This window comes from Misgurnus anguillicaudatus, chromosome 12, assembly GCF_027580225.2.
Source record: "Misgurnus anguillicaudatus chromosome 12, ASM2758022v2, whole genome shotgun sequence".
Classification (NCBI taxonomy): domain Eukaryota; kingdom Metazoa; phylum Chordata; class Actinopteri; order Cypriniformes; family Cobitidae; genus Misgurnus; species Misgurnus anguillicaudatus.
Genome location: NC_073348.2, coordinates 36,499,566 through 36,643,744, shown reverse-complemented (window position 1 = coordinate 36,643,744; position 144,179 = coordinate 36,499,566). Strand labels below are relative to the sequence as shown.

The 144,179-nt window shown below is 37.6% G+C and overlaps 5 protein-coding genes, 1 long non-coding RNA gene and 7 other non-coding genes across 16 annotated transcripts in view; 10 read left to right on the top strand and 3 right to left on the bottom strand.

Moving 5' to 3' along the window:
- rnf34b (ring finger protein 34b) overlaps positions 1-25,651 on the bottom strand; it is a 30,312-nt gene extending 4,661 nt beyond the window's left edge. For 2 of the 3 annotated variants that reach the window (XM_055207757.2, XM_055207758.2), the window contains exons 1-5: positions 17,741-17,896; positions 6,174-6,398; positions 5,122-5,553; positions 1,405-1,467; positions 1,019-1,220 (exon numbers count right to left, since the gene is read on the bottom strand). In XM_055207757.2, coding sequence (XP_055063732.2) covers positions 1,019-1,220; positions 1,405-1,467; positions 5,122-5,553; positions 6,174-6,398; positions 17,741-17,746 — 928 coding nt within the window. In that variant the 5' untranslated portion in view covers positions 17,747-17,896. Of the gene's footprint in view, positions 1-1,018; positions 1,221-1,404; positions 1,468-5,121; positions 5,554-6,173; positions 6,399-17,740; positions 17,897-25,423 lie in introns of those variants that run through there. The other variant, XM_073874498.1, reaches the window with a different exon arrangement.
- A 5,747-nt stretch (positions 25,652-31,398) lies between these two features.
- On the bottom strand, positions 31,399-61,422 carry lrrc75bb (leucine rich repeat containing 75Bb). Its single transcript, XM_055207769.2, has 4 exons — positions 60,386-61,422; positions 54,907-55,035; positions 51,823-51,935; positions 31,399-32,701 (listed from the first exon to the last, which is right to left on the bottom strand). The coding sequence occupies exons 1-4, from the start codon at positions 60,680-60,682 to the stop codon at positions 32,119-32,121; spliced, it is 1,122 nt and encodes a 373-aa protein (XP_055063744.2). The 5' UTR covers positions 60,683-61,422; the 3' UTR covers positions 31,399-32,118.
- Positions 33,324-33,394, top strand: trnag-gcc (transfer RNA glycine (anticodon GCC)). Its single transcript has one exon. It is a non-coding gene; the product is annotated as a tRNA-Gly (tRNA).
- trnag-gcc (transfer RNA glycine (anticodon GCC)) lies at positions 33,485-33,555 on the top strand. Its single transcript has one exon. It is a non-coding gene; the product is annotated as a tRNA-Gly (tRNA).
- Positions 34,368-34,438, top strand: trnag-gcc (transfer RNA glycine (anticodon GCC)). The gene has a single exon. It is a non-coding gene; the product is annotated as a tRNA-Gly (tRNA).
- trnag-gcc (transfer RNA glycine (anticodon GCC)) lies at positions 34,530-34,600 on the top strand. The gene has a single exon. It is a non-coding gene; the product is annotated as a tRNA-Gly (tRNA).
- trnag-gcc (transfer RNA glycine (anticodon GCC)) lies at positions 36,101-36,171 on the top strand. The gene has a single exon. It is a non-coding gene; the product is annotated as a tRNA-Gly (tRNA).
- trnag-gcc (transfer RNA glycine (anticodon GCC)) lies at positions 37,021-37,091 on the top strand. Its single transcript has one exon. It is a non-coding gene; the product is annotated as a tRNA-Gly (tRNA).
- trnag-gcc (transfer RNA glycine (anticodon GCC)) lies at positions 37,311-37,381 on the top strand. Its single transcript has one exon. It is a non-coding gene; the product is annotated as a tRNA-Gly (tRNA).
- LOC129446587 (uncharacterized) lies at positions 51,930-60,570 on the top strand. Its single transcript, XR_008645224.2, has 3 exons — positions 51,930-52,188; positions 57,622-57,808; positions 60,440-60,570. It is a non-coding gene; the product is annotated as an uncharacterized lncRNA (long non-coding RNA).
- Positions 61,423-63,279: 1,857 nt separating the features above from the next.
- On the top strand, positions 63,280-78,269 carry ggt1b (gamma-glutamyltransferase 1b). The gene is made up of 13 exons (XM_055207770.2): positions 63,280-63,418; positions 65,449-65,613; positions 65,980-66,110; positions 66,219-66,308; positions 67,083-67,275; positions 68,427-68,587; positions 69,134-69,283; positions 74,447-74,583; positions 75,343-75,530; positions 76,258-76,385; positions 77,352-77,464; positions 77,544-77,657; positions 77,753-78,269. The coding sequence occupies exons 2-13, from the start codon at positions 65,453-65,455 to the stop codon at positions 77,897-77,899; spliced, it is 1,713 nt and encodes a 570-aa protein (XP_055063745.2). The 5' UTR covers positions 63,280-63,418; positions 65,449-65,452; the 3' UTR covers positions 77,900-78,269.
- Positions 78,270-80,535: 2,266 nt separating this feature from the next.
- ggt5b (gamma-glutamyltransferase 5b) lies at positions 80,536-100,709 on the bottom strand. The gene is made up of 12 exons (XM_055207771.2): positions 100,419-100,709; positions 92,511-92,638; positions 91,120-91,215; positions 88,648-88,843; positions 87,693-87,853; positions 87,455-87,601; positions 87,244-87,374; positions 85,001-85,179; positions 84,825-84,916; positions 84,526-84,638; positions 82,041-82,151; positions 80,536-81,847 (listed from the first exon to the last, which is right to left on the bottom strand). The coding sequence occupies exons 1-12, from the start codon at positions 100,580-100,582 to the stop codon at positions 81,701-81,703; spliced, it is 1,665 nt and encodes a 554-aa protein (XP_055063746.2). The 5' UTR covers positions 100,583-100,709; the 3' UTR covers positions 80,536-81,700.
- Positions 100,710-109,358: 8,649 nt separating this feature from the next.
- On the top strand, positions 109,359-143,563 carry cabp1b (calcium binding protein 1b). 2 transcript variants are annotated; one of them, XM_055207775.2, is made up of 8 exons: positions 123,730-124,112; positions 134,781-134,939; positions 135,813-135,843; positions 136,407-136,550; positions 139,499-139,608; positions 140,130-140,204; positions 140,297-140,369; positions 142,517-143,562. In XM_055207775.2, exons 1-8 carry the CDS (start codon positions 123,966-123,968, stop codon positions 142,540-142,542), a joined length of 765 nt encoding a protein of 254 aa, XP_055063750.1. In that variant the 5' UTR covers positions 123,730-123,965; the 3' UTR covers positions 142,543-143,562. The 2 variants fall into 2 exon arrangements, with proteins under 2 accessions (XP_055063749.2, XP_055063750.1); XM_055207774.2 differs by lacking the exons at positions 123,730-124,112; positions 134,781-134,939 and adding an exon at positions 109,359-110,149 and having other exon boundaries at positions 142,517-143,563.
- Positions 143,564-144,179: the final 616 nt, after the last annotated feature.

Here is a 144,179-nt window from a genome sequence, read left to right as displayed (position 1 = left end):
ACAGTTCCCTTTCGAGGGAACTTGTGCTGCGTCACTGTGGTGACACTTTGGGGACGCCTCCAGGGGTAAGTGCGTCTTAATGTGTATATCAAATTCAAGTAATGGTGAGGCTTAAGGACAAAGACAGGGTGACGCGGGAGCCAGGAAGTATATCGCTATCTGAAATATTGCCAAAGACGGCGTTATAGGGACGCAGGGAATATGGCAAAGGAGACGCAGCGTCTCGTTCCCTTCTCAGGGAACAACAGTTACATACGTAACCCGAGACGTTTTCATGTGTCAAACATAACTATTCAAAAAGCATTTTTGTATGAATCAACATTCGCATGCAGAATATATAAGCATTTAAATCGAACAGTTTAACACGTGTGCTTAAAAAGTTTTTTATGATATTATCCTACACTACACAGGAAATAATATGTTTTAAGATTTTTTTCCAGAAAACTTCTTGCATTAAATAGATTCAAGACACTTTCAATGACCTGTGTCTATGTATGTATATTTTCAAAAACTTCCCAAGGCCTTGAATTTTTTGAATTCTTGAATTTCTTGAATTTTTTCAGCAGATTCTTAACCTTTCAAAGATTTCAAGGACCCGTGGGAGCCCTGCTCTCTGGTTCATACTGAAAATGCTGAACAAAAGACGTTGATGTTCTTGTATTTTTAATGGCATGTGGATGTCAAGACCAAATACTGCCACCTACTATCTGAATGCATTTTTAACTCTCATCTTTTGTTTTACATAATTTTACAAACTACTGATTGAAGACTTGTTTATCAGGTTTACATCGTTGTAGCGTTAAAAGAGCATCATGCATTGTGATGTAAACAAAACGGCAGCCTCTATTAAAACTTGTGTAATATTGTATAAATAACTTGTTATAATTTCACATTCATATATTCAATCCCACTCTTATTTTATTAAACCATACATGTGTTTATAGTCAGGGTACCCTTTAAAGCCATACTGTATCCTTCAATATATATCCAAAAGTAATCATTATTTTCAGGTTCTTACTCGATCTTCTGTTGTGTTCGTTTTCTCTGTAGAGTCGATGGACGCGCTCGATCAGTTCCCATTTCTCGCAGCAGCCCGAATAATTGACAAAGTTTCGTGCGAGGATCTCCTTCAGTTGCCGTACCGTCAGACTTTCGATGTCGGTTTCGTGGGCCAGATCTGAGAGGGAGGCACGCGCCCGTCTCTGCGTCGCAGGACTCTCCTGTTCAAGGCAGATGGATGGGTTATAACACTAAGCTGCAGTCCACAACACAAACTTGAAAATATGTAAAAAATATTTGTGAAAGCATGTTAAGCATTGTACTATGAAGAACATTACAGTAAAATATGCTAAAATGTGAGTGCATATAGTAGATAATTTAGGATACAACTATAGCTTCACACACCTCCAGTATCTCTTCATGAGGTTCCAGGTTAAGAAGGGCAACTGACGCAGCATCTCCATGTTCCTACAAATAACACACAGAAAACAGTTTGTTAACGCTGTTCTGAAGCTATGTACTAAACTATCAAGTACTACTTGATAAAAAGCAAGTCTGAATATATCCAAGGCTAAGTATTTCGTAAAAAACTGAACGTTTTCTTTTTGCATAATTTTACAAAGTTGTTATAACAATCAGCGTTTACACGAAAATGACTACAACCGCTGTATTACGCGTGCCAGGCCAGTAGTTGGTGATGTTACTTGATCTTACTACAGTTAAAACCAAAAAACATGGTTACTGTAGTAAAACCAAGCGTGCTGCACAAGCCCTGAAAAGTGAAGCCAAAACGTCTCGATCGCCCCCTAGTGACTGGTCCCAGTATAGGTCATAAACCCGCCTCCCCATGTTATTCAATGGGACTTGAGACCAACTAAACAATTTATTTACACTTCATTTATCTTTTTTCCAAAGCTGTTTTTTGTCATTTACTGTAGTTTTTATCATGCTGATGTAAATTCAAGTGTTTGTTTTTAAAATAAGTTTGTTTTTAGTTTCACCAATGGAAGAGAGCGAACGGGCGTCATCCATCTTTTTTTACAGTCTATGAGTAAAACCATGTTTTTTTAATAGTAATCAATACAACAAAAAACCATGGTTACTACTTTTACCATAAAAAACACGGTTCATTTTTGTAAGGGTTCGCCCATTACAGTTTCTGTCAATGAGACTCTCTCCATTCTGCAAACTGTACATGAAATATCAAAGCAATCCAGATTTCTTTCAATTGTTATCTCAAACTATGCTCTATACTTGGATACCATCATAAAAGAAGACAGTGTTCCCGTTCCTGGATAAGTCGATGCTCTCTGCCATCTCTTTCTTTAATGCCGCATTCAAAACAATTAGCTAATGGCCCTGCATTCTTCCTGAAGAATAAATGATATGTGAAGACCCCGCACACATACTGAATTCTCACACGTGGCCACATACAGACGCGTAAAGGCTGTTTATCAATAATGAATGGGTCAATCTGCTTACTCAGGTTCTCCTGAGGAAAGCTAGGCAGGCCATCAGATCTTCAAACACACACACATACACACACTATTAAAAATGTCAGGGTTAAGTTACCTAACTGCTCACACGGTTAATACTAGCGCTTCGTGATGTGCCCTGTTTGAATGTCCATGTGATTAATCTCCATCAACAGACTTTGTTGTGTCGTGCCTGAAGGAATTATCCAACAACCTGGTCCACAATTACGTAACCCGCTCAACACGTAAGATAAAGCAAAGCTTAAACGTCACGGCCCGGCCTCGTGGGATACAGCTTTCCAGCATTCGCGAGGTAACATCGAGTCAAAGCACGTCTGCGTCGCTCAATGTTCAGTAACTGAGGGCTATAAGCAGCTTAATGGCTGTCCAGAGAAAGGCATCTATAGATCAGGGTATAAAGTGTTATAGATTACCAAAACCATGATGCTCTGAAAGCATATCTTTAAAAGCAAATGGTCTGTATGCCCAGAGTTCTCCACCTGTCATGTCAACAGTTCAAAGAGGGTTTTGGCTAGAATGGATACAGCAAACACCTAAGGGGCATTTTAACACCCAGCAGATGCTTTGGTTGTTATGATACTTCTGCTTTGTGCTATAATACTTCTGCTTTGTTTATCAGTCGTTAAACAATGCGCCAGTTGGTGTTGTGATATTTATCCAACCTCTCCTTCCCTGTGATTGGTTGGCCGAGTGAGAAGTGACATCGATGAGCTGAGCGTTTTCCCCAAAGTCAAACATTTTTCAACATTGGGAACTCAGCACTGAGCACGCTTTGTTTACTATGATACTTCTGCTTTGTTTATCAGTCGTTAAACAATAAGCCAGTTGGTTGTTTTGATATTTGTCCCATCCCTCCTTCACTGTGATTGGATGGCTGAGTGAGATGTGACATTGACGAGCTGAGCGTTTCACCCAAAGTTGAAAAATTTTCAACTTTGGGAACTCAGCGCTGAGCACGCTTTGGTTACTTTGATACTTCTGCTTTGTTTATTAGTCGTTAAACAATGCACCAGTTGGTGTTGTGATATTTGTCCCACCCCTCCTTCACTGTGATTGGATGGCCGAGGGAGAAGTGACATTGACGAGCTGAGCGTTTCAACTTTGGGAACTCAGCGCTGAGCACGCTTTGGTTACTATGATACTTCTGCTTTGTTTATCAGTCGTTAAACAATGCGCCAGTTGGTTGTTTTGATATTTGTCCCACCCCTCCTTCAGTGTGATTGGTTGGCCGAGTAAGAAGTGACATTGACAAGCTGAGCTTTTTACCCAAAGTCAAACATTTTTTAACATTGGGAACTCAGCACTGAGCACGCTTTGGTTACTATGATACTTCTGCTTTGTTTATCAGTCGTTAAACAATGCGCCAGTTGGTTGTTTTGATATTTGTCCCACCCCTCCTTCAGTGTGATTGGATGGCCGAGTGAGAAGTGACATTGACAAGCTGAGCTTTTTACCCAAAGTCAAACATTTTTCAACTTTGGGAACTCAGCGCTGAGCACGCTTTGGTTACTATGATACTTCTGCTTTGTTTATCAGTCGTTAAACAATGCGCCAGTTGGTTGTTTTGATATTTGTCCCACCCCTCCTTCAGTGTGATTGGACGGCCGAGTGAGAAGTGACATTGACAAGCTGAGCGTTTTTACCCAAAGTCAAACATTTTTCAACATTGGGAACTCAACGCTGAGCACGCTTTGGTTACTATGATACTTCTGCTTTGTTTATCAGTCGTTAAACAATGCGCCAGTTGGTTGTTTTGATATTTGTCCCACCCCTCCTTCAGTGTGATTGGATGGCCGAGTGAGAAGTGACATTGACAAGCTGAGCTTTTTACTCAAACATTTTTCAACTTTGGGAACTCAGCGCTGAGCACGCTTTGGTTACTATGATACTTCTGCTTTGTTTATCAGTCGTTAAACAATGCGCCAGTTGGTTGTTTTGATATTTGTCCCACCCCTACTTCACTGTGATTGGATGGCCGAGTGAGAAGTGACATTGACGAGCTGAGCATTTCAACCATAGTTGAACATTTTTCAACTTTGGGAACTCAGCGCTGAGCATGAAAAAAAACCCGGAGCTGCTGGCGTTTTTCAAAAGCGCGGTGCTTTGAATGGAAACAATTGAAAACATATGCCAGCCAAAGCATTTAAACGTGGCTGAAAACGTCTGGCAGATTGTGATTTCTGTCCCGCCCATCCTCAACTGTGATTGGGAGGTGGAGTGATAAGTGACATTGACAAGCTTTTTCAACTTTGGGCGCTCAGCGCTGAAAAACCTGCCAGCTGGTGGCATTTTTGAAAAGCGCGGCACTTCCATTGGAAGTAATTGAAAACATACATCGGCGTAAATGCCTTGGTGTGCTTGTCCCCTTAATCTCGTGAGATGTAGAGTTTAGGCTTTGGTTTGGGGGTAGGATTAGTGTAAAAACAGATAATTCAGCATTTGCTATATCCCTTCTAGCCACAACCATGGTTCACAGTGTAGCATAAGCACATTTCAATGATTTTAAAAGCATTTTCTTTGCTCGAATACAACAAATAATTATCACTGCATGGGATTGTAGTTATTTCAAAGACATGGGAAATGTCACTAGTGTAAATGTGTAAGAAATCAGACCCAACAGTCTCACCTGGCTGGTTGTCCCTGAGCTATCGCTGTGACTAAGAGCATCTCCCTGAGAGGCGATTCCAGAAAGTACCGACTGCTGGGAGGCGGATCGCACCGCAGGGGCGGGCGTGGTGGAGAGAGAGCGCGGGAGAGAGTTCAGACTGTCCACGTCCGCTTCTGCCTCTTCCTCTTCTTCCTCATCTTCCCCCATCTCCAGCTCGGCACCCAAATGGCAGAGCACGAGATCCACAAGGTCCTGTTTCTCCCTGCATGTGTCCGTGTTGATGTTTCGCAGCATGAGGTACTGTCGCAGGTCTTTGACGCGGAGTCGCATTAACCGCGGCCGCTGGAAGGCCGTGCCCCACAGCAAGTGGCAGGTGGCACAGCGCCGCAGGTTCTCCTGCAGAACGGAGCACAGCGAGCAGTAGCTCTTCTTACAATCCAAGCAAACGTGCTGAAGGGGCAAAAAGAGAGAGATGGGAAACGTAAGGACGATGATAATGCCAAAATAATATTTGTGCAATGCTTATGGTTACAAATGCCCATGAATCCATGGCCTATGTGCTGCTAATGCAATGCTCTACCAACACAAAGATTTTTTTGAAGTGATGCAGAGTTACTTCCCATCACTGCCGCAAAAGCCATTACCATAAAGCATCATTTTTCTTTCAAACTCAATGATTAACACTTAGGTCCAGTGATTGCTATCAAATGCCACCATGTATAAAATCCACTCTACAATAAATCCGTTCTACTAAAGATCAAACTAACATATCAGTGCATGTCTGTCACGCTGTCCAAGCATCTGCAAACAGCTGTGAAACCGCTGATATGATATCAAAAGCATGATGCTTTGTGGAAAAGTTACCGCTGAGATCCATCATCACATCTGTCCTTTTCCAAAGCAACTGAACTGCATGAAAGATTCACAAAACTCCTTTAGCTCTATTGGTGGAGAATTGCGTTAACAGTGCTGAATTCAGAAAGCGTTGTGCACTTTCAAATACTTCTCATTTAAATGTAATGAACCATCAAAGCATTGGCATTGACTCGATCATATGCCAACGGTCTTACCTTTCGTCGAAACACAGAGAAGGCGAGTCCACAAGCTTTGCACACCAAGCCTGTGCTTCCTGAGGTGGCGCTGGTGGGGGGATAAGTGGAATATCCAGCACTGGGTGCGAAGCGGAACGGACCGGCTCCAGCTCCAAAGCCCGGAGGTTGGGTACGGACCGCCCCTGTGCCCATCACCTCATTTAACAGCCCGCAACATGATGCCCACATGGAGGAGGCCCCTGCCTGGAAAAAAATTCATTTTTTGGATATAAAGAATGTATACGGGCAAATATATTTATATATGTGTATCTTAAGTCACTTCAAAGGTGTGACTTTATGGAAAATAAAAACAATTGCAGAAATAAATGTTTTTGTGAATTGTTCAACCATCGACTTTACATATGTAACCTTATTTGGACAAACAATTAGTCCTTTCCCAGTGTTTATATTTTATTTTTCAATATAACACGGAGCAAAAAGCCCAATATTCATTTTCCCCACCAAGGGCAGATTTATTCATCCACATACGCAATCATGAACATATGCTTATGTAACTCCCAACCGTTTTGCCTCCAAACAGGAAGGCAACCAACTCCACTCAACATGTTCTTATAACACAGAATATTAAATCAGAGTTTAATGTTTTTGAACTCTGTCTGCGTTCGGCAATAAATCAAGCAGTTAGGCGGGCTAAGTGAATCCTTGACAGCGTGAGGAATATGATACAGTAGAAATGGTTGTTAGGGCAAAATGATGTCCTTCACACATCTCAGTTTTAAAATGACGTCAGACTGCGAGAGCCAAACAGATGGTCTTGGGTTTCAGCTAAATGGATGTTCAAACCAAACAATGCTCTCATAGAATCTAAAGGGATGCAACGAGGGATCCTGCATTAGCCGGAGTATTCTTACTCTCCGACGGTCTAATGGTGTGAGATTTCTGAGAGCTTTCGTTTACTTACGGTGTAAATTTAGATGCTGGTTAAGTAATTTTTCATTCACTATGGTGGCTGTGCCATAACACTGCCGACAGACCTTGATCCCATTTGTATTCATATGTACGTGCACAATTTTTGTATTAAATAATTATCAAATTTTTACTCGGCACTAAGTTGAGGTGTCCTTTAGCCATTCATTTTGGATTTTTTACTTACAACATACAGTAAGGAAAATAAGTATTTGAACACCCTGCTATTTTGCAGTTCTTCCACTTAGAAATCATGGCGGGGTCTGAAATTGTCATTTTAGGTTATCCTAAATTAGATGCACTTGTTTGAGGTCGTTAGCTGCATAAAGACACCTGTCCACACCATACAATCAATAAAAATCTAACTACTAATGCCCTGTCCCAAATGGCACACTTCATGTGGACTTTCGGTCTTGTGGCCTTAAATTGCGCAAGCTTGCTTAGTCTACGAGTCCGTAGTAGGGCTGTAACGATTTATCGTGCAAATGCACGTTTTTTCAATGAATGAATTTGAATGAATTACGGTGAATGCATTTGAAATTCTTCAAATTGTTTCAGGTATTTTCATGATAATAAAGAATATTTTGAATGACTTTGTTTAACGAGTGTTGCTTTTTCAAATGCACGTTATAAACAACTCAGACTCATAATGATTTTAGATTGATAACAGACTTCTTACTGACCAAAATGCCATAGTACACGCACAAGCTGTGCATGAAACACAGAATCGCGATCATGCAGATTCGATTTTAGACAGGCCTTTTTTATGGGACACACGATATATCGTTACAGCCCTAGTCCGTAGGGTGTCCCATCTGTAATTTTTACGCTCCAAAGTGTGCTCATCAGCGCCCCCTTTAAACCCTTGATGCGGTCTTTGGCAAAGTCCGCACTGCAGCAGGCTTCGCGCACTTTACCAACCCAGAAGAGCAATCAGACCAAACAGACGACGGAAGGGAGGAGTTCACACTGATGGGCAACTTCTCTTCTTATTTCCGGCCTGACGCTCGAGTCTGTCCCAAAATACGACTCCGGTGCGCCCTCTTGGAGTCGCGTCAAGGGGCCCTAAGGTCTGCACTACATGATGTTATTAAAGTGTGGACTCTGAGGAGGTCCACAAGTCCGGAGTGTGTCATTTGAAAGTTGAAATTTAAATTAACTCAAAATTTTAAGGCAACCAGGCCACTTACTTTTTTTAAAGGAACAGTATGTAAGAAATTTATATCAATTAATCATAAAATGGCCCTAATATGTCATTAGACATTAAGAAATCATTTTCATTTCAAATACTTATATCACTGACAACATTGGCCAGAATATTGTCATTTATAAAGTGGAGTTGCAGCCCTCAACTGATGTTTATGTTGTCATGTTGTGTATTGGCCACCAGTTGTGTGATTGCAGTACCAGTTTTTAGCCACAAGTTTTGTGATTGCAGTGACAGTTTTGGCCACAATCCTACATACTGTTCCTTGAAGTTGAACCAACATTTTTTTTAAGTTTAATTATTACGATTAATACGTGTTTAATAGACTTACAGTGCATTTAAGGTCTACTTTCAGTCATCAATATGTTTTCTGGGATCGAACCCACAACCTTTTGAGCTGCTACTGCTTTACCAACTGAGCTAAAGAAAACATAATTTCATTGTAAATGTACATCAGACTTTGTACATCTAGCCATGCATGCAATCACTCATAAATATTACTAGATCAAAATGACATTAACTCCCACAGAATGAAAAACTGTTCAGTTGTTGTAGGGCAAATATTAAAAACTCAACTGTAAACAACAGTCACTGTTTCCTTGCAGAAAAGCTTCAATCAATAAACCCCCATAAGTGCACACAAACATTATTTATTGACACTAAACATGGCTACTGTCTGCAGACCATCCTGTGACCCAACATGGCGTGAGGTCTCAGAAGACTGCATGAGTATGTGTGTGTGAGTGGAGGGGGGATTGTGTGAGTAACAGAATGCATCTTCTGTTTAAAAACAAGAAAATCAATGGGCCGCAAAGATCACACATCCATCCTGTGATGCAAACTGAGAGAGACTGGCTGAGAGAGACATAGAGGTGAATGTGGACCGGCATAATGTGGCTGTATGAGTGTTGTAGTGTTGTAGTTTTAGCTGAAATCTGTTGTTGTCTTTACGCCCGGCACAGAGCATGTTCAGCCATGCAGGCCATTTGGTTTACCCTTAGGCTTTACTGTATAAGACACTTACATAATACAGAAGCAGCAGTAGTATGAGTGGCTGTATAAAATCAACACACGAATCTACACACATTTAAATATTAGTGTCTCGAATCATATGTTCGTGTATGCATTAAAGGTGCAGTGTGTAATTCTTAGAAGGATCTCTTGACAGAAATGCAAAATAATATACAAAACTATATTATCAGGGGTGTATAAAGAAATTTTTTCAATGAACCGTTATGTTTTTATTATCTTCTGTGGGTTCACACCAGCCGCGTTTGAGGCATCAAATTCACGCGGAAATTCGCGTTATGGGAGGGGGTTCTGCAACTCCGCTCGCTTCCTGTAATCACATCACTACTGAAGCAAGCTCCTGATTGATTAATGTGGCGTGTTTTTCCGCCAAAGTTCAAATTTTTCAACTTGCGCGTTTGCCACGGCAACATTCAATTCGCAAGAAATAAGACGTGTGAATGAGGCGGAATCGCGCCTACCGCGCCAAGTGCCTCAATCGTGCCGCGAGACCTCCAGACGCGCGCCAACGTGTCTTTACATTGACTTAACATTGAAATCACTCGCGCTTGATGCCTCCACCGCGGCTGGTCTGAACGCAGCATTAGAATGAGACATTTTTATCTACAAACACCAAGGGTCCCCTTACGTGGAAGTCGCCATTTTGTGCTGCCATGTTTCTACAGAAGCCAAACTTTTCTTACTAAGTTTTTCCGACGATTACATGTTTTTCCGGTGGCAGCTACCGTTGCTTCTCTATGTGTTTCAAAAGCGAGGGGTGTGCAGTGGACTGAGCCGTTCGTTGCAATTCACAACCTCACCACTAGATGCTGCTAAAATTTACACACTGCACCTTTAAAGCAAGAATGGTGCATTATAAGCAATGCTGTGCAATGGTTTTAAGCATGGGGTTTTGAAAAATAATGCATACACAGTTTTTATTTAGCAACACAGAATAACTTCTATGTATTTAGGTGACTTCTATCTATTTATGTAATTTCAAACATCCCTTCATACTGAAATCTAGTTGGTGGGTCAGTCATATTTTTTATGTTTATCAGATGATAAACAATGTTGGCTGTTAATAAGCAACCCTGGGTTGAAATTAAGCCCCTCCGGCAGCATACGGGATGTTTGAACAGTATGCAAGTTCAGTAATGTGAGTGCCGTGTTGTGTAACATAAGGTCGGGGCGTGAAGTCGCTCCTCGTGTCTCAGTTTGGCAGAGAGCCGGTATCGCAGATTTCCCCTGTCTCTTCAATTAAAGCCCCGCAAGCAATGGAGAAGGCACATCAATCAAACAAATCACAGTTGAATGTCCTTTTTTGCTTATGTTCAATGTACCAATAGCAGCTGAGATTTAATAGTTAACAAATGATAAAGGAATTAAAAATATAGGAGATTAAATGATACAGGAAGCGGATTAGATCTGTAGGACATCCTCCACACAAATTTACATTACTGCAGTTATTTACCACAGCATACCTTACAATCTTTAATATTGACTGAAGGTCATGTCAAAGGTTAAAATCAATCAAACTTTGATGCTCCTCATAAATAGATTATGAGACTTCAACCTGAATTTGACAGACAGGTCATATATCACGCATGTGCATACATCTGGCCTGTCTGAAAGTATGGATGTCTCAGTCAGTAGTAGTTTCTGACTCCAATAATGTTTCTTGCTTTTAGAGGTTTGATTTATGTTGATCCCTCACATCTCAGAAAGCGTCTCTGTTGCGCTGTGTGCTTTAAGACAAACAAAACATAACAGCTTCGCTCAGTCACGATCGAATTCACTGAGACTCATTTAAAAGAGAATAACTACGGTAAACTCTTCTCTTTAAAGCTCGATGTACTCCAGAGAGACCTGAGAGATGAGCGCCTGTGTGCCGGCATCAGCTAAATTAAAACAAATGTGTCTAGCGCTCACAATAAAATACATACAGAGACTGATAACTGAATTAGATGATGACTTTATGGAGCGTGTTCAACTTGAGTTTGCATTTCTCAAACGTTATGTATCAATTAATTGAATTCATTTACTGTACATTTCAGTACATTTATGCATTTTATGTGCACACATATTTTTATAAGTATGTTTGTTCCCTGGGATTCAAAGCTATGATGACATTGTAGCTAATACAGTGCCACACCAATTGAGTTACATGAAAAAAATTTCTTGTTGATTCACCTGCAAATAAAGTTAAAGAAGAACTGCCGACCGCTTTTCCTTCACCCTATTGACAAAGTTTGCATAATTATTCTGACTAATGAGCCTTCACATGTGAGTGCATAACAAAATACGCAAGCAGATGTTGATCCAGCAGGACTGAAAATGTTGTTGCATGAACATATTTTTTTAACTTAAAGGTGCATTTTGTAACTTTTAGAAGAATCTCTTGACAGAAATGCAATATAATATACAAAGTTAAAGGGACACTCCACTTTTTTGAAAATAGGCTAATTTTCCAGCTCTAGTTTTTTCTTACGAGTAATTTTTACCCTTTTGGAATCCATTCAGCAGATCTCCGGGTCTGGCGGTACCACTTTTAGCATAGCTTAGCATAATCCATTGAATCTGATTAGACTGTTAGTATCGCGCTCAAAAATAACCAAAGAGTTATTCCCAACTTTACATTTTTCTGTTGGTCTTAGAACACAATATAGCTACAGAAGAATCGAAACTCGTCATTTTTGAGCACGATGCTAATGGTCTAATCAGATTCAATGGATTATGCTAAGCTATGCTAAAAGATCGGCTGAATGGATTCCAAAATGGTAAACTCTAGGGGAGCTGAAAAAATTAGCCTATTTTCAAAAAAGTGGAGTGTCCCTTTAAGATTGCATACATTATATAGTACACATTTTACACAGTAAACCTTAGCTTAGTGTAGTTTTGATCCACTTTAGCTATGATTTGAACTGAGGTAATCTATGTGATGTTTATTTAGCTTGTTATCGGAAATAACCTACTCTTAAAGGACTTTGTTGTTATTGATTCTTTGCAGAGTTTAATGGAAGTTACGTTTGTTCCACGAAAGGCATTTGTTTATGTTGTTACTGCTGAAACCGTCTATATTATCAGTGGCATATAAAAACCTTAGAAAATGAACTATATTATTTTTATTACCTTAGAATGAGCCATTTTTATCTACATACACCGCGGGTCCCATTACATGGAAGTCGCTGTCATATTTCTACAATAGCCATAAATAGACAAACTGATTCTTACAGTGTGTTTTGTCACTACGTTTTCTCAGACAATGACGTATTTTTCCTGTGGTGGCTTCACTATGCGTTTCGAAAAGAAGGGCGAATGCTGCGTTCACACCAGCCGCGTTAGAGGCTTTAAGCGTGAGTGAGTTCAAGGTTGTCAATGTGAAGACGGGTTGACGGGCGTCTGGAGGTCTCGCGGTGCGAATGAAGCGTTTAACGCAGCGCGGTAGACGCGATTCCGCCTCATTCACGGCACGCATCTAGTTTCTACGAATAGCGCGAATTAAGCGTTGCCGCAGGAAATGCACGAGTTGAAAATTTTGAACTTTGGCGGAAAAACGTGCCACGTTAACCAAACAGGAGCTTGCTCAAGTAGTGACATGATTACAGGAAACGAGTCGCAGAAGCCCCTCCCATGACGTGAATTTCTAGTCTCGATGACTAGAATTTCACGCGCTGCTTTCACGTGCGACTGAAGCGAGTAAACTCAAAATGTTTAAGTGGCAAACTAGATGCGGTAGATGCGAATTTGATGCCTCAAATGCGGCTGGTGTGAGCCGTTGGTTGCAATTCACAGCTTTAGCACTAGATGCTGCAAAAATCTACACACTGGACCATTAAAGGAAAGGTTGCACAAACTTAAAATTCTGTCATTGTTTACCCACCATGTTGAGATACTTCAAATAAACTTTAATTGTATATGTTTACTTTATGGAGCTTTGTGGAGGTTGATGCTTGTGGTCACTTATGGGCTGCAATTGTGACATGTGTGAATATTTTTCAAATTCTCCTTTTTTGTTATTTTTCACAGAAAAAGTAAAAGCATGAGGGTAAGTCAATTTAATTTTAACTTAACAGCAGGCTACTGTACTTTTAAAGTGGTATAGGAGCCTCACTGGTGTAAGACAATTTCCTGAATAAATATAGCACCTCCCCAAAGGACACTGCATGGGGGCAAAGTGAGTGCTCGGGAAAGCAACTCTCTACGATTCACAGTGGACTTCCCACTGAGAAACATTTGGGTTTCAAAGACACACCTTTAGGGTGTCATACCTTTGTATTCTTATTGTCTCAAAGCAAACTGTATATGAAATGCTACATGCACAAAGAATCTAAAATCTGTATCTTATTTGTTTTTCATTGAAATATCTCATTGCAAGTGGTTACAATGGTCTCACCCATATAACAACAGAATACAATGTTAAAGTATATGTGAAACTTCATTCAATGTTAATAGACACCTCCCATTCCAAGCATAAACCAATCACCCGCTGTATACAGATTAAGGACAGCCCTTGGTTCTACAACAACCAATCAGTACCAAATTCCTATATGCTTTGTTCTCTGGTTATTTAAGGAGATGTGTAGAAGATTTAGGCGGGACTTTCAATATCTAGAAATGCACCCCCATGCTGCTGTATCTTTGATATAGCATCATGTATTTTTATTTTATTTTGAGGAATCTGTAACCAGATCTTCATCTCCTTACCAGGTATGAAATGGTTTTTCGTTTGTTTCGTATTTGAATTGGAATGTAAATTGGCTTCTGAATTATGTTTTTCCTTACCTGGTTAATAAATTGTTATGTTTGATTTTATTCTGTGTTGCTCGGTAAATGTTGACACTGCAAGTAATACCGTTGTATCCGTAGTTACCGTAAGGACAGAAATCAGGCTAGGATCGGCCCAATCCCAGTTAGATAGTGAATAATACATCAGCTGAGGATTTGTGAGATACGACTAGCAAATTGGCGTTAGTTTAAGTGTACTTAGAAGCGTGGAGGCTGTGTTTCCGTTTAGAGTAACATCTCTGATTACTCTAAATAGGGTAAGTCTCAACCTCTGTTTATTTCAATCTTATTCTATTCATTCATTTTGATTAGAAATAATTATTGTAATAATTAAGTGTCACCTTTAAGGGTACTAAATAAAGTATGTTTAAAGTTGAGCACGCAGAGAGCGGCCGCTTAAGCGTATAGTCCAACCTCTGGCAGCGACCAATACTGATTCGCTTATGACCGTTGACCAGTAAATTAATTATGAGGCCCGTACTAGTATCATGTACGACTGTGAGAACCGAATAAACGAGTATAATACCAGAGCTTAATCAGAATAAACAAACATCCATCCAATCCAAATTCTGTAAGTGGTAAAAGTAATAATCAATCTGATTTGTAATATAATATAAACAAAATCTTTATCTTTGGAGTCAGATAAGAGATAATAATACAAAATTACATAAATGCCAAAACGTCACCTGCAAGCGCCGGAAAAGACCGAACGCGCTATTACCCTTCGTTTGGATTCCGTCGTTGGGCCAAACGGATGGATGGGGTCATATTTGTTCCCCTTACACTGGAATCTAACAAGATGGGTTTAAACTAGTTTAACTCATTGGAAACTAAACCAATATGGCTTTTAAACTATTATTCAGACAAAGGTAAAGTAACAAGATTGATGCCTTTATTAGCTGAAAATGTACCAAATCTTATGTTAGTAATCATCCGTATTGTGCTTTTTCAGACAGACTTCTTATTAGAAAATGACTGGCATTTTAATAATGATCTTCTGGTACAGCACTTCATCTTCACACCGTTTTATTATTAAACAGCATATGCCAAATCATCTCCACAGACCTGAAACTTACTCAGATAAGATTTATGAAGTCTTGTGTTTACCTTTTTTTGGTATAATGATTAATTTGAAAAATTCTCCCTGAAATCCAAACTGTACTATACTGGGTCATTTTAATCAAATGTAACAATGTTTAGGTGATCTCTGTGTCTTTCGATTACAGGGACAGTTTACCCAAAAATGAAACTTCTGTCATCATTTACTCAACTTGTATTAATTTCTTAGTTCTGCTAAAACACAGGAAGATATTTTGAGCAATGTTTGTAACCAAACCGTTTTTGAGCACCACTGACTTCCATAGTAGTATTTTTCATATGGAAGTCAATGGTGCTTCTGTTTCTGCTTGATTACAAATATCTTTCTTTGTGTTTAACAGAACAAAGACATTTTGCTTGTTCGTATAGCAAGCAACATTAGGGTAATTTTTGGGATAAACTATCTCATTAAAAAGTCTAGATATACAATGATATAACTTGTGTGGAGCAATCTGATACTGAACAATAAAAGATGATACTGTAACATGAAAATTTTTGTGTCACTTAAAGTGATACTCCAGCCAAATATCAAAATTACCTCAAGCAATTTGAGACGCATATGTCCATCATCTTTCAAACAAATACATTTGAAGTTATTTAAGTACATTTCCTTGATCTTTCGAGCTTTATAATGCTAGAAAACAGGGATCAGGGAACAACTTCTGACCTAACACCCACAAAAAGTTCATCCATTCTTTACAAAGGTAATCTACATGGCCGCAATGGGTTAATAAAGGTTGTCTGTGGGTAATCAATTCGATTTTGTAAGAAATATTCGGCTGGAATATCGCTTTAAGGATAGTACAAGATGTCACAAAAACAGCAAAGCCATAATAGCCATTGTTTCTAAATTACTTTGAGCTTTTTTTATTCAGGGGAAATAAAAAGTGTCACTACCCCATCATTACATAAAACACAGGTAGACACAGATAGAAGAGCTCTGATTCATAAACATAAATGAACAAATAGGCAGATAAGCATCATCTAATTACACTCATTCACTCACAAAGACGCTCAATGCTGATCTGAATTGAGGTAAAAACTGCCTGAAGTGAGCTAGTTGAAATTATTTTAAAAATTATAATTTCTCATCCAGGGGCAAATTCACCCAGTTAACCTCAATTTAGTGTTCACGAAAATTATAATCATAAGAGTAACAATCAACATGTCAAATTTCAATACACTATTCTAATGTCATAGTCAGGGAAAACAATGGCCTTGTGAGCAGCCTGTCCATTTATATCAGCGTAGCCGATCATAAGAATCACAATAGCTCTGATGTTATACCCATATTACATTGTGACGTATCAGTGGGGGAAATCCTGTATGTTCTTTAAGCAGCTTTTGCATTCACAAGAGCTTAAATAAACACAGTGATCATAATCACAAATCTAAACACTACGCCATATTTAATTGTGTCACAGTGAAAAGTAGTACTTATGTCACTGCATGATGACGTCTGAGCTGTTTTTGCATTTATATCACCAGGCCAATAATCACTATCAGAATCACAATCATTTTCATAAGCATTCACGTCATTGTCCCTGCTCTGACGTCATAATCACAACAGTCATAATTCTGTCAATTGTGATGCAAATTTGTGGGGGAAAACCACTTTTGGCAATTATCTTCGAGTTGTGTTTTTTTACAGTAGCCTGCACATTTATCACAATCGTTTTTATCCATGTTCTGTCGTCATCGCAATTGTACGCAATTAAATTGTGTCGTTTTCGTGAGAAAATCACTTCTGTCCGTGACTATTCTCAATTTATCACAACCAGAATTACAATTATTTTCATAACCATATCCACTCATTCAATACTCTGACGTCATAGTCACAAATGCTGTTATTTACTTCAACTGTGTGATCATTTTGATGGGGGAAACCCCTTTTGACAGTGAGAATCTCTGCGCTGTGTTTTTACACGAGCTCACCCAATCATTACGATACGTTTCATCACTATTCTGACGTCATTGCAATCATAAACGCACAAAAACATGTAATAAAATGACGTTTTTGTAAGGACAATCACTTCTGCTCCTCGTGAGTGTCTGAGCTGTTTGTCTATTCATATCAGCTGCTGGCACAGACAGACCACATCCTCCAATCTCATTAGAGAAGTGCTGCGATAAACTGGGTTATGATGAGCAAACGTCCACTACACAATTTAATTCCACACAGTCTATTGATAGCATCTAATTATAATCAACATAAAAACTACATAAACAACGATCAGCCATGCGCCAACACTGCAAATGCAATGTACGAAAAGCATGACAAGCATTATTGCTATTTGCAGACATCATCATACGATGCACCCTCACCCAAAACAAACTGCTGCAACTTTTAAGAAGTCTGATTTTTGCATATCAAACAACAAATAACGTTACATTAAAATAATTTCCTGATTGCAAATATTAAAGTTAAAACGCAACAGAATCGCGTCACCGGCAATTGTCATAAATCCCGCTGGAATCACATGACGATTATTTCTTCAGCCAACATTTTAAACATTACCTTCATTGCAACTCCCGTCGGTAAAAACTGTTGGATAATACGATGCTCATTGCAAAGACGCTCGTGAACGCTCCATTACGTCTTCTCTTTCGGTCATCCCTGTGTATTTGTGGAAAGAGCATAACGTAATGGCAAAGCAAGAATCCACCAATCATGGAAGAGCAAGAGCCACGGTATGTATAGCAACCAATCAGATTGTCTCTCCCCGGTGAGTGGGTGTGTCTTAGCATGTGCGCAGGCCTCAGTTTGATGCAGCGGCTGTATGACACTGATAATTTATTTAATCCGAGCTGGCTGCTGTTCAGTCTGTAGTAACTGGAAAGTGATTAATTTTTCTGCCACTGTTTCTTAACTTACCACAATATTTATCGGTCCTATAATTGTATTCATTGTTAAAATTATACAATAAAAATTTTAATAGGAACGCATAAAGACACACAATTCAAACAGACATGTATTTGTATAGCCAAATATATTTAATAGATTATTAAAGATTGCTTAATAAAATAACGTGGTAAATACAGAATACATTATTTCTAATTCATATTTTAGGTGAAACAATAAAAACTATTTAATGTGTAATTTTCTTTAAACACTTATATTTAAAATATTTTAATATAGTATATGAGGGTTAAACAATTTTAGAATTTATTTTAAAGTTCAGTTGCATTACCAAATTCTTGCATTAGATTCGAATAAAGTGGGAAACGAGGCCATCTAGTGGCCAAATAAATCCATACCGATGCTCGTTGTAGGATTCATGCAGGGGCGGTTCTAGAACCTTTTTAAAATATATTTCTACCAAACTATCAAATATAATTTTCTGAAGTTTTATTTATTTGTAAAAACAATTTATTTGAAAATAATAATGAAAATAACGCAAAATGCAGGACATTCCGATGAAAAGAACAACGAGTTTATGAGGCACTTAATTAGTTGGGCAGTTCTGCGCATGCGTCGTATCAGAGTGGATTAAAGAGGAGAGCGTGAGCACCTGTGCTACAGGTCACACAGAGTGCAGCTGCAAACTCAAAATTACTGTTTCATAAACTATCCAGAGTGGAAGCCCATAGAACAGTGTTTCCCAACCCTGGTTCTCGGGCACCCCCTCCCAGAAAGTTTTAGATGTCTCCTTATTTAAAACACCTGATTCGACTCATCAGCCTCCTTCTAAAATGGTAAACATGTCTCCCTAATAAGCTGATGATTTAAATCAGGTGTGTTAAATAAGGAGACATCTAAAACTTTCTGGGAGGGGGTGCCCGAGGACCAGGGTTGGGAAACACTGCCATAGAAGGTATGTCGCTAATGTTTTAATTCGTTTGCTAGCCTGTTTGAGTGCAGTCTTGTCTGCAAAATATATACGGATATTTTCCATCCTAAATGAACTAATAGTTAGCCCCCGTTTAAAATTCAAAATTGCTTTGCAAACTGAAGCAGCAGCGTTTTTAGTTTACCGTCATCATAATAAATGACAGATTTTGCAATACAAGGTATATATTTTTGCCTTTTTGTAGTTAACAGGAATGCTAGCTGTGAATGAATGTGTCGAATGTGCCATTGAGAAATTTGTCATTTTAAGTTTAAGTCTAACTAACACTGAAGGTGTCAGAGACAGGTAAGAGATGATGAATAAAGTGATTGTAGCAGTTTCATAGTCACGATAAAGTTTATTAGGCCCTAAAATAAACATCAGTCCACTATTTACTCACTCTTACATTGTTTTAAAAAAATATCAGCTTTTAATTTCTGATCAGGAACTAAAGGGGTCATGTATGATTTATTACAGTCATATTTAGAATCAGTGCAGGTTGTTAGTAAGTTTATGCATGCTTCATGCATGATACAACTGGAAAGTACGGCCTGTTTTCATATAAATTGTTAGTATTCAGTAAACTTTGACTATGCATATAGTATACATAAACTTTAATTCAAGATACACAATAATAAATAATATTATACAACAGTTCTTTCTGGTTCTCGAATCTGATTGGCTAAGAGCTGTACGATATTGTACTGATAACGGCACAGTAACCGCTTCACCTTTCGTATCATTCCGCCACCTAGTGAATGGAGGTCCTAAACAGGCTCATCTCTGAATGGAAAAACACAGACGCCCTGTTTTTAAACACTCTCCGTGTGTCTCATTAGTTCACTAGCTCATAAATCAGTCTGTGAATCCCCAATCTGTAGTTATTATTCCGTCAAAGATCAGCGCTTTTGAATGTTACGTTAAACTTAATGGGATTAATGTCTTGTCACATCATGTGGACGATTAACACTTGGAAAGAGGAATGTAACTTAAACACTCATTTTTTTCTGGAGCTATATCTCTTATCAGAATGCGAAAACAGTGGAACTGCAAGTAAGCACAGCAGCTTTTAAATGTGGACATTGATAATTTATTTAATCGCGACGTGACTATTAAAACATGTTATGAGATATCGCCACTGGTATGTTTATAAGCAGCATGCAAAAACATCTCTCTGACACTTTTAAAAAACAGTTTTATATAGTACTGACAAGAACGAAGTCTAATAATAACCGAGTGCTCGTATCGCGTTAAGATGAAATGGTAAACCAACAGTAACATTATAGAAGTATAGTTTTATTAACTTTTACCTCGCGCCAAAACAATAACACAAGACACTAAATATGAATAAGAAAACAAGTAATAGTTTCATCATGACACCAAATACTGCTGATTTGATCTCATTTTTGATCATCAGGCCAACATGAGAGCCAGGGAATCCCTGTCAGAGATGTAGCCTAGAGAGGGCGGTGGTCAGCGGGGCAAGTGAACACTGACGTCCGCTCATGCTTTGGTTCTCATACGTACCGAATCTCACTAAGCAAACGTTCAAACAGGCGCTATCTTTACTAATCGACTGTAGATTTAAATATAATACATATATATTCTCGACTGAACTAATCTTAAAACTACACTTTGTGACCAAGAAATTGTAATATTTAAAAACGGTGAATCTGTCCATTGAGTTAATATGAGATTCAAAGCAGCCGAAAGTGTTACCTGTCATTCTGGCCGCCCTCAAATCCGTGGCGGAAGAAGTAGTTCTCAAACAAAGAGGCTTTTAAAATAACTCCGTTGTTGTTTTCAAGTTTTCATTTTTCAAACGTGTGCCGTCGAACTGTTGTATAAAAGCAATATCGCTCTCGGAGTCGTGTGATGTAGCTCTATATCATCACGGCTGTGATTGCCTCCGGCACGAGGCCGTCTGGCCTAATCACAGCCGTGATGATATAGAGCTATATCACACTCCTACTCAAGCGATATTGCTTAAGTAATGAATAACTTTTATACCTTTTTATAGCTGTTAAGAGTTTTGGTCACCATTACTAAAACTGTAATTGTTTTTTTTTTTTATTAGGTTAAATCAAAAATCATAAGGGCTTGGAACTATTTGAAAGAGTAATGTATGGAGCCTACATGAATTTATTAATATAATAATTAGTGCTGGGCATAGATTAATCTCATACAAAATAAGGTTTTTATATATTATATGTAATGAATATGTATACTAGGTGGGCGGGGCTACAAAGGAATGATGCATTTCACCTGCATCAGGAACTCCAATAAATGATGGAGGAGCATATGATTACATGTGATTTGATATGCAAATGAGAAATCACTGGAAAGGGAAAGAATATGAAGTGACACATTGTTATGCCCCCAATCCCCAGGGAAAATATAACACACTTAAAGAACGCATACAATTTTGAGAGAGAGAGAGATGAATGATGAAAAGAACTTTCACATAAAAACACACAAAGTTGCTATTCATTTCAAACATCTGATTACCAACATAATTGCATGTGATCCCAGTAAAATAAACCAAAACTAAGTATATCAGTCAGCATGAATAATAAATACATGACTTCCTTGCCAAAGTAAAGAAACATGATAAATGAGTGGGAAGCTGAGGAAATTTGACGCTATCTTACGAATTATTGCATAAATTCCTCAGTTCAGTTTGTCCAAACTTGCTTATCTCTCAATCAAGTACAGGTTTGAAGTAACCTGAGTGATAAAACCAGCCTGTGAAAGTGTATCAGATTACACTTCACACCTTTTGCTGTTGAGAGATCATTCTATCATTTTCTGGGAAACCATTTTTTTTTTGTTTACTATTAAGCAACAATTTTTGAAGTAATTCCAACAGTTATCCAGACGGGGTCGACATTTTCTATGATATCAACAGCTGAAAAGTAAAACCCAGTCTGTAAAAACCCAGCTCAAGTAGCCAAATTTGTGATTTTTTACAGTTTTCTGCATACAATCATCCTACCTAATGTAAAGAACATTGTGTATACAACCATGATATCTTTAATATTGACTGAGTAAGGCCATGTCAACGATTGAAATCAATAAAACCCATAAGGCAAATTTATATATTTATGTATATTTATTTATTTATGTATAAATATATTTAGAAATATTTATTTTCACCAATATATTTTTTGCTCCAGATGCCAGAATCAGCAGAGGGTGTCTGGCCTTTTCTTCTTCTTATCCATCTTCTCCAACACCTGTTTCTTGGTGGCGTCCAGCTTCCTCTGAAAGAATTCTGTCCCTGCGAATTCTTCAAAGGGCATTTTGGGGTTAGAGCAGACTTCAAGGGGACCAAAGGGACAAATCTCTGTTCCAAAAATTGTGAACTTACCCATCGCTACTGGATGGTGCTGATCCAGGGGATGCCATGCAGAGGGTGGAGCCCAGCTGGAGGAGGATGCTGCGTCTGAAGCTGGAGACAGGGCTGGAGCCAGTGTGTGCACAGGGGTCTGTCGCTCTTCTGGTTTCTGTGCTTGTATCAGTCAAGAGGAACTGGACGGCAGCCTGGCTCTGTGTACTCCAGGCCAAACCTCTCTCCAGTGTCTCTGTCAGCGAAATGAAGTGCAGGGTACTTCTCTTGACCCGTCACTTTTCTGTAGACAAGAAAAGGCTGGATCGAACACAGCAGGGAGGACACCTTGCTGCTTCAGGTCCACTAGCTGTTGGTAGTTCCCGTGTGCCACCCCCGTCATGCCCTGAGCCTGGAATAATTCAGAGGAGCTGTGGGTCCCGGTGATCCACTGGGCCTGGTGGAAATGATACCCCTCTTGCTGTGAAGTACCTCTGACAGGGATCCAGATGGGGACTTTGGTGCCTTCACCAGGTACATGGTTCAGCTGCAGATTCCCGAAGTACCTGTACATAATGCCTACCGAGTGATAGTGATAGTAGGCTGTCCTTCTTATGGCCCTCAGCCATACAAACACCTGAGGCCTGCTCCTTCTGGAGGTTCCGAATTAGATACATTGTGTATCCAACATCATTCTCCAAAAGCCACCTAAAGGATTTCCCTTGGTACTTTCCAAATTGAAGGATGTAGTCTCCCAGCACCTCCGTCCTGTCTGAGGCATCTCCTCCTCTCTGACGCACCACAGCGAGAGCGTTCTGCCGAGCTCCTCCTTCAGGGGCGCAGACTTCTCCTGAAGAGTCGGGTTGTTTTTTATCTGCCTGGCTTCATCGGACGACTCCTGGAGGAGAAATCTGCACGGTCCCTTGTGGAACACGGCACAGGTTCTCCCTGGGAAGAACACCAGGCCAAAGTGTAGGCTTATTTAAAAAAATAATAATTTAAAGGCTGAGTCCACAATGTTTGAAAAACGCTTTAGAAAAGGAGATGGGTCGACTACCAAAACACACTTGTAGCCAATCAGCAGTAAGGAGCGTGTCTACTAACCGACATCCTTGCCGGGTTGCGTATGTGTGGGGCGGGTCTATCAACAGAAGGTCCAGATTCTATTGGGGTAGGGGCATGTTTGTTTAGGTGATTTCAAATATCAACATTGGCTTTCAAACATCATGGACTCCGCCGATATTACAGTTTAAACATAAATACTGGCACTAGACTTGAGACACAATGACCACAACATGTAACTTATACACCAACCCCCTGAACCAGTTCTGCTGAACTACAAGCACAATTCCGGCTTTATACTCTAATTGCAATTCTAAAACACACTTTTTTTCAAAACACTACACACAATTCTCTGCATTTGGCACAATTGTCATGCAGAAAATCTCTTGTTTTCACCAGGAACACACTGACATTCAAATATGCACACTGACTCATCACATGGGCAAACACCTGCCACACAGTTTTACAATTAGCAAACAGATATTTAGCATAAAAGGGCAACAGGTGAACTCTTCTGGTTTGGAGACCAAAACAGAAGAGAGGATAGTTTTTTTTACTGTAACTGCAGTGTATACAGTAAATTATTTTGTTTTTGTATAGACCCCTTCACAATTCACGTCACAGGCTGTTCCCACTGCGCATGTCGGGGTCAGAAAAGTCATTACAGCTGATTGAGTTGCGTATTATTCGGTATCGTCAAAAATGCCTACTTACGTCGTGGGCTGTGAAAATCGCACGAGGTCTTCCGTTAAGTTTTCGCGATTCATGCAGAATCTCAAAAACAAAAAAATACAACATCTGCGTCTGCAAGCAATTAACGTGCAGACTGGGACAATGCAAAGATCAAAGAGGCTTGTGTTTGTAGTGCTCACTTCATTTGAGGTAAGTCATCATTTTTCAGCACCGTTAGATTAAATTATAAAGCCTAAATGGTATGAACAGTTCGACCCCGTGCTGCGCGCGCACCCGATAATCATTCAATGTTTACAAACCTTGAAGGGGTCTATGTGGACCATACGTGCAACTTTGTGTTGGTTGGGATGTAGACTGTGTAAATTGTTTTTGTTGGAAAAATAAAATATATTTGTTACCGTGTACTTGTGTGTTCCGAGTATAAAAACAAAATTTTCAAATATTTTACAACACACTTAACATGTGTACTGTCTGTAGTAAGTGAAACACTGAACCAATAAAGGCCTAAGTCATGTCTATTCATATAATGGTTTGTGTGTGTCATTTGAAAACCAAATACCATTTTGAGAAGAAATAACACAGTTTTGAATGTAAAGTTTCATTTTCTAGGATAATTAAGGGGTTTTTGCCCATTGTGTGAGTGTTTTTGATTTGTGTGTAGAGTTCTGAGGGTACGAGGCATGCTTTCAGAAAATCTGCGTAAAAAAATCGAGAAAAACTGTAATCATCACATTTGATAACCTGACTAAAAAAGATCTGGCCTGATAAAGAAAATGTGCTGCTGGCACTGTAAAAAATACTTTGCTGCCTTAAATTTTTTTGTTAAATCAACTTAAATAAAAAAAAAAGATTTACAAGTCACATCAACAGAGATGAGTTGTCACAACTTATAAAATATAGTTGAGAAAAGTCAATTTAATTTTATAAATTATAACAACTCATCTCTAGTCAAGATAAATAATAGTAAGTTGAAATGACTTGTAAATCGAAGTTGATTCAACAAAAAAAAATTTGGCAGTAAAGTATTTTTTACAGTGTGTAAGCTTTGCTGAACTGTGAACTTCACAGTTCAAAGGGTCAATTGGTTTTCACACCTCTTTTGATCCTTATCTACTGTGAACCTGGGGAGAGGGCAGGCCTGCTGTCTGTCTTGTGTGTGCGCGTGAGAGAACAAAAAAGGTGAGAGGAGCAGCGATAAATTACATTACCATTTGAAAGCTAACAACTGGCGATATGGCTATATCTTTATCCAATAGTTGTAGAATGTAAAAAAACAACAATATCTTACCTTAAATGAATGAAGAATCGACGGCAAGCTGTTGTCTCCTCCGCTGGAGTTTCCCAATCCTGGTCCTCGAGTACCCCCCTCCAGAAAGCCTCCAGATGTCGTCTCATACAAAACACCTGATTCAACTAATCAGTCTCCTTCCAGAATGGATAACATGTCTCCCTAACAAGCTGTTGAGTAAAATCAGGTGTGTTAGATAAGGAGACATCTATAACCTTCTGGAAGGGGGTACTCTATGGAATAAATTTCCCGCCTAATGTATTGAGGTCATGGATCAAAAAATAATATGCGTGAATGAAAAAATAATAAGCGCAAATTTGATCTTTAAAGAGAATTAAAATTAAATTGCACAAAACTGAAAAACGAATGCAAAGTTATCCAAATTGCATACAAAATGACATTTTCTTTGTTTATATTACTCCTTTATTTCTTCTCTCTAATATTTTCTGCTCATATTTATTTGTTTTGTATGCTTGTGCTGTTTTTTCTCTCGCTCTTATTTCCACACTCTGCGCTTGCGTTTCCAAAAGTTGCAGTTAGAGTTTCATGCAAATCAGGGCGGATTTAAGCGTCACCATTGGTCCGCTAGTTTTAGATTGACAGCTCCTCCTCTAGCCAATCAGTCGAAGAGAGGGTGATGACGTCACTTCGGTGCGACTCAAAGCAGGCGATCGTGCAGGTGAAGCTGGACAACCGTCAGATGGGCTTTGATAATTTCAGATAACTTTTTGTATATTCACAGGTAGTGAAGTATGCATGTACAGTTTCTTTAAATATAATTATTGGCATTTATAGAGTCCGTTTTGAGAGAAAATTTAAATTTTCTACTGTTATTGAGCTTATTTAAACTTAGCGGTTAGCGCTTAGCATATTTACCTCAAAGTTTACTTCAGTAATATTACCTTTATTTAAGTAATAATAGTACAGTTTGCATATCAATCCTGCTTCTTTATATGTTTATTCATGAATTTATGCTGTTATGTGAAGTCATGGGAGCTATATTTATTGTAATACGAGACATTAAATGCCATTATATGAATACTTTTGCTTTTAATGTGCTCATTATAAACGCACAGTGGCATTTTAGTGCTGGATTTAAATGCATGTTTATATATTTGTTTTTACGTTTATATTGCAAACTTTTTGGCACAATATAACGTGGTCTTATTGCAACAGGTCCTATAAAACTGTACACTGTACACGTGCCTTCCCGTGTACAGTTTGAAACACATGTAGCCTTTCTACAACCCTGCCTGTTACCTTAATAATCTTAATATATGTGGTGATAAATAAACCTTTGCACTAAATCTGGCTACTTTGATCCATTTCTGTGTTCTGGCTCTGACACATCAAGAGACATGCTGGAGATTTTAAACATCTTTAAACCAATCTCCTTCTGTCCAATATTTATATATGTCCAATATTTAAAGTATATTATGTGTATCTATTTATTCACACACGTCATATGCAAGAAAGTAATGTGGTGTTTTTAAACTGATTTTCTTTGTATGCTGTCAGAATATGAATACTGGCTCAATAAAGGGACTATTAATGGAGATTCACAATTCAGAGATTGTATATATTTAGTTTCATTTTGTGCAGCTTGCTGGATACTTTGGAGCTTAAAGCATCAGTTTATAATTTATGTAAATTTAGCATACAGTTATTTTAATTTGTGTCATTTAACTCGGTTATGCAGTTCATCTATACCTAGCACAGATAATAAACAAAGCTTTTTCTGTATTGTTGATTTGTATTATTTATTTGTATTAATACAAATAATGTAATGCCAGAGTAAACACAATGGGTCTGAAAATAAAACAAAAGCAATTGGTTTGAAAATGCGTTATTTCTTATCAATATTGGGAAATCCCCTACAGGAAACACAAAGCTTCCTTTAATAACATGTTATAACTACTGTACATTTATTCAAAATAAAAACCTGAAGCACCACACTGATATTCAGGCCGTTTGCTATTATGTTTTTTTTTTTTTTTTTTGGTCAAGATCGTTCAGATGTACAACTTGGCTGAAGTCTACCAATGGTAATTTCATAAATGTATTTCTCCTAAAAAGCAGACAGCCATCTATGAAAGGTCTGAATGCTTATGATATCGTAATATTTTTAGTTTTATACTGTATACGTTTGCACATAACTTAACTATTATCACTTTATCATTATAGTGTACTGAGCATAGAATGTGTAAAGCCAATGTATGTAATTCATTTTAGCCTTAAACTGCAAAGACTCACTCCACTGCCTAAACCTAAACGGACTTTAACGGACTTTCATTTACTTGGATGACACATTATCTTAAAGAACTGACAAAGAGTACTCACAACAGACATAAGTGTATTTCTGTCTAACACTAACAATATTTTGTTTAATGATATTTAATTGTCTAATATTTGCCAGCTGACGGTTATCCATCCTCTCCTGCACGACTATGCAGCCGGGAGTCGCACTGGAGTGACGTCAACTTCCCCTTCAACTGATTGGCTAAAGGAGCTGTCAATCTAAAACTAGCGGACCAATGGTGACGCTTAAGTCCGCCCTGATTTGCATGAAACTCTAACTGCAACTTTTGGAAAAGCAAGTGCAGAGTGTGGAAATAAGAGCAAGAGAAAAAACAGCACAAGCATACAAAACAAATAAAGAGAAGAAATAAAGGAGTAATATAAACAAAGAAAATGTCATTTTGTATGCAATTTGGATAACTTTGCATTCGTTTTTCAGTTTTGTGCAATTTAATTTTAATTCTGTTTAAAGATCAAATTTGCGCTTATTATTTTTTCATTCACGCATATTATTTTTTGATCCATGACCTCAATACATTAGGCGGGAAATTTATTCCATAGTACTCGAGGACCAGGATTGTGAAACACTGGCCTAGAATAAACTTTTTGGAGACTTCCGCCAAACAGAACTGCGCAACAGCGCCAAAATGCGTAGCGGCCAAAAGTATATTGCATCCGTAGTGGTTTAGCACTATCATTGGAAATGAATGGGAAGGCGTTTAGGGCCGTTGAGCTGATTCTCTGCGTTTAGGGCCGTTTAGCTGATTTCCGGTGCCCGGGTTCGATTCCCGGCCAATGCATCTAGACATTCTTGAAGCTTTATTTTATACATACTTATATATTTCATACTTATACTGTTATACATTTAGTATATATACGTATTAACGTACATTTGAATATGTTAATATATGAAGGTTAAAACTAAAATAAAGCATTTTCAAATTCAAAAATCTATTTAATTAAGCTTTACTTTCTACAGAATGTATTTTGCATATATTTAAAACATATTTTTGGCCAGATAAATGTATTTTTTGTCGTATGAGAAATCAATGACTGAATCAAACTTTGATGCTCCTGATCCCACAAATATGTTATGAGCATTTATCTTGGATTTTACAGACAGGGTCACAATGAGGACAGATTGTGTAGACTTTACAGGAAATCACACATCTGCAAGAACTTTTATGGTCTTCCAGGAACACTATGACTGCATTTAAAGCTATGGCATTCTCATGGTGTCATTCAAGGCAGTTTTCCAATCTCCATATGGCAAAAAAATACATTTCTCTGGCCAAAAATATATTTTAAGGCTAAATAGAAAGTAATGCTCAAGTGAATACTAAGTTTTAACCTTCATATATTTCAAAATTTATTTCAAGGGCAAGCACATACATTTCTAATTTTACATCCCATATGGCAAAAAATGTATTCTTTACCAAAAATTTTTTAAATACATGCTAATTATAAGTTAATTTTATAAAGTATATTTTTGTTATAAAGTTTAAAGTTTTTCTTCAAATGCGACATGAATATATGGAGGGCAAACTATATTTTTAATGCTTTAAAATATATTTAAAAATATAAAAAATAGCCCAAAAATATATATTTAAGATAACTAAGTTAACTTGTTTTTTTGTGCATTCCAATGAATATATTAAACTGATGGTTTGTTTTAAAGCCTTCATAACTAAAAAAAATACAAGTAGCACAATAAAACATGACAACATAATAATAAAATATCTTTTGACAAGAATTTTGGAACCAAACTCTTCATACAGTATAGCCTATATTTTTGCAGTATGAGTCCGAAGGCTGCAGCCTGCGGAGGTCGCATATGCAGGATGTATACGTCATCAAACCTGGTTTATTTAAGTTCACTGAGCATTACATTCGCAAATCATTAGCATATTACAACAATTTGCGATTAACAAAGAATAATAGTCAACTTTATAACTGTTAATATTCTGAAATAAGACAGTCTTGAAGACGTGTGCAGCCTAGCAATGCGACCTCCAAAGGCCGAGGCCTTCAAATTGAAAAACGGCCATTGTCGTGGTCCTTTGGGTATTTTGTGTAGCCTATTGATGTTATATCCCTTCAAAGGACCACACAACCAGCACAGAAACATAAACCATATCTCAGAGTCAGAGGACACAGAAAACATTAAGCAATACCCCTCACATATAAGGTTAAGGAACAGTCAAACACATGGAACAAATCAAACTTTCTCACGCATGCACAATGTCTTAAGATCCTCCCTCGTGTACTTTACAGATGATGATAAAACTCGATCTGTCTGAGAGAATATCACTGCTGCTTTCGGTCACTATTTGGTCAATAGCTTTTTAAGGTTACCCAAACCAACGTAATGTTGCAAAAATTACGACACAATTACAGTTATCACCACTAGATGGCGCAATGATACCTTTAACAATTACTTAATTCTGGCTGTATTTTAGTTGTTTTGTGTTTATGAAAAGCATAGTGAGCTACTTATTATTTTGCTTTTTTATGTTATAGTATTACAGAGCTGTAAATACAACTAACAGCAATCTTAAAGTAATATAAGATATGTATGTATTATTTAAAAGAATAAATTAAAAAACAACATTAGTGAATTAAAGCCCCATAGACGGTGCAGTACATCAGGGGTTGGCCGTGAAATCTGTCAGCTGTTGAAATGACTTACAGAGAGTCTCATTATGAAAGTGCTGTCTGCTAACACAGAGCACTGTTCTCATTAAACAGAGACACAGAGAAATGGAAAGCGTTAGAGAACCCAGCCCTAAAATCCAGGACTCATATTGATCGATTTCATATTGATTTAACAAAAATATTGAAACAAAAAGCAACACTCATTCTCTTACCATCAGATTTATTTTTCATCTTCTGTCATCTAACAGCAGTCCCATGAAAATGTAATCTCAAATACACAGACAGTGCTCAGGTTTTGTTTAACAAATAGAGTTTATTTTACATAGAAGAACAATCATGTAGTTCAGTGGTTTTCAAACTGGGGGCCGGGGCCCCCAGGGGGGCCGCAAGGTGGTGCCAGGGGGGCCCCAGTTTTATGACATTTTATGAAACACATTAATTTATCATGAATTCTGTGTAATTAAACCTAAAAAAATAAGGCTACTAACCAAAATCACTACTTTATTGTATAATTTAATGTTTTTTTATTAAAATGTTGAGTTTTAGAACAGTTTTTTGTCACAAATTTTCTTTGGGGGGCCACGAAGGAATGCACCGTACACAAGGGAGGCCGCACGCTGAAAAAGTTTGGGAACCACTGATGTAGTTGATATATGTATATATAAAATAGTTAATGCAGAATAAGTCCTCTATAGGTGCTTTAAGCCGAAAATCACACATGCTGGATGCTGGAGTCACAAACAGGAATCTACTAAGCCTGAAAGGTCAAATACTGGAGATGACCAGCCACAGGAAAAGCCTACCATGTAAAGTGCAACCCAGACAGACTGTCTGTAAAGGAAACCACGTAGGTACCACCTGAGGAGCAAAGGGCAGGATAAAAAGGTCACATGTAAAGCATTCATGTATCCGCAGTCCGCACACACATATACACACAGCATTGTGAAACATTCGTTTCTGTTGTTTGTGACATAAATCAAACAAAACATCTCTGTAAAAATGTGAACACATACGATACATGGTACGTGTGCAGTGTGCACTGAATAGTGGTGTCTTTATTTTATCAAGAATGTCATTTCTCATTGCAAACTGTGTGAGATTTATTACAAAAAATAATCACATTGGATGTCTAGCGTGGCTAGTCTCTTGGCTGTCCATGTGTCTAATGAGCTCATAAGCTTCTATATAACAACATACACACACATACATACGATCACACATATACACGCACATACATTTCAGCCCTTTTATTCTTATCTCTCACCTCTATCTGCTCTCAGCTCCTCTCTAATTGAGGTGAATCGACCCTGGATGAAAGCCGTCCTAGAGGCAATCATTTGGCCATATCTGTCAACTTTAAAGTTTTACATCAGAGGCCCAGGAGCTGCCGATGTGGGGAGCAAAAAATAGTTCGGGTTCACAGGTCGTAGTTAGCGCCTTATGTGAAATGTTCCAAGGGCTAAACATTTAAAAGTTTTTGTCCTGTTTGAATCTCTTCATTGTTAGATGAATGGGACAAATGGGACAAAGTCTGCTTGTTATAGCATTAAGACTATACAAAGTCAGGCATGTGAATTGTGTGTTTGAGACATTGGAGTGAAAAAGTTGTATTTTCCTCTTGACTCTTGATTTTACAAGCTCATTCTGTTTATTAGCACATGGCTCCTTTAAGGATTTGTGATATTGGATTGGTTTAGTTTGTGAAAACTAGGATGATAAGAAGAGTTAGGAACTACGTCCCATCACCTTTCACAGAAATGCAACGTAAGGTTCTCAGTCTTCTCCTCTACATTCCAGGGCTCCTGAACCAAATGATCATCCATTACGTCTTCTTCATCCTGTTCTTTCTCCTCAAACACACTTATTTCTTCAGTAGAAGTCTCTAGGTAGTAGCTACTGCTGTGGCCTTCACTGTACTCATAAATGGTAGGCAGGCTGCTCCTCAATCCAAATCGTCGGCGTAGAGCGACCAACAATGGCTGGGGCACAGTAAAGATGTCCACATTGTTGCCTAGGTCCACCCATGCCAAACTGGGAAACCTCTTGGGGTCCTTGACCATCTCTATCAGATCTTTAAGAATAGCTACAGTCAACCGGTTACCGTTGACGGCGAGTGTGGAGAGTTTGGGAAGCACCCCTAAGAATGGTAAAAGAAGTCGAAGGCTTTCGTCCAAGAGCTCTGTAAAGCTGAGGTCCACTGCCGTAACTGATGAACCGTTGTTCTGAAGGTAATATGCCACACGATGCAAATCACGGCCAGAGAGGGCGATACCAGACAAATCCACTGTATCATTGGCTAACTTCTTTGTCAGTGTAGTTTTAAGGCTGTGAAAAGAAACAAAAAAAAAACATTATTTGAATTCAACATTAAATTACCTGTTTATGGGGGCAGTTTCCCGGACCAGGATTAGACTAGTACTAGACTAAAATAAATGTAAGAGCTGTTCGAACTGAAAACAACTTGCACTGACATCTTAAAATATATCAGTGCCCTTTGTTTTTTTTCAAAATGCATGCAGTAATGTTTTAGTAAGGCATATTTGTTAAAACTAGTTCTATTTCCTAATTAAACTAAGACCTTGTCCTGGCTTAAGCTGATCCCTGTCAGGGAAACCACCCCTAAAGAGGTGCATGCATTGGTGGTAGAATTCTGGCCTGCCCGGTTCGATTCCCGGCCAATGCATCTACACTTTTCTAAAGGCTACAAATTTCAAGATTGCTATAAGGAAACATCAAAACCTGCTGACGCAGCAGTAAAACACGTGCCTCTTAAGCATTGGTGGTTCCGTGGTAAAATTCTCGCCTGCCACGCGGACGGCTGTTTCACGCGGTTCAGATTTAAACCCGGGCCAATGCATCTACACTTTTCTTAAGGCTACAAATTTCAAGATTGCTATAAGGAAACATCAAAACCTGCTGACGCAGTGGTAATTTATGTACATCACAAGCATTGGTGGTTCAGTGGTAGAATTCTCGCCTGCCACGCGGGAGGCCCGGGTTCGATTCCCGGCCAATGCATCAACACTTTTTTTAATGCTACAAATTTCAAGATTGCTATAAGGAAACATTAAAACCCGCTGACACAGTGGTAACATATATGCATCACAAGCATTGGTGGTTCAGTGGTAGAATTCTCGCCTGCCACGCGGGAGGCCCGGGTTCGATTCCCGGCCAATGCATCTAAATGATTTTTAATGCTACAAAAAGTTTCCCCAAAGAGATGCACGCGGACTCAATGCATGTTGTCTCCTGAGTCTGATATGAAGCTATACAGAAAATATCTCTACTCGCCTGCCACGCATAAGGCCTGGGTTTGATTCCAAGCCAACGCATATTGGCGGAAGGCCTGGGTTTGATTCCAAAACATTTGAAACCCGGGCCAATGCATCTACACTTTTCTTAAGGCTACAAATTTCAAGATTGCTATAAGGAAACATCAAAACCTGCTGACGCAGTGGTAATTTATGTACATCACAAGCATTGGTGGTTCAGTTGTAGAATTCTTGCCTGCCACACGGGAGGCCCGGGTTCGATTCCCGGCCAATGCATCTATGTTTTTTCTTAAGGCTACAAATTTCAAGATTGCTATAAGGAAACATCAAAACCTGCTGACACAGCATAAAAAACGTAAAGGTGCTCTAAGCGAATTCACGGGTTTTATTCCCGGCCAATGCATCCACCCTTTTCTTAAGGCTACAAATTTCAAGATTGCTATAAAGAAACATCAAAACTTGCTGACACAGCATAAAAGAACTGTACTCGCCTGCCACGCGGCCAATGCAGGCTACAAATTTCAAGATTGCTATAAGGAAAACATCAAAACCTGCTGACAAAGCATAAAAAAAACTTAATTCTTGCCTGCCATGCGGGAGGCCCGGGTTTGATTCCCGGCCAATGCATCTACCCTTTTCCCCTTTTGGCTACCAATTTCAAGATTGCTATAAAGACAAATCAAAACCTACTGACACAGCAGTAAAAATTTGCATCCCAAGCATTGGTGGTTCAGTGGTAGAATTCTCGCCTGCCACGCGGGAGGCCCGGGTTCGATTCCCGGCCAATGCATCAACACTTTTTTTTAATGCTACAAATTTCAAGATTGGTATAAGGAAACTTCAAAACCCGATGACGCAGCGGTATCATACGTGCAATGCAAGCATTGGTGGTTCAGTGGTAGAATTCTCGCCTGCCACGCGGGAGGCCCGGGTTCGATTCCCGGCCAATGCATCAACACTTTTTTTTAATGCTACAAATTTCAAGATTGCTATAGGGCTTATTCGATCTACGTCATCAATGTTAGCGGCGGCCATATTGTTGACATAAAACTGTCAGTCTGTCAATTGACAAGCGAGGCAGCGTGGGTATTATGCATGGTATTATCGGTGTAATTTTTTTTTTTAACCGCGCGATGGTGTGTGGTTTAATACACGGATGTTCTAACAACAGCAAAAAGACCCCGGAATTACTTTTTATGCGATACCGACTGTCAGAAAACATGAAAGGAGAGGAGTTGAACCAGCGAATGAGAGACTCCCAACAGCAAAGTCTGTCCCCATCATTTTACCACAGGTAACGTTAGGGATATATGCTCACAGCAAAGTCTGTCCCCATAATTTGATCACATATGGTTAGCTGTAAGCAGTGGCTGAAACTGCTCTTTCAGATAAGCTGCCATAAATTGAGACAGTTAATTTAGTATGAATAACTTCTATGAACATAATAATAGGTCTGGCATTGATACTAGGTAGGGAATTAAGGGCCGTTCACATAGTTTTGAAAAACGTTTTTAAACAGAATAGCGGAGCTCACACCAAAACTATAACGATACAGATACAATGAACGACATCATTGGGATCACTTTCTGAGCGATTTTTTCCCACCTGATGAAGGATAAACCATTGATAGCATTAAAATCTGTTTGAACTTCAAGTGCACGGCCACTTAAAATGACAGTGAAGCTCATTGCTGAGGTCTATAACATTAGATTACCTCCAGTTGCTGTGAAAATTGACTACGTAATGCTTTTTAATCTATTACATTAACTGTAATGCCAAAAGGTAAGAGATTACACAAACTATTAGATTCACTGTTTAGAGTTACGCGAAACGCAGCGTGTTGAGGACATCTGCAAAAGTTTTTATTACAAGCAATATTAAAGGCAAGTGATTTGCGCGAGTGCCGTGAGCGAAATTAGCATAAACGTATAGTTTGGTGATGTGGACGATGATATAGTTATCGTTATAGTTATAATGTGAACGGCCCTTCAGTGCTTGTATGATGAATGCGGATACTGTATGAACGATATAGTTATAAATATCTGGATAAGTTACGGCTGGCAATAAGGACGGATCTTTACTTAAGGCTATTGGGTCTATTTGATATTGTTCCACAATAATCAAGCTCGTCTTCTCTTAATACAGACGAGATTAAGGCATTAGGCTACTGCTCCCCTCGATTCAAATCTACGTGCAGCTAGGGGCAGGACAGATGTCATGTCAACAAGATGGCCGCGGCTAGCGACTTCCGGTGTTTGCGAATAAGCCCTATAAGGAAACATCAAAACTCGCTGACGCAGCATAAAAGAACTGAACTCGCCTGCCACGCGGGAGGCCTGGGTTCGATTCCCGGCCAATGCATCAACACTTTTTTTTAATGCTACAAATTTCAAGATTGCTATAAGAAAACTTCAAAACCTGATGACGCAGCGGTAACTTACATGCAGCAAAAGCATTGGTGGTTCAGTGGTAGAATTCTCGCCTGCCACGCGGGAGGCCCGGGTTCGATTCCCGGCCAATGCATCTACGCTTTTCTTAAGGCTACAAAAAGTTTCCCCAAAGAGATGCACGCGGACTCAATGCATGTGTTCTCCTGAGTCTGATATGAAGCTATACAGAAAATATCTCTACTCGCCTGCCACGCATAAGGCCTGGGTTTGATTCCAAGCCAATGCATATTGGCGGAAGGCCTGGGTTTGATTCCAAAACATTTGAAACCCGGGCCAATGCATCTACACTTTTCTTAAAGGGACACAAGGCAGCATTTTTATGTTAATAAATCATCTTCGTAAGTCGGTATATGGTTAAATGACTCATTACATGACGAATGAAGACCCTCTCGCCCGCCCCTACCGTCTGTGGGAAGAATACCCCATTTGCAAGTTCGCTGTATCTGACCCGGTGTCCTTCAGTCTGGTAAAGTCTCAGATATAGAAAGCATTTACTCCCAGACACTAGGGGGAGCTAGTAGAGAAATAATACTCAGACTTGCCTGGTGTGCCTTTAAGGCTACAAATTTCAAGATTGCTATAAGGAAACATCAAAACCCGCTGACGCAGCGGCAACTTATGTGCATCACAAGCATTGGTGGTTCAGTGGTAGAATTCTCGCCTGCCACTCGGGAGGCCCGGGTTCGATTCCCGGCCAATTCAACAACACTTTCTTTTAATGCTACAAATTTCAAGATTGCTATAAGGAAACATCAAAACTCGCTGACGCAGCATAAAAGAACTGAACTCGCCTGCCACGCGGGAGGCCTGGGTTCGATTCCCGGCCAATGCATCAACACTTTTTTTAATGCTACAAATTTCAAGATTGCTATAAGAAAACTTCAAAACCCGATGACGCAGCGGTAACTTTCATGCAGCAAAAGCATTGGTGGTTCAGTGGTAGAATTCTTGCCTGCCACGCGGGAGGCCCGGGTTCGATTCCCGGCCAATGCATCAACACTTTTTTTTAATGCTACAAATTTCAAGATTGCTATAAGGAAACATCAAAACTCGCTGACGCAGCATAAAAGAACTGAACTCGCCTGCCACGCGGGCGGCCTGGGTTCGATTCCCGGCCAATGCATCTACACTTTTTTAATGCCACAAATTTCAAGATTGCTATAAGGAAACATCAAAAAACGCTGACGCAGCGGTAACTTTCATGCAGCAAAAGCATTGGTGGTTCAGTGGTAGAATTCTCGCCTGCCACGCGGGAGGCCCGGGTTCGATTCCCGGCCAATGCATCAACACTTTTTTTTAATGCTACAAATTTCAAGATTGCTATAAGGAAACATCAAAACTCGCTGACGCAGCATAAAAGAACTGAACTCGCCTGCCACGCGGGAGGCCTGGGTTCGATTCCCGGCCAATGCATCTACACTTTTTTAATGCCACAAATTTCAAGATTGCTATAAGGAAACATCAAAAAACACTGACGCAGCGGTAACTTTCATGCAGCAAAAGCATTGGTGGTTCAGTGGTAGAATTCTTGCCTGCCACGCGGGAGGCCCGGGTTCACTTCCGGGCCAATGCATCTACGCTTTTCTTAAGGCTACAAATTTCAAGATTGCTATAAGGAAACATCAAAACCTGCTGACACAGCATAAAAAACTTAAAGGTGCTCTAAGCGAATTAACGGGTTTTAGACCATAAAACATTTTTAGTTACATACAGCAAACATCTCCTCACTATCTGCTTGCTGCCTGACCGCTTATCAAACTGTAAAAAAATGTGATCTCTGTAGACAGCCCAGGCTCCACAAACGGCAATAAAAACATAGTGGCCAAACATACAAACAGAAACCATAACAAAGTGTTCCAGCCAATAAACGACAAGAAGGATTTGAGGGTGGGGGTTGGCGTGTTCATGAAAGCACGGAAGGGAGGGAGAGAGGGAGGAGTTAGCTACGCTCCGTTTGTTTGAAAACAGTTCAAACATCCACAAAAAGTGACGTCACACAGATTCGATTCCTGGCCAATGCATCAACACTTTTTTAAGGCTACAAATTTCAAGATTGATATAAGGAAACATCAAAACCCACTGACACAGCAGTAAAAAATGTGCATTGCATGCATTGGTAGTTCAGTAATAGAATTCTCCACATTTGACAACAGAATGAGATGTTTATGTTAGTGCATGATTTGCTCTGAGATAGTAATACTAGGTGGGTATTGGCTATTACAGGCACACACTGTCAAGACTCAGTTCCTAAAATTAGTGATTGGGAGTCACTTCCAATAGAGTCAATTCCTTGAATCTCGATAGTTGGCGTCACACTAAAAATGTATTACTTCATACTTACATCTCTCTATCTCCTTAAACAGGATACTGTGATATGCTCAAACCAGAAAATGAATCTCCAAATAAATAATCACAAGCATTCTTACAGCCTGTTCACATTACACTGACATTTACACATTTAGCAAACACTTTTATTCAAAGCGATTTAGAATGTATTTGTTTTAAAAGAATGTGTGTAATATATTCTATATGAGTATTATTTAAAAGGCTCTTATGGATGACAAATGCCTCCAGGGCACTTGCTATTGCTACCGAACAGCAATGCAGCTCCCTCCTTCAATCACCTTGTAGCACCCCGCCCCTCTGCAGTGGGGAAAGTCCATCTGTTTCTCTTCTGCTTGGCACGATAGGATTACATTCAGAGGAGCATGTGCTGTGACTGCAAGATTTGGACTTCGTTTGCCATGTGCAGTATTGTTCTGAGTCTGCGGTCGACTGATTGGATTAAGGGTTTCCTACAGGAGCTGGCTGGCACTGCACCCACTTTTCTGCGTGGGAGCAGAGGTCCAGCCACACAAACCGCACAGATCAGCCCTTTTCCAAAACACTTGCTGTGTGTCAGTGTCGTAGTTATGGGGAGGAGTGTTGTGAGCTGGTGGGGTGGGGGCTTAGCAGACTACAGTTCAGAATCGCTTGCCTATCTGCGAGGTAAAGCATTAGCGCCAGTCTGGCGGGCCAGGTTTAGACTGGAGATCGAATGCCCTTTAACTTAGAAACATGGTCTGTTCTTGTCGGTTGTCTGTTATGGATGATGACACATACTCGGCTCAGAAACAAATCAGACTATTTCACAAAGAAAACGTGCTATGGTTCAGGCACTAATACACTGAAACAAATTAAATATGGTTAATTTAAACAAACCGATTGGTTTTGTCCACATATGACCCAACCATGGGTTAAAACAACCAAGCAAAGGTTGTTATTTTAAACCCAACAATTAGAATATCATCAAACAGTTGATTCGTTTCACTAATTCCATTCAAAAAGTGAAACTGTTCTATTATATTCATTAATTACACACAGACTGATATATATCAAATGTTTATTTCTTTTAATTTTGATGATTATAACTGACAATAAGGAAAATCCCGAATTCAGTATCTCAGAAAATTAGAATATTGTGAAAAGGTTTCAATATTGAAGACCCCTGGTGCCACACTCTAATCAGCGAATTGTCTCTCAGTCTAGTTCTGTAGGCTACACAATCATGGGGAAGACTGCTGACTTGACAGTTGTCCGAAGGACAACGATCGATACCTTGCACAAGGAGGGCAAGACACCAAAGGTCATTGCAAAAGAGCCTGGCTGTTCACAGAGCTCTGTGTCCAAGCACATTAATAGAGAGGCGAAGGGAAGGAAAAGAAGTGGTAGGAAAAAAGTGTACAAGCAATGGGGATAACCGCACCCTGGAGAGGATTGTGAAACAAAACCTATTCAAAAATGTGGGGGACATCACAAAGAGTGGACTGCAGCTGGCGTCAGTGCTTTAAGAACCACTACGCACAGACACATGCAAGACATGGGTTTCAGCTGTCGGATTCCTTATGTCAAGCCACTCTTGAACAACAGTGTCTCGCCTGGGCTAAAAACTAAAGGGACTGGACTGCTGCCCAGTGGTCCAAAGTTATGTTCTCTGATGAAAATAAATTTGGCATTTCCTTCGGAAATCAGGGTCCCAGAGTCTAAAGAAAGAGAGGAGAGGCACACAATCCATGTTGCTTAAGATCCAGTGTAAAGTTTTCACAAATTTTCTGAGATACTGAATTTGGGATTTTCCTTTGTTGTCAGTTCATTTGCCTTGACCTCTGCTCAATTTTTGTGAGTATCCATTAGTTTTGAATCCTGTTGTTTTTCATTCTTTTCTGTATCATTTTAGAAAACCCACATGATAAAGATTCAGATGTACGTCATATTGCAGACAAAGAAAGTGGTTTCTGGAGTCAAATATAAGGTCAGCTGACAAAGGCGATCAATGCATCGAATGATTCAATTAGGTGAGGAATATTCTAAAATCCACAGAGGAGCTGAGGACCCCACTTAATGAGAGATCTACCGGCTCTAATTGCCTCATACATCCACGCTGCCCTTTGGGATATTGACATGTTTTTACCAAGAGCTTTCATGACCTATTAAAAGCAACCGCGAGATCAGTGAGAAGCTACAAGGAAAAACCACAAAAACAAACAAAGGAAGTTGCCAGGCCTATACCATGTTCTTTATTACACATTTCATGTTTCCAGTACCACCAAACACATGGTTTCATCTGCTTAAGATCTGTAACATCGGTTGACTAAGCAAATCTGGCATTTATGTGCTAAGCTTCAACAGAGTTTGTGCTCAACCAATTGTATGCTTTCTTCTATCTTCACACACACTGACTTATGGGTAAAACCATTCAAAAACCTGTCAATGCAAATCCGCATACTTACAAAGGCCAGGCAGCTTTTCTCCACCACCACGACTCTCGAAATAACTGTCTCTTCAGCCGATTTCTGTGTAAGTTTTCACTGAGCCCTAACAACATGGCAGTTTCGAAGGCCTGTTTGCAATAATACAGTCCTATACTGACAGTCTGACATGTGCTATATAGGAAATAATGGCAGTGCAAGATGTTTTTAGATGAAGGCAAGATGCAGTGTCACATATCTCTTCTGATTGGATGTCTAGGTCAAATTTGTGTTTCTTATGTTCATACTTACCATTGAGATGATGTTTGTGGTTTTACCCAGCAGTTTTAGGGACCAATTACACCACTTGAACATGGCGTTATTCAGTCTATAGGCATGCACGAGTATAACCAAAATATCAATGGTGGCCTACAGGACTGTGTTTGTGCTGCTTCTCCAACAAAGTTTACTTGACGCTAGGTCTGAACGATTTGACCTAAAATCAAAACCTCGGTTAATTTAACATTTGACATCGGTTACGATTAATGAGCGATTATTATTATTTTCGCCTCATACGCTTTTACAAGGGTCACTTAAAGTAACAACCTACCTCAAGGTCCATCTAAACAAAACTGCTCGATGCTTTTGCCATCTTGATTGTTTGTATTTAGCGCTCTGTAGAAGAATGCGTATGAGCATTCAATTCTTGTATTGTTTCTTTACAAAGTAACATCGCCATCTACTGGCACGCATAATGCAGTGCTATTAGTCGTCTTCACAGATCTTTTTGACAGCAAAATTTTAAATTGTTTTCAAAGACGCAAAAGGAAAAACTTTTCTGTTTTGTACTACATCGCTGTCATGTAAACATAGTCTAAAAATCTTGAAAAATCTTAGTTAGCAAAATTAAAGATTCATCTAATTATGGCCAAATAAAAATACAGCTTTCAAAACTAGCACTTTAATTCAGATCATAAAACATATGAAGAGTTTGGTTCCAAACCGCAATAAATCCATTTTGACAAATTTCTGTAAATACGTGTTTTCTATCACAAGAAAGTGACAAGATGACAACCACTATTTTCTGTTACAAACTTTCACATAGCATCTTTAGGTTATAAAAACATAAAAAATTCAAATCCATAACTTGATTTTCAAAGATTTATTATAAAAACTAATTATTTTTTCCACAAAATGCAATAAATCCATGACAGTTTTTTTATGTCAAAATGCTATAAATCTATTAAATCAATGTATAAATGTGCATTCATCTTTACCATTTTATATTTATTTAGTTGACTAGTGGTATACAGTGATTAAAAAATAAACATTAATGGCATTAACCAAAACACTTACTTTGTTATATTAAGAACACATTGCTGCGGTTATACTTGACGTCGTCTCTTTACATTTTCATAGCGATCAGCTGTAAAATTTTTTGGTCCCGCTCGGTTTTCGTTGACTTTGAGTAAAATAATGTAAAGTTTTCATAAGATCCTCTGGGGTCAATGTTTTAGCATGAGAAGCTTGATGCTGTCGGGAGAACAAGCACCCGAGTGCCTCTCGCGGAAATTATTAGATGTTGATGGCTTACGTTTCTTTCCTGTCACAGAAAACCATCACAGGTTTAGCGATGCAATTAAAGTATTATTTTGTTTTGTTTGTTGATCACGAAGTACAAAGTAGATGAGGAAAACTAGGACTCCGTGTACTCAGCGCGCCGTCATTGTTTGTTTACATTGGGTGACTGGTGGGCTGTAATATCAGGAATGGATTTATTGCGTTCTGTAAAAAAGGAGGAGTGGCGTTTGTCGCATTTTGGGAAAAAAGAGAGAAAAGATGACAGAATATCACGGCGGGTATTGGATTTTGCGTAAAATTAAGAATTTACTTTTAACTACTGACCTGATATAATACTGATTTTGTCAGTAACTCATTTTTTTCAAAAATGGCGTTTATCGCGTTTTGGAACCAAACTCTTCATATGCTCATATTTCCGTGGCCCCGCCATGGACTTTCTTTTCTGTGGAATTCTCACGGATTGGTTACTCAACTGCCTTTTCCCACCTTCAAACCATTGTCGCTTCGGCCTAGGGCCAGATTTGGTGTTTGCGTTAGTATATCACTTTAAGTATTTGTTTATACTATTTTTTCTGATGTATTCTTTTATATTTTCTAAACTTGACAATGACTCGCCTGGTGTTGGGGTTAGAATTGGGTTTGGGCAGGGATGTCATTTTATGTAAATCCAACCCTAAACCGAAGCGACAATGGCAAGAAAACAGGACAAAACAGTTGAGTAACGAATCCGTGAGAATGCCACGGAAAAATGAGCAAAAAATTCCGTGACTATGCCATGGAAATTTGTGAGATCAGGTTGCTTTTGTAGAAGCTCACAACATTGTAGTGCTGTTATATTCACAGCCATTGACAGAGTTACCTTTGATAAAACCAGTAATTATAATGACAATAACACCACATGATGTGTGTGATAGTGTAAAGCTCCTGCTGATTGGGAGCCCTGTTTTCTCGTATCTGTGAATACGCTTTAAAAAAAAGACTTCAAAGCTCTTCTAGCATTTCAGCGCAGTGTTTTCCATAAACCAAAAGCAGTTCAGTGCTAATGCAACATTCTAGCTATGCGTACGTGTTTGTAAGCATGACTCTAATGTCTGTCTCTACTTTCTGTCTATATAAGGTTTTGACTTGAATTATTGGAGAGGGTCGCCCCCAAAGAAATGATGGATTACAACAGTAGCATAGCAGGATCCCTGCCAGCAGAGTTACAGCTGCAAAAATGGCAATAAAATGTATTGCTTTCGAAAGGTCTACCCCACGGCTGATAGCTGGTGTAAGATCTACTGTATAGTCGATTGGTGCCGACTGTCTGCTCGACCCTAATACCTCAGCACTCTGGGAATTTATGTGTCTGCATATTTAGCAGTTGTTTTGCCAAGTTGCTTGCTTGTAGACAAATACGAGATGTGATGTTTATGCCAATCAAAGGTTATGGAGGGAAAATGCATCTTTAAAGAAGGAAACAGGGATTGTATGCCTGGTGTTTGTATCCACTGGCAACTCTAGGGTTAAAAGCCTGACTCTCTAACCATTAAGCCACCCTTATGAAAATTTGCATGTTTGTTATGCATTTGACTGTGCATTCACGTACATGAAAAAAACAAACTACACACTAAGCATTAGGCCACGATTGCCCCCTATCCATGCCTTACCATAAAATATGATGATGCAAGGTTTGTTTTATGGCTGTACTATGCTACTTTTTTTAAATAGTGGTTCTAGTGGAGCAAAATTAACTGACATTTATGCTTTTTGCTGACACTTTAACCCAAAGAGATTTATTGTACGCATTTTCTATTGGTATGTGAAAATTCTGATAAATTAAAAAAATAAATCAACATACATTTAAGGTAGTCCAACAAATATTAAAATGATGTAAAAATACACTTTTTGCATTAAATATTAAAAACTTTTGCATTTCAGTATAAGAATATATACGACCATTAACAGGTATATTTGTAGCAATAGCCAACAATACATTGTGGGGATCAAAATTATAAATTTGTTATGCCAAAAATCATTAGGATATTAAAGCAACACCAAAGAGTTTTTTTTATCTTAAAATAACGTTTCCAAAAAAGTTTCAGTGGTTCATCCACTCAAAACACGGTGAATGGCACTTTCACATTCGCTTTGCAGCCCTCTATCGGCCAAAACCGCACTAAAGAAGTTTCCAACCATCGGGTCGCGGTCCTGTAGTTCGAGTGAAAACTACAAAAACTTGCTTTACGGCAGACCTACAATCCTATGCTGCAGTATTTACGACAGTGGTAATGAACAATTACTCTTCTAACCTGTAGGGGGAGCAAAGAGCAAAAACTCTTTAGTGTTGCTTTAAGTAAAGATACTTTGTGAACTTTCTACCAAAAATATATAAAAAAATTATATATCATTAGTAATGTGTTGCTAAGGACTTCATTTGGACAACTTTAAAGGCAATTTTTTTCAATATTTCGATTTTTTGCACCCTCAGATTCCAGATTTTCAAATAGTTGTATGGCCAAATTAAGATTTTGGTCCCAAAACGCGATAAACGCCATTTGAAAAAAAATTGGTTACGCCAAAATCAGTATTGTATCAGGTCAGTATTAAAAAGTCAATTCTTAATTTTACGCAAAATCCGATATCCGTTGTGTTATTCTGCCATCTTTTCTCCCTTTTTCCAAAGCGCGACAAACGCCAGTCCTTCTTCTCTGCAAAATGCAATAAATCTGCTCAACCAATTACAGCGCACCATTCCACGCATTGTAAACAACAATGGCGGAGCTTTGAATACACACAGAATCCTAGTTTTACTCATCTGCTTTGTACTTCGTGATCAACAAATAAACAAAAACAAAATAATACTTTTGATGGCATTGCTAAACCTGTGGTGGTTTTCTGTGGTGGGGAAGAAACGTAAGCCATCAAAATAAAATAATTTACGTGAGAGGCACTCGGGAGACGGAAAAATGCCGGCTGTTGCTTGTTCTCCCGACAGCATCAAGCTTCTGTCATGCTAACACATTGACCGCAGGGGATCTTATGAAAAACTTTCCATTATTTTACTCTTAGTCAATGAAAATCGAGCAGGACCAAAATATTTTACAGCCGATCGCTGTCAAAAAAGTTCAGCAACGACATCCCAATGATGACAGCAGCAATGACAGTGTTCTTAATATGACAAAGTAAGTGTTTTGATTAATGCCATTAATGTTTATTTTTTTAATCAGTGTAAACCACTAGTCAACTAAATGAATATAATATGGCAAAGATGAATGAACATTTATATACTGATTCAATAGATTAATAGCATTTAAAAAAAATTTATTTATTGGATTTTGCGGAAATTCGCGTTTTTTATAATAAATCATTGAAAATCAAATTATGGATTTGAATTTTTTATGTTTTTATAACCGTAAAATGAAAGTTAGTAACAGAAAATTGTGGTTTTCATCTTGTCACTTTCTTGATATAGAAAATACATTTTTATCCAAATTAGTCTAAATGGATTTATTGCGTTTTGGAACCAAACTCTTCAAATATTGTCCTATCATAACAAACCACACATCAATGGACAGCTTATTTACTCAGCTTTCAGATGATATATAAATCTCAATTTCAAAAAAATTACCCTTATGACTGTTTTTGTGGTCCAAGGTCACATATTACATTAGCAGCACAAAAGGTTCTGGATTCAATTTCCTATATAGCTTTTGTGAGACAGTTTGGATAAAAGCATCTTCAGAATATAACTTCTCTTAAAAACAATGGTTAGATATAATCTTACACCTGTTGTTTACAGCAAGCGACATGTACTGTACCGTGAGTTCCCCGTGTGGGACTGGTGATTATACGCAGATAAGCTTTAGAGATGCTTATCTAACACCAGTTCACAGAACTGCTTATCTGATGGGATTAAGTCAAGCATTGAGGCATGAGGCGCAGCCATTTGCCACATCGAGGCAAAGTAAAAAAACAGATTTATGAAAGATAATTTAAGATTGAACGTTACGCGAGGCCGGTTTGGAGGAACAAAACACTCCAAATAAAGGTGCTACACGATGCCATAGAAGAATCGTTTTTGGCTGTATGGTTCCATAAAGAACTTTAAGCACTTTAGTGGAAATTTTTTGACTGTAAGGTTCTGTAGGGAACCAAAAATGTTTCTTCTATGGCATCGATGTGTAGCATCTTTATTATCTAAAAAAGGAGTGAGACTTGTGGATGACCCTTCTGCTGTCAGCCCTCCGGGAGGCCGACCGTTCACACGATATGTAGGTCAGACACATTTAAACACAGCGTGCAAGGAGGTCAAGAAGCAGGAATGAAAAACATAAGAGGGTAGATTAAAGAGCAGACAGATGAGAGAGGGGTCCAGTTCACCTAAAAATGAACTTGATCACAAATCATATAAGTGAAACCAAAGAACAGATGTAAGATGTATAGTTACAGAAGGTTCATATTTCCTAAAATATGGGCTACACAAATCGACATGTGCTTACTACAAATAAAGATCCTTCGAAAACTCTTTTTTGTTTTACAAACCACTGAAAACATCCACAGGACCACATGTGGGTCAGACTCTCATCATGCCATCATGTCTTGGGCAATGATAGCTGATGTATATTTAACAGCCATGCGGGGAGCCAAACATGCTCAGCAGTATGAGGAAGATGTTATGTGACAAATATCAACTCCTTGCCGCTCTGAGCACAACCTCGAACGTTTCGCAGGAAACGCATCGCAGGCGACCCCCAAAACCGAGACCTCGACACAAAAGGGGATAATTACACAGAGAGTTGTCGCTGTTTCATCTGCAGCCCTGCTGACTACTTTATTAAACAGATTCATCATTTGATTTCGTTACGGAGGCAGTATGGGCGAGATGCTATCGGTTGCCTCGCAGGAGATCCGCTTGATGAAATAACAACTGCTGCTGCACCGTCTCGTATTATCGCATGAGGGGCTTTTAGAAGCGTTTTATTTTTTTTAAATGTGTGAGTGATTACACTAGAAAGGAGATTTAAAAACTGTCAAAGAGCGCAGGCTGCTCACGTGGAGATGTGCGCAACATGCAGACCACCAAAACTATTTTCTGAATTTTGCATGTTAGTGGTGCTTGCCTTCGGAAAATCAGGGCTATGATATTTGAACCCAAAATTAAAATAAATAAATAAATATTAAATTACTTAAGATATATACACTTACCTAAAGGATTATTAGGAACACGATACTAATACTGTGTCTGACCCCCTTTCTCCTTCAGAACTGCCTTAATTCTACGTTGCACTGATTCAACAAGGTGCTGGAAGCATTCTTTAGAAATGTTGGCCCATATTGATAGGATACCATCTTGCAGTTGATGGAGATTTGTGGGATGCACATCCAGGGACAAAGCTCCTGTTCCATCACATCCCAAAGATGCTCTATTAGGTTGAGATCTGGTGACTGCGGGGGCCATTTTAGTACAGTGAACTCATTGTCATGTTCAAGAAACCAATTTGAAATGATTCGAGCTTTGTGACATGGTGCATTATCCTGCTCGAAGTAGCCATCAGAAGATGGGTACATGGTGGTCATAAAGGGATGGACATGGTCAGAAACAATGCTCAGGTAGGCCGTGGCATTTAAACAATGCCCAATTTGCACTAAGGGGGCTAAAGTGTGCCAAGAAAACATCCCTCACACCATTACACCACCACCACCAGCCTCCACAGTGGTACCAAGGCATGATGGATCTATGTTCTCAATCTGTTTACGCCAAATTCTGACTCTACCAGGCAAAATTTGTCCAGTATTCAACTGTCCAATTTTGGTGAGCTCGTGCAAATTGTAGCCTCTTTTTCCTATTTGTAATGGAGATGAGTGATATCGGTGGGGTCTTCTGCTGTTGTAGCCCATCCACCTCAAAGTTGTGCGTGTTGTGGCTTCACAAATGCTTTGCTGCATACCTCAGTTGTAACTAGTGGTTATTTCAGTAAAAGTTGCTCTTCTATCAGCTTGAATCAGTCGGGCCATTCTCCTCTGACTTCTAGCATCAACAAGGCATTTTCGCCCACAGGACTACCACAGTCCTGTAAACCCTAGAAATGGTTGTGTGTGAAAATCCCAGTAACTGAGCAAATACTAAGACCGGCCCGTCTGGGACCAACAACCACACTGCGCTCAAAAATGCTTAAATCACCTTTCTTTCCCATTCTGAAATTCAGTTTGGAGTTCAGGAGATTGTCTTGACCAGAACACACCCCTAAATGCATTGAAGCAACTGCCATGTAATTGGTTGATTAGATAATTGCATTAATAAGAAATTGAACAGGTGTTCCAAATAATCCTTTAGGTGTTGTTAGAAACATGCAACCATCTTTTTTCTAATAGCTTAATTGTCATCATCATAAACGTAATTTCCTTTTTTTTTTATAAAATGTGACATAGATTTACCCCATATATGTGTGGTTTTGTCAAAGAAGGCTAAGTTTACTTTAACTGTTACAAACAGAATATTCAATACAATGTGCTTTTTCTTGCTTTCTCTCATATGCTCTTTGTCTTTCTTACTTTCCCTCCAGCCACCGAGCCTCCATTTATAAAACAAAGCATTTTTTTTCCGGCAGAGGTGCGAAGAGAGAAAAATCAATGTGGTTAAAAGAGCCCTGATAGCGAGACATCTTTAGAAGCTCACAGCATCAGCACCACAGTAAATCCATCTTTTCTCTTGCTCCCTATAATGGAACAACAGTCAGGCTGACAATATATTTACACTCCATAATAGTCTATTCTTTCAGGCGTTATGTTCTGCTAAAGTAAAGCATTCAATCTTTTCCCCAGGATCACCGCTGAAGGTGTCAAGAGAAGCGCCAAAGGGTATTTTGCCACATTAGGCTCTCATACAACAGATTTAAAGGGTAGAGGTTCACAAATAACATGGCGGCTTGTTATTGTTTGGGCTTGTTTGGAGATACGCTTGTGATGAAACCAGGAGCGGAGGAACTAAATTGCAGCTGTCGAAATCTCTCAAACTGGGTTAATTGCTCAGGGATGGGGAGGCAACATGGATTTCATTACAAAGACTTTCCCCGCGATAATGACTTTCTCTGTATACCTGCCCAGCACCCACGGAGAAAGACATTCCCTGTTTTTTACAGTCTCTTTGGTGAAGTGATGACATCTGAAGGAGGATTTCATCTAAGAGAAATGTTTATTGAGTTTTACCTGTCCAGATTTGACAGATGGAGACTACAGAGGCAAAAACGCAAGGAAATGATTCCAGGAATTATAGCGATACGATTCTGTAGCATATTTTATTAGTTTTTGACAGGTGCTTGTAGGGCAGCAACAACATCCTTACTTACATGATGGGAAATGTCAGTCTTAGTGGAAGGAGAAAAATGCACGCTTAAAAATAAAGGTGCTTCACGATGACATCCGTTTTTGGCTGAATCGTTCCATAAAGAAACTTTTTGTTTTAAAAAAGGAATATTCGGAGTATTGGCCCAAACCAAGAGTACTCCTCTGTCCTTAACTGGGATAGATATACCATCCGAGAGTGAAGCGATGGGGTGGAGGAGGGATGCTTCAAAAACTGTCACGGGACAGAGGCGAGGAACGCTATATAGACGGCTTCATCGGACACAGGTGCGGTGATGCGATACGCTTCTGGTCCGAACTTAACTTCCGGTTTTAGTTTTTTAATGGTCTGACTAGTTGCTAAACTGAACTCTTGAACAAATACCTCATCGAAAATAACAAATGTTTTGATTTCCTAGGTAATCTACGTGTTGTTTATTTTGCTTGTTATATAAATAAACTACGTTTAAAGTACTTTGCTGTTATTTATTCTTAGCAGAGTTTACCAGAAGTCACGTGTTAACCACGAAAGCCGCTTGTTTATGTTGTTACTGCTGAAACCGTCTATATAGAAACCTCTTTGAATGATTGGTGGATTACATGACCATGCTCCTCCAAAATTAGTTAAATAAACTTCATTTAACTCCTTCTCTGCCAGCCTTTTTTTAAAAAGTTGCCAGCCAGCGGCAACATTTTTCAGGATTTTCACAAAAGTTTAATGTCTTCCAGAAAATGTTCTTCTTTAAATATATAAACATACAATATATCAAATGAAACCCACTGTTTTAAAAAAAGTTTCATACTACCTTCATTAGTTCTCTTTTTATTACCCCTCAAATATGGGTAGGTTTCTTCAAAAACACCAGTTTTGAGCAAAAAGGTGCGAAAATTCCCTTCTTGTGAAGGACTTAGAGATCAGATTCAGACCGATGATCAAAACATACATGGACATACAGCTGTTTGCTGTAGGGCGATACCTACGGGTTTTATAAGTTGTGAAAGAGCGCCACCTGGTTGATAATAACGCTATTTCAAACTTTTCTCTTTTTTGACGAGTTAACTTGGCAATGGGGGGAAAGAGTAAGACATCTTATAGATGGAAATCAGTCATGTGACGTTTTACGTCATGCCGCCATCTTGAGGACCTAGCGAGTACCAGTAGGCTACTGACAAGCATTCGTCAGCTTGCTACGATTTACGGATTTCTTATCTTTTACTGTCTATGATTCTTACGGATACAGTAAAGGGCTACGAAAGACAGCATGTCGCACCTCGACTGTCATAAAAAGAAACGCTACTTTAAAAAAATATATCTTTGTTAAGTTGTGATGCCTACTCAATCCCTGATGCGTTCTTCTACCAAACTACCACTATTTTACAACGTAAGAAGGCGCGACACAACATGAAACTTTGCTCGAAGTATCACCTGGATCTCCACACATGAACGTGAGCACCGAGAACACCGTTTGTGTACACAGAGTTCACCAAAAAGAAAGGCTTTGTACAACTGACTTTGGCTGTAATGGTGTCCGCTCGTCATCTCTGCCAGACGAAAATAATCGATTTCCGAATGCGAATGAATGAATCTCCTTTTTCAACTAAAAGGTCAATATTGTTTGTCACTTGCGACAAAAAAACGAATTATCCGTGCATTTTTATGGAACTATGCTTTAGGAGCTATTCATCTTTACCCTCCTCCCTACGTCTTATTCGGAGATCGATACATCTTGACTGGGAAGATGGCGGCGAGCGGACGCCAAATCAACCAAAGTCAGTTGCCCAAAACCCTCTCTCCAGCAAACTCTGTGTTCACAAACAACGTTCTCAACGCTCGAGTCCACATGCAGAGACACAGGTGACACTTCGAGCAAAGTAACATATTGCAGGCATAGCTTCTAGTTCTTTTGCGACCACTTCAGGTACTCAAAATGGCGTCAGACAAGTGAGTGACGTCAGCTGATATTCATGTATAGAATTACCAATCCTTGACTTTATTTTACCCAAAGATTTCCAAGCTCCTATGTCAGCTGTCATCCTCACAATGGAGATGTGTACTAATAAGGGGAAGAGGTGGACAGATTGAGAACCCTTACCAGGCCTGAGACTTCCTCCTGGGCACGTTCTGTTTGGTCCACTTGGAGTGTGGGGTCAGGTGATAGATCAGCTGTCTGCAGATCTTTTCTGAGGACTTGAGAGCATCAGAATCCTGCAAAAGCCAGAAGATGTGTGATGAAGTGCTATTGTAAAAGACAGGAGACTCAATAAAGCGCCAATCAAGGAACAACCCAAAGGAACTTCCAAGAATGCGTACAAAGTCTGGTGCTATTTAAAGAGTGCTATTGACTTGGCAGTAAGTCTTTAGCTGTAGTGAAAGCACTGTGATGCTTTACCTTACAGTAACTTTACAACAGTTAAGCGGTGTTGGGGAAACCAGAGAATCCAAAGATCAACATACAGAGGTACAAAATTAATTTTGAGATTATTTGCATTTGCTTAAAACTTTAACAGCCCATTTCTTGATTCATTTAGACTACTGTTAAGCAGAACAAATACATTTACAGTATAATGGCTTTAAGATATGCTGAATAAAGTAAAAATGACTGTATTACAGTAATGAGAATCTAATGAGAATCGCTATTGAGAATAATGACAGCTCTACACAACGGCATTTCAATAATGAGAATTTGGTGCTAATTGTAATATAATGCCACAACACAAAAAATCTTAATGGTTTTGAAATGAGCTCATGTAATTTCTTTTTAATAAGAATTAAAATGATTAACAATGTGTTTGCGTTGGCTACGTTACAATGGCTTTGAATGTGGCTCATCCAGTAATCATGCATGTTTTAAAGCCAGATATAAAAAAACACTTATACGTTTGATTTACTGGCACGTTACGGTACATTTAAATAATCGTAATAATCTCTCTATTCATCACTCAAAGATGGGCAATAAGGGCCAAGCAGAAAAACCATTAAAATGTCATTTGATATCATATATATAATTTCATTTCTTCATTTAAGGTGATGCAACTGAGCTTCACAGAGCAACATTCATACTTTCTTAATGTGCATCTTTATTAAATGTGATTTAATGACTATGGGCTAAAAGGTTGGTTTAATATGATCTCAATGTTTTCCCTTAACAATTTCTGCATCAAAACAGGCTTCGACTCGACTCTTCCTCTTTAAATGGATTGGCCGAAGAGAAGTAAATCTAATTAGGGCTAAAGCACAACAACTAGACCAGGAAAGCAATACACAAAGACTAGAAACAGGCATTGACTCAAGCGCATGTGCCCATCTCATCTTGTTTATGATCTTTATTTAGATGAAATGACACAAACTAGCTATTGTTACATCAATGGTTTCATTGAGACGTCTCTTGATGGTTATTAAGACAAACAGAGACGTTTATTTAATCTCTGTCGCATACAAATCTGCCCAATGGTAGCAGTGAGTGACAGCAATTACTGGACTACTTACATTTAATTTTTTATTGAACTCCTGTAATAAAGACGCTGGCCGTTCGATACGCACAGAGTGTAATTGTCGACTTCGGCTAATGTCCGATTGCTGATTGATCTGTTTAATACACAACTGTCACAATTTAATGAAAGGAAACGTCAATGGAAAATATACAAACAAAAGCTCATTAAAATGCCTCGCCATATTTCCCATGATGGCTATCATAAAAACTGCTCGATTGAAGAACTAACGTCAGCAGACTCCTGGGACACTGAGATTCATTAGATTGTGTTGCACTGTATTATATACCTGTAAGAGATCAGGGGCCAGATTTACTAAATGGGGCAAATTAGCGTGAGAGCGCAATTCCAAAAAACCGCAGATGGGAGTGGTAATATTTGAAGGTTTTACTACAAACTCGCAAATTAAATAACACATGCGCAACAGCTAATTTCCATAATGACCAATGCAATCTACTAGGAGCTGCGCAAATTAGTTCAGACATCTAAGCTGAAAATGCGGGATGTGAAATCCCAGCAAACAAAGCCATAAGACACCAGAAATAACCGGAGGACAAAAATGAAGGTTTACAACACCTGGTATTGTGTGACTTCTCCTACTGACTTATTTTTATTTCATCCAGCAAATAAAAATAACATGGCTTGGCAAACAACATTTTTGAATAATGTGTTTCTCTGGTATTCCGAAAAATTGTTACGTGTGAAAAAAATCCTCTCCCTTGTACCATGTGCTTTCTGATCTCTGTGATGCCTCCTCCTATCAGCAACAATTGCAGTCATTTCGAGCACAAACTGTTTTTTTGTTAAATAATGGCGCAAATAGTAGTAATATCACATGCGTAAACATTAGTAAATGGCAATGCGTAAATCATTTAAATACTCTCCTCTCATACATTTTGTGTCTGAAAGTTACAAAAATAACTGGACTGCACTTTCTCAGCACTAATTATCCACAGTGTGTCCTAATAAATCCCAACAGTCGTTATTTAACGATAAAATGATGGTTTGTGCTGGCGCAAGCTGTTAGCAAATCAGGCCCTTTTTGGTAAAAAATGCGCTAATCGCGTGTAGTTGGATGCTTGAACATGTGAGTCCACTTGCTTCATTCAGGCGTGAAACCCGTGCGTGAAATTCTAGTCATTCGAGAAATTTGCATCATGGGAGGGGCGCTGAGACTGCGCCACTCTGCTTGCTTCCTGTAATCACGTCACTACTACAGGAAGGTCCTGATTGGTTAATACGGCACGGAAATCCTCCGTTCAGATTTTTCAACTTGCACGTTTCCCACGGCAAAGCTCAATTCACACAGAACGTGCCATCCATTCCACGCCATTCGCGACGCGCTTACCGTGTGTATCACACCGCAGGATGCCTAATTGCGTCTTTTCATTGACTTAAAGCAACACTAAAGAACTCTGGCTCTTTGCTCCCCCTACAGGTTAGAAGCGTAATTGTTCATTACCACTGTCGTAAATACTGCAGCATAGCTGGCTCTGATTGGATTGTAGGTCTGCCGTAAAGCAAGTTTTTGTAGTTTTCACTCGAACTACAGGACCACTACCCGACGGTTGGAAACTTCTTTAGTGCGGTTTTGGCCGATATCAAGTCATCACATCTCGGACCTTTAACTACCCGCATCATAGGTTTGTGTGTACGCTCGTCTTCGCTTATTGGCGGCGATGGCTTACCCGTTTCGGACACTGCATGTCCCGGGCCAAATTGAGCAGGAGCTCGTGGGATATCGGATCCACCAGGTTGAGGAAGGCGGCATTTTTGTAGAGGATCTCATTAAGAGATGTTCCCTCAAGACCCAAGTCCTGTTGAGATAGAAAGAAGATACAGAGAGAAAGGGATGGTTAAGCATGTAGGATTACAAATTCAAGTAGAACCCTTAAAGGTCACCGTGGTATTCAACAACTTAATCCTTTCATCCTTAATCTCCATTCGGGAGATTACGTGAGGTTGTTATGGAATGACATGAATCCGTAGAGATAAAGTAATCTCCAAATCATGTTTACTTCTTGCGCTTTATTAAAACAGCCGAGCGAGTTGTTGATCTAGCACTGGTAACCTTTAAGTCCAGCTTCTTTACGTAAGGCAGAGAAAGCGTGTACTGACACAATGACAGCTTATTAGCCAGACTTATCTTATACCGGCCTTGTTTTTCCTCTACTGAACACTGTGGCTGACAACTAGTAAAGAAACTCACATCGCTGAATCAAGAGAAGTTTCCAGGGGATAATGTTCCTGTATAATCTACTGGCCTGCACAATTTGTACAACAAAGCAAATGCTCAGGGAATTGGAGAGAAATATTTTCGCTTCAGAAGCAAATGTCAACATTGTAAGAGGTCCTTCACGATGCTATAAAAGAAAAACATTTTTGGCTGTATGCTTCCATAAGAGACCTTTAATATCTGAAGTACCTTACTATTCTTTGTACACTGTCAGAAAAAATACCCTTTATAAAAAGGTCCTAATATGTACCATTTAGGTACAGATATATATACATTTTGTACCAATATGCAGTCTTGGATACCATTATCTCCCTGAGGAACTAATATGAACTTTTTAGGTGCAAAGGTGTACTTGTTGAAAGGGTGGGTACTGCCCCAGTGACAGCCAGGGACCATTTTTCTGATAGTGTAGTGTCATATCCAAACCAAAGCACGCTTGGGCAGATTTAACCCCCAAAGCCTGGTTCGTTTGACTAGATTGATAAAAGTACAGTGTGATTGCGTGCTTCTGGGGTTTGGATAATGCGAGTGTGCCCTTAAAGGTTCTTTAGATTTTAAGGTAGCGTGCACACAAAAGCGTTTACACTGGTGGGCAGCCTACGTGTTCAATTGTTTCAAATGGAAGTGCATCGCCTTTTTAAAAAAAGCAAGCAGGCTGATTGTGCCCGCGCTGAGAACCAGCGCTTGGCGGTTTTTCCATGATCAGCGTTAAGCACTGTGAGTTAAAAAAAAAAGTAACTTTGGGTGAAACGCTCAGCTCGTCAATGTCACTTCTCACTTAGCTATCCAATCACAGTGGAGGAGGGGTGGGACAAATATTACAACAACCAACTGATGCTTCGTTCAACAACTGATAAACAAAGCAGAAGTATTATAGCAACCAAAGCACTCAGCTTAAAAAAAGCTGGCAAGCGCCTACAGTCGGCGTCCGCCTGGCATTTTCAGCTGTGTTTAAATGCTTTGGTGTACACGCTCCCTAATAAAAGGTAAGTTCTTTGGGAACCAAAAATGGTTCTTGGTTAAGAGCCTTATGGAGCACCTTAATTTTTAAGGGTTTACAACTGCCCATGAGTCAATCCTAAAACAGATTCCTAAGAAACTGATGCAGGCTGAGGAATGTTTTGGTAATTCCAAGGAAAACCCCTCATCAGTTTTCCCACACTCCTTTTGGTTTAGGGCTGGGGTTTTTTCTCAGGGATTTTACCAGTAAGTTTGGAAGCTTATCAAGCTGCTAAAATCATTTGAAGTATAAAATAGCAGAATGCTGTGGAAAAATAAATCCACACCTGAATTACACACTTAAAAATAAAGGTGCTTAAAAAGGTTCTTCATAGAAGAACTATATATATTTTTAAAGTTGTGTTTTTGGGCCATTTTGCCTTAGAAGAACAGTATTACAGGAGATGATAGGAGAGTACAGGGTGGAGAGAGGGGTCTGGGATCGGGAAAGGACCTCGAGCTGGGATACGAACTTGGGTCGCCGAAAGAACATCTGCACTGTATTTCGGAGCACTACACCATCCGACATAAGAACTATTATTGGTTCCTCACAGAAGGAGGTCAAAGGTTCTTAGAAGAACCATTTCTTGCATACCTTAAAAAACTGATCTTTTGTCACTACAAAGATCCTTTTGTAAAACTGAAAGGTTCTTCAGATGTTAACCATTTGTTCTTTAGGGACCATTTAGCCGAAATGGTTCTTCTTCGGTGTCATTTTGAATCACCATTATTTTTATTGAAAACAAAGCAAAAACTGCTTTTTAAATAGGAGTCATACTGTCCCTTCCTCGTGGGTGGTTCAGAGCTAGAATTTGTTTCTGGCTACAGAAGATATATCTGGGGTAGTAAAGATAAAAGTGCAATCAAACAGACAACATTTTAAATTGACTGATATTATACAACCATAATCTTCAAAGCATTAACATCCACAGCGTGTGCTCAGCAGAGCTTGTAAGCCGGGTTGCCTTTGCTCAATGCGAATCAACAGCAGAAAATGAATTACTTTCATAGAAGAGCTACAATAGAGATAAGCAATGCTGCTTTGTTTAATCTTTTCGCTTTTTCTCTTGGGCGAAAGGAAGCAGTTCGACCCCTGTTGATTAACATCCTTTCTTCCCTAAACGTAAAAGCTGCTTTTGCGATTCACCGAAATTCATTTGTCTTTCAGCATCTTGTGGTGTAAGACGAGAGAATCGCCCTGCCATGACCCTTCTCATCTCCAGCTGGGTGTTAAGAGCTTCCAGGGTCGGTGTGGGTGAGACGACTCCATGTTTGAAAAGCTTTTTGAGCGGCTGGGCATTCGTGTGATGAAGTATCATATCCTGACAGGACCGATGAGGACTGAACATACAATAGTCTGTAAAATCAAACCGAATGCATCATGCATAGACTCACTACATTTTTTAAAGCTATTTTTGAATTAATGAAATAGAAAACAAGTTCGATTCCTCAATAAGATACCTAACTCATCATGCATACATACAACAAGTGTTATTGTTACTACTGCCTATGTGAACAAAACCCCTAACTCTTACAATGATATATGGGTGCATGGGTCATCCTGCACCAGTTTCATGCTGACATAAATAAGATGCCTCAAATCTTGTGTTTTATCATGGATAGCGGTGCTATTACTTTTAAAAATGAGTGGACTTACTGTACCAATTACTAGCAGGTGATAAAGCATAGAAAATCCAACAGATCTTATCTATAAGAGCCATATTGAGATGGGAATATCATGCAGATGAAAATGGCTACTTTATAATTATGCATTTTGCTAGATGCTTTCATCCAAAGCAACTTACAGTCCATTCAAGTTAAAACATTTTTACTAGTATGTGAACCCTGGGATTAAACCCAAAACCAATGCCCTGCTACTAAGACACAATACTAGGTTAGCAAGGCAAACAAACATCTAGCAACCACACAGCGATGCAAAATCCTTCGTAAAGTATATAATAAGTATTGATTCTTTTGTAAACATAGACATGTTGTGATGTTTTCATTTGAATAATTACGATCAGCATGCGCATCAATCTAAGCTCATCTGGTTCCTCATTAGGATGTACATGATGGACTCACAGAGGGAACTGTCAGTCATCAGATGCAATAAGCATTACACCTTAAGACCTCAGGGACGAAAAATAATCAAAACATGTACCCAAACAGTCACTAGGAAAGTAAGGTTTGCTACAAACTATAGATTTGGACTTAAAGAGTGCATATTACTACATCAGAAGTACATATTGCCACATTTATACTTGTACCTAATGGTACATAGGACCTTTTTAAAGAGTACTGACCCAGTGACAGCGTGGTTACATAATTTGAGCATTTTTTTATACAGTGAAGGGGCCAGGGCAGATTTTCTCTCAATAATCTGTTGATATAAGCTCTTTATGGACTGCTTCTGTAAATCTGTGACGTTTTTGGGTCAGTCTACTTAGAACAGTAAAGGAAGATCAAATGTACCACAAACAACAGGTGTTAAAGTAATAAATTACTTTTTTCTATCATGCATGGCCAATAAAAAATGTGGATGTAATACATTACCATTTATCCATTACAAATGAGAGAGCATTTAAAATTTTAAAATTAATTTATTTGTTCATTTATTTTAAACAACCTGAATCCAAGAATGCAATATTGCATTACTGTTTCATAGCTCAGAATACGTAATTAAGATCATATTTAACTTTAATGTAACAATTTATAATTATGAACTTTAAAGAATATGATAGGAAATGCTTCACAGGAAATCTCAGGTAGATTTTGGTATCTAACCCCTTTGTGACATTGTTAAAATATCTACTGAAGACTCGTGTGCAATTACTCAATTCTGTATTCTTCATTTATACTACGAGGCTGTTGAATGCTTTATTCTGATTGGTTGAGAAATGTTCCATGGGTATGCATTATTTTTTGGATATACGCCCATATTACTGTCAAATGTCTTAAAATTAAATAACCACAAAGTCTCTTATAACTGTGGATAAGCAGAGTAATTGACTCCGGTCCTTTGAATTATTTGAAAATAATGCACACCCCACTTCACGTCGTAGGTTGCCATTATTTTTTAATATTTCAACGTTAAAGGAACAGTATGTAAGAAATGTATATCAATTAATCATAAAATGGCCCTGATATGTCACTAGACATTAAGAAATCATTTTCATTTCAAATACTTATATCACTGACAACAGTGGTCCGGCCAGGATAGTCATTTTAAAAGTGGGGTTGCAGCTCTCGACTGATGTTTATGTTGTCATGTTGTGTATGGCCACCAGTTTTGTGATTGCAGTACCGGGTTTGGCCACAATCCTACATACTGTTCCTTTAATTATTCCTTATGTATCAACTTTGAATGCACTGGAAGAAAATGAGGCATTTTTGTCAAATCAACATATATTTTTATGCTACTTTAACTTAAAAAATTAAGCAATTTCAACCTTACTGTAAAAAATTTCTGTAGAAATTACAATATTATTGGCAGCTGTCTGCCAGTAACTTACTGTAGATTTTAATTTATTGTATTTAGGGCAACAGTTTTTTGTCAACTATTCACAGGTCAAAACTTAAAATAGTATGTTGAATTCCCTTGCAAAACCAAGTTGTTTCAACTTATTTTACAGTGATAGATGATCAAGAATATGATGTTAAATTTAATACTATGACTGCAGACTGGTATCTTGGCAAATTACTTTATGACTGCTGGCATCTCTAGTGGAGACTCACTAAAATTAAAAGATTGCCAAAAAGTATTTTTCTCAGTAAACAAAATGAAAATCAGTTCAGAAAAAACTCCCAATTTGCACTAGGAGTGCACTAATTATATATTCATAGAAAAGTAGCTAACAAGCATAAACATATACAATGTGACAACGTGAGTAATGCAGCAATACTTGTTAAAAACCAAAATTATGTGTTTGTACCTTTCTAAGCAGTTTCAACACGTCGATGGCTTGTTCCACCTTTTGCTCTTTCAGCTGGCTTTGGATCTCCCGAACCCAAGCCACTCTTCGCACATACGGACTGGGACTTCTGGATCTGCGCAGCATCCCGGGCAGCTTGTCCGATCTGAGCATCATTGAACTGAGCAACAACTCTCCTCTTCCTCTTCTTCTGCTCATCTTCTCCGCGTCCCCGGAGCGCTCGTGATGCTGGTGTCCCCTCCGAAAGAAAGTCCCCTGGCTGTCCAAACTACCCTGCCTGGTCAGCTTCGATCCCATGTCTCACTTTTCCTACGTCTTTATATCAGTATCAAGCTAAACAACGTAACGCTGTTGCATCAAGCACGCGCACACAGGAGAAATAACACAAGACGCAATATCATCTCAATATTATTATTATTTACAGAGTGCACGAGCATAATTGCATCTCATCGGGTTTTGCGTGTTTAATTTGTCATGTAGATCGATAAAGAACAAAGCTATTTAAAATGCAGCGCTTATACAGATGTATAGGTTACTTTCTCTGTGTTTCTCTCGCTCCTGTGGGCTGTGTTTGTGTTCTTGCAGGATTCTCCACAGGGCACGCCCACAAACGATCTCCCTTCCAATCAGAGCGCCCGATTCCCACATGTGTTTAATAACACACAATCCTTGCAGCTCCACCCAGCTTCTCGAAGCTCCACCCACTTGAAACATGGGAAACCCGCAGAAACCCCGTTTGGCACGTAGCCTGGGTGTATTGTTATTGTATATTTGTAAAATAAATACATTTATAAAATATGAAATAAAACTCTCACTGGCTCTTACATAAATACTGCACGTAATTTTGTGACTGGATAATATGATATGTACCACAATACCACCTCATACCATTAACATTGGCACATTTACAATTCACACTATAAAAATGTCTGGGATATTTTTAACCCATGATGGGTAAATATTGGACAAAACAAAGCTTGGTTAATAATGACCCTATGCTGGGTTTAAAATGACCCAATGTTGGGTTGTTGTTATGCAATCATGGGGTATAATAACCCAGCAGTTGGGTTAAAGCAACCCAACATTGGGTCAGTTTTAACCCAGCGGTGTGCTCAGTCCAAAATTTACCCATTATGAGTCAAAAATAACCCAGACATTCGGGTAACATGCAGTCTAAATAACGATTTAGAAAAAAGTGTGCGTTGAAGAAAAAGTTGTGTCTATGCTTGGTTGAGTCAAATATGGAAATTTTCTAGGTTAATTTAAACCACCGGTTGGGTTATTTTGGATTGAATAAAACTTAAATGCTATAGTGCATAAATATGGCAACCATTCAGTACTACGGTATATATATATATATATATATATATGCAAATAGCCAAAAATATATATATATATATAATATATATATTACATGTAGACCTAACAGTTAAAACCGAAAAAACATGATTACTAGTTAAACCATGGTTATTACCAAATAAGCTGCAACAAAAACTATTAAACCATTGTTGCTATAGTAAAACCATGATTTTACCAATAAAAATAAATATGTGATTTATCAATATTCTTTGTTCATATTTTCTATATGTCCTTAACATCAACCTGCCAAAAGGTAAAATTTTGGCAAAATCTGGCGCATTTGACGTATTTATGTATTATTAATGTCAGGGTTCCCACACCTTAGTTAACTTCAAATTCAAGGGCCTTTCAAGGACTTTTCAGGTCCAATACCTTCAAATTCAAGGACTAAATGTGGGGACACATTTCAAGTAAGAGCAAGGTTACATTGTGTTACCTTTTAAGATACAATGTTACAGTTCCCTTTCGAGGGAACTCGTGCTGCGTCACTGCGGTGACACTTTGGGGACGCCTTCAGGGGTAAGTGCGTCTGAATGTGTATATCAAATTCAAGCAATGGTGAGGCTTAACAACAAAGACAGGCTGACGCGGGAGCCAGGAAGTATATCGCTATCTGAAATATTGACAGAGACTGCGTTACAGGGACGAAGGAAATATGGCAAGGGAGACGCAGTGTCTCGTTCCCTTCTCAGGGAACAACAGTTACATACGTAACCCGAGACTTTTTAATGTGTCAAACACAAATATGCAAAAAAGCATTTTTGTATGAATCAACATTCGCATACAGAAGATATAAGCATTTAAAGTGACCAGTTTAGGATGTGTGCTTAAAAGGCTGTAAATATTATGATATTATCCTACACTACACAGTGAATAATATGGATTTTTTTCCCAGAAAACTTCTTTCATAAAATAGATTCAAGCACTTTCAATGACCTGTATCTATGTATGTATATTTTCAAAAACTTCCCAGGGCCTTGAATTATTTCTCCCAGATTCACAAACTATCAAGGATTTCAAGGACCTGTGGGAGCCCTGTAATGTGCATTGTCCCTGATTAAATAAATAAATAAGAAAAATAGGAGACAATGAGAATATTTAAAATTTTCACCCTAGCCCTAACCTCACAGATTTTCAATAGTGAATCTGATGATTATAACATGTTTGCGACAGCAAATGTGATCATGGTCAGCACACAAACACAGACCTCAATTACTCAGACATCACTGGGGCTCAAATTCATTAACCATTCATTGGTATTCATGAGTTATGTTAAGTGAATGCATCAAGAGGGCATGTCAGATCAGCCAAACGTCTAATTGTTATTCTTTCACGATGACTAAGCAAATGTACTGGAGAACAACGCGAGCAGTGGATTAACCATTATAAGATAAAATGTGTATAATACAAGTTATAATGTAACTAAAACATCCACACTTGGTTTTTTACTGTTGTAAATCTATATATTAGAAAATTATGCCAGATTTACCTTTGGTCCTCACACCAACGGCAATAAAACAATTATGCAGGATATTGTGATTTATTGTCGAGTGCAGTTAAAGTTTGATGAACCTGATAGTTAGACATTGAGAGCTAGAGGTGTTACAGCGTTGGTTCGGTCAGACGAGACTGCGGACAGAAAGCAGATCTTGAGAGGCCTGTAAACATACACAGGTAGGTGAAACTTACATACTCAAAATTCTCAATGTATACATTAAACTGACCTGCCAGGAAATGAATTGAAACATCATACAGTGTATTTCTACAAACAGAAAGCAAAGCAAACAGAAAGAAATGATTGTATTGGAAATAGTTTCCGGCTTCCTTTGTGTGTTGTGAAGCGTATAAGAAAACAGTTTTTTATGGTGGAACACAAACACTGAACTCTTTTGTGGGAGGACATAACACAATTTCTCTCTCTATGTGTGTGTGTGAGAAAGAAAGAAAGAGAGAGAATATTCTAGTCTCTTGTGTGGTGGGTTTAATTTTGTTGGCTGCAGGCACTGCAGGTTGTACAGAGATGTGCCTTGATTCATTCCCACACACAGCAGTCTGACAGGATTTAATGTGGACAGTAGCACGGCTTTGAAGCTATAAGGCGCCTTTTTCTGAGAAGGATTTTACTTTATGCAAGGCTTTTGATTCAAAGTTCTCAAAGATGCAGAAGTCTCACTGCTTTTGGCTGCATAAAGTATACATACATAAAATGTAGAATTACAGTAAAGAGTCGGGATACACTGTTAGACTTAACTGTAATTTCTACCGTTACTTTCCACAAAATGCCCCGTAAAATACCATCATTTTCTTTTCCAGTTCATTACTGTAATAAGCGTTGCATTATGGGTATTACCATTTAATTTACAGTGATTTACTGTATGTTTTGAATTTGCGGTAGACTGCTGTAAAACAACAGCAGTAGTGCTATTGTAGTTGAATAAAATAGTGTTATAAAAGCATATAAAATGGAAAATAATATATCTATGAAATGAAATACATTTTGACCTCAAGAAGAGGCTACTTGGGGAGTATAGCGAGTAACTTTTGCCAAGTGATTGTGTGGCACTGTGGTAGTGTTACCGACCTATGACACGGGCGACCCTTTAAGGCAATTTTTTAAACTAGGTTACAGTAAGGGTATTATACTGTATAATGGAACTGCGGTTAAGCCATCATACTGTAAAAACATGTACAGTTATGGTACTGTAATGGGGCAGTTACAGTAACTCAGTTACCGCATATATACAAGAAAAACAGTGTACATTTTAAAATATTAACATGCCGTTGTTTTATTACCTTAAATAATACATAATTAGGAGATGATTTACATGTAAATGGGAAAGCTATAAGCAGCAACAATAGTCCAATGAGGAATTCAGGATTCAGCATTTTTTTAATAGCACAATCCTGACTGTTTTGTACAAACTAAGATATTTTACATATTTGAATAGCCACAATCTTCCTCAGAGGAACAATAACAAGCACATAACAGATTATATGCTTTCTGAATGCATTATCATAACAAATATGCCCTCACTAGGTTTATTTAGCAATGCTGTTAATAATTGTTTTTTTTAAAATACACTCACAATCTCTTATTTGTATCCTGTATGGCACTAGGTATGATGTGTTGCATTATGTAATGAAAAGGTGAAAGTGCACCTGAATAATGCACAACATATATTATACAATCATTGATTGCAACATCAGTATAGAGTTAATATGTGACGCAGTCTGTAAAAAAACCCAGCTAAAGTCATTTTTGTGATTTAGCGTTTTAAAATCATCCAAGATAATATAAAGTACATTCTGTGAAAGTATAACCTTGATATCTTTTATATTGACTGATTAAGGTCATGACAAACATTGAAATCAATGATTTAGATTATGCTAGCCTTTATTTCACAGATGGGGTCTTGGTTAAGTCATCCTAGATATAGGGAACGGATGCGTTTTATGTACAGTATCTTATCAGTAGCATGTACAGTATATTTTCTCCACGGTTCAAGTTGTCCTTGTTCTGTTTCAACTATTTCTTGTTCCTAAACAATCCAGACTGATAAAACTCAAAAACTCATTACATCAAGTCTCAGAAAAGGATGCTAGCTGGTCAAACTCTTACTCTACAGTCAGAATTAAAAGTTTTGGAGGTGCAGATAATCTTTCATAAAATTTAAAATGCAGAAATTAACGTCAATTTATTGCAGGAAAATGGTACAGAGGTCTACTGTCGCTGGCCTTGCGATGCTGCTGCTAGCAGCGGTTGCCACATTTTTGGCTGTTTTCTTCAGTCTGCGGGCCAAGGCGTCTGGTAACGGTTACTTCAAAGCAGCGGTAGCGGCGGATGCTGGGCCGTGCTCGGAAATTGGCAGGTTTGAGGTCATTTTGTATAGCCAAAGTCTGAGAAACGTAACTTGAAGATCATAAAATGAATTAATTAAGCTCACATTATACTAATGTGAATAACCTGCTGAGGAACTTGAAGGACCAAATATAAAAAGGTAGCCTAAAAAATTCCACAGATGAATTCAAGTTAATATTTTTATTATGAATGAATTTGAAGTTATTTTTTAAGGTCAGATCAAATAGCTAGCATGACACTTTTTAAATGTAAGCTTTTGTGAGCGATTTCACCCGATTACTCTATAAAACCTCTGCTCTTTAAAGCTGTACGTACGGTTTCTCATCAAGCTTGTGTTTGATACTTGAAATGATCAAACTTTGGGGTCTGTTTGCAGGGACATTCTTAAAAAAGGAGGATCTGCTGTAGATTCTGCCATTGCTGCTCTGTTATGCGTGGGTTTGATGAATGCTCACAGCATGGGCATCGGTGGAGGGCTCTTCTTCACTATTTATGACCCCAAAACAGGTATTAGCTCACCGTCAACCTTCCACATGGTTTTCAGCCCGCAGTATCTGTGTGCATAAGATTACTGTAGTGTATTGAGAGGTTACGTTAGTGTTTATTTTTTTACAGGAAAAGTCGAAACCATCGATGCACGAGAGACGGCCCCTGCGAACGCAACCAGAGACATGTTTGGAAATAGTACAGACCTTTCCCAGAAAGGTATCTATTAACTACATGACAGAAACTGGGGAAATTATTTATAAAATGGGTGGCCTTGTGATCTACTGGAAAGCATGATAAGCATCAAAAACTATAAACGCAATCTCAACAATCAATAACTTGCAGCTGAACGTGTTTTTATGGGGTTAATGTTGTACTGTGTAGGAAGAGCTAGGAAACTCAGCTGAGATGCATATGGTTATGTCACAACAATGTATGTATGTATGATCGAATAACTTGCAGGCATTTAAAATGATATTTTTTTGGCAGATGCCAAAAAGGAAAATCCACCTATTTCGTGTAGTTACAGTAATATAATACACATTTGCATTTTTATATAGTATAAAGAAAGATTTGTTGTTTAACTTTAAAAAGTTAGTGTTTGTGCTGCGTGAGTTAAAGTAACACTATGTAGTTTTTTACCTTTAAATAATGTCTCTAAAATTATTTCAGTGATAGAACAACTTTTAACTGGACAAATTGTACTGTTGCTGCAACCTGAGCAGCCTCCTAGCTGCTACAAGCACACTCTGAAAGTCGCGGTGGAGGGTAGGAAACACAGCCCCGGCCCTCCCCCTGCCTGCAGAAGAGTGTCTGATACCAGGCACTGTTGCGCTTTTCAACCACATGGGGGAGCTGTAAGTCATTTTTACATGGAAACTACATAGTGTTGCTTTAATTTATCTTTTTTTAAGTTAACTAATATTTTTAGGTTGAATTAAGGCAGCACGAAGATGAAAATTTTAATGGTTACATTTTCACTCTTATCCACAGGTGGTTTATCTATTGCTGTACCAGGGGAGATTCGGGGGTATGAGATGGCACACAAACGCCACGGCAAGCTTCCTTGGAAAGAACTGTTCTTACCCAGCATACAACTGGCACGAAACGGCTTTCGTCTTGGCAACGCTTTGGCCGGTGCCATTAATTCAAACAAAAGAATTATCATGAATGACAAAACATTATGGTAGGCATAAATGGATATTTAAATATTTTAATTTTAACATTTAAAGGAGCCCAAAGTATTTTTTTTATTGTACATGGTCATGGTAGCTTCATACTTGCAATTAGGGGGTTAGTGACATGAGCCGTTAGTGATCTCAACAACCATTTTTACTTGTCTTTATTAGTTATAGCAACTCATCAATTGTCAAAATTTAAAATGTGTAGTTGCAAGACCAATTTCTTTAAACTCAAAAAGTTAATGGGCCAATATTATGCCCATTTTTACAAGATGCAATATAAGTCTTATGCTACGTACACACCAAACACGGGGCAACGCGTTACTCGCTATAGATTACTCGCGGGATTTAATTTGTGTCATGTGAATTTTTCGCTTGAATATTTTCAACTTGGGCGTTTGACAGAATTTGGACAGAAGTGTCGTTTTCATGTGTGTATCTTTAAATGCAAATTAACTACTGCTTTCAGTGAAATATCAGTGGCGGCCGTGACTTCTTTTTTTTGAGAGCGCTCGATGCGAAGTTCGTCACAACATGTATGTAGCCCTAATTTCAAAATATGTGTTCTGCGCGTCGAGAGATCCTATGTGCATCATGTGTCTTGTCAAAATAAGTGCCTGTGAACGTGAGCGTCTCTTTTATCATTTTTTGACAAAAAACTTGATGCATATGGTTCACATGACGCAACAAACACATATTTTGAAAACGCAAGCAACACACATGACACTCCAAACACCTATTTTGAATTTGCGCCCCTCGGATGAGCAGTCACAAGCCGCCACTGTTTAATATATATCTGATTCCTGTAAATACAGTCTGAGACAATATTATCTTTAGCGTTATTAGTGCTAACAAACACGTTTAGAAAAGCTTTTGGAAAAGTTTACCAGTAAGTCAGGGCCTTGTTTGTGTGACATCACATTAACAAGAGAATAAAAAATGACACTGCTTTGGTTTAATGGGGATAAAAACAGTAGGAGTGGGTGGATTTTTTTCATTTTAGAGTGGTCAACACACATTTACGTCCAAACATCTTTTAAAAATGGATTTTGTGTAATATGGGCCCTTTAAAAGCCTTGTATATGCATAAATACATAAAGCTTGTAAGTTACACCAGCTTTAAGTTATTAATTATTTTGCTCCTTTGGTTTCGTAGTTCCGTGTTCTGTGATTCCACCGGCAACATCCTGCGGGAAAACGACACAATCATCTTTGCCAAACTGGCTGACACTTACGAGCACATAGCCGAGAATGGGCCTGATGCGTTTTACAGCGGCCCGCTGGCCGAGAACCTCGTGAGGGATATCCAAGCTGCAGGTTCTGTTTTATTACTTCACACCGAGAACTTGAAAACTGACTAATAAAATGCAAATCAGGTGGAACTTGATCTATGTAGGACTTGTTTCTCAAAACACCATTCCTATTAACAATCCTATAGGTCTAAACCTAAACTACAGTACAATACAATGGTCAACTTGTAGAGCAATTAAGTTATCAGCACACAAAGTCAAAGGTTCGATTTCACAGGAACCACAAAAACTGATAAAAATGTATACCTGGAACGCACTTAAATGTGGCATGCGGTGTACAGTAATGTATTTCATTACATGTTAGATATACTTGACTGCCTATCAGTGTTAAAAAGTGCCATTTTGCTGCTAAGCTTCTGTTGTGGCGGAAAGAAGCTGTGGTTCATTGATTCCTAAATATTCTACATCTCACTTAATCCTGCAGTGCCATCAATAATTCACCCCGTGTAGAGGTGTTGAAGAATGACACACAATTGTTTAATAATGAGTAAATCAATAACTTACTTGGTCTGATCTTGTTAATATGCTTAGGATCGTGTTGTGTGTGTTGTAGAGGGGATTATAACCCTGGAGGACCTGAGAAATTACAGGCCTGTGCTTGATGAGAACCCACCTACTGTTAACATAGGAGAATACGCAATGGTGACTCCCAACGCTCCTGCCAGCGGACCCGTCCTCACCTTAATACTTAACATCCTGAGCGGTAAGAACACGATACAAATATCCCTCTAAAAAATTTACTATGGTATTTGTAGCAGTGTTATTTTAGTTTTATTACAGTAATATTTTGAAAATTATTTATTTATTTTAGTTTTCATGTTTTACACTCTTAAAATGCTGGGTTGTTTTTAACCAAGCGTTGGGTTTAAAAGGGACAAACCCAACCTGTTTGGTTGTAATTTAACCTATGCTGGGTTGTTTCAACCCAAAATGTTGGGTGATTTTAACCGATTGTTGGGTCAAATATTACATTTTCTGGGTTATTTTAACCCAATTACTGGGCTGAAAATAACCCAGCATTTTTTTAAGTGTAGTTTTTAATTTTCCAACTTTGCTACAAGCTTTTGTCATTTTATGATTTATTTTAATTTGTTTTACAGTAATATTTCTATTCAGGTTCAAATTATTTTCGTTCATTTTTCGTTTTAAATATTGTTTTATTGCATCATTTTAAGGCCTCAAAGTTATTAAAGTTATTGCTAAGTCAACATTTTGTAATAATTATTTACTTTAAATTTTCATCTAACAATTAGGTTCAGTTTTTTTTTTTTTGAATTAACATACATGTTTTCAGTAACACTATACAATGAAGGGATATTAGTAAACAATCATACATATTTCGCTAATTCGTATCAATTCATACGAAGTTAATCGTGCAAAATTGTTCAATTCTCATGAAAAAAACAACAAAAAACCTAACCCGCCCCTAACCCCAATGTCACAGGGGTCAAGGCAAATCGTACCAAAACTTACAAATGTGGTCGTATGAATTAATACGAATTAGCCAAATGGTAAAATATGTACGAATTCTCGTGAGATAGCATTGCAAATATAGGTTTTCAGCATGTATTAATTGTTGTTAATTTTAGTTAATGCCAATAGATTTATTTGTGTTAGTTCAAGGTGCATTATTTTAAGTTACAAGGATTCATTTTATAAATGTTAAAGTAAATGCCAAAATTAACATGAACAAAGATTAATAAATGCTGTAGAAGTGTTACTCATTGTTAGTTCAAGTTAACTTATTCAATTCAATTCAATTCAATTCAATTTTATTTATATAGCGCTTTTCACAAATCTTAATTGTTTCAAAGCAGCTTTACATTAATAGAAGCAGTAAAAGCACAGAAAAACGACAGATAGCATAACATAATACACGATAGCATAAGCAGTCAAATTTGCTACGTCTATGACTCGACATTATAAGCGAGCGTAACTTATGCTTTTAGTTCATTTGCATTACAACCACAATAAGTAAAATCTAACATTGTGTCCTATAAATAGCCATATTTTACTATTAATTTCAGTTTTACACATCATGTTTGTTTTTCAAGGGATTAGCCAAATCTATCCTGAACACTGAACATTTTTTCATAGGTTTACAGATTTGTTAAACAGTGCCATGCTATAAATAAATAAATAATATTATTAATTGACAAAAACTGAAGCTAAATCACTTAAAATTACAAGCATTGCTCAATCAAGAAGTTACATGTAGTTAAAAACACATTTTATCACATTAAAGGACTTTGTACTTAATAAACTGTTAAGATTTTGGCTGAGAGAAAAAAACATTTTGTTCATTTCTGATTAAAGAATGACCATTAGTTAGCAGTGTACTTCAAGTTTTCCTACTATATGAGCTATTAAAATCCCTCCACCTTTCATTTGACTGTGCCGACTCTCCCCGTCTCCCACATCAACATTAACGTGGGCTGTTTGCTACTAATTGGACACAAACCAAGCATGGAAAAATCCACACAGCCAGTGCGTTTCCACCCTTTCCTTAGGGTTCAACCAGCAGGGGATACAACGAAGCAGATTGTCATCTGAGATTCATCAGCTTTGCTTCATAACGGCGAGCTGGAGTCTCATGGCTCTGTGTCTCGGTCAGACACCCACTCTGTGGCTTTACTGATGAGATACTTAGTCATTAAGCTGCTGACAGCCAGAGCAAGGTTGTCAATAAACACTGTTAGCACTTGTTTTTTCAAATTTATTCAGCCGTTATGAAACCTTTCCATGCAGGATCACCGATAATTGTTTCGAACAGACGTGTCTGGATAAAGCGCCTGAAACAATGCGAGAAGTTTTTTAGACTAGAACTGCAGTTTTACTTTTAAAACAAAGCTGTTTTACACAGAAATGACAATAATTTATTCACCCTCAAATTCAAAGATGTTTTGTTTCTGAATATTCACATTGCTCGGTTTTATAAAATGAAAGACAAAAACATTCCCGTAAAAATAGGTTAATAGGATTCATGTATTATCAGTACGAGTGAAATTCAACTCATATTTAACCAAAATTAAAGTAATGCTTGCAAGGTTACATTGCCAGACGTAATGGTTTGAATTGTAAAAGGGTAAGATTCGTGATCTGTGCTTACACAAACTTATGAACAGTGGCGTATTTAGCAAATTGGGGGCCCAAGGCGAATGTATGTATGGGGCCCCCTATCCAATCTATAAAAAAGGGAAAAAAATTACTCCAAAATGAAGATGGAAACAGAGGACACACGAAGTGTAGCACTACAAAACCAATAGAGAATAAGTAAATGGGGCAAAAACAGCCACGAACAGTAAATGACGGAGAATTTTTTTTTATCTGATGCTGCACAAAAACTAGCAATGCATCAAAGCCAATGTTTTTAAAACTGTGATAAAAGGTAAGAAAAAACCAGTCCACAATCACTTTTTATACACTGAAAAAAACAACTTGTAAAATTTACTTAAAAAAATCCTCGTAACAATTTGCACGAACTTTTTTTAAGTAAAATTTACTGCTTTTTTATAAGTAAAACTTACCTACTAAAATCAAATAAAATTTACTTAAAATTGCATAATAAAACATATGTTAAATAATTAATTAAATGTTACTTAATTATTTTATTTAGGAGTTAGATTTATTTTAATCGTTTAGGTAAAGTCTATTAGGTTTTTTTTGAAAATTGAAACACTGCTGTCCTAATAATATTAAATAAATCGTATTTTCTGTTTGTTATTTTCTTTACATATTTCTATGGACCTAGTGATTTATAATGTTATAAATGGCATTATAACACAGAATTCATGACTGACAACAAGTCAGTCATTGAATAAACTTGATTCTGAACAGAAACGTACACAAACTGTGTTTCTGACATGCATTATTAGCACTGTGGAGAGAATTACAATACAATGTTCTGAAAAGGGTTCATGTAAAGAAACACTGATCACATAAACGGTGACTTCACAAAATTATTATTTACAACAAAACAATATCAATAATATAAGAGCTTAAACCTTTATGACATTTTGCTAACAAATATTTAAGTAGTTAAAGTTCTTATCAGTTCTTATTATGTGATAAAGCTTAAAAAATAAAAATATTCAGGCGCAAAGAAATGTGGGTATTCCTTACAACATGTGCAAATAAATGTAAGTAAATTTTACTTCGATTTTTTAGTTAAATGGATTTAAAATTTACTTAATTATTTTAGGACTATGTGTAGTGACTATAAAACAGTTAAATAATACAAGAAAATATCTAATAAGACTTACTATTCCCACACAGTTCATTTTTTACATGAATTAATTGTGTATTTATCATCATTTTACTTAGGAAAATCTAGTTCTCAATAAATGTTAATATTATTATGTAGAAATTATGAGAGTTAATCTAATAAATATTACTACACTTCAGAAAAGAAGTAATTAATAAGCATTTTCCCAAATTAAAACTCAAAAGCACCCCATAGTGGACGAAAACATCCCCAACATAACATAAGGGTTAATTCGTTTTTTCTGTAGTAACGTTATTTACTTCACCACAAAATAATTTTTATCCGTGTAGGGCTAAGGCTATTATTAGCAGAACTAGGTGGTTAAATCACCAAAGCCCCATTTTCGCGTATATATTTGTCTTGATTCGTCTCTATTCCTGTACTTTCCCAGTCCTCCTGTCACTCTGTGTTTACCTTTCGCGCTGTTATGGACTAGTCCATTTCATTGTGAAAGAAGGGGGTGTATGTGTGTAGTGACAGATAAACATGAACTGGACATTTTAACTACTATTTCAAAGTTTCAACATATTTTTAAGAAGATTAATACAATTTACAATGCTTTTGATGTGTTCATGATGATAGGGGTTTTATTTATTTATTTATTAGGTTTGTTGGGGGGCCGCTGATAGGGGGTCCCAAGCAGCCGCCTACCTATGCCTCTATGTTAATACCGCCTCTGCTTATGAATGGGTTCTGAAGATTAAGGGGCGGTTTCCCAGACAGGGATTAGACTAGTCCTAGACTAAAATAAATGTAAGAGCTGTCCAAACTGAAAACAATTTGTACTGACATATCTTAAATACATCAGTGCCCTTAGTTTTGCCTCAAAATTCACGCCGGTAATGTTTTTAGTAAGGCATGTCTGTTAAAACTAGCTATATTTTCTAATTAAACTAAAGCCTAGTCCCGGGTTAAGCTAATCCCTGTCCGGGAAACAGCCCCTTTAATCTTACTCAGTCTCATGTAGATGCGTATAAATAGCACAAAGTGTGAAAGTCATGCCATACATATGGCAAATTCCAATTTGGCATGCATATGATACGCCAGTCCTTCCTATTCACTTAAACGGCGCATCTTTTTTTGTCGGTTTCTCATTTTTTTCTGTTTTTTAAACCATTTTCGTTTGGGTTTAGGGTTACATTTTAGATTTGCTTAAGGAGGTTATTTAATATACATTTCTCCATGTTTTGTCTATATTTAAGCCATGGTCGCTTGGAGTTGGGGTTAGAATTGGGGTTTGGGTTAGGATGTCATTTTAATATAACAAAAAGTTGTTCTAACCCTAAACCCAAGCGAAAATGGTAAAAAAGAGCAAAAAATTTGAGAAACCAATAAATAAAACGACAAAAAAAGATGTGCCGTTTAAGTGAATGGGAAGGACTGGCGTATCATATGCATGTAATTGCACGAATTTCACACTTCGTACTATTTATTCGCAACTCTGTGATACTGGGTTCGTTTAATATAATTAAACTGGTTTATAATAGATTTATAAGTAGGTTTATACAGATTTTTAAAACTCCTGGTCACTTTAGGACAAAAGTGGTCAAATTGTCGATAAATATAATGCAATAAATAAACCAAACTCTTTCTCTTATCCAGGTTTCAACTTTAGCCCAGACAGCGTCTCCACCACAGATAAGAAAATCCTCACCTATCACCGTATAGTGGAGGCCTTCCGATTCGCATATGCCAAAAGGTCTATTCTGGGTGATCGAAATTTTCTCAACATCTCTGATGTAAGTTGGGTCAACGCTAAGTCCGTACCTGTAAAACACAACAGGAGGCCAAATGTTTATGGCGTTTTTTTACATACAACAAATTGGGGATGAATGCGTTCAAGCTTTTAAAATGACAGAAAAAAGTTCAACTCTCATGCATTGCACCTTCAAAGCCACAAACCAAAATTATACAAATCTTCTCCTCAACCTTCGTACAAAAGATGCAAAGCACCAGCAGTAATGCTTTATAACCTAACCTGATGCATTATTGCTAATATAGTTTTTGTACAGGAGATTATCAATGCAAAAACATTCATTAATTGGTTGGTTTCTAGGACAAAACCTTTTGCTTAAGAAGATTTGGAATGTAGCACATTCATTAAAAAGGACCATGCAAAGTATTGATGTAGCTAATGAACTGTTAAACAGTAATGTTTAGGGTCTAAAAACATCAATGCATTGCAAAAAGTTGCAAATGCAAATGCATTATTTGATTGCAGAAACACTGAGAGGACCATATCAGAAATAGTATATTATTTTCATCCGCTATCCTGCTTGTAACAAATTAATTGGGATATATTAGTGGCAAACTTCTGACACATCAGTCATGATCAAAGCCTTCACTGAAACTGACACACACTGTGTGCAACACTAATCACAGAGAATAAATGCAGTGCTGTTGAATGGCACCCTTTTGATCAGATGCTCTTTCAAGCTGTAGTTTATTATTGTGCCGTGGTAATGATCTGATTTTCACCTCCACATTCTCACTATCAGTTCATCCAAAACATCACCTCAAAGGATTACGCTGACATGATCCGACAAAAGATCACAGATGACACAACACAACAGGAGGGCTACTACGAACCCGAGTACTTTATTCCGGACAATCACGGCACGGCGCATCTGTCGGTGGTGGCGGAGGATGGAGCTGCTGTCTCCGCAACCAGCACCATTAATCTATAGTAAGCATTTACCATCTTACTTTTAAAGGCCCTCGTGTTATTATGCATTGCATATCTTTTTATATGCCGTATAAAGCCCACACAGACACCACACCAAAGACAGTAACGTTAACTTACAGACAATCATGCGAAGTACATGCCAATGTGTGCGCATGCGGAGTAGGCTAAACCTGGGGAAATGTATATTGAAAACATGTTGTTTGATTGAGACCGTATTAAGCGAGTTTAAATATATTAACTTAGTATACAAAATCTGCGAGTGCGATGACTTTGCATTTCCTGCGTGTCAAATAAACCGGAAGTGATATTAGCAACAATTTTAAATACATTTTTAAGACCCATTTATTGATTAGACTGTTGGAAACATGACTTGTGAGATAAGATTTTTTTTCAATAAATAAATAAAATAAAAATGCAAATAGTTTTTGACGCCTACAAATTAATCACGTGACCTTAACACGCTTACGAAAATTAACCATGGTTTTACCACAAAATAACCATGGTTTTCAAAAAACATAGTTACACCATATGGTTACTGTAGTAAAACCATGGTTTTGCTGATAGTAATCAATACCACAAGAAAACATAGTTAATTTTCGTAAGGGCAAGGTTGGACTTTATAGCGTTATTATTGCATAATCCCTACCAATAGTTTTGCTTACTACAATTTAAATACTGTGTATGCAAAGCAAAAAAAAAACTTACCTTTACCTTTATGTTTTTCCAGCTTTGGCTCTAAGTTCATGTCAGATTCAACAGGGATTTTACTCAACAATGAGATGGATGACTTCAGTTCTCCTCTGATTACGAACAATTTTGGAGTTCCTCCTTCTCCCAATAACTTTATTGTACCACGTGAGTAAATATGATCAAATTTATAGGATTTGTTTGCATTGGTAAATTGCCACTATCATTTAGTGCACAACATTAGATCCCATAGTGTTCCTGTAGCTCAACTGGTAACGCATTGCCATAGCAACACAAGGTTCAGGGGTTCATTACCCAAAAAAAAAAACCAACACCCAAAAGGCCCTATCATACACCCGGCGCATAGTGCGACACAAGAGTTTTTTCTAGTTTCAGCCCAGCTCAGTTATCATTTTCATGTTCAGTGTCACGTTGTTTAAATAGCAAATGCATTTGCGTCCATATGGGTGTTCTGGTCTGAAAACAAGGTGTGTTCAGGTGCATTGCTGGCGCGTTGCTGTTTTGAGACAACCAAAATAAACTACGCCATTGACCAATTAAAACCTGGTCAAGTCAATTGCGCAATATTGTTTTTGTTATTTAAAGCATGCATTAGTAGGAACAAGGAATAGGAACAAGCCTTTTAGACTGTGTGCCAGGCGCATAGACCATTTTTCACATCGTTCAACTAGCGAAAGTGGATTCGGACACACCCTTTTAGACCGGGGCTTACATCATTACAATTTAGGTGACTATACGTGCCATTCTGGATGCGTCCTGGCCAGGATTTTGGTGCGTCCTCCGTAAGTCGTATTTGTTGACTGCATATGCCATTCAGTTAAAAATATAAGACATACACTCGTAGTTTCATTCTTACCTTAAAAAGTAACGGTTGCTTTTCTGTAATAATAATAATCCTCTATGATGTATGCGGTCGACAAATACGACTTCCGAAACATGAACCCGAAATCCTGGCCAGGACGCACGCGTCCGGGAAGAATGGCACGTATGGTCACCCTATTAAAATAGGGCCCTAAATGTATAATGTGAAGTCACTTTGAATAACTAATATGAATGAAGCTTGTAGGATATTATAATGTTGTGTTTAATTATTAGTGTAATGCTTTTGCTCAGATAAAAGACCAATGTCTTCTATGTGTCCCGCCATACTGCTGGATAAAAACAACAAAGTTAAGATGGTGGTTGGAGCCTCTGGTGGAACAAGGATCACTACAGCAGTAGCCCAGGTGATAAAGATACTCCATTATTTCTCTGTATTATTGTTTGACTCTAATGACTCACGCATAGCGGGTGTCCTTTGTGCAGGTGATCCTAAACGCCTTGTTTTTTGATTACGACCTTGAAAAAGCAGTCGTGGAGCCGAGGATTCACAATCAGCTCAGTCCCAACACCACACAGGGAGAGCCTGACTTTAACAAGGTGAGTTGAGTATTGTATGTAGACATTATAGTTTTCTTCATGGTCTTTAGTTTTCAATACATTTGTGGTTTTGATTCATCACAACTTACTCACAGGCAGTGTTGGAGGGTCTTGCGCAGAAGAACCACTTTACAGAAGTGATAAAGTCCACGGCCTCTGTGGTTCAGGCTATAGTGCGATATAGTGATGGACTTCGTGCCAAGTCAGACCCACGCAAGGGAGGCTACGCGGCTGGGTACTGAACACTGCATCGACTCATCGATCTGGATTTCTAGTCCAGCTTCAGGCAAAAGACTTAATACCTAAGGACATTTTCCCCAGAGCTGCTCGGAAACAACCCAGTGCCTTCATCAGAGATCCAACAAGCGAGTCGCCTCTGGCAGATCAAAATCTCCATTCATGACTCCACCACCATTTTTCTCCTGACATTGATCCTTGCTTGTTCTGCATTCAGTGAAAATTCAATTTCAAATACTGGGTGACGAATACAAGCACAAAGAAAACCATTTAATCTTTTGATTAAATCACCTCATCCTGATTTTTAGATCCATATCATGTTACCGTGGAGTGGTAGGTTATTTATTTCTACAAATAAATGTATTTGACAAGTGATTGTTAAGTTTAAAGCTGGTCTTTTATCCAAACTGAGATTTGCATCCAAGGCCGGTGAAGCTTTTACAGGACTAAGCCGAAGCTTCTCAGGGGAACAAGTTTTAATCATGCTAAAGTTTAAATACTCATTTTCATGTCCCACGAGTAGGAAGCCCTACCAGGGACACAACAGCTGAACATCAGCATCATTTATGCTTACATTTCCAGGAGATGGACAAAATCACATGTTAAAGGGGTCATATTATGAGATTTTTATAAAGATGGAAAATAAGTCTTTGATGTCCCTAGTGTGCATGTGTTAAGTTTTAACTCAAAATACCACACAGACTATTTATCATAGCATGTTAAAATTGCCACTTTGTAGGTGCAAAAATTAGCAGTTTTTGGGTGTGTCCTTTAAAATGCCTGATGGTGTTTTTTTATTGAACCTTGAAAATTTTTTCTCTCTTTCTCTCTGCACTAAATGGCAGTGCCGTAGTTGGATAGTGCAGATTATGTGGCGGTATTATTGTAATAAGACTTGCTATCTACCTCACAAAACAGGCAAAATCTGAATGACCTAGTTTTACATGCTTGCAGAGAATGGTTTACCAAAACAAAGTTACTTACGTTTTCTAGGTTGATAGACGAACTGGGTACCCAATTATAAACATGAAACAAGTTAAATTTTCACGCTATGACCCCTTTAAGTATGTTTATATGCAAAATTCTAAGCAATATTAATATTTACTTATATTAAATATAATACTGTTATTAGAGGTTGCATGTGAAGTTTGTAAATCTTGCTTTTACAGTTATAAAGCATATTGGTCACAAATCCAGTGTCCATTCTCACGAAATCCGTTTCCAGCATCAGAATTATTTGATTTGCACAAATAAGATTAAGTTCTGATTTACTATCAAATTATTTTTTTAGGTTAGCATTATAAAAAATTATCATGACCGCAACATGATATTACATTAAATATATGCATTTACAAACTCATGTTTCGGTAATGAGAACTAAAAAGTTGTCTAGGTACTATGACAAACAAAATTTTAATTTTTATCTGAAGAGAAAAATAAGAACTGCTTACCTGGTAGCCATCTTGAGTGTCACAGTCAATTATGTCCCTTCCAACAATTTTTTTAAATGTTAGTTCCTTGAGGGAAATGATTGAAAATGTTGCGGAGGATGAGAACATTTTTCTTGGACACATTTATATTACTTATTATTGTCTCTACATTTACAAAATGATCACCAAATACCACATGTTTCTTTACTGTAAATGTTTATAGTATAACATGAACTGAAGCTTTTTATTTTTAAGATTTTTTAAGTATAAATATTTCCATGTGAAAGAACCCAAATCCAGTCATGGACACGTTGCGGTAATGACAATTTTCCCCTTAAATGTGAAAAAAAAAATTGGTTTGTATGATGTCATTTGAAATCATGTGCAAAATAGTACATGAAGAGATGTTTGTAACTGTCTGCTTCTTATTTTGATACTCTTGCATTTACTTTTTTTATCAAAATGCTTCATGACACCTTATAAGTCTAATTTCGCGAGAATCACCCAATGTGGAGACATGGTTTGAGCGCAGTCCTCGCCTCTTTGTTTGCCGATATTTAAGCATTTTCTTGTGCTTTTCAGTTCATTTGTACCCATCAGGTGGTTTTGAGAGCTGTTGGGTTCATGCTGCTATTGGAAAAGGTCAGGTTCTTATGATTCTCAGATCTCCCATAGGGGTTGACAATAAAGCCGTGTCACATGACTCCTGTCTGTACAACAGCACCACCAGTACTGTCAAGACTTTTAGTCTCAGTTTGAGACTATACAGTTCAAGATTGCATATTCATCTGTTAATAATTGTTTGGCAGCAGGGGCCCACAAAGCGATTACGTACTGTAAAAAAGTGCTAAATGATCAGGTGAAGTGGTTCTTTATGGTGATTGTGAAATAAGTAGACTCTTATTCAGGATTAACGTATACGCATATCATGAATGTATTCCTCTGGGTATACAGTATGGGAGGTATGCGAAAAGGCAGCATTAGCATGTTTTAATAATGCATATACGCTTAGAGGGAAAGCCTTTTGCATTCGGCTCTCTGGAGTCACATAAAACTGTTTTCATTTAATCACATTTCTGTCTTCATTATTTATGCATAGTCTCATTTTAACTTGAGCCTGTTGGACAGAGAGGGGTTATATAAATTACTTAAAGAATAATCCACCATCTTAATTAAAGTTTATGGGTCAATGAAAAGATCAACTCAGAATGGGATGTTTCCAAGACATTAAAAATGTTTTATTAAAATGTGATATAAGAAAAGAAAATACACTTATAAGTGCGATTTAATGGAGATAGTGTAATGTGCTATAAACATATAGTGACAGATATCTACATGTATGTATTTAATTACAGTAGAAAATATCATCAAAGATTCACACAGCCTATAAAAAAGATTCAATTGTATTTATAAAAATAAAACACATCGGTATGAAAATACAAAAATGCATATGAACACAAGAAGTAAAAAAATAAATGCTACAATGATTTAGTAATTGTACTGTTACATTCACTTTGTAACATTCACATTGTGACATGAATAAAACAGTATCTCCCTACATGTACAGTAACAAGAGGTATAAAGTAACGATTTTGTAGGGAGATTTAGCGTTAATTCAATGAAATTAGCTGTCAAAGGATATACAGTGTTGCATAATTCTTTGAAAAAAGATTAAAAACAAAGTATATGGACCGGGGCTAGTTGTCACATTTACTCCAGAACATATTTTCTCAAGTCGACTTTTTTATATATTTATGCATTTGGCATTTACGCATTAGGCTTTTATCCAAAGAGACTTACAGTACATTACAAAGTATACATTTTTATCAGTATGCGTGTTCCCTGGACTCGAACCATGACCTTTTGCGCTGCTTAATGACCTTTGCATTGCTTACGCAATGCTTCACCACTAAAGTAGGAGGACATATATATCAATAGGCACCTACTGACCATTTCTATTGTTATTGCACAGAAAAGATGTAGTTCATATTGAAAATGTTGCCATTTTCTGATAGCATGCTCCAATATGGCATAGGGCATTAATCTGGAATTATAAACTACTGGAGCAAAAAAATAGCCTATTACAGTCTTTAAAGCCAAGTTGAAACAGCAAAACCATAGAAAAACACACACACAAAAGTGAAAAATACACAAATAATAAATTGAACTTTTGATTTTTAAACCTTATAGGCAAGATACTATATGACAACTAGACCCAACATATAAAAAACATCGCACTCTCAAATCTTACTGCAGTGTTATAAAACATCCTCAAAAGGACACACAACCCTGGCACAATCACAATCATGTGTTTGTCTACAGGTGTCACTTAAAGGGATCACAGGCTCAACTGACACCAGATCAGCAGCTGACAGGTCAATATCCCGCTGCCCTGCCGTTCTTCCTGGCGTCAGACACAGCGCTGATGCATTGTCCATCTTTCGAGATGCCGTTGACCACATTGAAGAAATACGGACTGAACTCCACATTGTGTCCTAAAGCCTTCATTGCATCTACAGCGGACTGAGTAGCAAAATTAAATAATTGAATTGATTACCTTACAAAATGATGATTATAATTAGTGTTTCGAAAGTAGACAAGGGCGAGGAATGAGCAATTACAATCAGTATGCAGGTCACAGTAAAAATATGGATTCATGTAACTGGTATTTGTGATGAACGTTTGGCTAGAAATGTCTAAATACTGAAGGACTCACCTTGTCGTATCCAGGCTCAAAGCTGATGGTGTTTAGAGAATTCACAGATACTATTTTGGCAGCAATAGATTCGTTTAGACTCATACCAAACCACAGGTGGTTCATAATGGACTGAGAAAGAGAGAGAGGGGGGGGGGGGGGAACGAGAGAAACTTTCATTAAAATGAGTCTATGAGGAATATGCGGGGTTATTTTCAACCTATTGTCTGTGTACTGCAACTCTTGCATGCTCTTGACTATCACAGACAGTAAAGCTAATGCATCCCAGAGTGAATATATGAATACCAAACACAACTACTGTCCTCAAAAGTAGAATTTACATCATTTTAGAGCTCAAATAAACATTTTTGTTCCAAGACAGTTATGTAGGTGCTTTAACAAAAAACATTTCTGCTTGCAAACATTACAGTTTGCTTTCCTGCCAAGTGTATTTACTTGGTTTCCTGTTTGTTTGATTTCTTAAAGGATTAGTCAATTTTCTTTAAAAAAATCTGATAATTTACTCACCACCTTGTCATCCAAAATGTTGATGTCTTTCTTTGTTCAGTCGGGAATGAATTATGTTTTTTGAGGAAAACATTCCAGGATTTTTCTCATTTTAATGGACTTTGGTGGACCCCAACACTTAACAGTTTTGATGCAGTTTGGAGTTGCAGTTTCAAGGGCCTCTAAACGATCCCAAACGAGACATAAGGGTCTTATCTAGCGAAATGATTGTCATTTTTGGCAAGAAAAATATGCATTTTTAAACCACAACTTCTCGTCTTCCTCCGGTCCTATGACGCACCAGCGCGACCTCACGTAATTGCGTAGTGCCGTGGAAAGGTCACGTGTTACATACATGAAATGCACATTTGGGGACCATTTTTGAACAATAAACTGACATAAAGACATTAATTAGTATCATTCGACATACAACAACGTCGGAACGGTCCTCTTTCTCACACTTGTAAACACTGGGGCGTAGTTTCGCATATGTCAACCGTGACCTCTTGACGTGATGATGTATTACGTAAGGTCGCACTGGCGCGTTACAGGGCAGGAGGAAGATGAGAAGTTGTGGTTTAAAAGTGCATTTTTTCTTGCAAAAAATGACAATCGTTTCGTTAGATAAGACCCTTATGCCTCGTTTGGGATCGTTTAGAGTCCTTTGAAACTGCAATTTTAAACTGCATTAAAACTGTTAAGTGTTGGGGTCTATTTAAGTCAAATAAAATGAGAAAAATCCTGGAATGTTTTCCTCAAAAAACATAATTTCTTCTCGACTGAAGAAAGAAAGACATCAACATTTTGGATGACATGGTGGTGGGTAAATTATCTGGATATTTTTTTAAGATGCCATACATACACACAAGGTCAAAAATAACCCAGAATGTAAGTAATTATAAATGATTTTTATTATTTTATATAGAATTTTTTTTAAAAATGGGATAGTTCACCCAAAACTGAAAATTTTTTCATTCTCAAATTTCTTTGTTCTGCTGAACACATGATATTAACCAATGTCTGTACCCAAACAGCATCATTGACTTCCATTACATTTTTTCCTACTATGGAAGTCAATGATGCTTCTGTTTCCTGCTTGATTATAAATATCTTCATTTTTATTTAGCAAAACAGAGTAATTTATACAGGTTTGTAACAACGTATGGTTAAATGATGACAGAATTTTCATTTTGGGGTGAACTATCCCTTTAAACAAAATTTTGATAAAAAATGTGTTTAACCCACCGATCTATATAAATAACTTTTTAAAAACCTCGCGCTTAATGTAGCGGCGCGAGGTGAAGACAGCTCAAATTCGAGCGGCCATCTTGGTATGCCCAATTGGCAAAAGGCGTCACTGACTTACATTCAAAATCATGATCTAAATTCACCCGGTTTACAGCGTATCAGTCACACAAGATAATTTTTTAGAATATGTTTACGCAAATTAATTGTTACTTCTGGTGTTATTAGAAATGTTTATATGTTTTAATCAGGCAGGATAAGGGATTTATAAAAAATGTTAAGGTGAGTGTGTTTGCTGCATTCTGTTAATGACACACGTATAAATTAAACTACACGGTCAGCATTATTTCTTTGAATACGTTTAGGTAACTTGTAAAGATAACATAATTACAAAACCAGCAAATATTGCATGCACATACGGTACCAAGCATGGTTATTTATTAATTAATAGAAAGCTTGGGCATACAATTTGGTGGCGCGGTGGCATCACAATTGTGACATCATGCGCAATCCAGTCATTTATATAGATCAGTGGTTTAACCCAAAATGGTTTGCAGCATAGGTGGCAATATTTACATGCATTTACATTTTATGCATTAGGCAGATACTTTACTGTGCATTCAACCATATATTTTTTATCAGTGCATGTTTTCGCTGGGATTAAACCCATAATCTTTGTGCATGGTGCTAACACAATGCCCTGCCAACTGATAAAAGTAGCTATACAGTAGAAACAAAGTGAACTTCAGCTGACCAGGGCCATGGCTGTAGTGATCAAACTTCCTCCAGATCCACCAATAACAAGTGTCTTCTGTTGAGATGAAGACTGTAGGATGGCTGGAGCCATATGGGAAGGGGGCTGTTCACCTATGGAGAAAAAAAACTTGCCGTGATAAGCTAATAAGAAAGTCAGAATGTGTTAAATGCAAAGGTGACTATTTTATATTACCTCAGACAGAGTAACTTTGTATAGCACTTATATTATTGTCACTTATATTATTGAATGCTTAAACAAATAAAAATTTTGATTTATTTATAGTTACAGATCTTTACCTGGCGTGATAGAATCAGTTTTGTCACAGAAGTCAGCTAGTTCATTGTTGAGGATGATACCCGTTTTAGGGGAATAAATAGATGATCCAAACCTAGAAATAGAATGATTAAAAATATGTACAAATATGTTATCAGACAGATAATGGTTAAGAGGAGTTACTTTAGTTTTTCCTCACATGTGGTTGATGGTGCTGGTGACTGACACAGCAGTGCCATCTGCTGCTATCACTGAAACATGAGTCGTGCCAAAGCGGGCTACAGACGGGGTGATGTTGTAGTAGGAAGCGTTGTGCGTGGTGCCATCGATCAATGCCCTGATACTGTCTATGAACCTCTTGTTTGTTATGTATGTCATCTATATTGAAAGGACACAAAGAAAATGCATAAGCTGCAGAATAATGTGGTCAGTGCTGCCACATTGGCACAGGTGTGCTTTTAACGAGCTGTTCAATTTCCAGCTCAATGTAATGCCAGCACCCCAGGCATATTATGCCCCCTCTTGTTCCCTACTACGGTTTGGGTAAGGATTAGGTGTGGGGTTAGGATTATCAAATCTGGCAGCAGTTTCAATGAAGGGGGGCATAATCTGGCAGGGGTGCTTTTCTCGGTCCGTACCCCTCTACCATGTTGTCACCGTGTAGTCTGTCAACTAAAGGCAAAACTGCCCCCCAAAAATTGCTTTTTTTAATAAAGGGTCGCTTGCATGGTGTTCCTGGGCCGTGATTTTTGTGTACCTCATCCGCTTAAATTATATTAAGCCTAAAAATTCTGCATAATTAAGGACGTGGCCACTTGAGTGATGGGTGAACTGCTGCTGCTGTCACTAGAGTCGAGCTGGGCGCGTGTGGTTTCAGCAACCAGCTAGCTCAGCTTCAGCCACATCCCAGCTAACAATTTTTGGTTCCCATAACGTTATTTTTTTAAGGTTTGTTTTTGGTTAGCCAGGAAAGTTTTCTTTACGGAAATAGAATGTTATTTTTTAGGTTATTTTAAAAATAACCACCCTGCAATGTTATGGGAACGTTATTTTATGGTAACAAAAAATAACCAAAAAATAACCATTAGAGAACGTTCTGTATAAGTTATTTTTAGGTTACTATAAAAATAACCACCCTGCAACGTTATGGGAACGTTATTTTATGGTAACAAAAAAACAAAAAATAACCATTAGAGAACGTTCTGTATAAGTTATTTTTAGGTTACTATAAAAATAACCACCCTGCAACGTTATGGGAACGTTATTATATGGTGACAAAAAACAAAAAATAACCATTAGAGAACGTTCTATATAAGTTATTTTTAGGTTATTTGAAAATAACCACCCTGCAACGTTATGGGAACGTTATTTTATGGTTCCAAAAAATAACCAAAAAATAACCAATAGAGAATGTTCTGTATAATTAATTTTTGGGTTATTTAAAAATAACCACCCTGCAATGTTATGGGAACGTTATTTTATGGTTACAAAAAATAACAAACAAAAAACCATTAGAGAATGTTCTGTATAAGTTATTTTTAGGTTATTTTAAAGGTATTGCGGAGGATTTTCTTTTACCGGATGGATCATCAAGACTATTGGTCCTCCTAATTGTCACTCAGGAGTGTTGTGCAATTGCATTTTGTAAAAAAGTGGAGAAGGCGGTTCATTTCTAAAATTCGAGAAAATCCTCAGCTACACCTTTAATATAACCACCCTGCAACGTTATGGGGACGTTATTTTATGGTTGCAAAAAATAAAACCTAAAAATAACATTCCCAGAACGTTATTATTTGGTCCCCCTCAAAAAAACGAACCAAAAACTAACGTTAGGGGAACGTTCTGTGTTTGCTGGGATCCCACCTGTTTACCCATTATCGGTTATCCACGAGTGATGCATGGGTGACGTCACGGACACTATGTCCATATTTTTTACAGTCTTTGGATCGAAACCATGACCTTTGCGTTGCTAATGCTTTACCAGGCGAGCATCAGGAATAATTTTTAGCTACTTGCACATTTTAAAGTTATCATATCGACTTTTAAAACTCTGAAAAACCTAAAACGTCTTTGTCACAATTTTATATTAGGCTAAAGCCTGTGCGTGAACTGCTATTAAAAGCACAAGCAAAAATAATTGAGTCTGTCCTTATCTTGTTATGCCAGATGTGAAAATAGTTTATTATTATTCTTAACCTCTTGTTGTTTATGTTTAGAAAATGAATCACTGGCATTTGTGTGGCCTTCAGAAGAAATAACACATGTGACCCCTCAATGTATTTACTCAACCCTACGACTGCCCCCGGATATCTTCTTTGCTAAGCCAAAAATAGTCCACATAACAGCAGCAAACAAAGGGAAAACTTTGGCGTCCTATAATGTTTACATTAACCATGAAAGACCAGAAGAAACACATCATTGCTAATGCTGCAGGCGCCTTACATCTCTAGAGGTGAATTTTGGGTCTCCAAAGTTGCGCTTTTGTCCGTTTGCAAATTTTGTCGCCTCGAGGTAGCGATGAAGAGTCACGAATTTCTGGTCTCCCTCGATGGAGGCTGGAGAGAGGCCAAACCCTTCGGACAAACAAATGGATACTAAATATTAATGCGTAACAGCGGTTTTTTATTTTGATTTAGGCATCCAGCAGACCTACCGATCATCAGCTGAAGGATAAAGCTGAGTATTGCTCCTCCTGCTGGTGGAGGAGGGAAGTGCATCTTGTATTCCCCCAGCTGGACAGACCACGCATCGGTGACTCTGACCCTGAAAGTTTTCAGATCTTCTAGTGATAATGTTCCGCCTTAAAAACAAATGTATTGTGTATAAACAAACATAGCTGCCAAAAATAATCTGTTGTAGCTGTAAACTGTTTGCATGCAGACATTAAGCACCTGCAGCTTTTACATCGTCGATTAAGTCTTTGGCAATTTGTCCCGTGTAGAAGGCATCAGCTCCATCTTTGGCGATAATTTCCATGCTTTCCGCCAGCTTAGGGAACCTCAAGACATCTCCTGGGCCAAAAACAGTCTTGTTCTTGTGACAGAACAAATCACTACAAAACATGTATAGATGAATTAGCTAGAAAAACAACTTCGGGGTAAGAGAAACATGCAGTACAGATTTTCATTGACATAAACCAACCGTGTGAATAGCAGACGTGAATATGCAATAATCAAACGAAAGGAAAATATGTCATTATTATGTAATAAGTCTTTTGGAGGACTATTAAAATTTGTTTTTTTTTTCAAGTAAAGTCACATTTATCATTGCTTCAAAACAGATTCACAAGAATGATAAAGAAAAAAAAAACGGAGAAATGATTAAATATACAGAATATATATTATTTTTTAAACTGCTTAGCACACATAATGTTTTTTTTTTACAGTTAATGGGAATAAAATATTAATAGTAAATATAAAAATAAATACATCTACAAATAAATTACAAATTAAAAACGTAAAAAATAATTTTTTGTAATACATTTTTTTTTCACATTGTGGTTTGACCCGGACTCTTTATGCTCTCTTTAGAAAGTGTTAAAGTGTAAAATGATACTGTACAGATGACACTTTAAGCATTGGATGAAAAGCTGCAAAACAAGAGAAATGATATCAAAGTTCATGAGCTCTTATGTATCTTTCACAACAATGACAGAGCTCTTGTTTTCCTGTGGTTTGCCCGAGGCAAAATAATAACCTACTTCTTTGGCATCAGTCATCCGGATTGCTCTGCAAGGTTTATCATACATGTGTCTTTAAATAAACTATCCCATTGAGTTGTCAGTCATCAAGTCAAAGCAGTCTGTGCAGTATGTTATTAATGTGTCTGATTGAGAAGATAAAGTACCAGAGTCCACTTTTTGGAATCAGTGGTTTCACCATTTTATTTTGCAGAAATTTGCCGAGGTATTCTGGCATACGAAAGCCCTCTCGTGCCAGCTTGATGGCGGGCTCAAAGAGTTTGTCCCAGGGCAACTGTCCATACAGCTTGTGCACATGCTCATAACCACGCAGTTCTCCTGGTACACCTATCCATTGACTTCCTATGAGACAAATAATGAGATATTTCATGATGCTCGGAGGAACATACTGAAATAAAAAATTATTTAGCCAACATTTACATTTCCTCATCTGGTTTGAAACCTGTATGAGTTTCTTTGATAATATTTTGATAAATGATGGTAAGCACACAGTTAATGGTACCCATTGACTTTCATATTGTTTTGTTTTTCCTACTATGCCAGTCAATTGGCACAATCTGGAGTGCGTTTCCCAAAAGCATCATGGTCGCATGTTCTGTTGTTTCAGCACACGATTTGGGTGTTTCCTGAAACTACCACACAGATAATTAATTATAAAATGTTTAAATGTGCCACTTTGTATGTGTGTCCTTTAAAATGCAAATGAGCTGATATCTGCACTAAATGGCAGTGCCGTGGTTGGATAATGTAGATTAAGGGGTGGTATTATCCCCTTCTGACATCACAAGGAGAGCCAAATTTCAATTACCCATTTTTTAACATGCTTCCAGTGAATGGTTTACCAAAACTAAGTTACTGTTGATCTTTTTCACATTTTCCAGGATGATACAAGCACCGGGGACCCAATTATAGCCCTTATACATGGAAAAAGTCAGATTTTCATGATATGGGCCCTTTTAATAACAAAGAACAGTGCTTCTACCACAGCTCGACAGCTTTAGTTATAACCACACAAGTTTGTGATGCAATTTGCAAATGTCCGGTAGATCAACAGTAACTTAGTTTTGGTAAATCATTCTCTGTGCAAGCATGTGAAAAAAATAGGTAATTGAAATTTGGCTCTCCTTGTGATGTCAGAAGGGGACAACACCGCCCCCCAGTCTGTACTTTCCATCCACGGCACTGCCACCCAGTGCAGAGATCATCTCGTCCGCACTTAAAGGACACACATATAAAGTGGCACATTTAAACATGTGGTATTTTGAGCAAAAACTTCACATACGCAATCTGGGACACTAACGATTTATTTGACATCTTTAAAAAGTCTTGTGAAATGTCTCCTTTAAACAAAATAAGCAAGCAACATGCAGTGCATTTAATATCCATCTTGCTAAATATATACAAGGTCCATTTTATGTCTTTTAGTTTGTAAACAGAAATAAAGCACTGTTTTGTAAAGTGCGCATTCCTACAGACGATTTAGGACCCTGGGGACTTTAGGACCCTGGAGAATCAATGGGAGAGTGACGTAAGTGGAAACTTGCGCATGAATTAAATATCTTGAAATAAAACAACAGAAAACTGTATTTCACGATAAACAAAATCTGTCTTCCAACGCAATGTGCATTAATGTGATATTAAATCGATTTGAACAGATTAATTGGTACTCCACCTCCCATGTGACATCATCAACTATATAAGTGGTTTCTATATGTCTGGAGACACATTTTGTATGTCTCTCTAATCTGACAAAATCAGTTCAGTTTACAGAGTTCGGGAAATGCACCCCTGTGTGGTTACTGTCAAGAAAAACCCTGGGTTCAAACCGGTTCAAATCCGTAAACTCATGCCCTGCAAATGCAATAATCTACCACTGAGCTAAAAGGCCAATTCACACTGGTCCAACAACAAACAAGTCCAAAGATTCTAGAGTCTCATTTACTTTGATCCAAAATCTGCCAACAGGGGTTTCACAATGACTCAACAGATGCGTATAATGGAATCTGTTGGATCGGCGTGAATTGGCCTATACAGGAGCATTTATTTCTGATTTAAAAGCTTTCTTTGGAAGCTAATGAAATAAAACCATGAAGTAAACATGTTTTGATTGATTACATAAGCTATTGACTTTGGAAAGAAACCAGTCCCTTTTTCATACATTGTTTATGGAACAATAAAAAAGAATACAAATTAATTATAATTAGATGCAATCTTATGCATGAATTGCATGGGAACACAACTACACAATAGTTTGCTATTACAGACTGGGTATGCATTCTTGTAAAATATATGTGGCAGTACTATAAGTACAGTTTGACATCCAAGCCTACCCTAGGAAGTGAATTCAAGAATATAAAACAAGCAAAACAGGTCCATTGTATACATTCCCCCCCAAATGAAAATTCCCCTCTCCTACGCACAATGTCATTTTGTACTTTCTTTGTCTTGCCCACATTTTATTCCATGAAAAATGATACAATGTAGTACTATTAGAAATGTAACCCAGACTGTGTTAATTTTTTAAATGAAACCCAAAATACCATATATAGGAATAATAAATCATTAAAGTTTTGGTCATACCAAATCCCTGAAGGACAATGTACCCTGATTTCATTTACCAGTGATAAAGGTCAGAGACTTCGGACAGTCCTTCAGTAAATCCGGTTTGAAACGTTTTGGGACCGTCTCTCGTGAGCTGATGACTTTCACCTTGCCTTAAAAAGAAAGAAGATATTTTCATTGGGAACCAGTAAAGCTCATGTTCTGGGGTTTTGCCAAATTCTTCCGAATATAAACTATCATGTCAAACGAGTTCTCCACGAAACTACAAGAGAAACCAAGCCAGCAAAAATGCTGTAGAATAAGAACAGATTAATGGTCTGAACTGAATGACATAATTTTTGATTAACATGAGAGCATGAGAAGTTAGCTAATTAATTAAATGGAAATTCCACTTTTTTTGAAAATATTTTCCAGCCCCCCTAGATTGAAACATTTGATTTTAACCATTTTTAAATCCATTCAGCTGATCTCCGGGTCTGGCGCTAGCACTTTTAGCATAGCTTAGCATAATCCATTGTATCTGATTAGACCATTAGCATTGCGCTAAAAATACCAAAGAATTTCGATATTTTTCCTATTTAAAACTTGACTCTTCTGTAGTTACATTGTGTACTAAGACCAACAGAAAATTAAAAGTTGTGATGCAGATATGGCTAAGACTATACTCTCAAACTGGCGTAAAAATCAAGGACTTTGCTGCCGTAACATGGCTGCAGCAGGCGCAATTATATTACTCAGCGCCCAAAAATAGTCCCCTTGGTTACTTTCAATAGCTTGGGACTATTTTCGGGTGCTGCGTAATATTATTGCGGTACCTGCAGCCATGTTATGGCAGCAAAGTCCTTGATTATTACGCCAGAATAAGAGTATAGTTCCTAGCCATATGGCTAGGAACTATACTCTAGAAAGGCCCTAGAAAATCTTAACTTTTTTTCCCAGTTGGACTTAATACACGATGCCACCACAGAAGAGTCAAGTTTTAAATAGGAAAAACACTGGAACTCTTCGGTTATCCTTAGGCGCGATGCCAATGGTCTAATCAGATTCAATGGATTATGCTAAGCTATGCTAAAAGTGGTACCACCAGACTCGGAGATCAGCTGAATGGATTCCAAAACGGTAAAAATCAAATGTTTAACTCTAGGGGAGCTGGAAAATGAGAATTATTTTTAAAGTGTTGCTTTAATCCAAATGTATAAATGTGCAAATAGCCTATATTTGCCGGTCCTCAGTAAACAAGCCAAAATGTTTTGATTCGATGAGGAAGCAAATATTCGAGTGAGGTACCCCAGGGGTACATAATGGTAGCAAAAAGCTGCCCCAGTGACAGCTTAGAATCAATGTTTTCTTACAGTAAATGATAAACATTTGCTAAATAAATAAATGTAAATGTGTTGACAATATAATTTCTTCCAGAAGCCTTGACTGCTACAGTGAAACCACATACCGGTTTTGTCCATAATGGTAAAGATGGCCCCCCCTCCCAAACCCATGCTCTGCGGGTTAACCAATCCAGTACAGAGAAGAGCAGCAATGGCCGCATCGACTGCTGAGCCTCCTTGAAGCAGCATATCCCTGTAAACAGAATATATAAAGGTGAAAAGCCAAATGCAGAGTTAATTGTATAACACAAACCTTTTACATAGTTGCACAGGGCCAAGTAATCTGTGCTTTTGGCCTTTATTATCATTGCCTAAAGATGATCTCCTGCACGCGCAGTGACGTGAGACGCGTCTGGTCCGAACTTTACTTCCGTTTTTTTTTTTTAAATAGTCTGACTATTAAACAACAGAAATCGAGACTCATCATTTTTCCAGTCTTCAACTGTCCAATTTCGGTGAGCTCGTGCAAATTGTAGCCTCTTTTTCCTATTTGTAGTGGAGATGAGTGGTACCCGGTGGGGTCTTCTGCTGTTGTAGCCCATCCGCCTCAAGGTTGTGCGTGTTGTGGCTTCACAAATGCTTTGCTGCATACCTTGGTTGTAACGAGTGGTTATTTCAGTCAAAGCTGCTCTTCTATCAGCTTGAATCTGTCAGCCCATTCTCCTCTGACCTCTAGCATCAACAAGGCATTTTCGCCCACATGACTGCCGCATACTGGATGTATTTCCCTTTTCACACCATTCTTTGTAAACCCTAGAAATGTTTATGTGTGAAAATCCCAGTAACTGAGCAAATTGTAAAATCCTCAGACCGGCCCGTCTGGCACCAACAACCATGCCATGCTCAAAATTGCTTTTTCCCATTCTGACATTCAGTTTGGAGTTCAGGAGATTGTCTTGACCAGGATCACACCCCTAAATGCATTGAAGCAACTGCCATGTGATTGGTTGATTAGATAATTGCATTAATGAGAAATTGAACAGGTGTTCCTAATAATCCTTTAGGTGAGTGTATATGCTTATATGTCTTATATCAGTGGTCTCCAACATAGTGCCCGCGGGCACCAGGTTGCCCACACAGAGCAATAGATAAAATAGACTTATTTTATATTTATTTATTACATGTTTATAATATTAGCTTGGCTCCTTTATCAATAAGTAAAATAAAATCAAGAAGTAAAACAAGTTGATATATCAAAAAAGTAGCCCTGCAGATTGTTTTATCCATTGTGGTAGCCATTGCTTACAAAAAGGTTGGAGACCCCTGACTGTCTTAAATGGTTGAACGTTTAAAGACCCCACGGATATCCTGAAAAACACAGAGCTTTGCGGTATGTCGGACATATCCTGCAGTTTTAACACTATGTGTTTGTGTCAGTGTGTTTTTATGTATTTGACAAATGAGACCCTTGAGGCAAGTCTGAACCAGATTATACCCTAAAGCTCAATGAACTCAAGTTCGACAGCTCACAACAGAGCAAATCCCGCACAGTCATTACATTTTTTTCTGGTGTGTTTGTGCTCTCTCTCACCGCATGAGTCAAGACCAGTGTCTGCGTATGCAGCAGCCAGAACAGATTTTTGTTTTGTTTTTTAATAACGGATGAGATCAGATGTCTGATATAAGATCTCGAAATAAGATCTTTCAAAGTCAGCGAAGGAAGACAAGAAAGACAGAACATCTAAAGAATAAGATAGCATCTAACAAAAGGTGATGTAATTACTGTAATGTGATACAGTCCTGTACATTAATCACATGATGATGTGTTATTATGTATCATTAATGAGTAGTCTTTAAAAGCATTTTAACAGACGCTTAGTCAGTCTATTATCTACTGTTTGTTCTGAGTTAAATCTGGATTTGATTTGGAGATTAAAGTGTTATGGTTTCACAACACTTAGTCAAGCATGTCCCATAAAGAGTTATAAAACCTGAAAGCCTTTATTGGAAATTAAAAATTACAAATCAGAATTGTTTCATCTCAATTGTTTCTCATATGCAACATGTGTACTGTATAATTAACATTTATATAATAAGAACATAAACATGTTCATGTGTCCTCTTATGGCTTAAAAAACCAACCCAGTCTCACGGAGTTGCGTAAAAAATAGCACGAAGTGTTAAAATCGTGCAATGCATACACCAGTCCTTCCCTTCACTTCTTTTTTGTCATTTTATATATTGGTTTCTCATTTTTTAACTATTTATTTACCATTGTCGCTTGGGTTTAGGGTTAGAACAACTTTTTGTTACATAAAAATGACATCCCCAAACCCCAATTGTAACCCAAACTTCAAGTGACCATGGCTTAAAAATAGACAAAAATATGAAGAAACCTGTCAAATAAATAACCTCTTTAAGCAAATCTAACCCTAAATCCAAGTGAAAATGGTTTAAAAATCAGAAAAAATTGTGAAACCAAATAAAAAAACAACAACAAAAAAGATGAAGTGAATGTGAAGGACTGGCGTATCATATGCATGCCGAATTCGTGCTATTTATGCGCATCATGAGACTGGTACACTGTAAAAAAATTCCGTAGAAATTACAATGTTATTGCAGCTGGGTTGCCGGTAATTTACCGTATATTTAAATTTACACTGTAAAAAATTTGCTGTAATTATGCAGCTGGTTGCCAGCAGGGGCGCTGCTAAGGATTTTGGGCCCCATGAAAAGAATCTTGACAGGGCCCCCAACACAGCTGAGACTTTTTTCATATTAATTTACATAAAATAATGCGCTTTTATGGTATTTTGACTACCAATGGGGTGAGAAATTTGTACTTGAATTAAGTGTTTAAGAAAAAAGAAATCTTATTTCACAACTTTTTTCTCACCCCATTGGCAGATAACTTTCTTGTTTTAAGGACAATTTCACTTAAATTGTATATTAATTTGTCTTAAAACTAGACTTATATATTTAGGTAATTTTGCTCATCAAGAAAAAGCATCTTAATTTAAGAATTTTTTATATTTCTACTGAAAACAAGACAAAAATGCTAAGTAAGAAAGTAATTTTTTGCAGTGTTGAACGTTTAACTAAAACTGTGTATTGTTATTTTTTTCCAGCGTTTTTTGACCTATATGGGGAGAAAATTGAGTTCCCTTATCATGCACTTTTAACACTAGAACGGCCACCAGCAGTCATTTTAACCACAGCATTTAAACTTATGGTAACTATCTTTAACACTAGAACGAACAAGGCGTCATTTTGACCGTTTTTAAATTTGCATAGTCAATAACTTTGTCTAAAAAAATCATAAAGCCTTGCTGCTCCCTGACTTTTCCTAAAACTACATGAATTTACATTAAAACTAGTTTAAATATTTATTGTGTGAATAAAAACAGAAATATAATCATTTCTATTTATAACGTCATTTTGCGCTGTTTAAATTTAGTTTTGCCGAGTCGGTCTGAATCAGATAATGTGAAAGTATTACAACTCCACATGATCATCAAAAGATGCACTGAAACCTCACAAACAGCTGATAGTAGTTTGTACAGTACAGTCCGATATTTCACAAGGAGCCAATGAAGTCAAAACTGATGTAATATGCTCCCTTTTCTTAGTACCAGTAAGGAGCCTCGCTGCAGCGTTTTGAACCAGCTGCAATTTTGAAATAAGAGATTGACTAATGCCTATATATAAAGCATTACAGTAATCCAAGCATGAGGAAATGAATGCGTGAATCACTGTTTCCAGAACAGACAAAAAAGATTTTAATTTCGCAATAGTCCTTAACTGAAAAAAAAAACAATTTTTTAACACATTTTTAATCTGATGGTCAAACATAAGTGCAGAGTCAAAAATTACACCTAAATATCTTATTTTAGGCTGAACATATGTTTCCCATATACATAGAAAATCGGTTAAACCATTGTCGTCCTTCTTCATCCCAAACACCATGACTTCCGACTTGCTTGCATTTAACTGCAGGCAGTTTTGCTCTAACCAACTAGTCACCTCCTTTAAACAAGCAACCAGGGATAAATTAGGGCTTGATCCTCCAGCTCCAATCGGTAAGTAAATCTGAATGTCGTTGGCATATAGGTGATAAAATATACCATATTTCTTAAACATTTGGCCTAGAGGCAACAAAAATAGAGAAAAAAGAATAGGACCCAGAATTGAACCCTGAGGTACTCCACAATCAAGAGAAACTGACCCAGAGGAAAAATTCCCAACCCTGACACAAATTGAACGCCCCCTTAAATATGACGAAAACCATTTTAAAACTGTCCCTCTCAGCCCCACAACATGTTGCAAACGATTGATAAGAATATCATGATCAATTAAATCAAAAGCTGCACTAAGATCCAACATAATTAGAGCCCCACAATTACCTGAATCTGCAATAAGTAATAGATCATTTGAGACTCGCAGTAAAGCTGATTCACTATACTGGGTCCTGCCCGAAAACCAGACTGAAAGACATCTAACACCTCGTTTCTAGCCAAAAAAGAGCTTAACTGAGATAAAACTACCTTTTCCAAACTTTGAGAGATACAAGGCAGCTTTGAAATGGGCCGATAATTTGTCAAATCCAACGGGTTGAGAGTGGGCTTTTTAAGAAGGGGCTAAATAACCGCCCGCTTAAAACTTAATGGAAAGATGCCTGTATAAAGACTGCATTTAACAATGGCAGTAATACAAGGCTCAGTGTAATCAAATGTCGCAGCCAACAAATCAGAAGGCAAAACGTCCCAACTAGCGGCTGGGCGATTTAACTTACCAATAATAAGACTAATTGAAACCAAATCAAACTTATCAAACGTGCTGACATTTTTTAAAATATCTCCTGACAAGCCATTCCGTTCCTGAAAACCAGATCTAATTGAGTTTACTTTATCTAAAAAGATATTTAAAAACTTCTCACAACACTCAGTGGATGGTGGTATTGAGACAGTATTTGGGTTTAAAAACCTATTAATTGATTGAAACAAAATATTTGGTGATTTCGAATGCTGTGATATAATTTTGGGAAAAAATGCTGATTTAGCATCTTTTACACCCTTCTGATATCCCACACGTGAATCACGTAAAATCTGTTGAGAGATCATAAGTTTATCCTTTTTCCAAACCCGTTCTGCTCGTCTACACTGCTGTCTAAGAGTCCGAGTTTGTTCATTTAACCGCGGCTGATGATTAACTTTACTATGCTTGATCTTATATGGAGCAACAGTATCTAAAACTCCAGAACACACAGAATTAAAAGCAGTAAGTAACTCGTCTGGATCTGCCGTAGTAGCTACAGACTCGGGCCATGATTCAATAGAAGTAGTGATTGTGTGATTGCGTGACTGCGTGATTGTACGGGAGTGTATATTAGAAAGCTGATGCTCCATTAGGTAATTAGGTAACGTACTGTCGACTCTTTGTCTCTTTCACTTCTCTTATTTTTTTCTCTTTCCGTTTTTTGACTTCTAGATTTTTAAGGCATTTGCACTTCCTTGTCAGTCAAGTTGATATTCTGTCGGTGCTATAAGTGAAGTCAAGCTGTGTTGCCTGGATTATACAATTTGGGTGGACTGAACCATTTTATGATAATTGAGAGGGGGGGAAAGGGGCCCACGGACGTTTGTGTTTCCTAAACAAATAAATACATTTTTTGATACCATGAAACAGCACATAGAATAATTTAAAGTTAATAATTTGTACTATTAAATATTTTTAGCACCACAATTTGGGGGCTTCTCTAGGGCTCCTCTTACTCGTGGGCCCCGAGAATCGTCATTGTTTACCCCCCTTTACAGCGCCCCTGGTTGCCAGTAACTTACTGTAGATGAAAAAGACTGAAAATGTTTTATGTTCATTTAACTTTGAACAAATGGTTGCCAATAAATAACATAAATGTAAAATCTACAGTAAGTTACTGGCAGCTAGTTGCCAGTAATAACCCGTAATACTGTAATTTCTACAGACATTTTTTACAGTGATTTACTTGCAAGAGTTTGTTCAAAGTTAAATAAATTTTAAATATTAACAAGTCTTTATCTTTACAGAAAGCATATATATGGGAACCAGAAATCATCATCAACCTTTTTCTGTTTTTTTGCTTCAGATTTTGTTTCCCAAAATGTTTTGCTTGATGCTGTTTTTTTAGTTTTACTCTGTAAAGACAAAGACTTGTAAATATTTAATGTTTATTTAACTTTGAACAAAATGTTGCCAGTAAATAACATAAATTTAAATCTACGGTAAGTTACCGGCAACTCAGCTGCAATTTCTACAGATTTTTTTACAGTGCACTCTAAAAAATTGCTGTAATTTTGCAGCTGGTTCCCAGTAACTTACTGTAGAAGATAAAGTCAAAAAATGTTTCATGTTCATTTAACTTTGAACAAAATGTTGCCAGTAAACAACATAAATGTAAAATCTACAGTAAGTTACTGGCAGCTAGTTGCCAGTAATACCCATTAATACTGTAATTTCTACAGACATTTTTTACAGTGAATTTCATTACTGTTTTTTAATCTTAAGTTTGGTGCTGTATTATCTTCACAAATAGATATAGGTTTCCAATGGGCACTTTCTCAAGGTTTTTAATAACGTCACATTGTGAAACAGGAGACTATCTGTCCTCTGAATTACATTATAATTTATTTTATTTATTTTCTTTAATATGACATCATTGTAAACATCATAAAATATCAGTACATAGTTTGTGGAACTGTATGAATATTATCAGTATAGATGAGCTACAGAAACTTTATCATTGTGCCTTTAAGCAAGAAATTTACCTTTAGGTTACTCCAAAAAGATGATGTCACGATGTGATCATTTCAATGTTATTCTTGAAAGTTGGACACAGATAAAAGTAGCTTTTTCTAAGAAAACATCAGGAGTCATCCCAGAGTACTTTCTTTCAGACACAGAACAGACGCTTTGTTTGTTACCCTTCATGACCCACACAGGTCATGCCAGTGTATTAGACTTGAGTGACTGAGACTAAATAATATCCCTTTTACTTTAAAATTTAAATGCTGTATTCTTCAACAGTTCGTGGGAATTCGACTCTCAAATGCCCCTGCATGCCATTAATTGCCTCTCCATACGGGATATGCCAAGCAACTGTAACTAACGTCTTCTGTATCCTTGTAGCGTAGGTCGAAGCATGACCCCATGCAGACACAATACCAAAGACAAGATCTTTGAAATGCGTTCATAAAGACTTCACACATCGAGACAAGGAAATGCTCTGTAAGCTTGGCACAAAATCAGGAAACGTGGATGAAAAACACAGAAAATGTGCCAAGAGCTTGACATCTCTGTGGGGCTTTGTGCAGCTGGTTAGTCTTGTTTTGATACCTTGTCATTTTGGATTGGCAAGCTTGGCAGCCAGCAGTGGTTAGGTTCTTGATGGATTGTTTAGTGGTATTCAGAAGAAAAAAAACTCAGCCACGCTTCGAGTCTTCACAGAATTTAACCGAAACATTTAACACGTGTCCAGGACAAAATCAAAACTGTTTCCTGGTTATGCAAGGCATGATTATGACTTAAGGCAGAGACATATTTGTTTACAAAATAATTTTAAGAATTTATGAATAAGCTTTTTCTGGTCTTCAGATCAAAACGTTTTTAAGATCAGATTCACATGTGACTTCTTGGGTTCAAAACGAAGCTTTATTTGTCATGGTCAAGTCTGCACCTGTGCAGCATCTGGTCATAGCTGTATTAGCAGCCTATCTAATCTCTTAAACTGATTATCTCCAACAATTTCTTTGTTGCCCATTGTATCAAATCCTTATAGCATTTATTCTTCATTTTTAAACTATCTTTATTTAAAAGTTAAGCCAATACAAAGCACTACGAAAAACATCTCTTTAAAAAAATTAAATATGTATTTTTTATATAATGGCACACTTTGCTGGTATTGATCTACTGTATAGCATTTAATACTTTTAGTCAGTTATCCTTAAGCATATGCACACATATTGTATGTAAAACATTAAGATGCTCATTTAAAATCTTACCTGCCGATATCAGAGCACATCTGAGAGTCCGCAGAAACGGCAGCATGGGTAAACTCATTGCATCTTTGTTTGGTGGCCAGAAGGATGCAGATGCATATAACAACAGCAATAAACACAAAAGCGAGTATGCACAGACAGCAGCGTCTGGACTGGGATTTAGCCATGCTGTGCTGTGTGCGTTCAGCGCGTTCAGGTAGAATGAAACGCACGCGCCCCTGAGAGACTAGCTGAGTGCGATGGGCGGAGAAGTCGCGCGGCAGAGTGAAAGTGTTTTTTACACTGAAATATACACAAGTGAAGTGAATGGCTTTTTATACGCTTACTTGACTTTCAATACACGTATATACCGAGAAAAGGTGAGGCGTTAGATCATTACCGCGGTAAGCCACGAGCACGCGCCGCATCTAACCCACTAGAAATGAAAAAACATCATTTTATAGACCTTTAAATTATTATTAAGGTTGATAAACTTCAACACAGTCTCAAGGCAAGTCGTGTTATAGTAACGAAAATTTTGATTAATTAATTCGTGTTTGATAACACGAATTTCCGCTGTTTTTCGAGTCTCTGGAGACGAATGTCTTTTTCGTCCTTTCCAGCACGAATTTCTATCAATGGCTGTTCGTGTCTGTGGCACGACTTTCTTTATCGTGTCATTTTATATTTTGTAAACTTCTATCAAATAATACATTTCCTGTCAAATAACACAAATCTAGGATGTTTCAAGTATGATTTCCAAGCGTTTTAGCTCATTAATTATGCAAATATTACAAGAGTAGCTAAAACACAGATTATCCAATCAGAATTTAAAGAATTTAAATTATCCGTTTAATAATAATGTTTAACGTTTAATAATAATGAATAGCATACTTAATTACACGTGCGTTGTATTCAAAACTGTTCTGTTATAAACCTGAAAATAAATAAATTATATTAAACAGCAACGATACTAATTTAACATCATAATTTATAGTCTAAAGTCTGTAGTTAAGTGAAATGTTTATAAACCTAGAATAATGATTGTAAGTTTGCATTTTGGAGTTACCTGGAAAAAAATGGTTTCCACATATTTTTCTAAAATAACAACTTAACTTAAATAAAATTGGATGAATTACTGTCAACTTGTCAAACCTCTCCCAGACAATGTGATTAAATTGAGAGAAAGTTGAAAATTTTTCTAAAATCTCTTGATTATAATATTTTTCAGAGGACTTTTTGAGGAAAATTTATGTAAAGCATTGTCTTTCAGTATATTCTTTTGAAAGAAAATGATCTGCACTATATTAATTTTATAGCTCTGCACAGTATATAGTTTTTACTTATTTTTAACTGAAACATACACATTTTTAATGTTATGTAATGAAAGTTGGGTCAGATTTCACCAGAGTGATGATCATAAAAGTACAATAAAAGTTCAAATACATTAAAAGTACATTGAAAGTTTTGTGCTTTTTGTCAACAAAGAGTCAATGACATGTAAGGCTAATGTTGAGAAGAAGCACATGCAAACTTGACATTCATTGTCAAGCCACCAACAGCTGCCTTCCCAACATTCCCTGATTATCAAAGGTCACACAAACATCCCAATGTCCTCTTCATGTTCTAGCATTTCTCAAAAAGAAAGATGACTAACAACTGTATAAGCTTACTGTTTAATCTCATATAAGAAAGGCAAGATAACTCTCAAGTTGTGATATTTTAATTAATAGCTATTTGCTTACCTAAAAATGCTTTATAAGGTAAAGTGTGTTCTTTGTGAACAGGCTAGTTTTCAATTATATGTTACCTATACACAGACACAACACAACACATCCATCGAATATGTGTATATACGCACCGATATTCAAATTTTCTATCGATACCGATAGCCGATTATTCAGATTAATATCTGCCGATACCAATGACGATACAGATAGTTTGCTGGTAATATTAACTTTGCATAACTAAATTCTGAAGATTCAATTTTCTGAATGTTATTCATTCATATAATGACCATTAATATTGAACATTAAACTATATTGATTTACATTTTCTACACACAAAGCTTAAATTCATTGCATTTTCTTGTTCTCTAGTCTTGTACTATGACTATTGGCTGTTTTTAAACGCACAGATAGCCAAACAATAGTTTTTTATTAACGAATGCAGATTATTAGCTTATATTTTGGTGCATCTCTAATGTATATATATATACTATATTAAGATCTAGAAGTATATATATATGTCTCTGTTTTGAAACTCAACAGATGTAGTCATCTGATGGCTAATGATGAGAGGTCATTTATAGTGAAACCTGGAAAGCCCCCAAAAACAGTTTTGCAGATTTTGGCGAAGTTTATTAGAATGCGAAACATGAGGGATTGTCGTCTGCTGATGAGTGATTTTATGCATAGCCAGTTCTGATGAAGCGATAAGTAATTTTTTCAAAGTGAAACCAACATCTGCTGCCAAATCAAACTAACTAGCGATTCAGTTTTTACAAGGATTAAATATTTCGCAACCAGCGATTTCCCCAAAATTTAACATCAGTTGTGAAACATCACTTTAAAAAATCTAACTAATTAAGTTGCATAGTCTAGTTGTGTTTTTAACAGCATGGTTTTGTTTGCTTTGATCTTTCAGTCTGATACAACTGTCCTTCCTTGGATATCTGGGAAAACCTGAATATTTTTATCAAGCGTTACAGCAGGGTTTACATTAATCATTGATTAGTTTGCACAGGAAGGAATAGCACCCGAACCAATCCATGTTTGATACTGTTAATGTTATAAACCAAACGCAAGCCCTGACACATCTCATGTCAGACAATCTCATAGCTCAGTGAGAATGAAAGAGAGCTGGAGGGGCTGGAATTTAACTTTATGCGTCTGTTCATTAAATCGGAAAGTGATCCTGAAATAACTTTTAGCTGCCAGAAAACATCCTCTTTGGCACAGATATAAAGTCTTATAAAGAAACTTTATAATCTAGTAAGCAGCATCTTGAGGAATCAATGGATACAATGAAACACCTCCATTTAATAACAGTAGAGGACAGTAGTGAGCCAGATGCAAGGACTTCTAAAATACAGTATTCATGTCTTAAGAACTTACAATTTTTTTCAATCGCTCTGAAGCATTTCTCAGATCAGAAATTAATTTTCAAGTCAGTTTTGCACAACATAAAGGCAAATTCTCATTTTTGGGCAAATTCTTTGATACAACCATGCAGTGGTTATTATGAACAATTGTCTGCTGTTTGCTACATTTTAATTGCTTGCTTACTAGTTTCTGTTGAATAGTCTTACTCCTCCAAATTTTTAGAAATTAGTTATTTTTTGTAGAGTTGTATAAATGTGGAACTGAAGGGGAATGAATGTGATTATTTACTATATCTTGCGAAGAAAGATGTCTGTTGTGATGTGGATACAAATCTGCCTGACAGGCTGGGACATCATGATGTCCATCAGGAAAAAAATTGAGATCTGATTTTTTTTACATTATACAGTGAACCTTTCTAGTTTTGTTATTTTGGTATTTGTACTGTAAAATATGATTTATCCAATATCACAATGCGTGTAACGTTTTTTACAGAAAGGTGTAAATGTGAATTCTGTCCAATCTCTTGGATTCATTATTTGACATGCACAAATGAGTGACTTCATACTGTTAAAATTGAAGAAGTGCAGCCATGTTCATTTACAATCATCATTATCAAAATTGTAGCCACAAAGTTCACATCAGAAAATACTGACACATAATTGTGTACTTTTTTATATTGACAACATGGCTAAACATTTGACTGTCTTGTCCATGAACAATGACACAAGGACTTGGGACTGACATGTGCATTGACATAAAAATGTACTTTTGAGAGGCTTTTGCAGGACATCCATGATGCAGTTTTTACGAATTGTTCTGAGAAATGCACACATTATTTTGCAGACTATACGACTGAAGTGCTCTAGAGTGAGTGAGAAAAACTGTAATATGCATTATACAATACCCAAAGGTACATATTGGTGCCAAATATATACACTCACCTAAAGGATTATTAGGAACACCTGTTCAATTTCTCATTAATGCAATTATCTAATCAAGCATCAAGCAGTTGCTTCAATGCATTTAGGGGTGTGGTCCTGGTCAAGACAATCTCCTGATCTCCAAACTGAATGTCAGAATGGGAAAGAAAGGTGATTTAAGCAATATTGAGTGTGGCATGGCTGTTGGTGCAAGACGGGCCGGTCTGAGTATTTCACAATCTGCTCAGTTACTGGGATTTTCACGCACAACCATTTCTAGGGTTTACAAAGAATGATGTGAAAAGGAAAAACATCCAGTATGCGGCAGTCCTGTGGGCAAAAATGCCTCGTTGATGCTAGAGGTCAGATGAGAATTGGCTTACTGATTCAAGCTGACAGAAGAGCAACTATGACTGAAATAACCACTCGTTACAACCGAGGTATGCAGCAAAGCATTTGTGAAGCCACAACACGCACAACCTTGAGGCAGATGGGCTACAACAGCAGAAGACCCCACCGGGTACTACTCATCTCCACTACAAATAGGAAAAAGAGGCTACAATTTGCACAAGCTCACCAAAATTGGACAGTTGAAGACTGAAAAAATGTGCCTGGTCTGATGAGTCTCGATTTCTGTTGAGACATTCACATGGTAGAGTCAGAATTTGGCATAAACAGAATGAGAACATGGATCCATCATGCCTTGTTACCACTGTGCAGGCTGGGGGTGGTGGTGTAATGGTGTGGGGGATGTTTTCTTGGCACACTTTAGGCCCCTTAGTGCCAATTGGGCATCGTTTGAATGCCATAGCCTACCTGAGCATTGTTTCGGACCATGTCCATTTCTTTATGACCACCATGTACTCATCCTCTGATGGCTACTTCCAGCAGGATAATGCACAATGTCACAAAGCTCGAATCATTTTAAATTGGTTTCTTGAACATGACAATGAGTTCACTGTACTAAAATGGCTCCCACAGTCACCAGATCTCAACTTAATAGAGCATCTTTGGGATGTGGTGGAACGGGAGCTTCGTTCCCTGGATGTGCATCCCACAAATCTCCATATGAGCCAACATTTCTAAAGAATGCTTTCAGCACCTTGTTGAATCAATGCCACGTAGAATTAAGGCAGTTCTGAAGGTGAAAGGGGGTCAAACACAGTATTAGTATGGTGTTCCTAATAATCCTTTAGGTGAGTGTATAGGGTTATACTTAGAGAACCAAAGAACTCAGCAAGCTAATAAATATATAAAATAAAAAACCAATAAATAAGTAAATAAATAAGCTTTTTGTACCTAAACAAATGTTGTTTATTTTTATGAAGCATGCAGGTGAATCAGACGAACAGAGGTCCACTAGCCGGTCAATGGTATCAGATGTCAAGTAACATCATTTGCTCTAATGTTTTAATCATGAGAGAATTTGCTCCTTAATAGCCTGAGTGTAAACCGATGCCTGTTTAACACACTGATATGGGCCATTGATGAAAATCTGATATCTCTCTCCTCTCCATCCCTCGTTTCTCTTGTTCTCCTTCAGACTCACACAGACACACACAGGTCAAGCCGTATGTACCACATGTGCTCTTTAAAAAGCAACATGGCCTAGTTCATCCTTGCTGTAAATAAATCGACCTCACCTTCATCAGAGAGTCCGCCCTTAGGTAAAACTTTTCACATGAGAAAGAACCCATCTGCTCCAAACTCACATTCATTCATGATGTTCAATGCACTGCCTGAGTTGTTTTTTATTTTCTGTTAGATGATTTTCTGAATCACTAAGCCTAGAAACATTATATTACCACTAAAATAAAAAATACCACCTAATTTTTTAAGCCAAATTATAAAGGGTTAGTTGAAGGGATAGTTCACTAAAAAAGTAAAAAATCTGTTAGGTTGTTACAAACCTGTATTAATTTCTTTATTATGCTGAACACGAATGAAGATATTTTGAAGAACAACAAAGCAGATCTGGGGCACCATTGACCTCCACAGTAGGACAAAGAATACTTTGGACGTGAATGGTGCCCCAGATCTGTTTGGTTATATCTTCAGAAGAACAAATTAATTAATACAGGTTTGGAACAACCTGAAGATGAGTAAAAAAGACAGAATTTTCATTTTTCTGTGAACTATCCCTTTTTTGGATCTTTACAGCTATCACATTAAATCCAAATGGATTAATTGAAAATGTGAATCCACAGGGAGGTTTCAGAAGTGAAAATACTGGCTGGAAGACAAAGGTCTTTGTGTTTCCAAAAATAGACTTTTTAATTATTTGGTCCCCCGTCATACAAAACCCCCTCCTCACGTTCCTTCAGAACATATTATGTGTTTTTTTTTTGCATTTGTTATGTCATTTTCATTGTCTTTAAATAGACACGCACTAATGTATTCATTTGCATCTTTAAAGTCACGTTCATCTCATAAGGTAGCACATGCATGTGATGTTCAGTGAAGTTTTCTGGCGTAAGGTTTAAATGTGCCGGAGGGAATCAGTCAAATTAAAAAAACACATAAGTGCACATCTCGTCTCCACTCAGGCGTGAATGGTTTCCAAAAGAATCTTCATTTCATTGAGTCAGCCTACGGGGTTGGGCTACAGAATAAAGAAAACAACAGGAAGTAAACAACAAGTATTAGAAAATGAACTGCAATCTCAATGCAACGAGCAGAAGTTGAAGAATTCACAAGCAAAGCATCTGAGCTCAGCTCTGCTTAAATATCAATTTATATTTTCACAATTCATACATTTTATTTATTAATACATTTTAATTCTAAAGTCTAAACTAATGCAATCAGTCTTTTTTTAGAGATTGAAAAAAATATGCATGGTCATGTAGACTTTGCTAAAACGACTTTTGCACAATACTGTGTATATTAATTATATATATAATTTATATAATTAGGACGATAGCATGAATGTTTTATACTAATATGCACCCATTGGTTTATAAAAGTCATTACTCAAGTAATGAGTTGGCCCTCTATATGGCTATTTGGCTAATGATGTCTTCACATTTGGCTGAACTTTTTGTGGCGCTGCTGTGTTTATGCAAATCCAAAAGTGTACAGCGTTCAAAGCATCAAAACCTCCTGAGCCTTAGTCTGGCACCCGATAAATTATTAACCCATCTGATGAATGTTTCAGATGCAGCAAACGGTGCCAATAGACGATTGTTAACCGAGAGGGTGAGAACACCTTGACTAGCGACACCTCACCTGAAAGGAAACAAATACAACAGAGGTCAGCCTGACTGTAGGGTACAATGTTTCAGGTTAAAGCCCTTAAGTGGTTTCTCAAGAATGCCTAAATGGAAGTAAACATACAGGTATTTTAAAAGCCAATGAATGAAAAATGATCTGAGCTGAGGAAATTGAGACATCACAGATCGTAAGATGAGAAAGGCTGATTGGAATATTAAACTAAATGTCACTGAGTGGAAATTGTTTTTGGGGTTATATGATGCTGTGGGAAGTTGAAAGGAAAGCACTTGCACTTTAGGACCATTTTAAAGGGTACTGCCCAAGCTGGGGTACATATTTTGAAAATTTTTTCAGTGCATCAAGCACCTGCATTTTCAAGTTCTTTTTGATCATTTCATTAACAGCGATGCCTGTTTTCCTGTTTATTGGAGTGTAAGGAACATACTTTCTCCTTCACTCCCATGAATGCAAATGGGCCAGACTGAACCCTGGGGCTTTAATGTCCCCTGGTGCAGAGCGAGAAGAGGGCATATCTCTTAAAAATACAAAATATTGTAATTTCTGTTCAAAAGTTGGACTCAAAAAGGACTCAAAACTGGATTAGATGAGGTATGTAACATTGAGTAGTGTTGAAATAAGGTGAGATCAGAGGAGACATGTCAATCAAAGTGGAAGAAAGTATGGTATGCAGGGCAGAAGATGGTGAGGTGAAGCGAAAGATTGCATGTTTCCCTGGAGCGAGTGAGATGGAGACACAGATGTCAGTTGAAACTCTCTGGAGATTGTGTAGAGCAAACCATTTCAATCACATAGACACACACTTTGGGAATGTTAACTCTTTTAATTTAGTTCATATAGTGACATAACGCGCATAAGCGCTTTCACTCTCTATGCAGCTGCTCCATGGCCGAATGAACGCAAACAACCAGATGGGATTTCAAGATGGTCCCGTTTGACCAAGAAACATCTCGCTTCCTTTTAGCCAATCAGTGTCCATTATGTCAATTATGTATACACGGTCCTGCATCAGCGTCATTGAAAACAGCTTGAAAGATGTCTGATGAAGACTGGTCTCATTCATTTTGACTGCAATGTCCATCAAAAATTCTGTTTGACTGCACCGCATGTCTATTAAAAAGTACTGTGGTAAGCTGTTTTGTGCATACACCAGTCATAGAGATTTCAAGTTGTCACTTAACTTTGACTTGAAGTTGTCTGGACTGAATTTTTTGGTTTGAAGAACATCTCCTGCTAATATTGTTGTTTTAGTAGTGCCCGAAGCTTAATATGAAAGTCATAATGCAATTAAAAGTGTGATTAATATCTTTAATTCTTTTTTATAGTCAGTTAAATGCATATACAAAGCAGTGGGGCATGTTGTCACAAAATGCATCTTAATTTTTAACCATGCAATTTCAAAGATTTCTGTGGATGTTAAAGGTTTTATGCTATTTTTTTTAAATATTTATTTTCCTGACTTTGATTAAAATACAGACAGCTTTGTTTAGTTCACCTGTTTTATTGTGACCAACATGAAAAATACTGTAGTACTACACTTAAGTTTCTAGATACTATAGTGTTTTAAAACCTTAAATATTAAAGTATGCAGTATTTACTACAGTTTATCAATTATCATTAACACTACAGAATACTATTTACACTATTTTCGAGGCACTTTGACGTAACTTTTAGTTTTGGGCAAGAGAGAGACAGAGAGAGAGAGAAAGAGATAGAGAGAGAGAGAGAGAGATTCTCTGATCATTGTTGAATTTTGGTAGCGCGCACTCAATGGGGTCGTTAACATCCCGCGTCACGAGGGACCCAACCTGTGTGATGCTTTAGCGCGCGCCCCAAAGACTTTAAAGCGCGCGATTTCCACCTGTGCAAATATATTCAGCCTCCGATTAGCCGTGCGACTTCAAAACTTTGCGAGTTTGTCGATTTCGGAGAGGACAACATGAGTTCCTCGTTTCCAAAAAGCGAATCCACCACATCACTGATCAAATCCACGGCACCACCGACGCACCGGAAACCCGGGAACCGCGCTGACCATCGCCACATCGAGGATTCATGTTGGACCGAAGCGTGCGATGCCACGGCCCGGAGACCCCTGTGCCAACCAAGACAAACCCGAAACGAAGGTGGAGGTGGAAGGAGAGGAGAGAGGATCCAGAATCAAATCCAGGATGGATATTATCAGCATGGAGGACCGGATCGGCACAGCAAAGAACATCGCAAACCTTCAAGGCACCATACTATTGACCTCCCGGTCCACGGGAAATCCCGTACCAGCCGGACGCCTTCACCGACTCCATCTCTCTCCAAGCGCTCAGAGGAAGCTGCGATGTTCTTCGAATCCAAGGACAAACATCGGACCGGCTCGAATCAAAGTCTCTCATCCAATCATCCAGTTGCAACATCAGGACCACTTCAGTCAGACAGCACGCGAGCGAGAGGAAGCGCGTACAGCGGCGCCCTTGATGCAGACCTCCATCCTATAATCAAATCCGTGTTTGGACAGGTAGGACGACGAACATGTTAACTACTAATTAGTCATTTATCTGAATTGTTGCATTTTTTCTAAAGTGACTTCACCTATGTAACTGAAGACATGATTTGGGAACAGCTGTTTTTTAAACCAAACTATACAAAGTAGAGGTCATGCTTTGCTTAAACTCACATTTTTAAAAGTGGACCCTTAACAAGTGGTTAATAGAGAAATAAATAGAAATACACTCTTATGAGACATAAGAACCAACTTTGGCTAAATGGTCCCGTAAAGAACCTCGAACATCTGAAGAACCTTTCTGTTCTTGCATCGTCAAGCACCTTTATTTTTTTGTTTGGGTTTAAATCCTGCTAAGGGATTTTTGTAATAAGTGCAATAAAAGTCACTTTGATTAAATGTGTCAGATAAATGATTCATTCGTAGTGAATGTTCTCAAGTATTCAAGCTATTAAATGAAACAACCTAAAACTGCCTCATGATTTATGCATCATGATGTATACTACTTGCCCAACTTTTTGTGCATAAAGGACCTACTGAAAAAGGTAACCGGAGAGCACACATCTTTGGGGATATGATCTCTCAGCGGTCAGCTTTTGATGATAAAACTGAATTATGCATCAGGGCTTTGATGAAGAAAGTGAGCAGGTTCTTCAGTGTCAGACTTAGGCTGACTGTCGATTCAGAGATAATGAGGGGTCAAATTGTGGTTGATTTACATCATTTTGACAATTTGAAACACTGTGGTTGGTTACAATGCGATTGATAACCTAAGATGTTCATAGTACATCATTATTTTTCCTTAAAGAAGTGGAATTTTATCACGGTCTTCACTTTATATCCTTGCAGGAAAATATTAACCATCCTTATAATGTGCCTTCAAATGAATACACCTTCAAATTTAGTTTTTGACAGCGTATTACACTGCATTATTACTCTACAAAAACACATTTGTGACCCTGGACCACAAATCCAGTCATAACGGGTCAATTTTTTTTAAAATTGAGATTGATACATCATCTAAATAAATAAGCTTTCCATTGATGTATGGTTTGTTAGGATAGGACAGTATTTGGCCAAGATACCACTATATGAAAATCTGAGGATGCAAAAAAATGTAGAGTTGTCCAAATAAAGTCTCGTGCACAAAAATAAAGTTTTGATATATTTACGGTAGGACATTTACTCAGTGTAAAAAATTTGCTGTAGTTATGCAGTTGTTTGCAAGTAACTTATTGTAGATTTAAATGTATGTAATTTACTGGCAACATATAGTTTACATTTAAATGAACATAAAACATTAACAGGTCTTTGTCTTTACAGAATAAAACTATAAAATAACAGCCTCATGCAAAGCATTATGGGAACCAGAAAGTATGCTTTGCATGATGGCATTATTTTAGTTTTAGTTTTTAAAGATAAAGTCATGTTAATATTTAATGTTCATTTAACTTTGAACAAACTGTTGCCAGTAAATAACATACACTGTTTAAAATGTCTGTAGAAATTACAGTATTACTGGGTATTACTGGCAACTACAGTAACTTACTGTAGATTTTACATTTATGTTATTTACCGGCAACGGTTTGTTCAAAGTTAAATGAACATGAAAAATGTTCAGTCTTAATCTTCTACAGTAAGTTACTGGCAACCAGCTGCATAATTACAGCACATTTTTTACAGTGTACATTTAAATATACAATAAGTTACTGGCAAACAACTGCCAATAATACTGTAATTTCTAAAGAAATTCTTCATGGAGCATGATCTTTAGTACCCTAATGATTTTTGGCATAAAAGAAAAATAAATTATTTTTACCCATACAAAGTATTTTTTGACTTTTGCTACAAATATACTCGTGTGCCATATGCCTGGTGTTGTGGTTCAGGGTCACATTTATACAGTGCATGGCGGCTCGTGACTGCTCATCCGAGGGGCGCTAATTCAAAATAAGTGTTCGGATTGTATTGTGTTTGGTTCCTTTTTTGTGCATCACGTGTTTTGTCAAAATAAGTACCTGTTGCACATGTGTCAAAACCATTTATGATAAAAGAGAAGCTTACGTTCACAAAATACACGCAAGACACTCCCTTAACATTAAACTCTGATTATGAATGAGATTATGCGAGTATCTGGCAAACGTGAGCGTCTCTTTTATCATAAACCCTTTAGACGCGTCTGCAGCAGGCACTTATTTTGACAAAACAAATGATGCGCACACGATCTCTCGACGCGCATAACACATATTTCGAAAAAAAGGAACCACACACATGACGGGCTACATACATGTTGTGACGAACTTCGCATCGAGCGCCCTCGAAATAAGAAGTCACCGGCCGCCACTGCATTTATATAAAATTGAGTAGATACCATATACCTCTCTGTTTTAATTAAATTACAGATTAGAGATTGACACCTAAAAGAACACTTTTAGCAGGATTAAAAGCAAAAAATAAGCACCTTTCCCACACCTGTTCTGGCAGATCTATGCAAAAGAAAGAATAGAAAACATCCCACAGACTTCCTTTCCTAGCTGCAAATATTCATTAAATAACAAGGTTTATCTTTGTTGATCAGTATTAGTCAAAGACCTTGAATCCTTTTTATGAGTTAGGTCGCTTTTGAATAAAGCTTTGCAAGCTATAAGAGTGTGCAGCTTTTATAAAAAATAAAAAGCATGAATCATTTTCACCTTGAATGATTTTCTCAGAGGAAGATTTTGTCAGGTTTTCTAATTCATGAATCATTTTTGCCTTTAAGGATGTTTTTACCGGAAGGTTTTATTAGTCTTGATAGGTTTAGGTAAGGATTTTGCTTATTATGTCCCCAAAGTGTGCAGAGCTGTAATTCACATTTGCAGTTTTTTATTTAATGTAAAACGAATGTCATTTCAATCAGTCATTATTTAGTTAAACTCACATTATTCTTGTCAGAGAGTATCGTCAAAAACCCAGTTGTTGTTTTTTTTTTACTTTGGCTTAGTTTTATGAACCTTCCAGCCATCATTAGTCTCCGGCTTGTAAATGTCACATAGACATTTTGCCACAACTCTTCAATGTAAACCTGTGCAAGAAGCTGGAAAACAGCACATTTCTTGAAGGGATGTTCAGACGTGACACAAACAATGCGAAAACCCTCCATCTTACACGAGCACGAAACAAAACGCTGCTTTATTTATAGTGCAGACATGTCTATTTTCTCCTCATAGTGTATTGATATTCCTCAAATGCTGGGTTTCATATTTCCTTATGTAACATCGCATCCCGCGTGCAATCCCTACAGAAATTATTCTACGCCAGTAGGCGCTAAATATAGCAGCTCAAGACCTGATTAGAGAAGAGAGGAGAGCTGTCTTTTTGTGCTGTAGTGAAAAAAAAACTCAAATCCATTAGATACCTGACACGTGGGGTTTGAAACAGTAGATAGGATTCAAGCGTATAGTGTTACCGCTGAGATTGATCTGTTTACCTGAAAACATCTGCTACCCACATGAGTTTTAAAATCATTTGTGTTTAATTGATGGATAAGTGTCATTTTAAAAATAAATCAGTATTTGAAAAAAACATGAAATACTTTATAAGCCTTCTGACTGTTTCTGTAGTTGGTGCACTGCATAAGCAACCCAAAAGTCATGGGTTCAGTCCCACTAAAGAAATGAATTGCCTGCTGTAATCCAAATGCGTAAAATGTAATTTTTTTTAATTACATTGACTTCAATCTACACAAAGTACTTATTTCATGCTAAATTGGTTCAGTGCATTGGGCTATATCTCTGTAGTCGCAACGCTATCGCACGGGAATTTGCACATTTTTTACTAGTTAGCTAATTCATATTAATTCATTCGACCACATTTGTACGTTTTTGTATGATTTGCCTTGACCCCTGAGAAGTTGGGGTTAGGTGCGGGGTTAGGAGTTGGGTTTCGTTGATGTTTTTTCATGAGAATCGTACGTTTTTGCACGATTAACTTTGTATGAATTAGCCAACTTGTAAAATATGTATGAATTGTCCTGGGATCAGACTGGTAGTCCTGCACTACACAATGGATCTTAAAACTATTTGAGTTTTTGGGTTACAATAGCAGAACCCTTTTGATGCTAAATACATTTTTAGACCCTTTAAAATCTTTGAAGTACTAACATGAAGTTTTTAGGAACAAAGTTTTACTTTTTAAAAGAGTACAACCCCAGTGACAGCTTATTTCTATAAGAGTGTAGAAACTGTTTGCAAGATTTAATAATACTTAGCTCTAAAATAGGCTTACATTGTTTACTTTTTATTTTTCAATAACAAATATAAACTTAAAACCTTTTTAATTTACATTATATACATTTTAAATTGTATAAAAGATTTTGTTAAATTTTTCATGCAGTTTTTTTTTAAATGAATGCAAAATACTAAGATGTTGTTATGTAAGCAATAAGGTACGAGAGGCTGTGCTGCACCGTGAACAAGCAACGGCCGAAGGGCGTTGTTAGGCACGACGCGAAGCGGAGTGCCTGCAACCCCTTCAGCCGTTACTTAGTCACGATACAGCACTTGCCTCGAGTACCTTATTGCTTTTATAAAACGGTTACCACACAATATTAAAGTAAAAAAAATATTAGTGCAACTTTCATGAAGTTAAATCAATAAAAGCATTCCTTCTACTAGAAAAAATAGTCCCTGACTGCGAACAACAACATGAAAGCTCAAATAAAAACAACAAACTGTCCTCAGACTTTGTCTCATTATATGTTTATGTGTTGCTAAGGGTGTTGCTATTGGGTGAAGCGGTCATAGCAGTGTTTTATCATGAATAAAGCACACCTATTGACCAATCAGAATCAAGGATTGGAACTAACCATTTTATAATATAAAAATATATCATAATACCCTTTAACATGGAAATTCTTTAAAGATTGGATTTTTGGATTGTACTCCAATTGTGACCCTGGACCACAAAACCAGTCATAATTTTTTTTTAAATTGAGATTTATACATAATCTGAAAGCTGAATAAATAAGCATTTTGATGTATGGTTTGTTTGGATAGGACTTAATATTTGTCCGAGATCTAAAAAAATCTAAATGTAGACGTTTTCAGCAGTAACAACATAAACAAGAGGCTTTCGTGGTCAACACGTAACTTCCGGTAAACTCCGCTAAGAATAAATAACAATAAAGTCCTTTTAAAGTAGTTTATTTATATAACAAGCGAAATACATACAACACTCTAAAAACAAACTGTGCTATATAGCACCAAAAGTGGTTCTTTGCTCGTAATCATAGAAGAACCGTTTTTTGTGCCATATAGCACCGGTGAAGCACCTGTGTTGCACCTGTGTAGAACCAAATAGGGGCCATATAGCACCACATATGGTTCTATATAGCACTATATGGTTCTACACAGGTGCTTCACAGGGGTTTCACCGGTGCTATATGGCACTAAAACGGTTCTTCTATGATTACGAGCAAAGAACCACTTTTGGTGCTATATAGCACCGTTTGTTTTTAGAGTGAACACATAGATTAGGAAACCAAAATTTTTTTTATTTTTGACGAGGTATTTGTTTAAGAGATCAGCAACTAGTCAGACCATTAAACAAACAGAAACCGGAAGTAAAGTTCGGACTAGACGCGTAATCCGCACATGCGTCCAATGAACGGTCTATAAAGAAAATCACCTTTAAAGTTGTCCAAATGAAGTCCCTAGCAACACATATTGCTAATGATAAATACATTTTTATATACATTTACGCTAGGAAATTCATAAAATATCTTCATGAACATGATCCTTACCTAATATCCTAACAATTTTTGGCATAAAAATTTGAAGAGTTTCGTTGCAAAACGAGATAAATCCATTTTTTAACATTCTTGTCAAAACATGTTTATTATTGTGTTATCATGTTATTATTTTGTTTTATGGTGCTACTTGGCTGTATTTTTTTAAGTTATGAAGCTTTAAATCAAAACAAACCAACTGCAGTTGAATTGAAATTAATTGGAATGCACAACCAAAAAACAAGATTTCTGAACAATTAATAAAACTGTGGTTTTGCAACGAAACTCTTCATTTATAATTTTGACCCATACAATGTATTATTGGCTATTAAATATACACACGCGTCTTATGACTGGTTATGTGGTCCACAATTAGTTCCCAGAATTCCTTCACTTAATTTTCGGACATATTTTAATTAAGCATTGGATCATTCAAAGCTATTTTGTGTCTGCATCTTTTTCTGTCGGTTTCCTTGTGAGATTGCTTTTAGCCGCTGTGTGTCGCAGAAGTCCTTCCATCTGCTCCCAGTTTTACACCGTCTCTCGAGGCGGAAGAGATTAATATCCCATCCCTGACATAACTTGACCTGGTTTACGTCTAATAACAATGAATTATGCCATTAAATGTGCTGCGTATATCAAAACAACCACTGTTGCATTAACATTTTTACAATAAATTACACTGTCAGAAAAAATAATGGTCAAAAAAGGTCCCTATAGCTGTCACTGAGGTGGTACCCTTTCAAACACCTTTGCACCTAAAGAGTTAATATTAGTACATCAGAGGTACATATTGGTATATGAAATGTATACATACATATCTGTACTAAGTTAAATAGTGAATATTAGGATATGGGGCATTTTTGACCATTTTTGTTTGACAGTAACTGAGAGGAAGAGGAGTGTGATGAGGAGATTTTAGATAGATGCTCTTTATCTGCCAGCAGGGGCTGCACGTCTTGAGTAAAACCAAGCTAATCTGAGGTTACCAGCACAGGGCTAAAGCACATATATTGGGTTTATTTCTCAAAATGATGGTCTGTAAGTCTTTGTTGACTCTCCAACCTTGCATCCTTCTGGAAACAGAGGATATAACGGAAGAGGTATAAAGTATAACAGATCATGTTGTGTTATGTAAGAAAGACGCAACATTCAGGCAGGTGATGCAGTACCATTTTAGCTTTGCTTTTATGGCTCATTCTTTTGGCTTTTCCGGAACATTCTGCCCCTCCTCTAGCCCACTTGGGTCAGGCCGACCTTGCAAGGGTCTGGGGGGGAATGAGAACGTGAGGGAGAGCGGAAAGCAGACGAGGGCAGTTAAGGCGATGAGCAAGTGAGGATATGTGAATAAGCAATACAAGCTCTGTCGTAATCGTAAATTCAACGTCATTTTCTGTTTCAATACCTCTCAAAGTCCCGTGCTATTTATAGAAGCAAATGGGTTTTTTTTATTCGCCCGTGGATTGCTGGGGAGAGGAAATGCAGGATTTTGAAGCCTTTCGCAGTCGGTGGAAAGGAGAGGAAGACAGAACCTTGAAATTCCTTTCTCGGCAGATCTGGGAAAATGTTATTGCTCAGTGATTGATCGCTTCATTGACATGGTCTTACTCAGACAATATTAAAAAAACCATCAAGGTTATATAAGCACAAAATGTTCTATGTAGGATGATTAGAAAACAATAAATCACAAAAAATTACTTTACAGACTGGGTCATATAGGCCTAATGAATAAAATTACAATAATAGATATATTAAAGGAATAGTCTACTCATTTTCAATATTAAAATATTTTATTACCTTAACTAAGAATTGTTGATACATCCCTCTATCATCTGTGTGCGTGCACGTAAGCGCTGGAGCGCGCTGCGACGCTTCGATAGCATTTAGCTTAGCCCCATTCATTCAATTGTACCATTTAGAGATAAAGTTAGAAGTGACCAAACACATCAACGTTTTTCCTATTTAAGACGAGTAGTTATACGAGCAAGTTTGGAGGTACAAAATAAAACGTAGCGCTTTTCTAAGCGGATTTAAAAGAGGAACTATATTTTATGGCGTAATAGCACTTTTGGGAGTACTTCGACTCGGCGCAGTAACACCCTCCCTCTCCCATTATGAGAGTGAGAAGGGGAGCGTACTTTTCGGGAGAGTCGAAGTACTCCCAAAAGTGCTATTACGCCATAAAATATAGTTCCTCTTTTAAATCCGCTTAGAAAAGCGCTACGTTTTTATTTTGTACCACCAAACTTGCTCGTATAACTACTCGTCTTAAATAGGAAAAACGTTGATGTGTTTGGTCACTTCTAACTTTATCTCTAAATGGTACAATTGAATGAATGGGGCTAAGCTAAATGCTATCGAAGCGTCGCAGCGCGCTCCAGCGCTTACGTGCACGCACACAGATGATAGAGGGATGTATCAACAATTCTTAGTTAAGGTAATAACATATTTTAATATTGAAAATGAGTAGACTATTCCTTTAAGATTATGAATGGCAACAAACAGCTCAGGCCACAGCTCACGGTTGTGCCTAGAAGGTATACAGCTACAGCCAAATCTCGCTGAATGAGCACTATTGCTCATCCAAATCCTATCCCTAATCCTAAACCCATCATTTCACAGGATTAAGGCCGTACCTTTATACTATCTAGCCAGAATCGCGTTTTTCATCCTCCTAATCCTTTTCCCAAACTTAACCTAACACCTCGTAAGATTTTGCCATAGCTGTATCCCCTCTAGCCAGAACCACATCACCCCTCAATTTCAAAACGCATACGATAGACCCCACAGGACAAACATAATGTAGAGATGAAATGCGCTCTGTTTGTTCGTTTAGGGCTACTGTACAAACATGACGGCAACTTTCATGTAAGGGGACCCGCATTGTATTTAGATAGATAAAACGGCACATATAAGGTAATAAAAACAATGCAGTTCATTATATAAGGTCACCACTGATAATATAGTTATGTACATTATATTGCATTTCTGTCAAGAGATCCTCCTAAAAGTTACACAATGCACCTTTAAGGAAGTAAACAGGGTCATTTTTGATTGACTTTAGCGGGACGTGTCCGTGTGTATTTAGAAACAAAACACAGTGCTACCGGAGACGCCTGCTGCTACCTGAGGCGAGCAGGAACAGCAGGTGAGTGTGAAGGGTCGAGCGGAGAGAAAGCCAAAGTGAAACCAGAGAGAAGTGAAAGGTGCACACGGGGAAAAGAACAACACTTCCAAAGAGTTACTTTATTTTTTATGCAAGGCGGCGAATGAATATTTTAAGGGAAATGTCAGGAAATACATGTAATATGTGTTAAAGTGAAGAACCTGTTCAATATTTCAAATTACATTAAGAAATTTAGTTTATATTTTATTTAAATCTTTGGCTTGTATTAGAATCTCCCAAGAAACTTCTGTGCTTTTTTTAATATCTCACCACTAGCTAAAACATTATTAAGTGATTTTGTTGGTTGGTTCAAGGGATATTTGACCCAAAAATTTAAATTTAGTCATCATTTACTTACCCTCATGTTGTTCCCTGCTAAAAAAACAAAGAAACCATCACAGAAATTCTATTGGATGTAATGTGGTGGGTGCATTAAATCCTACTGGAATATGTCCCAAAACAGACTACAAAAAGGAATTTAAAGGGTAAAAGCTAATGGTTCCTATTGGTATTTTAATGGAAACCAGTAAAATTTCTGTGATAGTTTCCATTTATTATTTCAGCAGGGTTCATAACACATTTATTTTCATTATAGTTATCAAACAGTGTGTGCATTTACATTTAGCAGACACTTTTATCCAAAGGTATTTGCAGTTCCATACAGGCCCTATACGTTTGATCAATTATGTGTTTCCGGCGAATCAAGCCCATGACCTTGGCGTCGCTATAGGAACATTATAAAAGATGTTGAAAGCTCAAATAACTGCGGTGCAATTGAAACGAATGTGAACATCTCTACATGTTCATGCTCTTCCTTTAACTGGTCGCCTGTGGCCGTGTCCAACAGGATTATCTCTGACCTGACATCTTCATTAAAAATAAGAAGTTTATATTAACGCTGGTGTAAGAATGATCCGTTTTGTGTGAAATGCATTTCCAGAAAATACAGTATACATGCTGATATAATGCATGCCTTGTAAGTCACTTATAATCGTCTACCAAGTGGATAAGAAAATGCATTTCATGTGCTTTAGAAGTGGAATAAATAGTAAACCCAAAAATAGATCAGTCGTTAGATTTACTCACATTCATGTAACCGATGCATGTGTTTATACATAAAATGTAATTAAAAATGAACTGAATCCACCCATGCAATCTAATGAGGTCATGTGGTTAGCAACTGTTTATCTGTAACTTCTTACATTTTTACATTTACATTTATGCACCTGGCAGATGCTTCCAAAGCAAGCATATGTGTTTCCTGAGAATTAAACCCAAAGTTTTGTGTGGCTTGCAATGACCAACTGAGCTACAGAAACACATTGAGATCATAGTCTGTAATAACAGCCTTAGGCCCTGTACTGTATAAACCACATAAATAAAGAATCTGGCACAATACTTGGTATCAGTTCTCGTAATGTCAATAATATTACGCCTTCAGCTTGGCTTAAAGTCCCGAGGGCGGAGCTTGGAAGAAAGCTTGTTGTTGACAGGATGGAGACGACTTTAATTCAGTAATACAATAATAGTGTAAGTTATCAAGATGACATGGAAACTGTCACAACCTAAAGATTCTCAGATCACTCAGATCAACACCTCAATGTGCGCAGCCATGCTAAATGAAAAATATGCTCAATGACATATCATAAACATACTGATACTGTTAGACAAGATAAACGGGTTCTGATGAACCACAGACACCTAGCTGTTTATTTAACCCAGAACAGTCGGTAGGCATGACAGTAATGGAAAGATAACCAAAATCTTGCACAGGTGATTTGTGCATATTCATGCATGAATGGTTAAAAGGTATGTGTTTGCATCACACCGCTACAGTGCAGCCTGTATGAGCATGCACGGCCACATGTGAGCGTGTGTGATATGCGCATGTGTGCTAGTAGTGCTTGTTGATATTATGAAATAGGACGGCGCCTCGTTCTGATTTCTGATGTGTTCTGAAGTTCACAATGAGCCTCCGGTGCAGAGGACGACTTCATTGGGGTGAATCATTGTCACCAACAGAGAGAGAGAGAGAGAGAGAGAGAGAGAGAGAGAGAGAGAGCATGCATAAGTATCCCAAAAATATCAGCAGAGAATTATGAAAGGAAAGTTAAATGTTTGATAACTAGAGTTGCAAAATTCCAGGAATTTCAAGGCTGCAAACTTTTTTTGGGATTTAACGGGAATGTATAGAATTTAACAGGAATATATGGGAATTAATGGGGATAAACTAGGAATTCGAAAAAATTCCAGAGTTGCCTATAACAGGGAACTTAAATGTAGTTAAAAAAAATCTTGCAGTATGATTTTGTTTAAGGGGCTGTCCACACGGAGACGCGTATCACTGTATACGTATAAATTTGTTATCGTATTGGCGTTTCATCCACACGGATCCGGCTTTTTGGGAGACTGAATCCGCTATTTTTTGAAACCGGGTCCTAAAGTGGATAAATCTGAAACGGACACCCTTGCGGTTTCGTCTGTATCAGCCAATCCGTATATTTTGTGAAGCGAAAACGTCATCACATCACGTGTCGGAAGCGTCACACGTAACAGCAACAAAAATAACGGGTTCGTGCTACAGAAGCTACTAAAGCCTACTAGCTTTATTACAGCAAAATCTATTGCTTCTATGCAATTGTGGTGACCAACAAGCGATAATGGACAACACCGTTGGTTATGCACATGCTCAAAGTCTTCTTCTCCGTGTATAGTGTATATCTGTGGCAGAAGAATTACAGCGCCCCATACTGGTCCGGCATATATACTACACCGCTTTCAGTTGGTTTCAGTGGTTTTGTGTTTACAGATTACTTTTTTAGAGCAAGGGAAAAAAATTATCGGATAGGGAATGCACCGGCTTCGTGTGGACATAGCCTAAAACAAGATTTAATGCATTTCAGTTGAATTTCTACCCTGCACATTACTGAAGGGCCATTGAGGCCACACCCCCTTCATGTACTTGCATTCTTCCATAACATGCACAGATAATTTCTTGAAGCCAGTAAATCAGATATCTAAATGTAAGCTAGCACTATTTTATTGAGAATTTACGAGGTTAGCTATTATGTAGTAGCTCAAGCTGTGATGCTATTCTTACATTATGCTAACCAGTTTAATTATTGTACCACCCAAAAATTTAGACACATTACTATTTTTGAAAAAGTCTCTCATGGTCATCAAGCCTTTATTTGATCAAAAATCCTTCAGAAATCATTAATATTATAATGATTTCTGAAGGATTTTTGATAAACAAAATCTACGGCTTGATGAGCCTACATAGGATTCTTCAAAATTTGTATGCATGCATGCATGTCTGCTAATGACAAACAATTCCCGTAAATTCCTCTAAATTCCCATACATTCCTTTTAAGTTTCCAATTTGGAATATTTCCAAAATTCCCCAGATTAAGTTCCCATAGAAAGTTTCCGTAAATTTAGTCTCAGAATGTTGCTCTTTCACGGCTTTAACATTTACACATTTGTCAGACTCTTTTATCCGAGATGACTTCAGGTGAATTCAAGGTATACATTTTATGTATGTGTGTTTCCTGGTGGTCGAACCTATTTCCGTTGCAGTTTAAACTTTGATTCTCCAAATTTTAAAATTAGATTATGAGACTTTTGCCTGGATTTCACAGACAGAAATAAAAGCAAAATTTTTCATGAAGTCTTATTAGTGTACAATAGAAACATATGTGACCCTGGACCACAAAACCATAAGAGAATTGTTTTGAAATTAATATGTATGCATCATCAGAAAGCTGAATAAATAAGCTTTGCATTGATGTATGGTTTGTTAGGATAGCACAATATTTTTCAGATTTTATAATCCGGAATCTGAGGGTGCAAAAAAAAAATCGAAATATTGAGAAATCATCTTTAAAGTTGTACAAATGAAGTCAATAGCAACACATATTACTAATGATAAATACATTTTTATATATTTACAATGAGTAATTTACAAAATATCTTCATGGAGCATGACTTTTGGCAATTAAAATAAAATTTTGACCCATACAATGTATTGTTGGCTATTGCTACAAATACCCGTGTGACTTATTATGACTGGTTTCATGGTCAAGGGTAACATTTAACATATAAGTTATTAAAGTAATTTTTCTTTCCAGTAACAAAACAAAGTGAAAATAATGGTGTTGATTTCAAATCAGACACTGTGGACGAGTGTCAGCTCAGCAGGTGAATTCTGGCAAGGCCTTCTTGTTTTCCCCGTACATCCTGCAGTGACCGGACATTGAGTTGTGATTTGGCATCCCTAGGGGATCCAAACCTTTGCACAGGCACCTTTAGTGCTTTAGCCATCTTGATTTCAACACTGCCCATCATACAGTATCTAGTCGACATGAATGTAAACCAAGCATGTGTGTGTGTACATGTGATATTTTTAGCTCAACAGCCCCACAACCGTATGTGTGCAGTCGACTGTGTGCGCACACGCTCCGGCATGCGTGTGCGGATTAATGTCTCTAGCATCTTGCTCGAGGGAAGGTGATATGCTCGTCTGCACGAGCCTCTTTGTCTGTTTTTGCCTTGTTTGGATGGACGGTTTGAAAACTGAGCAGCTGAGAGAGAAAGAGAGAGAGAGAGAGAGAGAGGTAATGAGTAAAACGAGAGTGAATTGGGAGGGATGGGGGGAAATAAAGGGAGGGGAGAGAGAGAAAGCAAGTGAACCAGCAATCTTGGCTTTTCTCTTCCAGCAGCCCTTCACATGCCTCTATATTCGAATCCCTCTTTCCACTTTTTCTTTCTCTCCTCCCCGCATGTCACCTTGACTTCCTGCATCATCACCCCTGGATCATCTACTTTCTCCCCCAAACCCATCCATCTTTCCTAGAAGATAAGCCTGCAGACCTCATCTCACCAGCTGTAATCCATGCATGGAGACATGTGGATGCACACACACGCATGCAGCGCTACACACACGTGCATGCGGCCGCTCTGACTTTTACAGTCGCAAATTTAGCACAAGGGACTTTATTATGGGCAACTGTGTTAAATCGCCACTCAAGAATTTCTCTAAGAAGGTAAGATACGCTTTTTGCTAGCTGTAAACTTAATAACCCTGTTAGTGCATGCATGTGTGGACCCAGACTTGGACTGAGATGAGTTTGACTAAAATTCATAATCATTTGAAGTATATTAAGCATACTTTGGTGCGGTGCTATAATCATGATCATTTTAGGGAATAGACTCCGGACTGACTGACAATTGTGGTTTATATTTTATATAATATCACTTTATATTAGTGTGATATTTGTTAGAAAACACCTAAACTAAGAAACTTTAATGACATGTTAAATACTTAAAGGGATAGTTCACCCAAAAATTTAAATTTGGTCATAATTTACAAACCTGTATAAATGTATTTTTTCTGATCAACATGAAGGAAGATATTTGGAGGAATGTTTGTAACCAAACCCATTCATGAGCCCCATTCACTTCCATAGTATTCTTTATTCCTACTATAAAAGTGAATGAGGCTCATAATCAGTAACCAGAAATGATCACAGAATTTTCATTTTTGGGTAAACTATCCCTTTAACGCTGGATTTCCACCGACTGCGGAACGGCGGCGGAGTCAAACGGTTTCCATTCAGTTCAATGTGTGTATTTCCACTGACTGCGTTCCGAATCCGTCACAGCTCCGGCCATCCGCAGCCCTCCGGAACAAATACACAGAGCTTCTATTTTTGACGGATGCCGGACAGCTCCGCAGGGCGGAGCCATGACTATATCGCGTGATCATACCTGAATTCGCGAGATCTTGTGTCATGATCTGGGCTGGTCCAGCAAAACGTCATAATTTAACGTCATAATGGGCGGAGACAGAACTAGATATCGCGCGATCATCACGCGAATTTGCGAGACCTCATGGGTCCTCGTCACTTCAGCACGAAGTCGCTCTGCAACAAATTTGGAACTGGTGGGAATTGGTGGACGGCGGAGATCGGAGCCGATCTGCAGCCGCTTCGCAGTTGGTGAAAATCCAGAATAAGTCTAGAAAGTCGCAATCTTTTGGGAAGGTATCTTGGAATTTTGGGCATTGGTTGCTCTGCTTAGACCTTGAAAGTATTGCTGGACCTGTTAGCAAATTCATGATATGTTTAATGATATGCAAGCTCATGCTGCATTACAAGCATTAGAACCACCTTAAAATCAGATTACGCAGCAAAAAAGTTGCAAGCTGTAGTAAGTTAAGTCTTTAGATCGCGGTCTCCCAAAACTTCTCAAAGTTGTCTATATAAGTCATGGGATGTACATTCTTAAAATTAAGAATAAGAGGTGCTTAAAAGGTTCTTCACTGCGATGCCTTTTTTTGGTTCCTCAAAGAACCATTTGGTCAAAGTTTTTTAATAAACCATATCTTATACATTTTTATAATTTGAAAAACCTTTTCTCCCACCTTACAGAACATTTTGTGCACCAGAAAGGTTCCTCAGATGTTAAAGGTGCTTTAAAGAACCATTTAGACAGAAACGTTTCTTCTATGGCATTGTGAAACACCTTTTTTTAAAGGGACATTCCACTTTTTTTGAAAATGCTTATTTGATTCTTACCGTTTTGGAATTAATTCAGCTGATCTCCGGGTCTGGCGCTAGCACTTTTAGCATAGCTTAGCACAATCCATTGAATCTGATTAGACCATTAGCATTGCGTTAAAAAATAACCAAAGAGTTTTGATATTGTTCGTATTTAAGACTCTTCTATAGTTACATCGTGTACTAAGACCGATGCAAAATTAAAAGTTGTGATTTTCTAATATCGAAACTCTTTGGTTAATTTTTAGTGCGATGCAAATGGTCTAATCAGATTCAATGGATTATGCTAAGCTATGCTTAAAGGGCTAGCGCCAGACCCGGAGATCAGCTGAATGGATTCCAAAATGGTAATAATCAAATGTTTAACCCTAGGAGAGCTAAAAAATGAGCATATTTTCAAAAAAGTGTAGTGTCCCTTTAAAGGTGCAGTGTGTAAATTTTAGTGGAACCTAGTGATAAGGTTGGGAATTGCAACCAATGGCTCAATTAACTGCTCAACTCTCGCTTTTAAAACGCATAGAGAAGCTACGGTAGCCGTTCTTCGGAGACAGCTTCGTAAAAAAGTTTGTCCATTAAGGGCTTCTGTAGAAACATGGCGGCACAAAATGGCGACTTCCATGTAAGGGGACCCTCGGTATGTAGATAAAAATGGCTCATTCTAAGGTAATAAAAACATAAGTGTTCGTTATAAAAGGTCTTTAACCACCCCTGATAATATAGTTTTGTATATTATTTTGCATTTCTGTCAAGAGATCCTTTTAAAAATTACATACTGCACCTTTAAGAGTGTATGGTACCATAAAGAACCTTTAACATTCACAGAACCTGCACAAAAAGATTTTTGTAGTGGTTAAAGATCTTGCAGACTTTACAAAGGTAAATGGTTCTTCAATGGCAACACTCCAAAGAACCCTTTTTACACCTTTATTTTTAAATAAAGTGCATTTCATACATGAATGCATAAAGATGAGTTATAATTAGAAATGTCAGACACTGGGCACCTGCTTCTCTGCTGGTGTGCACAATGGCACAGGTTTCTTTGGAAGAATGTACGAGTTGGCAACCCTGGCAACAGATGGAGCGTGAAGGTCATGTGTAAATAGAGGGCAGATGCACCGCACGTGTTTGCACTCAGATAAATATATGCATGCACCATACGAGCGGGTTTAAGAATGCACTGGTTTGGCCAACTGTACCACGATGGAAGATCAGACTTTGCATTTAATGATCTCCTGCTCATAAAGCCAAATTAGACAGCCATTGATAGTATTTGCTCGTGTCCTCAATCTCTAATACCAGCTGGATACAGATTACTTTGCTGGCATGTGGTAAGACAGGATAGGATGAACGGAAGATAGGGAAAAGTGGAGATATAATGGAGAACAAGCCATGAGGGTTGGATGCTTTGATAATACGAGACAAGCCAACATGAAATCTTTGCAGCGTTTGTAACCCATTTTACTTTCATAATCTGATGTATTACAGAGAGAAATATGATATTCAACACAGAAAAATTTAGTAGGTTGAGTTACTAACTTGTCAAATATTTGCATTCATCTCTCATAAACATTCATCTTGTATAGGGACAATGAGAAAATAATGAAGAACACTCATTCACTGTGTCCCAAATTGCATACTAAAACAGTACATACTAAAATAAATGAAGAACAGTATACGTATGTATAATATGTGTGGGTGCAGTATGAATACATCACATATGCCTTTTTAACAAATACAATTAAATCTCGAGATACATATTTCTTGGTATATTTCTAGCTGCCTGGTTTTGCAGTATTTTTCTTCTGTTCACTTTTTGGCGGCTCCTCAGCTCATGTGGCCTCACGGGATAGTTGAAGCTCCCATAACACAAGCTGTTTCTGATTATCTCATATTAATATTGAGAACCTATAGTATTACATCTTTCATATATACAAAGAGTCTTTAGTTTTATCAGATGTATAAGGGACAGATCAGTTTTAGCGATTCTTTCTGAATAAACCCGACCCCTTCGAGGCGTACCGTGGGCAGAGCAAGTCACGGGCAAGCAACACACACTAATTATTATCCCACTATCTCTGGATAACTTATGATTCCCTACATGTTTATGTCATTTACATTATATCCACTTACGCGCTGATTGCCAACAAAACACAGACCTTTGATTCAGTTTTACTTACCGTCTGCGACTCACGACCCGCCCTAGTCTCGCGGTACTGAAGGTCTGGTGTTTTTCGTTGCTTTTTCTGGACAAAGCCCGCCCACGAGCTGTTTGACCGACATGTCAAACAACCAATCACAGTTTGTTTCGTCTATCGTCACGTTTCGGACTCCCCACAATAACGAGCCGGCTGGCAACAAGTCAGTTATTGAAATAACTAGAATAGCATCTGAATAAACAACATTACTCACCATAGAACAGTAATTCTTAAAGTGTGGTCCGCAGACCACTAGTGGTCCGACAAACCCCCCCAGTGGTCCGCCAAAAGATGACCTAAACTAGGCAAGTGTTTATACAAAATCGGCACTTATTTAAGTAGATTTTTTATGCACTTGCGAAACTGTGATATCAGTTCGTGCCATTCTGTTTTAATAACGTAAATATGGATCGGTGGCTAAACCAAAGAGGAGTCAAAAGAAAAGATCAAGTGTCAACAAATCTATTTGTTTTGTAATGTACTAGTTTTTGTTTCATGTGTAAAATCCCTGTAATTTCAGTGATTTTGGACATTAAGGGGAACATTTTTGTAGTTTTTTTGGGGGCGTGTTAGAGTGTTATTCTGTTAGGTGGTCCTCAGAAAAAATTGGAATATAAAGTGGTCCTTGGGCTGAAAAAGTTTGAGAAACACTGCCATAGAACAACGGTGTGCACTTTATCAACAGCCACACCAATGAGACGCTCCCGTTAAACGTCTGTTTGAAGCACATTTCTCCACTTTTAAACACATACACGCAATTCAGGAGAACCAAACTTTTTGACTCCACTAACTGCCTCAAGCAAAACTCTTGGACGTCTTTTAGAGAGTCTATGCTGCGAACTTTGCATATTTTTGAGAACCCAATGTTTAGCTGATCATGATAACTGCTCATTATTATCCACGTGAACACGACTGATTCTCTTCCTTAATGGAACGTCAGAGCTTTGTTTTCCAGGACCGAAACTAATCGCGCCACTCGCGTCTCCTGGAAATCCGGTTTATTTCAACCAATCAAAGACGACTTTGACATTCTCACAGGGTTTCCAGAAAAGTGTACGAAAAACATCAGACGTTTAGCCAACAGTCTGTGGGCGTGACGTCTGAGGCTGAGACTAGGACCGCCCCAACAAACACCTGCATTAAACAAACACACACACAACTCCCCAACCACCCCGGATAAACAAACTACATCCTTTGTTTCCATAATGCTGTGTTCTTTAAGAAGCTAAACCAGCTTAAATTTCCCTCACAAACTCACAAACCCTCACAAGCTATTCTGTGTAAAGCGCCCATATAAGGACTTCCGCTGTACTTCCTGCACTGAAATTGGCCATAAAATATATAAAGCAAGATTGTTACATATGAATCTTTCATGTTCAAAAAAAACTTTCCGAAACCTGTACGAACCCTGGCGAAGTGCATTCGTCACAGAAATATTTCGTCATACGTCTAACTGCTTTTATGACACTTTGCTTATGTTTAGCATGAAGAATCCAATCCTAACACTAGCTCTGTCCCAATTCGAAGGCTGCATTCTGAGATCGATTGCATCACAGCAGCTCGACTGAAGCCTAGTAAGGCGGTCCTCAAAATGTGCCCTTTTTTCTCCGGGCTGTGAAGGATAGAACAAACGGATGCTTCACAACCTACGCCCTATCCTAAATGGCACACTCCGGACTTGTGGTCCTCTTTAGAGTCGACACTTTGATGACATCATGTCGTGCAGACTTTAGGGACCCTTGATGCGAGTGCATGTGGGTGCACCGGAGTTATATTTTGGGACAGACTCGAGTGTCACGCCGGAAATACGAAGAGAAGTTGCCCGTCAGTGTGAACTTCTCCCTTCCATCGTCTGATTGGTCTGATTACTCTTTCGCAAGGACTTCTGGGTTGGTAAAGCGCGCAAAGCCTGCTGCAGTGCGGGCTTTGCCGAAGACCGCATCAAGGCTTCAAAGCGAGCGCTGATGAGCACACTTCGGAGCGTAAAAATGACAGATGGGACACCCTACGGACTTGTAGACCAAGCGAGCATGCGCAAATTATGGCCACGAGAGCGAAAGACCCCATGAAGTGCGCCATTTGGGACAGAGCCTTTGGCTATCCCGAGATTCATTGCACGCCTGTAATGACTGAATATAACGGCTGGATATTTTAAAATTAAATGTTTAAACCTTTGTTAAATAAAAATGTGTATTTAGCAGCAAAAAGTTTCTTGTCACTTTTTTAGTATTATAAGTTATGTTAATGCAGTGTTTCCTATACATTGATTTATTTGTGGTGGCCCACCACAGAATTAACACTGGCCCCCACAAATAGAATTTTCATGATTCCCATTTACATTTTTATTTCACTATTTAAAAAAGCTTAATTTGACTTAAAATATAATTTGATTTATAATACAGATCAAATACAGATATAGATCAAAGAGTAGAAGTGACACATATTTTAGGTGCCAACACTAGATCAAACGCAAACACGACATGATGACGTCACATATATGCTAATTAGCGTGTGACGTCATCACCACCACAGTCTCTCAAAATCCTGTGGGAAACACTGTAATGTATTAATTATTCTTTTTGCTAATATTTCTAAAGCTGATTAATTATATATACTGTTGGTTAGTTTAATCTACATGAACGTGTCATATTTTGTCAAATTAAAGATATATTTTTCTGGTTCCAAATTCATTTTAATAAGTCAGTAATGGGTGGGTGCGTACAGTAGGCTAGAGCGTCTGATTTTAATTATCTTCGTGGACTTAACAGCGGTCTTCAAAGATCGAGTTTTCACCTTCGGAGCACGCGTCCTTCAAAGGATCCAGCCTTTGAATTTCCTCAAAACGGGGGTTTTAAATGCATGACACTTAAAACTCTTGACAGGTCACGTGTCTTTCCGGGACCTTGCAGATGCCGGTAAAACATTGGCAGTGTGAATGAACAAAAAAAAATCGAACGATCCCGGTAAAATCCAGGTTGCATTTTCCGTGTATTTTCCGGAATGTCTGTGTAAAAAGGGTATAGGTCAGAATGCATTTAACAGCATTAACCCCCCTCCCCCTTAAGTGTCCATCATGTCACACTTAAAACTCTTGACAGTAGTACTGTGATATCGAGGGGTAAGAACAAGAAAGGTGTAAGTGACATTTTGGGTGAAATGGAGATATAATGTGCTTCTTAATCAAGTTGGAATTATAAAAGATTGATATTAATGCACTAAGTCAGATCAAACCATGGTATTTTTTTTTAATCCAATGCCTTCCTGAAATGTCACGTACGCCCCTCTGGTTTTCACCCCTCAATATATGCCATGTAATAAATACTATGAATTCTGAATACTTCTCACCTCGCATACTGATTTTTGTATATATTGTATAGAAGTAGGCAATTTCAGATGCAACCATTGTTCATGAACATTGATCAATGTAAAAGAAATTGAAATAAAATGTGAATCTCAGACTATAACGAATATAAATGTTTATGGTTGGTTTGTAGTTTCATAACCTTTCCAAATCGTTTTCAAGCAAGCGTCAAGAGAGTTGAGATGTTTCTTTATTTAGACTCATGAGATGACGTCGTTCCCTACTTTAATTAACCCATGGGTCTGTCTTTAATTATTGTGTGTGCGTGTATATGTGTGTGTCTGTGTGTTGTTGTGTATCCCCTTCACCTCCATTGGCTAATTGGTCATTATATTGTGCTGGCCGACTGGTTTTTGTTCTCGTCCTAAAAGCACAATTCCCGTCATTGGTTACTGGAAGATCTGCTGTCGTATCATTTCTCCTATCTTCCGTACATCCTGATGATCGACGAGTTTCATTTGTACAAATACGACAGGGATGAATCCGTAGGGAGAGAACCACTTGGATTTGCTTCCTAAGACATTTAAAGCTCAGCGTTCTTTTACGGCAGCAATCAAACGCGATGACACCGCGGCAGCGCGCCGCGAGTGTAAAATCGAATGAATTATTCAGTTTGTGTGATATCTTATCTTAAATGTTCTGTCAGTTGCTGCGTGGGAAGAGAGAATAGAATGGAAAATCTGGCACGCCGAGATTCCGAAGTAGGACATGTAGTCCTGGATCCACATCCTTTGTTAGTCATGATACTGTCAAATGATCATCGTCTTAATGGTGAAATTTTGCTATTCGAAGATGAATGTACAGTAGCATCTTACCATGAAAATATAAGAGGAACAGGATGAATAACACTTTCAACAAGGTTTTATATGCTAACATGAGTAAAAAAAAGTTACCATGAAATAACAATGGATTTACATCATTCATTATTTTACTTTAAATGTAGAAATATTGTATAGATACAGGGGCGCTGTAAAGGGGGGTAAACAATGACGATTCTCGGGGCCCACGAGTAAGAGGAGCCCCAGAGAAGCCCCCAAAATTGTGGTGCTAAAAATATTTAATAGTAAAAATGATTAACTTTAAATTATTCTATGTGCTGTTTCATGGTATCAAAAAATGTATTTATTTGTTTAGGAAACACAAAGTCCGTGGGCCCCTTTCCCCCCCTCTCAATTATCATAAAATGGTTCAGTCCACCCAAATTGTATAATCCAGGCAACACAGCTTGACTTCAGCGCCGACAGAATATCAACTTGACTGACAAGGAAGTGAAAATGCCTCAAAAATCTAGAAGTCAAAAACAGAAAGAGAAAAAAATAAGAGAAGTGAAAGAGACAAAGGGTCGACAGTATATTACCTAATTACCTAATGGAGCATCAGCTTTCTAATATACACTCCCGTACAATCACGCAGTCACCCAATCACACAATCACTTCTTCTATTGAATCATGGCCCGAGTCTGTAGCTACTACGGCAGATCCAGACGAGTTACTTACTGCTTTTAATTCTGTGTGTTCTGGAGTTTTAGATACTGTTGCTCCATATAAGATCAAGCATAGTAAAGTTAATCATCAGCCGTGGTTAAATGAACAAACTCGGACTCTTAGACAGCAGTGTAGACGAGCAGAACGGGTTTGGAAAAAAGATAAACTTATGATCTCTCAACAGATTTTACGTGATTCACGTGTGGGATATCAGAAGGGTGTAAAAGATGCTAAATCAGCATTTTTTCCCAAAATTATATCACAACATTCGAAATCACCAAATATTTTGTATTAATCAATTAATGGGTTTTTAAACCCAAATACTGTCTCAATACCACCATCCACTGAGTGTTGTGAGAAGTTTTTAAATGTCTTTTTAGATAAAGTAAACTCAATTAGATCTGGTTTTCAGGACCGGAATGGCTTGTCAGGAGATATTTTAAAAAATGTCAGCACGTTTGATAAGTTTGATTTGGTTTCAATTAGTCTTATTATTGGTAAGTTAAATCGCCCAGCCGCTAGTTGGGACGTTTTGCCTTCTGATTTGTTGGCTGCGACATTTGATTACACTAAGCCTTGTATTACTGCCATTGTTAATTGCAGTCTTTATACAGGCATCTTTCCATTAAGTTTTAAGCGGGCGGTTATTTAGCCCCTTCTTAAAAAGCCCACTCTCAACCTGTTGGATTTGACAAATTATCGGCCCATTTCAAAGCTGCCTTGTATCTCTCAAATTTTGGAAAAGGTAGTTTTATCTCAGTTAAGCTCTTTTTTGGCTAGAAACGAGGTGTTAGATGTCTTTCAGTCTGGTTTTCGGGCAGGACACAGTATACTGAATCAGCTTTACTGTGAGTCTCAAATGATCTATTACTTATTGCAGATTCAGGTAATTGTGGGGCTCTAATTATGTTGGATCTTAGTGCAGCTTTTGATTTAATTGATCATGCTATTCTTATCATTCGTTTGCAACATGTTGTGGGGCTGAGAGGGACGGTTTAAAATGGTTTTCCTCATATTTAAGGGGGCGTCCAATTTGTGTCAGGGTTGGGAATTTTTCCTCCGGGTCAGTTTCTCTTGATTGTGGAGTACCTCAGGGTTCAATTCTGGGTCCTATTCTTTTTTCTCTATTTTTGTTGCCTCTAGGCCAAATTTTTAAGAAATATGGTATATTTTATCACCTATGTGCCAACGACATTCAGATTTACTTACCGATTGGAGCTGGAGGATCAAGCCCTAATTTATCCGTGGTTGCTTGTTTAAAGGAGGTGACTAGTTGGTTAGAGCAAAACTGCCTGCAGTTAAATGCAAGCAAGTCGGAAGTCATGGTGTTTGGGATGAAGAAGGACGACAATGGTTTAACCGATTTTCTAGGTATATGGGAAACATATGTTCAGCCTAAAATAAGATATTTAGGTGTAATTTTTGACTCTGCACTTATGTTTGACCATCAGATTAAAAATGTGGTTAAAAATGTTTTTTTTTCAGTTAAGGGCTATTGCGAAATTTAAATCTTTTTTGTCTGTTCCTGATCTGGAAACAGTGATTCACGCATTCATTTCCTCATGCTTGGATTACTGTAATGCTTTATATATAGGCATCAGTCAATCTCTTATTTCAAAATTTCAGCTGGTTCAAAACGCTGCAGCGAGGCTCCTTACTGGTACTAAGAAAAGGGAGCATATTACACCAGTTTTGAAAAAGCTTCATTGGCTCCCTGTGAAATATCGGACTGTACTGTACAAACTACTATCAGCTGTTTGTGAGGTTTCAGTGCATCTTTTGATGATCATGTGGAGTTGTAATACTTTCACATTATCTGATTCAGACCGACTCAGCAAAACTAAATGCCCAAGGCACGTAAAAAAGCTGAATTTCATGCCATGGACAGGAATAAATGTATCAATTTTGCGTGACTATAACACGACTTTACTTAAGATCGTTCAGGTTTCGATGAGTTTTGAACCAACCATTTGCCCTGACTGTTGGACTGACTAGACACAAATCCCAACCAATACTGCATGTTGGACGGACGATCCGTTCGGTTTCTAATTGTCTTTACCCCATGCTCCCTCTCCAACCATGACCGCTGTGGGAACACGGTGGCCGCGTTCAGGACCGCAAGCGGAGCTACAAAGCAGTGCAGTCATGTGATGAGAGGGTCACATCTGGAGAGACCCTGGCGGCTTTGGCACAGAACTCCACTTACATGCACAATGTTCTCGGGCCTGCGTGCATCTTTCTCCGCAAGGGCTTCGCTGAGAGCCGTCAGGCTGTACGTAAGTCTGGACACACGCACATGTATGCATGTAAACACGTATGATCCTACAAACGTCTCGTATGAGGACATTTCAAAATTGAGTTAATACAACTTAAAAATATAAAAAAAATTATTTAACTAATATTTTTAAGAATTTTAGGGCAACCAGGTAACTTACTTTTTAAGTTGAACAAACAAATATTTTTTACAGTGTATGAGGTACTAATATGCACTCTTTACATGCAACAGGATGCTTTTAAAAGAGTACCACCCCATTGACAGCTGGGGACCTGACAGTATGGTCTTTATAGTACAAATCCAAATTAATTTTAACCTTGAGCAGGTCTGTTCAATTTAAACAAGACTGTTCTATTGAAATGCAGACATTGTTAGTCATAAAGCGCACAGCGCTACGTGATTTGGGTTGGTACACAATTGCGTGAATCTGCATTTATAAGCCTCAGCAGGGAGGTTTGGCTCAGGATCACGTGACCGAATTCTTCCGCAGGAGATTGTTCGGAAAAGCACACTCGCGTTTAGGGATGTTTGGGGAATTCTGGGATGAAAGAAACAGGTTGAGCTGGTTCTGAGAGATCAATCCTCACTTTGTGTGTGCTGCTCCTAATGACTTAATTGAAATGAGAAGATCAAATTTAATTACATCTACATCCTTTAGAGACAAATTAAGTGTATGGGTTTACATGAGTCATTGTATTGCTAATGTTGTAACAGCTTGCTTCCTTTCTTATGGTCAAAGTGGTGCATTGAATTCATTGACTGTGCTCGTGGGTGGAGGAAAACAAACTCTAAAGACATCAACAAAATACACAACATAGTTGGACATTTGTGTTACTTGTTTTTGTTTATTTTGTTTTTTTATTTTTGCAGAACAGAGAGCTGAGACCAGAGGAAATGGATGGTAAGTATTGTTAAATAAGGTGGATAGACTAAAGCTTTATCACTGCTATTATCTTTCCATTTAAGCTATTTTTACACACCATCAGACCTGTAATTGAATTACATTTAGGACGTAAAAAATAAAGATGATCTCTTCCACTTTGCTATGCTTTATAAATACAATTAGTGATTAGATTAATATTGCATTTATGCATTTGTCAGACAATTTTATCCAAAGTGACTTGCAGTACATTCAATCCATACATTTTATCAGTATGTGTGTTCCCCTGGGATTCAAAACCATAACCTTTGCGGTCGTGTTTTCGTTCCTTTCATTTTGCAACATCCTGTTATGAAACGCAGCTGCGAACTCCAATATAATGCGTCAATTGTTACGTTTTAATGTGAAGAGCTCTCATTTAATGTTGAAGAGGTTAAAATGACATTTGGTTAGTCATTCAGAGAACATTGTTGTGCTTTGTAAGTACTCAAAGCAGAGTCCACGTGTGAAACAGTTTTGTGAAAAAATCTTTTCATTTTCTCCACTCTTCCTCTCTCATCCTATCTTGCTTTTCATCTTCACAGAGTTACGAGAAGCCTTCAAAGAGTTTGATAAAGACAAAGATGGCTTTATTGGCTGCAAGGACCTGGGGAACTGCATGAGAACTATGGGATACATGCCTACCGAGATGGAACTCATTGAACTGAGCCAACAGATAAATATGAATTGTGAGCAACAACCAATGCTTCTGTGAGAAGTCTATGATTTCAACATCTTTAAAGTCAGATTATGACGCTTTCCAAACTTGGTACTATCTACACATTTATCAAAAATGGAAGTGAATGATTTTAGTCTACATAGGAAATGACTCGATGAGACTCAACGTTACACTGTAAAAAAAATCTGTAGAAATTACAATGTTATTGCAGCTGGGTTGCCGGTAATTTACTGTAGATTTAAATTTATGTTATTTACTGGCAAGAGTTTGTTCAAAGTTAAATAAATTTTATCTTTATTGAATAAAACTATACAATAACAGCCTCATGCAAAGCATTCTGGGAACCAGAAATTTTTTTTTGCTTCAGATTTTGTTTCCCAGAATGTTTTGCTTGATGCTGTTTTACTCTGTAAAGACAAAGACTTGTAAATGTTTAATGTTCATTTAACTTTATACAAAATGTTGCCAGTAAAAACATACATTTAAATCTACGGTAAGTTACCGGCAACCCAGCTGTAATTTCTACGGAATTTTTTTACAGTGCAGAGTAAAACTAAAAAAACAGCATCAAGCAAAATTCTGGGCCACAAAATCTGAAGCAAAAAAAAACAGAAAAAGGTTAATGATGATTTCTGGTTCCCATAATGCTTTGCATGAGGCTGTTATTGTATAGTTTTATTCTGTAAAGATAAAGACTTGTTAATATTTAAAATTGATTTAACTTGGTAAATTACTGGCAACCCAGCTGCAATAACATTGTAATTTCTACAGAATTTTTTTACAGTGTAAGAAATGTCCATATTTGACCCGGCCATCCGGGTTGAAACAATAGGTTAATTTAAATATCGCAATTGGGTTTACACTATTTTACCCAAAACCCCCCAGAATTTGTCAGAGTATTATTAAATATTGACTCTTTTACCCCAAAATTTTTATGCATGGTTATGAATATTACAGTAGACTGTCTAAAAAAATGGTCCAAAATGGACCCTAGCTGTGGCTGAGGTGGTACCCTTTTAAAAAGTATACCTTTGTACCTAAAGAGTTCATATTATTTCCCCAGAAGTACATATTTTTACCATATTAGTACCTCAAAGGTACCAAAAGGTACCATATACATCTGTATCTAAATCGAGGGGCAACCTTACGATCTCTCTGATAAACCCAATACGGAAGTGACTTAAACTGTAATTCATTGGAGTCTGGCTCCAAAAGGGAGTCAATTTCCATAGACCCCCATGTTAAAATGCCCAACTTTACAGAAGGAAATACCAACCATAGTCAAAAAGTGATTTTGGTCTATATAGCTAATTTTGCCTTTCATGACAACTGAGGGAGGTGAATTTTTTTATAACTCATCTGATTAAATTATATTAAGCCTTAAAGTTCTGCATAATTAGGGGCGTGGCCACTTGAGTGACGGGTGAACTGCCTCTGCTGTCATACAGTCGAGCTAGGTTGGTGTGGTTTTAGCAACCAGCCATCTCAGCTTTAGCCACGTCCTGCCTCTTAACACTTTTTCGTTATCTGAGAGTGATGCGTGGTGACAATCGGCCACGATGGCAGGCACCACCTACTATTGGCTTCAAAAAAAGCTCTTCACAAACCTATGGGTGACAGGCACTAGGTCCATAATGTTTTACAGTCTATGATCTACATGCAAATATAAAGACCTTTTTAAATTGTAATCTGTAAACAGTTACAGATTGGACTATTTTTTCTGACAGTGTATAACAAACTCAGAAATCAATTATATACACTGTAAAAAAATTCCGTAGAAATTGCAGCTGGGTTGCCGGTAATTTACCGTAGATTTAAATTTATGTTTTTAACTGGCAACATTTTGTTCAAAGTTAAATGAACATTAAACATTTGCAGGTCTTTGTCTTTATAGAGTAAAACTAGAAACAGTATCAAGCAAGACATTATGGTAAACAAAATCTGAAGCAAAAAAACAGAAAAAGGTTGATGATGACTTCTGGTTCCCAGAATGCTTTGCATGAGGCTGTTATTGTATGGTTTTATTCTGTAAAGATAAATACTTGTTGATGTTGGAAATTTATTTAACTTTGAACAAATTCTTGCCAGTAAATAACATAAATGTAAATCTACGGTAAATTACCGGCAACCCAGCTGCAATATCATTGTAATTTCTACGGATTTTTTTTACAGTGTACCAACGCGTTTCCAGAACGCCTTTTCATTCAGAACATGTGAACCAGCTGCAACCGACAAGGAGATCAGCGATTACATAACGACTACCATAGTTACAACATACAGTACATTTGGAAAGGCGAGGCGCTAGAGACCACTGTCGTTTGAATGCAAAATACAATTTCACCACTAGATGGGGTAAATCCTACTTATTGCCCCTTTAATTTAATTTGAACAAATGATTTATTTATTTTTTACGCAACTATCATGGATTCAAAGGAAGTCAACAATTTTTGTGGAGTAGTCCTATACAATGAACTTTTTTTGCTAATTTTATATCACAAAACTAAAGTAACTAAAAGTAACTTTAAAGTCCATGTAAAGTCATTTCAGAGAATTGTTTCAAAATACATCATAAATGTGAGAGATGTATTTCTGAAACACGTTGCAAAGGCATGAACTATGTAGTACTGAATTGTGGATTTTTTTCCACATTTCTGTGTTCAGGATTATTTGGGCAGGGCACCGTTTTAGCCACAATAACACAATCGTGAGCATCTATTCAGGTTGCGGCGGTATTTGAAAGTTGAGAGAGACGGCAGCTTCCTGCGAGTGGGCGTGGTTTCAGCGGCGACAGCAATCATATCCCAGCATTTGAGAACAGACAGTCCTGACTGTTTTTCAAAGATTTTGATAACTTATTTTATTTATTTGGGTTTTTTATCATTCAAATTTGTCTGGGTGGTGTCACAAACTGAGAGCACATTTAATATTGGACAAAGACTAATGTCTTATACCTTACAGTGGGAGGACATGTGGACTTTGAAGACTTTGTGGAGCTGATGGGACCCAAACTTTTGGCTGAGACGGCAGATATGATCGGAGTGAAAGAGCTGAGAGACGCATTCAAAGAGGTGAGGGATGCCAAGTCATGCTCTACTGCAGTGCTTCCCAATCCTGGTCCTCGAGGACCCCATACCAGAAAGTTTTAGTTTTAAAACACCTGATTCAACTTATCAGCCTCCTTCCAAAATAGTGAACATGTCTTCCCAACAAGCTGATAAGTTAAATCAGGTGTGTTAAATAAGAAGACATCTAAAACATACTGGGAGGGGGTCCTCGATGACCAGGATTGGGAAACACTGATCTAATGAATACTGTAAATAAGTCATTAGTCAACATTCACAAAACAAGAAAAATCATGAAAAAATTATGAAAATGTCCCATTATTATGGCAGCAACATGCATTAAATCCAATAGCTACACAATTAAGGTCCTTTCACGTGATTCATACCAACAATGCCCTATACACTGAAGCAGGAAAAGTGGCAAAAGATGCTCAAAGTTCAGTTTACTATAAATACAGCCAACGATAATCATACAAGTCCTGCTTGAAACCTCTGCTAACACAATTATTTTACTCACTGACTCTCAGTTTGACACCAACGGAGACGGCCAGATCAGCACAGCAGAACTAAGGGAGGCCATGAAGAAACTGCTTGGGCAGCAGGTGATGTTACTGACTATGCAGTGGGCATCTGAAAGCTTTGTTGATGTCATCAAGTATTTCTTTCATCCTCCTATTGATTCTTTCACCTGCAGGTGGGCCACAGAGATTTAGAGGAAATTCTACGAGACATTGATTTGAATGGAGACGGACATGTTGACTTTGAAGGTGAGCCACCACGTGTGTTGATTTGGCTCTCATTAGTAATGCTAATTTGCTGTCACTGTAGTGGTGGGTAAACAAGCATGTAATGAATCAATTCATGCCATCTGGGGGGAAACGCCATTATGACTGGTCCAAAGTCATCAAGGCTGGATTAGATATTATTTAAGTCCCTCTAGAGAAGTCGCACCAGTATCTCTAAAATCACAATATAAAATTTAAATTAAACAACATACATAACTTTTGTGTTTTAAGCTCAAATTGCGCTCAAACATCTTGGTTCTTTAAACTGTAAGGCAAGACTTCAATCGCCAGATCGGCCATTTTGAGCAACGCATGTCCCTATTTATACAAATAGGAGTGCTCAGTCTTGTTACATCCAATATTTTTGATATTATTTAGTAATCACATGTATTTATGTATCATCTAAAAAGTACTTTAAGGAGACAGCCTACTCATTTGGAATAAAAATGGCACAACATAGACATAAAGTAGTATTCAAAATGCCCTTTAGTCAACCGGTGCATTCACACACTGCAAAAAGTGATTTTTAAGAAAAACTTTTATAAGTATTTTTGTCTTGTTTTCAGTAAAAATTCTTTAATTAAGATGCTTTTTCTTGATGAGCAGAACGACCCAAGAAGGTAGGTCTAGTTTTTGGACCAAAAATATCAAATATGGGTGATTTTGTGCATAAAACAAGAAAAAATATCTGCCAATGCGGTAAGCAAATTTTTGTTGAATTTAGTGTTTCAGAAAAATGTTCAAGATTTTTTTGCTTACCCCATTGGCAGATTTTTTGGCTTTTTTTATGCACAAAATCACTTAAATTTTATATTTTTGGTCTAAAAACTAAACTTATTTTCTTGGGTCGTTTTGCTCATCAAGAAAAAACATCTTAATTTAAGAATATTTAGATATTTTTACTAAAAACAAGACAAAAATACTAAGAATTTTTTTCTTGAAAATATTTTTTTTTTGCAGTACATACATATTCAGGAAATTTAGCCTGATAGATGACAAAATAAATCAAGATTAGACTAAATAAAATGATAATAGGCTTTATGCCCAGCTGCACTACTTCCTGAACTTCAGCCAGCTCCTTGTTTCCTGTCTGCCATTATTGGACAAACTGATTAATCCAGGTGTGTCTGATTATTGTTGTTGTGACTACCGAGGTCAGGCACACCTGGATTAATACGTTTGTCCGGTGGTGACGGACAGGGAGCGGGGAGCTGGCTGAAGTTCGGGAAGTGGTGCAGCTGGGCATAAAGCCTATTCTTAAAGGAACAGTAACAAAAAATATTTTTAAATTATTTATCTTACACCATTTTTGTTTTTACAATGTGTACAGATAATGTATGCTAGAATATGTGATTAGCCGTAAAGTCTAACACTTAATAATTTTTAGGAATGGAAACATCTACTACACCCGAAAATACATCCACTCCTCGACCGCAGCAATAACATTATTATTCGTGTGAATAAGACTAAATGATCTGAGAAAAAACGATTATGGTGCAAGAAACTCCAAACTCTCATTTTGAGATTTATTTTGATCCTTGTACATCCCTGTGTGTTGCTTCAGCACAAGAGCTTTGTGCCGCTTCATTGCACAGTTCAGCTGTTATTGAATCTCATCACTATGACGGTAAAAGAGCTGTCAACCAGATTATCTCTTAACCAAAAGATTATTTCACCTCTGAGATTAACCATGCACAAAAAAGAGCATAAAACGGGAAGGACAAAAATAGCTCCCTCGATTATTCCCGGGGAACACTGTGATGGCTGTGGGTGTGACAGTCAAACGTCCTCTTGCTGTATTTTGAGCTCATGCTAACTTTGACTCTACTGAGGTCAACAGTACATGTATTTTTTTCTAAAGTTAAAAAGCAGTGGCACTCGTCGACATGTTACGTCATGTTGCATGGTTGATGCCATGCATAGTTAAATGTAGAGTAATGTTAGCCACAAAGAACCTTGCCAAATTAGGCCTTAGGCAATATGGACATGTTGTGTCAAATGTCTGATCCTTAGAAACCATGAACAAAACTAATCAAGTAGAAATACACAAATCTGATACAATGTCAGATGTAGTATATGTGGTCTGAAGCCAAACCAGCTAAAACAACATTTGACCTTTCTTATCTTAGAATTTGTGCGAATGATGTCTCGCTAGACAAATGTGGACGGAGAGCAAAAACTGGACTTCCTGCCTTCTGAAAAAAATATAGGATGGAGGAGAGAAACAAAAGAAGCTTCACAAGAGGAACTTCTGGAATATGAACTTTGACCTCAACAGCAGGAATGGGATAACTCACGGATGCTGTGATCTCTGATATATTTGAATAGCACAGTTAGCAGAATACTCGCAATGGGGTCTTATGCAAAACTGACCTAATATCAGTGCTTAAATAGCAACATTTGGCTTGCAGTCAAAACACTGATTGATCGACATCAATATATCCAGTTTATGTTTTTTATTCTCTCTTAGTCACATCTACTTAATGAAAGTAGAGTGATACAGATATTGCAATAACATTGCTCTTTCGTATTTAACAATTGTAAAATATCATTGTGAGAGTGTATAGTTTCCCTTTACGAGACTCTGGCTGTTTTATAGTGGTCTATGAAATATAAAATTATTTCTCACAAAGATTTTATTTTATATATTAATGCACAATGAAAGTTATAACTGGGAAATGCTGGAAAAACTTTGCTATTGATCATATGCTATATATTGTACAATATATCGGACCTATGCACTGCCGTACAATTAAATACGTGTGGACATATTTTAAGGGAGACTCTTGCCATAAAAATGAATATTTATTAAGAGTATTTAATTGCCCTTGTTTGCACACTGTCCTGCATGAAAGCTAGTACTGATGCAAAAAGTTAACACACTCGAGTTGAGACAAGTAGCATACTTGCATACTTTTGGTATTGTGTAGTTTTGTCATGTGCTTTATTTAAAATGCTGAGTTAGTTAAAAGTCAAATGAGCATATTTTTTATTTCTCTTTGAGTGTGCGTGTGTGTGTAAGAGAGAGAGAGAAAAAGTTTTTTTTGTTATTATCCTTTTGTGTGAATTTAAATTTGTCTAACCTGAGTTATTTTGTGCATGCCAAAACAACTTTTTGTACATTGCAGATTTCATTAAAAACGGTGTTGTCTAACTGAAAAACTTCTTGCTTTTATCTTCATTCAAGCATCATAACAATAGCACAAACACAGATTTTGATTATTTTGGTACATTAATATTAACATTTATTTAATTTAAATGACAGTAGTAATCAATATTATACCTTATAAATATGCAGAAGTGTCCAAAAGTGATAATAACAGATATAATTGTAGTCAATGTATTGTAAGCTTTTTATTTATCTATGCATCCTTTTTATATTTAAATACATATGTTCTCATATTTGCTGTGGTTTGCCTTTTTGATTAATTATTTTGTCCATTAGTTCCTTGTTCACTTTTGTACCATACACCTTATATTTTGATGGTTTAATCTAACCTGAAAGGGCATTAAAATCACTTTGTATATCTCCTCTGGACACTGCTGTATGTTAATTTTTATTTCCAAACTATTGAACAGGTTACACAGCCATTGTACCAGGTTATTTTACCTGTATATTCATCTGTATGGTTTCAGCGCCAGCATCTGGTCACAGTTGGTTTTGCAGTCAGACAGGTATGTATTTATTTTCCTTTTATCAGACACTTAGAGAAAAACATCATTATAAAACAATACAACTTCAATTGTAGTAATAAAAACGGGAGTAGCATAGGTGGTTGTTTATTCCCATTT

Bases quoted from the DNA above. Each gene is read 5' to 3' on its own strand.
- cabp1b (XM_055207774.2), top strand. From the start codon at position 109,586: ATGAGTTCCTCGTTTCCAAAAAGCGAATCCACCACATCACTGATCAAA. The intron at 139,609-140,129 runs GTGAGGGATGCC...ACTGACTCTCAG, and splicing joins TGAGAGACGCATTCAAAGAG to TTTGACACCAACGGAGACGG. The intron at 140,205-140,296 runs GTGATGTTACTG...TTTCACCTGCAG, and splicing joins AGAAACTGCTTGGGCAGCAG to GTGGGCCACAGAGATTTAGA.
- ggt1b (XM_055207770.2), top strand. From the start codon at position 65,453: ATGGTACAGAGGTCTACTGTCGCTGGCCTTGCGATGCTGCTGCTAGCA. The intron at 68,588-69,133 runs GTTCTGTTTTAT...TGTGTGTTGTAG, and splicing joins GAGGGATATCCAAGCTGCAG to AGGGGATTATAACCCTGGAG. The intron at 69,284-74,446 runs GTAAGAACACGA...TCTCTTATCCAG, and splicing joins AATACTTAACATCCTGAGCG to GTTTCAACTTTAGCCCAGAC.
- ggt5b (XM_055207771.2), bottom strand. From the start codon at position 100,582: ATGGCTAAATCCCAGTCCAGACGCTGCTGTCTGTGCATACTCGCTTTT. The intron at 84,639-84,824 runs GTAAAGATCTGT...TTTTCTCCATAG, and splicing joins AACTGATTCTATCACGCCAG to GTGAACAGCCCCCTTCCCAT. The intron at 81,848-82,040 runs GTGAGTCCTTCA...TTTGCTACTCAG, and splicing joins TTGAGCCTGGATACGACAAG to TCCGCTGTAGATGCAATGAA.
- lrrc75bb (XM_055207769.2), bottom strand. From the start codon at position 60,682: ATGGGATCGAAGCTGACCAGGCAGGGTAGTTTGGACAGCCAGGGGACT. The intron at 51,936-54,906 runs GTAAGCCATCGC...TGGCTTTTGCAG, and splicing joins ACATGCAGTGTCCGAAACGG to GATTCTGATGCTCTCAAGTC. The intron at 32,702-51,822 runs GTAAGGGTTCTC...TTCTTTTCACAG, and splicing joins AGGAGGAAGTCTCAGGCCTG to CCTTAAAACTACACTGACAA.